This window comes from Leiobunum rupestre, chromosome 8 (assembly GCF_980474605.1).
Source record: "Leiobunum rupestre chromosome 8, qqLeiRupe1.1.hap1, whole genome shotgun sequence".
NCBI classification, from domain to species: domain Eukaryota; kingdom Metazoa; phylum Arthropoda; class Arachnida; order Opiliones; family Sclerosomatidae; genus Leiobunum; species Leiobunum rupestre.
The window spans coordinates 29,495,700-29,639,226 of NC_143391.1; the positions used below are offsets into that span (position 1 = coordinate 29,495,700).

The 143,527-nt window shown below is 38.6% G+C and overlaps 6 protein-coding genes, 1 long non-coding RNA gene and 1 other non-coding gene across 21 annotated transcripts in view; 6 read left to right on the plus strand and 2 right to left on the minus strand.

Moving 5' to 3' along the window:
• Window positions 1-15,721, plus strand: part of zip (myosin heavy chain 10) — a 17,032-nt gene extending 1,311 nt beyond the window's left edge. The window contains exons 2-28 of one of the 2 annotated variants that reach the window (XM_090155443.1): window positions 1,525-1,681; window positions 5,409-5,436; window positions 5,510-5,612; window positions 6,287-6,313; window positions 6,565-6,657; window positions 6,735-6,897; window positions 6,989-7,132; window positions 7,208-7,575; window positions 7,648-7,818; window positions 8,838-9,002; window positions 9,064-9,363; window positions 9,432-9,553; window positions 9,753-9,822; window positions 9,899-10,300; window positions 10,360-10,580; window positions 10,662-10,776; window positions 10,867-11,171; window positions 11,550-12,372; window positions 12,437-12,604; window positions 12,666-12,959; window positions 13,025-13,617; window positions 13,675-13,882; window positions 13,951-14,075; window positions 14,151-14,259; window positions 14,326-14,498; window positions 14,563-14,726; window positions 14,806-15,721. In XM_090155443.1, the coding sequence (XP_090011569.1) occupies window positions 1,525-1,681; window positions 5,409-5,436; window positions 5,510-5,612; window positions 6,287-6,313; window positions 6,565-6,657; window positions 6,735-6,897; window positions 6,989-7,132; window positions 7,208-7,575; window positions 7,648-7,818; window positions 8,838-9,002; window positions 9,064-9,363; window positions 9,432-9,553; window positions 9,753-9,822; window positions 9,899-10,300; window positions 10,360-10,580; window positions 10,662-10,776; window positions 10,867-11,171; window positions 11,550-12,372; window positions 12,437-12,604; window positions 12,666-12,959; window positions 13,025-13,617; window positions 13,675-13,882; window positions 13,951-14,075; window positions 14,151-14,259; window positions 14,326-14,498; window positions 14,563-14,695 (5,580 nt within the window). In that variant the 3' untranslated portion in view covers window positions 14,696-14,726; window positions 14,806-15,721. Of the gene's footprint in view, window positions 1-1,524; window positions 1,682-5,408; window positions 5,437-5,509; window positions 5,613-6,286; window positions 6,314-6,564; window positions 6,658-6,734; window positions 6,898-6,988; window positions 7,133-7,207; window positions 7,576-7,647; window positions 7,819-8,837; window positions 9,003-9,063; window positions 9,364-9,431; window positions 9,554-9,752; window positions 9,823-9,898; window positions 10,301-10,359; window positions 10,581-10,661; window positions 10,777-10,866; window positions 11,172-11,549; window positions 12,373-12,436; window positions 12,605-12,665; window positions 12,960-13,024; window positions 13,618-13,674; window positions 13,883-13,950; window positions 14,076-14,150; window positions 14,260-14,325; window positions 14,499-14,562 lie in introns of both variants that reach the window. The other variant, XM_090155442.1, reaches the window with a different exon arrangement.
• Window positions 9,588-9,689, plus strand: LOC149933077 (small nucleolar RNA SNORD16). Its single transcript, XR_016473522.1, has one exon. It is a non-coding gene; the product is annotated as a small nucleolar RNA SNORD16 (small nucleolar RNA).
• A 13,609-nt stretch (window positions 15,722-29,330) lies between the features above and the next one.
• LOC149933078 (uncharacterized) lies at window positions 29,331-34,967 on the plus strand. Of its 5 annotated transcripts, none has more exons than XM_090155406.1 (16): window positions 29,331-29,444; window positions 29,546-29,618; window positions 29,818-29,877; window positions 29,982-30,059; window positions 30,258-30,308; window positions 30,433-30,533; window positions 30,604-30,712; window positions 30,780-31,051; window positions 31,118-31,302; window positions 31,368-31,494; window positions 32,159-32,316; window positions 32,383-32,428; window positions 32,496-32,570; window positions 32,655-32,813; window positions 32,994-33,187; window positions 34,061-34,967. In XM_090155406.1, exons 1-15 carry the CDS (start codon window positions 29,362-29,364, stop codon window positions 33,184-33,186), a joined length of 1,770 nt encoding a protein of 589 aa, XP_090011532.1. In that variant the 5' UTR covers window positions 29,331-29,361; the 3' UTR covers window position 33,187; window positions 34,061-34,967. The 5 variants fall into 5 exon arrangements, with proteins under 5 accessions (XP_090011532.1, XP_090011531.1, XP_090011534.1 ...); XM_090155405.1 differs by lacking the exon at window positions 34,061-34,967 and adding an exon at window positions 33,324-33,458; XM_090155408.1 differs by lacking the exon at window positions 34,061-34,967 and having other exon boundaries at window positions 32,655-32,777; window positions 32,994-33,317.
• Window positions 34,968-57,783: 22,816 nt separating this feature from the next.
• On the plus strand, window positions 57,784-100,812 carry LOC149933079 (uncharacterized). Its single transcript, XM_090157230.1, has 8 exons — window positions 57,784-58,195; window positions 66,171-66,362; window positions 66,582-66,661; window positions 71,999-72,239; window positions 93,421-93,603; window positions 93,836-93,988; window positions 94,045-94,447; window positions 95,837-100,812. Exons 1-8 carry the CDS (start codon window positions 57,784-57,786, stop codon window positions 97,155-97,157), a joined length of 2,985 nt encoding a protein of 994 aa, XP_090013356.1. The 3' UTR covers window positions 97,158-100,812.
• A 241-nt stretch (window positions 100,813-101,053) lies between these two features.
• On the plus strand, window positions 101,054-115,624 carry Mvl (solute carrier family member malvolio). Of its 3 annotated transcripts, none has more exons than XM_090155503.1 (14): window positions 101,054-101,098; window positions 112,895-112,960; window positions 113,026-113,191; window positions 113,250-113,546; window positions 113,616-113,754; window positions 113,826-114,140; window positions 114,202-114,249; window positions 114,318-114,356; window positions 114,432-114,551; window positions 114,617-114,840; window positions 114,914-115,073; window positions 115,141-115,191; window positions 115,256-115,355; window positions 115,511-115,624. In XM_090155503.1, exons 1-14 carry the CDS (start codon window positions 101,092-101,094, stop codon window positions 115,540-115,542), a joined length of 1,764 nt encoding a protein of 587 aa, XP_090011629.1. In that variant the 5' UTR covers window positions 101,054-101,091; the 3' UTR covers window positions 115,543-115,624. The 3 variants fall into 3 exon arrangements, with proteins under 3 accessions (XP_090011629.1, XP_090011628.1, XP_090011630.1); XM_090155502.1 differs by lacking the exon at window positions 101,054-101,098 and adding an exon at window positions 112,061-112,235; XM_090155504.1 differs by lacking the exon at window positions 101,054-101,098 and adding an exon at window positions 112,297-112,467.
• Window positions 108,115-112,330, minus strand: LOC149933081 (uncharacterized). Of its 2 annotated transcripts, XR_016472793.1 has the most exons (3): window positions 112,066-112,330; window positions 111,551-111,691; window positions 108,115-108,305 (listed from the first exon to the last, which is right to left on the minus strand). It is a non-coding gene; the product is annotated as an uncharacterized LOC149933081 (long non-coding RNA). The 2 variants fall into 2 exon arrangements; XR_016472794.1 differs by lacking the exon at window positions 111,551-111,691.
• A 19,256-nt stretch (window positions 115,625-134,880) lies between the features above and the next one.
• On the plus strand, window positions 134,881-135,594 carry LOC149933082 (transmembrane protein 242). Its single transcript, XM_090156023.1, has 4 exons — window positions 134,881-135,009; window positions 135,070-135,170; window positions 135,225-135,368; window positions 135,431-135,594. The coding sequence occupies exons 1-4, from the start codon at window positions 134,967-134,969 to the stop codon at window positions 135,560-135,562; spliced, it is 420 nt and encodes a 139-aa protein (XP_090012149.1). The 5' UTR covers window positions 134,881-134,966; the 3' UTR covers window positions 135,563-135,594.
• LOC149933083 (X-linked retinitis pigmentosa GTPase regulator-like) lies at window positions 135,575-140,054 on the minus strand. 6 transcript variants are annotated; one of them, XR_016472860.1, is made up of 17 exons: window positions 139,606-139,733; window positions 139,217-139,342; window positions 139,037-139,129; window positions 138,913-138,975; window positions 138,694-138,852; window positions 138,470-138,619; window positions 138,244-138,402; window positions 138,026-138,184; window positions 137,693-137,952; window positions 137,532-137,610; window positions 137,325-137,470; window positions 137,181-137,267; window positions 137,035-137,107; window positions 136,785-136,957; window positions 136,637-136,687; window positions 136,453-136,530; window positions 135,575-136,349 (listed from the first exon to the last, which is right to left on the minus strand). XR_016472860.1 is itself a non-coding variant. In XM_090156021.1 (17 exons), the coding sequence occupies exons 2-17, from the start codon at window positions 139,634-139,636 to the stop codon at window positions 136,507-136,509; spliced, it is 1,833 nt and encodes a 610-aa protein (XP_090012147.1). In that variant the 5' UTR covers window positions 139,637-139,711; window positions 139,987-140,054; the 3' UTR covers window positions 135,575-136,506. The 6 variants fall into 6 exon arrangements, 3 of the variants coding, with proteins under 3 accessions (XP_090012147.1, XP_090012146.1, XP_090012148.1); XM_090156021.1 differs by adding an exon at window positions 139,987-140,054 and having other exon boundaries at window positions 135,575-136,530; window positions 139,606-139,711; XM_090156020.1 differs by adding an exon at window positions 139,996-140,050 and having other exon boundaries at window positions 135,575-136,530; window positions 139,606-139,720.
• Between the last annotated feature and the right edge of the window lie 3,473 nt (window positions 140,055-143,527).

The following is a 143,527-nucleotide window of genomic DNA, read 5'->3' on the forward strand; positions in this document are numbered from 1 at the left end:
TCTATCTACGGGAAATGACCCCGGTTGGCATTTTTGGCAACGGGACCGTCAATTTCACCCCTTCGCCGAAATGAAAACTGAAACATACGTTTTTTTTTAACTCCATTGTTTTCATTTCTCATTACTCTCATTTTATTTTTGAATGGCGCCGTGGCCTTCGCAATTATTCGCCTTGAGTAGCGGATAGAAAAGATCCCAAAGGACAGCTTAAAACTAATGATTTGACGGCGAAAGATCGGGCCGTAGAGATATACAACGTTTTTAATTGTCGCCCTTTATTATTACGTTCTGAGAACTGTACCATCATCTCGCCGTGTCACGATGATATGCCCTCGATGTATATTTTATTCCCCAGTTGGCATTATACAACATTTTATTATTGGGGGGAAATGCAGATCGGGGTCACGCCAGTCTATTTCGCTAGGTAGCGGGTTTGACCCCGGTGTAGGCGTTTCTCGTGGGGGGGATGAACGAGTAATTCGCATGTTTAAAAGGTAAACACGAAGAAATCTTTTCTTTCTAAGCACGCGCGATTAAAGTAGGCTTAAATCTCGTTATTAGACGCTCTCTCTCGCCGCGGTTACTTCAATCTCTGGGTATCGCGTTTACAACGCGTCGTAAAAAGTCTCGCGGGCGGACAAATTGTATTTACTTCGAGAATGATTCACCCACCAACGCGCGCGCGTTGCCAATGACTGCCTGCCTGGGGTCTCTCGTATATTCCCCAAACCTATCCGCTACCCCCAACGAAGGGTCCTCTCACTCCTAATTTTGTTAAAAATAAACGAGCGCGTCATGGATCGAATAGAAAGGGGTTCTTGCGCCGAGGACGATAAACCGGGTCCCTTGGACTAAAGGAGAGAATAACTGAGAATGGGGGGGGGGGGGGTTACGTTTATTGGCTTCCGATCTAGGTTCCTTTTGTACCACGTAAATCCCCCCCCCCCCCCCCCGATGAACGTATATAGGAAGAGTATGCCGTCATTCTTTTTACCGGCGAAGTGCGGATCGTAAATTTTCATTTGCCTTTGGAACCTGGGTGGAGGCCCCCGGCCCGTTCTTGAAAACGAGCATTTTTCCGAGGCGAGGTTTCTACAAATTGGGTTATTAGAAATCTCTCTATTTTGAAATATTCCCAGACACAAAGGTTGAAAATGAATTCCGACAATTTTCTCCGGGTGAAAGCAACCTTGTTTCTTTTTAATTAAAAAGCCCCCGAGCCACGCTTACACTTTCTTAATAAAAACACTATCTGAGAAATACCTCTTTCGTTCGACTACCCGCCTCCTGGGTTTTTTCACGTATACTTTTAAAAGCTTATCATTATCTTCACGAGTGTTTTCGTATATCGAATAGCAAATTTATTTCGTATCTGCCGGCTTTCTATTGAAATATTGTAATACGGTGATTAGATAGTTAATTTGAAGCGCCATAGAGCGAATAAGGTCAAAGATCCATTTACGCTTTTGTTTTAAACCAGTGTAAAATTCTAATTGTTTTCCATTTTATCTCTTCATCCTGTAGACTTATTCCGGCCTATTCTGCGTGGTGGTTAACCCGTATAAGAAGTTGCCAATTTACACGGAGAAAGTGATAGAATTGTACAAGGGTAAAAAACGCCACGAGGTGCCTCCTCATATCTTCGCAGTCACCGATGGAGCCTACCGAAGCATGTTGCAAGGTAAAAAAAAATCCCCATTCAATTCATTTTGTCTCTCATCCGATATCACCGTTTTGTCGTCGTTATTCTCTCTTCTTTTTGAATCCAATTAGCGGATACTTTGACCCCACACCACGCGAGAGATGTGGTATAATAAAAAAAACTAGCTGGAAATGGCGTGTATAGATATTTTACACCCATTTCGAATTCAATTCGCCAATTTCAATAATGTAAAGGTATTTTCAAATACCGCAATTAACAATAGTTTGACACGCGTTTTTATTATTCAGAGCAATTTTTTTTAAACGGATAGATGGCGGTAATGTTATTGAAACTGGCCAATTATTCAAGCACTTGTTCGATTTCCCGATTTCTTGATTCGCGTGGCATATGGGTAGTCTAAGATAAAGAGACCCGCCCGCATTTAGTCGCGTCTGTTTTCCCTTAAATAATACGGGTCTTATCTGCGCCGGGTGGTAAATAAACCCGCCCAATCCGCTCATCTTAATCCCTGGCAGAACGCGTACGTTTAATTTTTTAAGAGCCAGGCTTTTACCAGTTGCATTCTTGTTAATGGAATCCCCCTCGATCATTCGGGGTCTAGTTGCAAAATTACTCGAAGTAGCTTTTACCATCGCCCCCGCCTTTGGCTAAATGGTCGAACAACCCAGTCGAAACTGAGCAGTCCCAGGCCCTTGAACATCAATTTATTCCGCAGTTTTTTCCCATTTAGATAAGGAATTGAATGAGGAAGAACGATGGGGGGAGGGGGTAAAGAGCTGGTACGAGATTTCCCTAGGAATTCACCCACGCCGGTTGCCCCCCCCCCTTCCGGAAAATGGGTTTATTAGCCCCATTTTATTTTTCAATCTTTTATTTTTACGTAGACCTATTTTTTCCGCCCCCCCCCCGCATTATAAATCTCTTCGCTAGAAAGAAGGAACTTCCTGTTCTACGCAACGTAGTTCCGGTGGGTTTTTTCTTTGTTGAATTTCTGAAATCCTACGAGATACGCTCCGTGGTCTTCACTTTTCACCGTAGGTTTACTGAAAAATGTATATTCATCGAAAAATGACGTAAGCGTTCGCCCTCTTTTCCACGCTCCCCCCCCCCCCCTCTTCATATTTTACTCAACGACAGACAAAACGCGGCCTAATCAATCCTTATTTGATATTATTATTCTCAGCGAATATCGTTTTTCACGATTGATAGGTCAAATAATTGCTGTAATTCAATAATAGGAAATTCTTATCGTAGTTATCTGGCAATAACCGAATGAACCCTTAGCAGGCTGCAACCAGAACAAAGAAACTAGGGCCTTATAAATGTATTTTCCTATTTAGAAAGATGGAGAAAGAAAATTGTGACATCCTTTTTTTTTCTCCGCCAAAATTTCATTACGCCCACTCCGTTTCTCTCGCCGGCGCTGGTTACCAGCCGATGTTCCGGTTTCGCGCCTAAAAAATCTCCCGGGGTACAGCAACGTTTAATTTCAGAAGGTTTTTTTTAATATCCGAAAGGGGAGTGTGATAATGATGTTGCACTTGATTAAATCGTATAATAACCGGTACTACTTTGGAAACGCATCATCCCCCTTGTTTCGCGAAATGGTTCGCTTTTTTAAATAGGTCCGCTTTATTAATAAAAACGCCGATTCATTTTCACCCATTTTCGACCTGTTCGTCATTTAGTTAATTTACGGACTTCTATTGTTTAATTTGCGCGTGAAAAAGGGACATTGGTTTTCGCCAATATTTCAATTCTGCATTATTCTAGTGCTAAACGCTTGTATAGTAGAATGAATAGACCATATTTTCCGCAAAGCCTAGATGAGATTAGTGACGTGGAAGTTTAGAAATTTTCTACGCTTTCGAAGGATATCGACATCCTTACTTCCGGAAGATGATTTCTCGGTATCGCGATTCTAATTCTTTCCCCTTACTACCCTATATGGCTAAAACGAAAGCGTTTTTTTTACGAGCGGATTTGTACATGATTATTACCTACATAAAATGAAACCATTATATATTACGAAACCAATCATTTTTTTGTCTACGCAAAATGCTCCGCAAAAAAAGGAGTCTCGACTTTCCAATTGTTAGCCCGCGTCGTTCACGATGTTCATATTTGGTACTTTCGTATCTTTTTTTTATTCGCGCGTCCTGAATTTCGATTTCTTCAGAATGAAAAAACTTAACCCCCTTCCAGCGCACAATCGCGACTTTTGTGCGTTTCATTCTAGCGTTCCCCTTCCTTTCATTTGCCTACTTTTTCTTGATGTTCTTTTAAATAGATGCTACGAGTCTACGGAAAAGAATTTTATTTATTATACCCCCTAGGTTCCCAAATGGGAGGCGGTAGTCGTAATTTTTGTCAATGTGTGTATAGCGGGGGTATACCTCCTTCGTAGTTCAATATTTTAACGCCAGGATGTCCTATAAAAACAGACGCCAAGTCGTATCAGAAAGTTCCCCCGTCGTCTGATAAATGTTTTTAAGAACGAAATTTATCGCTGTTAGTGGCCATATATGGGTCTTCGCGGTTGGTTTTTTCCCGCGCTATCAGGGATGTTTATTTTAACGCCTTACTAGCCATTTTAAAATTGTTTTCGCAACTATGTATATACGGACATCCAAGTTGGTTCCAATACTCCGTTTATGGTCATATTTCGGGTTTTTGGGGTTATTAATTTAACGCTTCATTTTTGTTCTACTTTTAACAGCCCTCCCCCGAAAGGATCTTTTTAACTTTGATTGATTAATGAGCGTAGCGGCGGCCCTGTTCCCAGCCGATATTGTCTGTTAACCGTTATCCATGTACCTTTACATTGTTAGATATGACGGTGTGGCTCTTTTACGGGCTAGCCAGGCTTTTGGCGGGTCTCGTAATATTCAATTCCTCAATATTTTATCCCTCTTATCGCGGCTCAGACCGTTACCGGCGTGACTCAGCGAGGGAAACGCGAAGAGATATATACCTATATTATTCTGGGGAAAAATGTCTCAACTTAGGCCAAGGTACCTTGGTTCTTTATAAATAGCACTTGGATGAGCAACTGTGAAATAATTTTCGAGTTTATTCGTTTCAAGATCATTTGGGAGAAGACTTAAACACCGTCGACTCCCCGCGTTTTTCGCCCAGATTCCTCGAATGTTTTTTTCCTTCGCCCTCTCCCTTACCTAAAAGAAAATGTTTTTATCTCGGCCCCAGGGGTTTTTTTTCGCACAAACATTCTTGTAATGTCTCTTACCTTGGATAGGTGAAATAGTTTGACTATCTCTAGGGCTGTCTATACCTACCTAATTCTTGGTACGGAATGATATAAATTGTTCAACTTATCAGTCAAGTTAAGGGGAGTCATTTTCTCTCTTCTCCTTCCACATTTCATTCCACTCATCCCACCAGTGAATGCCACCATTTCCCAGGCATACATTCTAATTAGATGACCGCTTCTTTCCAAAAAATGCAAATTGAATGAACTCTCTCGCGTAATTGTCTCTTTCTAAAATGAGCTCAATTAGTGGTGGAGTTCAAATATTAAATAGTTAACCCAAAAATACATCAAGAAAATTTATTTCAAAAATAAACATAAGAATTCATTTAAATTAGCACAAAATAAAAAATATCTCTACATTGACTAAGGGAATTTCATATAGTATAATTATAATAAAGTACTCTACTTTTCCTAGATTTCTTATACATTAAACATTGTAGATTCCATTTCTAATTTTTAAACTTATTCTTCTAGATCGTGAGGATCAGTCCATTTTATGCACGTAAGTGTCTTAGACCTAAAAAATGTTTAAAAATAGATTTAAAAAAATAATGGTTAAAAATATTTTTATTCAGAGGAGAATCTGGTGCTGGTAAAACTGAAAACACGAAAAAAGTCATTCAATTCTTGGCTTTTGTCGCATCTTCCAAGCCAAGGGGTTCTTCCTCAATCCATTCGGTTAGTTTTATTTTGACATCATTTTTCAGTGCGTTTTTGTTATGAGCTTAACGTGTAAGTAGGATTTTCTTATAAAGGAAAGGATTTGGTATTTCAAAAGTAAATTTTAAGTGATAAATTACTGCCAGTCCAACTCATTGTTGTTATTTTATATTATTGTGGCTACCTCTAAGTTTACTTTTTCAATGTGAATTTTTTTTTAAAAATACATTTAATTTTATTGCTGCTTAAAAAATTACAAAGGAGTTGAATGAAATTCACGAAGAGAAAAAGTATTTTAAGGTTTGAAATATTTGTCTGACAATTGCCATATTTGGTTTTTAGTAGAAATTTAAGTGTTTTTATATTGGCACAGTTGGGGTTATTTCACGCATGGTCTTTTATAATGTGTATTAGGTATTTAATGTTTTTCTCTTTAAATCTTGACTAGTGATTAGTATAAGCTTATATTCTGACAGAGTACGATTTTTACTATTTTTTTGACAACGTCATTCTTAGTTTGGTTTTATTCCTTAGATGATTTAAAAATCCTGCTCTGTTATTTTAATGTTTTTAGTAATCTTTGTGTATTAAAAATGGGCATGAACTTTGTCTATTTTTTGCATGATATTTATACGCACGACTTTCCATCTTTCGCTTCTGTCTTATGATTTCACTCTGATCTCGCAACACAGTATCATCCACCGCCTGTGAATATTATTGTAAGTATATGTCGTATGTATAATTTTTTTAGATAATTTTTTTTTCTATGCTGGAGTGCAAGACAGAGAAAAATATTTCTTCCCACTGTTCAAATCTCTTGCTGTCCTTAACTCCAGTATAGTTGACAAGGACACTTATTGTTGTGATGAGCATGTTACAACATCTTTTACCTCTCTTGGTTGTGTAGAAGTATTTCTTAGAACTGATTATCTCTTACGACATAAACTGACTATTTCTTTCTGTCTTTAAGGGAGAGTTAGAGCAGCAACTACTTCAAGCAAATCCAATTTTAGAAGCCTTTGGTAATGCCAAAACTGTCAAAAATGACAACTCTTCCAGATTTGTAAGCGCTCGAAAATGGTTTCTTCTTTAAAACCGATGTAGTTTTGGTATAATTTTGGTTTTAACTTTACTTTTCAGGGAAAATTTATCAGAATTAATTTTGACGCTTCTGGCTTTATTGCTGGCGCAAACATTGAGACTTACCTTTTGGAAAAATCCCGAGCCATTAGGCAAGCCAAAGATGAAAGGAGTTTCCACGTATTTTATCAACTTTTGGCTGGTGCTTCTCCAGAGTACAGGAGTGAGATATTTTGTTTTTCTTATGCGCGATTTGTTTTTCTTGTGTGCACTTAAGTTTAATAACCTTTTTGTTTTTTTTTTTTTTTTTTCAGAGGAATTTCTTTTGGAAGAGGCTAAACATTACACATTCCTAACTTGTGGTAGTGTTCCTGTGACTGGGGTAGATGATTCTGTTGAGTTCAAAAGCACTATTCAAGCCATGCATATTATGGGACTTAATCCTGATGACCTTAGTGGTAAGTTCTCTTAGCCAACATAATCAAATAAACCTTATTTTGGGAACTATTAATTAAAAAATAACTATCTTACAGCCATTTTCCGTATTGTTTCTGCTGTACTCTTGTTTGGTAATATGCAATTTAAACAAGAGCGCAACACGGATCAGGCTACCTTACCTGACAATACAGTGGCTCAGAAGATCAGTCATCTTCTTGGTCTCAATGTGACTGAAATGACCAAAGCCTTTTTAAGACCCAGGTTAAAAGTAGGCCGCGATTATGTGACGAAAGCTCAAACCAAGGAACAAGTTGAATTTGCCGTGGAAGCCATTTCCAAAGCATGTTATGAGAGAATGTTCAAGTGGCTAGTTAACCGAATTAATCGATCGTTGGATAGGACTAAAAGACAGGGGGCCTCCTTCATCGGTATTCTTGATATTGCTGGCTTCGAAATCTTTGATGTAAGTATGCAAATTCCCAAATAATCGAAACTTTAAATGCATTTCGCTTTAACACACCATCAATATTTTCAGTTGAATTCTTTCGAACAATTGTGCATCAATTATACCAACGAAAAACTCCAACAACTTTTCAACCATACCATGTTCATTTTGGAGCAAGAGGAATATCAAAGAGAAGGCATTGAGTGGAAGTTCATAGATTTTGGATTGGATCTTCAACCAACGATAGACTTAATTGAAAAGGTATATATGTTTCTAAATTATTTAGGACTTGTGTTGTTTTTAGTAAATAGTTTGTTTTGATAAGTTTGATTTTCGTGACCAACCAATAATTAAGAAAGTGCTGAGGGCCCTTTGATTTATTAATCTGTCAAAAGCTTTAAATTTATTTACTAAAAAATCAATTTGAATGAAAGTGCCTTATAGTTTTTGCTGCTGGTGCCATTTATTTTTTACCAGGCTTGGCTTCAGGTGACGCTTGGCATCAATCATATTTTTTTCTTGTTGGCCGTTTTGTGTGGGTGTAGTCAGGAATTTCTTGGCACCCAACTCCTCCCCCTCCCTGGAAACACTTTGAACAGTGATATTCTACTTTTAGACATCTCCCCTTTCCCACTTCACTTTATTCCTTTTTTCCCTTGACTGGTGAAAATGTTTTACTTAGGCAGTTGCTTTCCTTCTTCCGAAATCTAACAAGAGGGAGGGTGGCGTGCTCCCTTTAGTTTATGCCCCCATCCATACTTGAGATCTGTGGAGAAATCGTTGCTTCAAATTTCATTATGTTTGAATGGTGTTCACTGTTTTTTGAAAAGCAACAGTGAAAAGCCTGTGGAGTTTGTTTAACATTACACAATGTCTTAGGGTTTTAAAAAAGTATTTGGAGCAATTATAAAATCTTGAGATTTACTTTTCTTGGCAATGTGTTACGGCTGCTTTTTAAGAAAAATCAATTACCCAAATAACTGAAGAGGGGCTTATGCTAATTTGGGTTATGACTTTTGATAAGGGTAGACTTAAAAAATTTCACTTTATTTTTTATAGTGAATTATAATTGCTATAGTCATTGTATTTTATTTGGGATGCTCATATGATGATGTAATTTGCGCCTGAGTTATATTTTTGGTGATGGTAGCCTGCCATCTTTAAAGCCACAATTATAACATGGTGACAACCGTGTGCCTGATGCATTCTAAAATTTGTCAAAATGCTCAGGAGTTTTTTGCGTTGAAGAGACTTTATTTATTCTAAATAATGTATTTCAGCCCATGGGTATTTTAGCACTGCTTGATGAAGAGTGTTGGTTCCCAAAAGCGAATGATAAAACCTTCGTGGACAAACTAGTCAATGCGCACAGTATGCATCCAAAGTTTATAAAAAGTGACTTTAGAGGCACTTGTGATTTCAGCATTATCCATTATGCTGGAAAGGTAATTTCAACAATCGGTTCTCCAAAAACATGGTGTTCTATAATGTTATGTTTCTCTTTAGGTTGACTATTTGGCCAATCAATGGCTGATGAAAAACATGGATCCACTGAATGAGAATGTAGTGTCCTTATTGCAAATGTCACAGGACCCCTTTATTATGCACATCTGGAAAGATGCCGCTGAAATTGTAGGAATGGGTGCTGCCACAATGGGTGATACTCAATTTGGTGCTCGTACCAAAAAGGGAATGTTCCGAACTGTTAGTCAGCTTTACAAAGATCAACTTGCAAAGCTAATGGTTACTCTTAGAAACACCAACCCAAATTTTGTCAGGTGTATAATTCCTAATCATGAAAAAAGGGTAAGATTTTTTTGTTAATTAAATTTTTGGTTTTAATTTACTTTCAATAGCGTTCCTGTTCATTTTAGGCAGGTAAAATTGAAGCTACTTTAGTGTTAGATCAATTAAGATGTAATGGTGTGCTAGAAGGTATCAGAATTTGTCGTCAAGGCTTTCCTAACAGGATTCCATTCCAAGAGTTCCGCCAAAGGTATTTAATCAGAAATATATTTTCCCCTTTAATTTGATATGATGACGTAATTTGCGCCTGACTTATTCCCTTGGTGATGGTTGCCTACCATCTTAAAGCCGTGGAATAAGTTTGTTGATATTTGTGCAACTGATCTTTACTTATACGTAATATCTTCCAAAGTACTGCAGACAAATGTTAAGGAATGTTTTATTTTTAGATACGAACTCCTTACACCAAACGCTATTCCAAAGGGCTTTATGGATGGTAAACTTGCCTGTGAAAAAATGGTAAATTACTGTTTAGTGTCTTAAAAATGTTCGGATTCAACAATTTTCAGATATTCTATAAAAATTTACTTCGCAGATTATTGCGTTGGATCTTGATCCAAATTTGTACAGGGTGGGACAAAGTAAAATTTTCTTCAGAGCTGGTGTCTTGGCCCATCTAGAAGAAGAAAGAGATATGAAAATTTCGGACTTAATTATTCAATTCCAAGCCTGCTGTCGGGGGCTTTTGGCGAGGAGGAACTACACCAAGAGATTGCAACAATTAAATGCTATTCGTATTTTGCAACGAAATTGCGCTGCATATTTGAAACTTCGCAATTGGTCTTGGTGGAGATTGTACACCAAAGTCAAACCTTTGTTGCAAGTTACTAAGCAGGAAGAAAAGTTAAATGCCAAAGAAGATGAGCTTAGAAATGTTAAGGAAAAATTAGATAAGGCCGAACAAAGTATGGTTGATGTGGAAAAGAAATTGCAACAGGTAAAGTTGTTAATTTTTCTGCTCTGAAGAAAGTTTCTGAAACCAAGATTCTCGCATAGATATCTGAAGAGAAGACTATGTTGGCTGAGCAACTTCAAGCTGAAACTGAACTTTGTGCGGAAGCTGAAGAGTCTAGAATGAGATTATCTGCAAGAAAACAAGAACTAGAAGAAATTCTTCACGATTTAGAGGCTCGAATTGAAGAGGAGGAAGAGAGAAATCAAACTCTTTTAGCTGAAAAAAAGAAACTTCAGCTCAATATTCAAGACTTAGAAGAACAGTAAGCATTCTCGATCATAATTTAAGCTGGTTTACGAAAGTACTGTTAATAGATGAAAAAATAATTCTATAATTTTCTTAGGCTAGAAGAAGAAGAGGCTGCAAGGCAGAAACTTCAACTTGAAAAAGTATCTTTAGATGCGAAAATGAAGAAACTGGAAGAAGATCTAGCTCTTGTTGATGACTCCAACTCCAAGGTTTGTTATATTTACTAACTTCCGCTAGTTAGGTTCAACTTGGTTCTCTCTACTACAATAACCTATATTATTTTTCTGTTGATTTTTTAGGCTCAGAAAGAAAAGAAAATACTAGAGGAGAAATTAAACGAGCTGTCTCAAGCATTAGCGGAAGAGGAAGAGAAATCAAAACACTTAGCTAAGCTGAAAGCTAAAAATGATGCCTCCTTAGTAGATCTAGACGAACGTCTCCGCCGAGAAACGCAATTAAGGCAAGAGTCTGAGAGGTTCAAGCGCAAGATGGAGACTGAGCTTGGTGATCTCAAAGAGCAGATCAATGAGAAGAGAATGCAAGTGGAAGAACTCCAACTCCAGTTTGGCAAAAAAGAGGAAGAATTGGCTCAGGTTCTCATGAAGTAAGTGAAAAAAACTTGCTGATACAGGATGGGGTATAAAACTATTAATAGCACGAAGGGAGGCACCATCTATCTGGAGACATCTAATTACTGGTAGGGACACTAGAATGAGAAACGTGATAATTTCCTAGTTTAGTGGTGCATTCTTTTCCGAGGGAACCTTCTCTCAGTCTGGTCTTTGATTTCTGGCTAGGACAGTTGTGCGCTGATTCTATATTTCAATAATTTATTGTAAACTAAGCTATACCTAATGAAAATGGCTAAAAGATCATTTCTCAATTGGATATATGGTAGTTCAAGGTAGTTTTACTGGGCCTTTTTTTTTCTTTTGGACTGTTTCAATGCCTTTTTAGGAATTTATTAAACAATTTATTATAGGTGTGATGAGGAATCTGCTGCTAAAGCTGCAGCCCAAAAAGTGCTGCGTGAAATGGAAAATCAGTTAGCGGAAGTTCAAGAAGATTTAGAGTCTGAAAAAGCAGCTCGTGCTAAGGCTGAGAAGCAAAAACGTGACTTAAATGAAGAGCTGGAGGCTCTGAAAAATGAACTTTTAGATTCCTTGGACACTACGGCCACCCAACAAGAACTGCGTACCAAGAGAGAACAAGAGTTAGCATTGCTTAAAAAGAATCTGGAAGAGGATTCTACAGTTCATGATATGCAAATATCTGAAATGAGAGCCAAGCATAATCAGGGAATAGAAGACCTCAATGAACAGATTGATTCTCTTAAGAAAGCGAAAAGTTCTTTGGAAAAAGTAAAGGGTAACTTGGAAGTGGAAAATAGTGAAATGGACAAAGAAATCAAAACGCTGCAATCGGCCCGACAAGAGAGTGAGAGAAAACGTAAACAACAAGAATCTTTAGTACAAGAACTTCACATGAAATTGGCTGAGATGGAAAGGAGTAGAGCAGATACAGCTGAAAGAGGACAGAAACTGCAAAATGAGCTTGAAGCTGTCACTGCTCAGCTAGAAGAACTTGAATCCAAAGCTAGCCACGCGATAAAAAGCACCGGTGCCCTGGAAGCTCAATTAGCTGAAACTCAAGAAATGCTTCATGAGGAAACTAAACAGAAACTAGCTCTTAGCACGAAACTAAGACAACTAGAATCTGATAAAGCTACATTACAAGAACAACTTGAGGAGGAGGAGGAAGCCAAAAAGCAAATGGAGAAACAAATGTTGCAATTCCAACTTATGGTAATTATTTTAACCTAGAGTATTAGTAGATTAGTATTTGATAAATTTTCTCTTCTTATCTTAGGCTCAAGAGCAAAAACGAAAAGCTGATGAAGAAGCTGAATTGGTTGCGTCTCTAGAGGAACAACGTAAAAAGCAAGCTAAAGATATGGAAACTCTTCTCAGACAGCTTGAAGAAATTCAAGCAATTAATGATAAGCTTGAAAAGTCCAAGAAAAAGTTACAATCGGAGGTAAACATGGCCATTATTTTCAAGTTGTTACTGGTGGTAATTTTTCATCTCTAAATTGAAGGTTGAAGACTTGAATGTAGAACTCGAAAGTCAAAGATCAAAAGTATCGGAATTGGAGAAGAAGCAAAGGAAATTTGATCAACTTTTAGCAGAAGAAAAGGCTGTGTCTGAAAGATATGGTCAAGAAAGAGACATTGCTGAGCGAGAGGCTAGAGAAAAAGAAACCAAAATTTTGTCCTTAACTCGCGCTTTGGATGATAGGCAAGACGTAATGGAAGAGCTTGAGAGATCACGTAAGCAACTTCAAATGGAGTTAGATGAGCTAGTCAATAATCAAGGCACTGCGGATAAAAATGTGAGTTGTAATATTTATTCTACTTTTGAGACTCTCTACTTCATATTTTCCTTCTGTATCTTAAGGTCCACGAACTTGAAAAAGCGAAGAGAGTATTAGAAAATCAGTTGATGGAACAAAAAACCCAAATAGAAGAATTAGAAGATGAACTTCAGCTGACAGAAGATGCCAAGTTACGTCTTGAAGTCAACATGCAAGCGATGAAAGCCCAATTTGAGAGGGACCTTATTGCCAAGGATGAACAATCTGAAGAAAAGAGAAGAATGCTTGTTAAGCAAGTTCGTGACTTGGAAGCAGAATTGGAAGATGAAAGGAAGCAAAGAACTGCTGCAGTAAACACAAGGAAAAAGTTAGAAAGTGACTATAATGACTTGGAGGCGCAATTGGAAATGGCCAACAAAGTGAAGGAAGACTCGATAAGACAGCTGAAAAAACTGCAGGCCCAAATAAAAGACTACCAAAGGGATGCGGAAGAAGCCAGATCTGCCAGAGATGAATTGGCAATACAGACTAAGGATGCTGAGAAAAAATTAAAAATGATGGAAGCTGATATTATACAAATTCAAGAAGATTTAGTAAGCTCAGAGCGAGGTAGGAGAGCCGCTGAAGCTGAAAGAGATGACCTTCAAGATGAAATCAGTAATAACGCATCTAAGGGGTATGAAAATTAATCTTTTTAAGGTTATTTTGGCTTTTATTAATATTATTTTTACAGCTCTCTATTACTGGATGACAAACGTCGATTAGAGGCCCGAATTCAGCAATTAGAAGAAGATCTCGAAGAGGAACAAAGCAGTGGTGAAATATTAGTTGATAAATTGAGGAAAACTCAAACCTTGGTGGAGCAGTTAACTGCTGAATTAGGCGCTGAAAGATCCAGCTATCAAAAGTCTGAAAATATTAGGAGTCAGCTGGAAAGACAGGTAATTTTCCATTTTATTTATTTTAGGTTATCCATTGAAGTTTATTAATTAAACAAACTTATTAACAGAACAAGGAAATGCGAGCCAAGTTACAGGAATTAGAATCTACACAACGTGCCAAATCTAAAACCACAATTGCTGGCCTAGAGACCAAAGTTTCGCAGCTGGAAGAACAGCTTGATGAAGAAGTCAAGTAAGCAAGATGATAGATATTATTTTAAGATTAGGAAGATTACATTCAATTTATAATTTATTAATTTTATTACAGAGAGAGACAAGCTCTGGGTAAAGGGAACCGTAAATTGGAGAAAAGACTTAAAGAAGTTCTCATGCAGTTGGACGATGAGAGGAGACATGCGGATCAATACAAAGAACAGGTAAGTTTGAAAATCTAAATATTCCTAGAAAGCTGTGGTGTTCAATACACACTTTTGGTTGAGCAGGTGGAAAAGGTAAATGGACGGGTGAAAACTCTCAAAGGACAATTGGATGAGGCTGAAGAAGACTGTTCCAAAGAAAGGGCTCAGAGGCGAAAGGCTCAAAGAGAACTTGAAGAAATGATTGAATCAAACGAAGCCATGGCCAGAGAACTCTCTAATCTTAAAAATAAACTTAGGTTTGTAAACATTTTATCTGTTAAATGTGTGAACTTATTATTCAAATTATAATTTATTTTTCAGGAGAGGCAATGTCACTCCAACCTCAAGATACTTAGGAACTAAAAGAGGCTCATTTTCTTCTGGCGGTGGTGATGATAATAGTGCGGTGCTATTGGAAGATGAAATGCTTTCCAACGAGGATAGTTCAGTGTAAAATATAACTATTTGGGTCTAGAAATATAGTGGTAAGATTTTTAAAGACTGCTAATTAAATTTAAGCGAAGGAAAAAATCCTTTTCAAAATCATTTTATTAAATCAAATAGCGGAAACTGAATTGGCTTAAACATATATACGTAACTTCAAAGGTTTTTGTACATTCCGCCTTTTGACGACTTAACTAAATTGGCTAAACAAAGTAGTTTTAAAGCCCTCGTCACCCCCTCACACCCGTCATGTTGAAAGTTAACTAAAGTGAAGAAAAATTAAAAGAAAATGTGGAATTAACTTTGATAAAAATGCATTCCTCCGCTTCATTTAAACAGAATATATTTTCGTCTTAAAAAAGGGTAAAAAAAAGAGAGATGCTCTTTTTGTAAATTATATAGTTGCTTTATTAATTTTTTTAATTTTATTAAGATATTTTGTATTTTTTTCTGGGCTTGTTCTCCACTTAACCTTTTTATTGAAAGAAAATGGTAGTATTATTTTTCTTAGCTTGTTTAAAGGTACGAGGCAATTAACTTTAGAGTTTTAATTAAAATTAGAAGGTGCTAATCTCAGTTTTAAGATTTTTTGGTTGAACTTGATCCTAATACAATGGCGTTTGTGCCTTTAATTTCTTGGTATAAACTTGTTTATGGTGATAAAATTTTTAATGTTTGATGGATAGAAGCGTTTTTATGCTAAACTTGCATTGCCTCTGTTATTTTTTTAAAATTAGTGAAATACAAAAAAAAAATAGTTTTGAGATGGGAGAACCCTGTTTTTCAAAGCGCAAAGCTGCCTTCTTTAGCAAAGATAAAACGGACAATTATTTTTGTAAAAGAAGAGAAAAAGATTGTAACTGATTAACGTTATTTAAAGTTTTTGTCAGTTAAAATTAGTAACTTGTAAAAAATGAATATATTATACTTGAAAAGTAATTTTTTTCAGCATTTATATTATAATTGAATACACCCTTTAAGTGGCTTCCATGTAATGTAACATGTCCAGAAAATAAAAATCCAATTTGTATTGTTACAGCGATATTTTATTAGAATTTTCCGGGACTAGGACAATCCCTTGTTAACCCTTTTCGGAGTTTCACCTGAGTACACCGCTAAAGCCTACATCTAAAATTTACAGTCCGTGCCTACATCTCCCATTAGGCGAAAACTATTCGCTAGTTTTGGAGTAATTTTTTAGGAAATAGTGATCAACTTCAAAATACAGGGGTACGTTCAGCAGCGCTCATCGGACTCGCCGATTAGTAATCGCTGACATTGGTTTCCTACTGTACGCTTTTTCGCGTTTCCGGTTTTGACGTCACGATAGTCATCGGTTACTCGGGTGGTACTCATAAGTCCAACTTTTCATAAGACCAGCTGTTCATAACACCAACTACTCATATCGCCAACGACCATAACGCCAACGGCCCTTAACACCAACTGCTGGTGTAATGAACAATTGGTGTTATGGGCCGTTGGCGTTATGGGATGCTCATAACGCCTACTCGATTTCGAGATACAGCGGCAGTTGGCGTTGTGGTCTGCTCATAACGCCAACTTGATTTCGAGATACAGCGGCAGTTGGCGTTGTGGTCTGCTCATAAAGCCAACTCGATTTCGAGATACAGCGGCAGTTGGCGTTGTGGTCTGCTCATAATGCCAACTGATAAAACATCTACAATGCGTCTACTGTAGAGTTAAAACTCCTACTCAAACCACAAATTTTCGGGTGGTAACGACAAGTCACCTGAGAGCAATAACCACGTAATTTTTGTCGGGCATTTTGAGAAAAACGTATTAAAACATTATTTATCTCGAGTCCCTATTATAAAATTCTAGCTTCCCCCCTTTTCTTAGCATACCCATACTTAAATACTCTGTGGTTATTGTTTTATGCCTTCATTTAAAATGGTCTAATATGGATAGATAAGCAAATCCATTTTTAATTACTTTACATTTGCATTCATTAGCGACTTTGAAATAGTTTAAACTTAGTTAATCATCTAGATTTTATTGCTCAAGTAATTCAGATAGAAAATTATGAAAACATAATTATCCAGGATTTAAAACATTATTTGAAAAATAATATTTTTCCGATAAAATAACCGAAAAATGAATTCAAAATTTAAGGGCGATAATATTAACCGCAAAATATCAGCTTTAATCGAAAAATAGATTATTCTAATAACACTTAATTTTACATTAATTGAACTAAAATTATTTTTGAATAATTATTTAATTTATTTATCATATTTATGAATAACTATGAATAATTTATTATTCATAGTTATTAATCATAATCTCTTTTTTCGTTCGAAAGTCAACTATCATGAAAACGGCCAAATCCGAGTTTTCTCGAAGGTTTCCCGCGTTTTTCCTTCGCTCATGAAAACGTAGACTATGGAAGTCATTAGACTCATTACAAATGCTACGATAGTAAAGTAAAAAGGTTTCCCGCGTTTTTCCTTCGCTCATGAAAACGTAGACTATGGAAGTCATTAGACTCATTACAAATGCTACGATAGTAAAGTAAAAAGGTTTCCCGCGTTTTTCCTTCGCTCTTGAAAACGTAGACTATGGAAGTCATTAGACTCATTACAAATGCTACGATAGTAAAGTAAAAAGGTTTCCCGCGTTTTTCCTTCGCTCTTGAAAACGTAGACTATGGAAGTCATTAGACTCATTACAAATGCTACGATAGTAAAGTAAAAAGGTTTCCCGCGTTTTTCCTTCGCTCTTGAAAACGTAGACTATGGAAGTCATTAGACTCATTACAAATGCTACGATAGTAAAGTAAAAAGGTTTCCCGCGTTTTTCCTTCGCTCTTGAAAACGTAGACTATGGAAGTCATTAGACTCATTACAAATGCTACGATAGTAAAGTAAAAAGGTTTCCCGCGTTTTTCCTTCGCTCTTGAAAACGTAGACTATGGAAGTCATTAGACTCATTACAAATGCTACGATAGTAAAGTAAAAAGGTTTCCCGCGTTTTTCCTTCGCTCATGAAAACGTAGACTATGGAAGTCATTAGACTCATTACAAATGCTACGATAGTAAAGTAAAAAGGTTTCCCGCGTTTTTCCTTCGCTCATGAAAACGTAGACTATGGAAGTCATTAGACTCATTACAAATGCTACGATAGTAAAGTAAAAAGGTTTCCCGCGTTTTTCCTTCGCTCATGAAAACGTAGACTATGGAAGTCATTAGACTCATTACAAATGCTACGATAGTAAAGTAAAAAGGTTTCCCGCGTTTTTCCTTCGCTCATGAAAACGTAGACTATGGAAGTCATTAGACTCATTACAAATGCTACGATAGTAAAGTAAAAAGGTTTCCCGCGTTTTTCCTTCGCTCTTGAAAACGTAGACTATGGAAGTCATTAGACTCATTACAAATGCTACGATAGTAAGTAAAATACACACATCTAATCAGCACCAGGTTTTAGCAACAATTTTAGCAAACTATTTTAGTTTCAATATAACTTGACTTCTTAAGAAATATTGACTTGATATACATAATTAATTGTAATTATTTAAAAACCATATTAATTATTAAATATAAAAATAAAACACTATTAACAATTAAATATATAAATAAAATACTATTAATTATTAAATATATAAATAAAATACTATTAATTATTAAATATATAAATAAAATACTATTAATTATTTAATATATAAATAAAATACTATTAATTATTAAATATATAATAATAACACTAATAATTATTACATATAAAAATAAAACACTTAATAATTAAATATATAAATAAAACACTAATAATTATGAAATTTATAAATAAAACACTAATAATTATGAAATTTATAAATAAAACACTAATAATTATGAAATTTATAAATAAAACACTAATAATTATGAAATTTATAAATAAAACACTAATAATTATGAAATTGATAAATAAAACACTAATAATTATGAAATTTATAAATAAAACACTATTAATTATTAAATATACGAAGGAAGAAGAAACGAAGACTGAAACTGTTCCTTTTTCGAAAAACTTTCTTGGGGCTAACAATAGAGGCAGATGTATATCTATTGAAATCAGTGACATGTTGTCAGAATTTATAGCCCGCTGTACCGGTAAAATCAAGAAACCACACCAGCGGAGGCCTATCATCAGAATGCCCTACGCCAGCGTCCACAAGCCCGGACAGGTGACAAAACCAGCATGGGTAGCAGAACCCCACTACTGATGGTCGCACCCTCGACGCAAGCCGCTCAACCCAGCAGAAGGTGCAACAATGGGACGACCAGCCCGCCACTTCGCACACAGCAGTGGGATAGAGAACGGATGCTCTAGCAACGCCGGCCGACACCCCACCTACAGAGGCAGGGAGCCAAGCCCTTTGGAGAGAGCGCCTAAAGGGGAACGGCAGGCACGCAGCAGCCCGCATAACCCGGCACAGCTGGCACCGGAGATCCCGGTGTGATCCAAAAGGCCGGGAGATGGGTCCGCCGCGCCCTCATACGGAGGCCCGCAGCCCCACAGCAGGCAACCCAATCCGCCGAGGCGGCCAGTTTGCCCGGCCCCTCTCCATTAGCCTGGGCCGAAGCCCAGTATCCAGCCCACACCTGACCGAAGTCGGAGGTCGGAGATAGGACCCTTTGGACGGAGCTAACATCTCCCAGTGCGCCACCGCCCTTACGGGTTACAAGAGCCGGACCCCGACTCCCCGGTAAAGCCACCAGTTATTGCACACACCGACCCCTTGAGGGCCTGAAATCAGTGACAAAGAACTTTGACATTTCTTAAATTCCGCTGTCAAGTAACCAGTGCTAGAAGTATCAAGAGCACCATTGTAAAGGAATCCCACCTGCCAACAGGTTTTAGCCTCAGTGTGGCTTACTCGCACGTGCGCAGTCAAAGATTCAAATTCTCGTAAAAAAGGAACAGGGACGACTTGTTGTCTGACATCCAGTGACGTTTCTTTCGGGGAATAAGTCGATTTCTTTCCCCTTTTCTCTCCTTCCTTCGCGAGTTTTATATTTTCTCGTTTGAAAAGAGGCTTTTTGCGCCAACCTAATAGATCCATAACAAAAGAGGGGCCGCAGACGAGGCTTAAGTGAGACCTTTGGACGGAACATCCTGTTTGTGACGTTTTGAACCACGTGACCGCCATTGAAATATACAGGCGGAAGTAAGGAAACGGATGTTCCGTCCAAATGCTGAGTTGCCAGGTAAAAATGTTAATTTTCGGCCCCCCAACTTTCATCGTGGGTCTATTCCAAGCGTAGCTTTTTTCTAGGAACCTTGGGCAGTTGGTTCTTTGTTATTACACAATAAAGCCGACAATTTGGGTGGTGGGAGATAAATAGGATCAAGACCTACTGATTTCAGATTTTTGGCTATTTTTTTGAGAGAAGCCAGGATAAAAAGATTTTTTACGTTCTGAAACTTCAGGAGCTAGAGTTGTTTGAAAACTGACGGTATTAGATAATTTTTTTTGATATTTTTATTATTATGTGATCTATCTGGGATTCCGAAAAAGAATGATTTAAAGCTATGGATTTAACTAATTGTATTTCGGAGGAGTGGAAGGAAGAATTGGATGAAATGGTGAAAGCGCGGTGAATTAATGTTGATAGAGCACTTATTTTTTGGGAGGATGGTGGCATGTATTCGCAATTAAATACCCTCTATGCCATTATATTGACAGACTGGTAAAAATTCCTGAAGAAGGAGGAAGAGTTCCTCCGAAACGTTGGACTTTTTAAATAAATAAATTGTGAATTTTAAAACCGTTTTAAGTCTTATTTAATTTAGTTTTTTTCACAATGTGCTTCTCTTCACTTCTATTTAACGGTATCCAACTAATTGTAAGCAAGAAAATTGTATATTGTGAACAGAAAAAGTGGGAGTTATTGTTACAATTTTTCTGTTCACACTAAACAATTTTCTTGCTTACAATTAGTGGGATACAAGTAAGTGTCCCATTTAATTGTATAGTGTCATGAATGTATTCATTTCAACCATGAATATCGAAATATATCATTACCCTTTCTACCATCTGGGGCTAAGATGGGCGGTTCCTTTCTGCGTTTTACGTAATCACTTGAGCCAATCAGGAGATAGACATTTGTCATTGACTCGATCCACAAAACGTTTCCGGGATTGCGCGATTTAACCAGCGAAGAAAATGACTCGTGATTCTTAGAAAAATATCTCTACTACTACAAAATCAATTGATTAAGGAATTTTATTCATATTTTAGAAACAAAATTTAACGGTAAGCCTTGGCACTGACAGTTAGTCAAGTTTCAAAATGTTGCCCTTCAATACAATGTTTGAGCGGCCCCCCTCCCCCCTCTTGTATAGCCTACGTTTTCATGAGCGAAGGAAAAACGCGGGAAACCTTCGAGAAAACTCGGATTTGGCCGTTTTCATGATAGTTGACTTTCGAACGAAAAAAGAGATTATGATTAATAACTATGAATAATAAATTATTCATAGTTATTCATAAATATGATAAATAAATTAAATAATTATTCAAAAATAATTTTAGTTCAATTAATGTAAAATTAAGTGTTATTAGAATAATCTATTTTTCGATTAAAGCTGATATTTTGCGGTTAATATTATCGCCCTTAAATTTTGAATTCATTTTTCGGTTATTTTATCGGAAAAATATTATTTTTCAAATAATGTTTTAAATCCTGGATAATTATGTTTTCATAATTTTCTATCTGAATTACTTGAGCAATAAAATCTAGATGATTAACTAAGTTTAAACTATTTCAAAGTCGCTAATGAATGCAAATGTAAAGTAATTAAAAATGGATTTGCTTATCTATCCATATTAGACCATTTTAAATGAAGGCATAAAACAATAACCACAGAGTATTTAAGTATGGGTATGCTAAGAAAAGGGGGGAAGCTAGAATTTTATAATAGGGACTCGAGATAAATAATGTTTTAATACGTTTTTCTCAAAATGCCCGACAAAAATTACGTGGTTATTGCTCTCAGGTGACTTGTCGTTACCACCCGAAAATTTGTGGTTTGAGTAAGAGTTTTAACTCTACAGTAGACGCATTGTAGATGTTTTATCAGTTGGCATTATGAGCAGACCACAACGCCAACTGCCGCTGTATCTCGAAATCGAGTTGGCTTTATGAGCAGACCACAACGCCAACTGCCGCTGTATCTCGAAATCAAGTTGGCGTTATGAGCAGACCACAACGCCAACTGCCGCTGTATCTCGAAACCGAGTTGGCGTTATGAGCAGACCACAACGCCAACTGCCGCTGTATCTCGAAATCCCACTGTCCCTATCTAGTTTCCCACTGTCCCTATCTAGTGGTGTGATGGGGTCACTGGAGCCTGTGGGGGGGCTCCATACCCGGCTCTCAAGGTCATGTGATCGGGGCGCTGGGTCACTGGAACCTCATGGGTGTTCCACACTCGTCATTCTGTGACCTACTAAGGAGGGTAGTTTGCAGTGGAAGAGGAAGCCACTCTAGTCCTCAGCTGTGCGAGGGTGGGTCTCGGGCAGCCCATGGTGTCGCCTTTTGTTGGGCCGTGATGAGGGCGTTTGTTTGCTATATGTGAGGCGGTCAAAATGGCTGTCTCACTGGCCGAACGTTGTTTCGCAAAGCGCACTTTTGTCCAGGGCTGGTTGTTTAAGGTGGCCGCTGTAGTGCTTAAGGCGGAGCAGCGGGGTACAAATACATATACTTATGTATCTCGAAATCGAGTTGGCGTTATGAGCAGACCACAACGCCAACTGCCGCTGTATCTCGAAATCGAGTTGGCTTTATGAGCAGACCACAACGCCAACTGCCGCTGTATCTCGAAATCGAGTTGGCTTTATGAGCAGACCACAACGCCAACTGCCGCTGTATCTCGAAATCGAGTTGGCGTTATGAGCAGACCACAACGCCAACTGCCGCTGTATCTCGAAATCGAGTTGGCTTTATGAGCAGACCACAACGCCAACTGCCGCTGTATCTCGAAATCAAGTTGGCGTTATGAGCAGACCACAACGCCAACTGCCGCTGTATCTCGAAACCGAGTTGGCGTTATGAGCAGACCACAACGCCAACTGCCGCTGTATTTTTACGGTACGGGGGTATATAAATCCATTAATCTATGTATCTCGAAATCGAGTTGGCGTTATGAGCATCCCATAACGCCAACGGCCCATAACACCAATTGTTCATTACACCAGCAGTTGGTGTTATGGGCCGTTGGCGTTATGGTCGTTGGCGTTATGGGAATTTTTAGTTGGGGTAATGGGGAGTTGGCGTTATGATCCTTACCCGGTTACTCACCGAAGTCATCGGCTGGAAGAGTCGGTTTTTCCGATGACTGACGTCATTACTGACGTAAAACTACTATAAAGGCTACGGCATTTTAAAAAACACCGATGAATGAATAAAAGCGTTCAGCAACTTACGACGTCATTATGACGAAAAAGCTCATCGGTGGAAAATATCAAATCCATCGGGTTTTTTTCCGTTGACTGCTGCTGAACGTACCCTGTTTGGCTGTAACCGATGAGCATCGTGACGTCAAAACCGGAAACGCGAAAAAGCGTACAGAGGTTTAGAGGTTTATTTAAGCTGTACCAGAGTACACCCCTTAGAATCAGGGCGGCTTCAAATGGAGCAGCGCAAGTAATTACAAAGCAACAATAAAAACTGAACAAAAAATAAACCATATATATATATATATATATATATATATATATATATATATATATATATATATATAAGGAACGTATAGACGAGCGAGAAGCAAGCCAAAGTTCATAATAATCAACAGACCAAACTCAAGTAAGAGAAAGCACTGGTAGAATCGATAACTTCTTTCTTAACTTTTAACGTCTGTGACCTCCAACAGGACAGGATAGATTGTACAGTTCTCTGCCTCCAGCCCCAACACGACCCCCAGGCTATGGGCCTGATCCTTCGTCCTCCACTCATCAAATAATCCATCTTGGGCAGTACCTGGACAAGATAGGAGAACATGTACCAAATCCTCACTGGGATGTCCACATAGGAGGCAAGCTGAGGAAGAACCGTCCAATTCATATCTCCTCGTTCCAACGAGAATCGACCCTGTACGTGCCTGGAAGAGCAAACCACCGCTGAAACTACCGTCGTAGCATGATTCCTTCGCTGGCTTCTGTTTGTGTAAGGCGTACACCGACAGACTTTTCTTTCCTTTAACAAGAGCACGCCAATTTTGCTGCCCCGCAGCAGTGACTTCCCTCATAACTGTCGTAACCCACTAGTCATACGTGGTAGCAGTACCCCGACGGGTCCCAATGCCGTAGCTGCGGTCGAGTTGTGCCACTCTCAACGTCCATGCAGTTGTATAACCGTTGGACCTGATAAAGTCTATCATTCTTTTTGCGATTCGAGCTTCTGGCATAAACTTTAACCAGCCCAAGAACTTCAGCTTGCTTTTGACCTCCCTCTGTTTCATAGAACTCCAGCCCATTTCACCCTGAACTGCAACGATTGCTGCCATTGGCCCTGTATTGAGTGCAGTGCACCCCACCTCACGCTGCACGCGCTCAAACATCTTATTAGTTGGCTTGGAGTAACAAATAACCTAGTTGGCATATGTAATCACTGGGACTGCCACGCTCTTCCACAGAGTCCGTCCAACAGAGCATTTATTGTACGACGATTCCGCCAAATTCCTTACCATCCAACGTAGCTTATTACACTTCCCGGTTTTGTCTTTTTCCATTTGGGCAAGGTAGGCTTCCTGGGCCCTCAAAGTAACTCCGAGGTAAGTATATTTAGTAACTCTTTGCATAGGCTTGCCTTGTAACTGATATCCTGGTGAGACGGTGGACATAGGGCTTGTATTCAAAAAGTTGGACTTGTCGATACTAAAGGTCAAGCCACATCGGGAAGCAAAACTTGAACAAATGTCCAGTAGCCTACACATGTCCGTATGATTATTCGCAAAAAGCACCACGTCGTCGGCGTAGAGTAAGCATCCCAGCTTAAAGTTCAAGTGAGGTCCATGAATTTCCGCTCCTACGTTCGCTAGTCGGATTTCAACGGCAAGATCATCCAGATAAAGAACAAACAGCATAGGCGAGAGCGGGCAGCCCTGGCGTAAGCCCAAATGACTCTCGACCCTTCTTGTGGTAATACCGTCCAGGCTGTAGGTATAGTTACAGTGGGTATACAATATAGAAATGTCACGCACTATTTCAGCTGGGAGACCTTTTAATAACAGACTTTTCCACAGGAGTGACCTATCAACGCTGTCATACGCCTTTTTTAAGTCCAAAAATGACACTTCCAAGGGTGTATTCATTTTAAACGACAGCTCTATCAAACTTGTGACAGCGAAAAGGTGATCCGCTATCCTCCTATCCCGACGAAAGCCCGCATTAAGAAGACCGCAAACCTCGACATATACGCTAAGCTTGTCTTTGAGCAACATGGAGTACAACTTGTACATCACTGAGGCCACCGCAATTGGGCGGAAAGAGTCGAGTTCTAGTCGTTTGCTACGCACACGGAATATCTTGATCAGTCTGAATGGCGTTGAAAATGTTACAGAGAGCCGTTTTAGCTGTTGGACCAAGATGCTTCAGAACCTCAGCATACAACCCGTCAAGGCCAGCAGCTTTTCCAGTTTTCAAACGAGCTATGACGTCGGTCACATCTTTGTAGGAAAACTCGGATAGCAAACTAACAGTAGCAGAAACGTGAGTTGCAGTGCCCCCACCATGTTCATTAGGAGCCGCGCACTTGTCAGACCGCATATCACCAGGCACCGCAAATGCGTCACCACAGTCTGTTACTATGGAGGCAGTTAGTTCTTCCTCTATATCACGCATATATTCAACTACTCGGCTCGCTATCGCAGATTTTTCGGCCAGAAGAACCCCAGATTTCGAAGAGATACGCGTGGGACGTTTGATTTCATGCTTTCAAGCCAGTCTCAGTTTCTTTAAGTACTTCCAAAACTTACGACCCTTATGTTTTGCTGCTTGTTCAATTTCTTTCTCTACTTTTGAGTTTATTTTTTGATTTTCGTGGCAATCACTGTTTTAGTTTTCAATTTAGCTTCCTGGTAAGCCAACCACTTTTGTTTAACAATAAAACGTCTTCCTTATCACGAATGGATGCCGCTTACTAGCATCCCTACGATCAGAGATCACCCTCGCTACCTCATCGTCCCACCAGCGTTTAGGAATAAAGCCATTCTTTAAAAAATTACCCGTTGTTTTCTTTGAGATAGTCATTTCCATCACCTCATTAACAGCCGCAACAAACTCCTCGTAGGTATGCAAACCACTCTCCGCCCTGACTTCCAATGCTTTAGTGAAATTTTTTAGACCAATATCATCATCAAAATTCCAGAATAATTTCCGCTCCACTGGGCCTGGCTGCATTTTCGCAGGCTTATTAGCCGAAGATGTAGTAAAGTCAAATTCAAAAAATACAGCATTATGGTCACTACTAACACCTTCCATATTGCACTCGTCAACATCCATCCGAATGAAGTTATCTAGGATGTCCTCAGAGAGTAGAACAGAGTAAACAGTAGATACTGAACTCGGGCCACGCCAGGTAGATTGACCCTGACACTTATCGGACAAGTTCGCTATAGTCAGGACATTTCTCTCGGCAAATTTCTTCATTTGTTTACCTCGCTCATCTCCACTCCGAACTCCGCAATGTGACCATTGAAATCGCCTACCATACACACCCTATTACCTGTAGACACTTCTTCAAGTGTATCCGATTGGAGGCAATTATATAGTTCCTTGTTCCAATTTAAGACCCGAACACCCTCTCCAGTAGCGCAGTAAACCACAACAAAACTGACCCCCGGTAGGCTAGCCAAGGTAAACCAAAAATGTTCCCTACATGCCTTGAACCTCAACAGACGCTCTGAAGCCGCAAGCAGCGTATCCAAGTCATCGAATGCAACCCCAAAAGCGAAAAGACTCTCCACTGGAGCCCTTTCGGACACCTTGTAGTTATTCGATTCTGTAGTGTTTTCGTTTAGTTTCAATTTAAGAGTCTCCACTTGCCCTGATAAAGCGTTAACTGTTTCACGCAAGAGCTCCGTTTCCTCCTTTTGTTGTTTCAGCTTCTCGGGGGAAAAGATCGAATTCAATTGTTGCACTAATTCCTGGACTTGGTCCACCTGTAACTTAAAGGGACTTTCAAGAGACCCTCTAGTCAATTTAAAATACGTCATTCGGTCGCCGTTCGTTGTGAAGCCAAAGTTACGACCGAATGACGTATTTCAAATCGACTAGGGCTTTCTTGAAAGTCCCTTTAATACCAGCTGTGTGGTTCTCTTGGGCTAGCTGCCTCTGCTCAATTTCTTCACACCTCTTTATTGTTACATTATCACTACGGTCCGATTCCGACAAAAGAGAGCTCTGTATTGCCGTCAAACTTTTTTTCAAAGGAATTGAACCTATTTCCAATAAGGCTATCCATAGTAGCCAGAAAATTATTCATCGCAGTGACATCCAAAGTCTCGATAGGCTTAGGAACCATGGTATCTGGAATCGCTATTACATCGCTTCGTACTGAGCGACTGTCATCGTATACTGGATCGCCAGAGTTTGCTTTATCTTTCTTAGTCAAATCATTTAGGATCCTTGGTCAAATGCGCTTCCATGCATTCGTAAGTAGGAAACGTCGAAATGAAACCGAATGTCAGCGATTACTAATCGGTGAGTCCGATGAGCGCAGCTGAACGTACCCATAGTATGGAAGAAGTTGGTAGTTTGGGGTAAAAGGTGTACTCTTTTCGTCCCAAAGCAAGCGAATAGTTTTGGCCTATTGAGTTGGGGTGACATCTCATTTCCTTTATTAATGTAGTTCCAGACATGGCCGCGTGCGCATGGAGGCGGCCATGTTCCAGAAAAGGTTGGTTTGACTATGGCACGCCATCCTGGTCAAAATTAAGTTGGAAATATAGGGTGATGGTTTGGAAATATAGGGTGATGGTTTGGAAATATAGGGTGATGGTTTGGAAATATAAGGCGATCTTTTGGAAATATAGGGTGATGGTTTGGAAATATAAGGCGATCTTTTGAATATATAGGGTTATCTTTAGGAAATATAGGGTGATCTTTTGGAAAATTAGACCCTCGTCCATTATAGACCTATCTTTTCTCGAAACACCAGGAGGGTCGCATTCCCCGATTTCATGATAAGTGAGCGGTAGCACTGCAAATAATAGTTTTAAAGCAAAAGCGAGAGATGGCGATAGCGTCGCTATTTTAAAATCACCTTGCACCCTATATTTCCAAAAGATCACCATATATTTCCAAAACATCATCTTATATTTCCAAAACATCATCTTATATTTCCAAAACATCACCTTATATTTCCAAAACATCACCCTATATTTCCAAAACATCACCCTATATTTCCAAACCATCACCCTATATTTCCAAACCATCACCCTATATTTCCAAAACATCACCCTATATTTCCAACTTAATTTTGACCAGGATGGCGTGCCATATTTGACCATAGAAATATAAATTAGACTAGAAGCACTGCCCTTTCCGCCAATCCCAAGGGAAACAGGCGAGCTAGAAGGCTGACATCAGGGTGGAATCGCGATGTACGCGCCATCTGACAAACGCATTAAACATTGTCGCCATGGCTACGACGCGAATTTCGAAGAAGGAAAAAAAAGGTGATCCACTGCGCATCACGTCGTGCGCAGCGGCGGTCTTTTCGTGTTTAAACTTTTGCGTCTAAAAGCATATCCGCAAAAATGGTTACAAACTGTTCTTTTTCACATTGTAAGGAGAGATCTGGGAAAGAAATAAAATTATCATTTCATAAGTATGTAATATTATAGTAAATATTTTAAAATAATCTCGGAATAAGATATTTTTTTTACACCAAGATTTCAGACTTACAATGATTGCGCAAAGTTAACGTGGGACTTTAAGGGTGACACGGTAGATATAGTAGATTCTTGAGATTTTTATGATTTTCCTAAAGCTGTTTAAATAACTTAATATAATGTCAGATAAATAAAAAAAAGTTTTTAATACGTTGCCTACGATCTGTTTTATGTTATTCCACGTGACCTTATTTACTTATTTTGTTTAAATTGTTTCTATGAGATGGCGCGACTTTCGCGATTCCACTCTGATGGCAGCCTTCTAGCTGGTACGTCCCCGTCCAATCCAATCGTGCTTCTAGTCTAATTTCTATTTCTATGAGTTTGACTTTGATTTGCTGATCATGTTACATGGCACCATTTAATACGGCAAAGAGTTTTTCTTTATACTGTGCCTCTGCTGCCAATGGACAACGTGAAATAGATCCTGCTGCTATGTAATGCGTCAGTCGCTTTAGCTGCTGCCATTTTTCGAAAACGAATGGACGTCTTGATTCTTGAAGATTTTAGTAAATAAATTACTTAGTGAATTCTTTAGTGACTTTTAATATTTACAAGTATATTCGAAGTATTTATTTTTCTTAGTTTTTTAACTCAAGTAATTTTATGTCTAATCATTAACAATGTAACGTGTAATCCTAAGTTGTAATCATAATTTACAGTTTTTCGTGCCCCAAGGCTTAGGTATGCCGAGGTTTAAGCAGGATTGATTTTGACAGTTCAATATAATGACTTTTTCCCCTTGTCTACAGTAAATTATTGTTATTTTCTTAAAAATACAAAATGGCAACGATCCATCCTCAACGTCCAAACGAAACGCTTCCTTCAGGCTGGGAAAGTAGACTGGATGCAAGGACTGGAAGATAGTATTTAAATCTTTTTATCTTCCACCCATGGACTAATTAACATTAGTCCATGTTCCACCTATTAGTGATTGTTTATGCAAATTTAAATTAAATATTTTTAGCTACTTCATTAACCATGCGGAGCACACTACAACTTGGGAAGATCCTCGCATGTTACATCCTCAAGTTCAACAAGTAAAACATTTCCGTCCTCTTTCCTTAAAATGAAAAATAATAAAAAGTGTTTTAATTAATGATACTTGTCACGCTGAACTGCGCTTTTAACTTCGAATGTGCTTTGTGAATTATAAACCCTAAAACCTTGCCTCTTAACCATAATCGCATTACCTCCTTTTCTTTATCTTTGCCACCTTTAATTGCAACCAAAATCAAGGGTTCATATGCAAAATATTATTTATACGGAATTGGGAAATCACCTTCAGGAGCACGAAAGGTGATAATTAACCATTAGTTGTTAGGAAAATATAGTTTATTTTTAATTCTTTGAACTTAATACTGATTTTTAATTGCAATATTTTTAACCCAAATTGGAATTAGGGGTATCCCGCTTTTTTCAGTCCAGTCCATTATACCGCACCCACAGCTAATATTACATCAAACAATGCACCGCCTCAGGTGACCTTTGCTTTACCAAATATTTGACCTTTTCACTTATTGCTACATTATAGTTGAGTTGATGGTTAGCTGATTTGGGGATTTGCCCCTAAACCATCAACTCAATGACATTTAAACAGTTTTATTTCACTATGAATTAATAATTCAACTAACAATCGTAAAATGCTTTTTTAAAACGCTTTCATGGATATTTATCAGGGAGTTTACACTCCTTATTATGGTACACCCAGAACTCCTTTGCGGTTTAAGGTGATTGCACATGCCACATTTTCTCTATTTGTTTGCATGGGGCTATTTTAAGCTTCATTAGAAAGTTTCCTGATTTTTACTTACTCAATGTATTAAGTTTATATTACATTAATTGAAATTTTAGCCTGATGGTATGAGTGTACAAGTAGATGAAAGGCTCTTGATGAAACTTTGTCTGCAGTTTCCAACTGTAGAAGAAGGGCATATCTGGCAATTTTTGAAACAGTTAAGAATTTTTATTCGAGCTTCGTTCTTATTTTCAACTTATTTTGCTCTAACCAAGTTTAATTTTTAGGTATCACAATCGAGAGAATGTAGTTATTAGTGCTCTCATGGCAGAGGGTCATTCTAGAGCTCAAACTAATCCAACAGCTCACGAACAAATGATCATACACAGAATTGAAGTAAAGTTATTAATTATATAACTTTATTTGTAATTTTCTTAATGCTAATAATTCATTCTTATTTTAGCCTGTTGTAGAACCATCACCTCCCAACATTGATGAAGCTCTCGTCCACAAGCTACATGGTTATTTTCCAAATGTGGATATTGATTCAATCCGGAATTTGGTTAAAAAATTCGATAATCAAGAACACGAAGTTATTTCTTCTTTGGTAACTGGTAGCTGGAAAGGAAATCGTTTTCCTACAACCACACCAAGCTCGCCTAAAATGAAACTGCGCTACCTTAAATTAGTCTTTCCTGAAGTGGATGAAGCGGTTCTATTTGACATCCTTTACAAGTATGTATTTTTTTAAAGTTACTTGGTAACTGGAAAAGATTAGCATTGAGTTATTTTGTTTCGTAGTTGCGACAATAATGCCTATGAAGCATCTAACCGTCTATCCGCAATGGGATATAAGAAACGTGATACGCCAATTATTCGTCCAAATGCCAATCAACAGCCTAAACCCACTGCCGAAGAATCTCGTCCTAAAAAACCAGACCGTCCTGTCATTGTTGGACCCCCCAGCATTTCCGATAAACATCTGTGTATGTATAGAAAATCCAAAAACGTGTAAAGAGTTTTCGCACTTATTGTATCTTATTCATTTCAGTAATGGCTCGAATCCAAGAGCAGTTTCCAGCGGTTTCTAAAACTTTAGTGAATATGGCTATTGATAGTAGCAACTACAATGAAGAAAGAGCTATACAGTTTCTCAAAGCAATGACTCCCATGGATGGGTAAATGTCTTTGATTTTTCTTTATTCCTTTTGAGATATTATATCGGGTAGTTTTTGGAAAATGGGTGAAAGGTCTAAATAAAGCTTTTCCGAACAAATTGATCAGGTGGATCAGACTTAGCGATGAGGAAATGAAACTCTTACTTTTAGGTCGTGGGGACAACAGCCACGCTGTGCATCTCTTAAAGTAAATAAAAGTATAAAAATAAGCACTGAAGCTCTGAAATTCACTTGTGACTGTTTACATGGCCATTGGCACTCGCTTTCACTAACCGCTGCTGCGCCATTTTCTAACTCAATAATATATTCCGTATGCGTATGATGATTTTTTAACCTAATATTAACTGGATATTACGTTACCTGGGTTTTGATCTTGAAAATTAATTTCTTTGTTCTTAAATAATTGTATAATTTTAACATTTTTTATATGAAATAGCTGGTGCACGGCTTCGTGCTTTTTCTATTAACTTGTGGTTGTTTAAATTTTTGTTGGGCAATTACATTGTCTACTATAATATCAATCATTATCTGTTGTACTGCAGTTTTTTTTTTGTCAAATTGGTAAATGACAAACCCCTCAATCTAATTTTTATCAAAAATTGCTTTAGTTTTTGTAAACTTTTTAGTTAAAAAAGACACCTAATTGATACCTGTAATTCTTTAGGACATCTCACAAATTCCCAACATCTGAAAGTGCCCCAGTGATAACAGAACCCACAATGGAGGCTGCATCACCAACTACATCAACAGGGATTTCTCCCTCAGTATCAAGTCCAAAGGTTGTTTCTTCTGATAAGGATGTTGTAGATGAAGGTCATACAGGTTTGTTTTTCCTTCTAAATTTTAATGTGTTTCAAATGTATATGTCAATATCACACTCATTACTAGCAGCTGTTGAATCATTGGAAATTGAAAGCGAAACTTCTAAATCAAAGTAAACGACTTTAATAGTACCAAAGTGAAGAATTTTAAAATGATACCCGTAATTTTTCCATTTCTAGAGAAGTAATAGTCAGCTCTCCCTCTATTCGTATGGAAGGTAAACAGAGAAGTAAATTCAAGAAAGATATTTCCAAGTAAACAAAAACTTTTATTTTATTCATTTTTAATGTATTTTTTATTATTTCTTTTAAATTTCAATTGCATTTATTAAATTTTAGAGTTACAAGATCCACAAGTATAACAGTTGAGGAACAACAACCGGCTTACATTTCTTCTTATAGATCAAAAGCAAAAGGTCCGGATTCATCCCTTAGAAAAGGACCTTGCGAAGATCTACTTCTGTACGTCAGAAATTTTAAATCTTCCCTTTCGAGATTGTACGTGTCTTTCGGCTAGTCTCAATCTATTTTCTCTCATAGTTCATTCTTATTAAAGGCTGGAAGAGTGTATAATTCTAGTAAAAGTTCAAATCACCCTCTTCCAACCCCAGGCCTAACTTACAATCTTTGCTAAATAAAGTAAATTTTTAAAACTTTGACTGATAAATTTATTTTTAGGAAAGACTACATTCCATGGGTTGGAGCTGACCCCAAAAATCGCAGAGGAGCTGATGCGTCTCTTCATCGCGGGCCTGACCCTAAGAACTTGGGGCACAGGGAAAGTCTCGCCAAAGGACCTTGTCGAGATCATCGGAGAGGACCACTAGCTGATATTACGCACGCATTAAGGGCATCTCGAGTCACAGATTAAGGTTATAATTTTTTTTTATATATCCAATTTTTAACCTGAATCATTGTCCAGCTAATTATTTGATCTGATTAGTTCAAATACTCGTATTTTCATACTGAGCTTACATACTAAATAAGGTGTACAATTTTTTTTAATAGCGTACCCTACACTCCTATCTAGATTCTCAATAAAAAAATTGTGTTCATTTTATAACTTTTTTTTTTGGTAGTTTTTATACGCTTTGAGTGTATACAATTTGCAATATTTTAAATATGAAATGCCTTTAGCCTGTTTATTTGAATTTTATTCACTAATTTATGGCAAGACATTGCTTTAAATGAAATTAAATAGTGATTATTTTGGCTCAGAATTACAAAATTTATATATTCTCAAGCTAGTCCAAAAAAGAAATGTGTTACATGATTGTGCAATCTCTCAACAAAATAATTTTGTTTATAAAAAAACATTTGGGGCTTCTAAAAATTTCAATCATTTGCTCAAAAGTAATTATGAAAATGTCATATTTAATTAAAAACAAGCAGTATTAAATTAGCATTAGAGAAATCTTGTGCCAATTGTATAGCTTATATTTACAAAATAAAAAAGGAACACGTTGGAGATATCACATATTTTTAAAAGCCCCATTTAGATTTTACCACCGGTTTCACTTTGAAAACGCCAAATTTTAGCATTATATAGTCTTAATTTTAAATTATATTAGAGTTTTAAAGAAAAATTATTTACTTTTAATAATTATATATTTGTTAATTTTGTACATTTTTAACGTGGGCTAGAACCTAAAGAAAACGCAGCTCTCCATTTTGTAGCCCTTTTGCTTTTGAACGAGCTCATTCTTACGTGTCATTTACACTAAACCGATAATTCGGTTTTACAGAATTATTCACCCTTGTTGAGACGCGCGGCGGATAATAAGATATCTTTAGTTCCTCCAATAAGTAAAATAATATGTTTCATAAAAACAAAATCGTCCATGTAATTTTAATCTAGTCTAGCTCTAGCCAAACGCATCCTGGTATTTTAACAATTTTTAATGTCCATTTTTAGAGCTAAATTAACTTCTATATAAATATATCTATATTCGTATTTAAAAATGTTACTTAAAAAAATTTAGAGTTTAAAAATTTCTTGATAGTGTAAAAAATTAAATATTATCGACATTTTATAGCACATTTCATTATCTGTATACATTAGCCTATCCTCAAATCATCTTTTTAATTTTCATTCGCAATAAGCATTGATTATGACTGGTTTTCTTATTTTACAAAAAATGTACTTCAAAGAAGCGTAAGAAGGCCCTCCTGACATTTTCCCATTATGGGTTCAAAGCTTCAAATAGCTTAAAATATCAGAATGGGGCAGATTGTACAGGGAAATAAAAATGTAGTAAACATACGATGACATTACAGTCATTATTACAGTTTAATAGAATGAATAGGGGTATTATTAATAGTGAGTCGTGAGCTGAAAGTAGAGAATGGTATTTTGAATAATAGCGTGATAGAATTTTTAGAGGAAAATTCCTTGTGTTTTTGTAATACAACATTAACTTTTCTCAAACTGAATTTTTTTTCACTTGGTATAAAAGATGGGAAGTCTACCGTTTTTTGCTAATTGCTTAATAATATAGGAAATAGCGGTTATTTTCGAATGACGAAAGATTTTTTGAAAAGTCCGTCCCTGATTGGATAAATCAATGGGTCAAAAAAATAAAAAAACGTTTTTCGCAGTTGTTTTAAGTGTATAAAATATTGTCTCTCATTAAATAATAATTGTAACGATATTGAAAACATTCAATAAAAATTGTGTAGGCCAAACACTATCTTTTTATTTCGAATGTGGGGACCAGAAACTCCTGTTTTCCGTGGTCTAAAATATTGCGCATTTTTCATAAACGAATTGTGTTATGCGTCAACAGTAGCACTAGAAAGGCAATTGTGTGTTAATTTTTCTACTCAATTTTGTGACTGTCTTTAACATGAAATGAAACTAGTAAGTTGAAGATAATTTTTAATCAATATTTCAAGAGACACAACGGCGGTTGTAAAATTATCATAAACATCCCTCTAGACTTGATAGCAGATCCAGCCAATCACATTGTGGCATTTATTTTATTTCGGTATTTCGCGCGGGACACTTGCAAAATTCAGACGTATGTGTGTTTTTTTTTAACTCATAGGGCCACCATGGAAGAAGAAGCTGCCATAGTCCTATAACGAACAACTTTGATGACGCACTACAGTTTGTGCAACAGCGTGTCATCAAAGCTGGCCGTCATAGGACAAATACAGCGACCGATGGAGGCAGACATTTTGGAGGTCACGTGCCGGAAGTGGGTAAACACTTCGTTACAAAACCGTCAATCCGAAAGCTTTCTAATTTCGATTCTAGGGTACGAGGTTTATATTATCTTGGCCTATGCTAACCAAGCTCTAGCATTGTAAGTGCTCTGGAGAAAGTTACGCATATGTTTCTAACCCGTGAATTTAATTGCTCTTGGATTTTTCGTAAAAGACAAATTGATTTAAAGCACGAAATATTAATAATAATTTGTACAAAAAAAACGAGATAAGCTTTGAATAGAGATGGCAGCAGTGTATCCGCGTCTTGGTGATCGATTCCCGTTTTGCGCAATAGTCTTTTCCCGTGATTCTTTAGCGGTGGCCGCGGAAAGTCGATATCCTAGGCAACATTTCCCCGTAGTTTGTGATGCCTAGGGGCCCAAAAAAGAGTACGTGAAGATGGGGATTTAGAGAGATGTATCGCGCGGTGGTCGGATCCTAGGGAACGTCGACGTGTGGCCGGAGCATGCTCCTATAAATACCGTATATATGAGAAAGTATATTCGTTCGAAGCAGTGCCTATCAAAAGGGGGTAAGAGTGAGATAGGAAGTCAACGTCCGCGCTAGGCTTAACTTTAAAGTCTATTATTTTGGCGTGAAAGGCTAAAAAGCTTTCGCCTTCCTTCGATTCGCGACTTCTTTTACTTTCGCGAGGAATTTCGCGAATCTTACCCGATTCCCGAGGACAAAAATGCGTCGCTGGAGGTTCATTCGAAAATTGAATGGGGAGCTACGGCAGGGGTCTTGACCCTGGAGTATTCCCCCCTTTTTAAATGGCAAACCGCGCGTCAAGTAAAAAGCGCGCCGCTCTAGTTTATTTCGGTCTTAAATTAGGATTTCGTTTTCTTGAAAGTTACGTGATTGGTATATGTACGAATTAGTTAAAACACTTAAGAGACATTTCAACTTGACAAGTAACAAAATTATCCGGTAAGGCCACTTTTTATCATGTAAACTTAACATTTTTCCAGTCAATAATTTATTGTTGATATTTTTATTCGTCATCGCTTTAACTAATCTCGTTAGCCATACATCCGTCTCTGCCTTTTTAAAAATAAACCCTTTATCGGGTTAATCGTCAAATCTATCGTGTCGATAGGCCTTGCTACATATCGAGTGTTATATTCTTTATTATTATATTTCAATGTATCCCAAAGGTGATTAAATAAAGAAAGGAAAATAATAAGTATTTCGTGAGAATAAAATGGATCGAAGTTATATTTCATTCGAACTCTATTTATTGATCTACGTGAAAATGTCAAAGCTTCCTTCATCTTACGCGCGTCGTTCGTTTTCAAGGCGAGCTTGACGTAACATCTATTTTTTTAATTATCATATTTTGATTTAATACCCGTTTTAAAATTTGTGAAATTGGGATTGTAATTAACACGTGTGGGTACAGAGTTTCAGTTCTCGTAGGCTTTTGTTATTTTGTTTGGAGCACGCATTGTCTAAAGAAGCTTGCTTGACATTGTTACGGAAATCATTAAATCTAGAATCGTTTGTTTCTACGTCATGTAACGCGTATGTTTTCCTTTTTGTCGTCGCATTTACCGGCGGAAACAATTCGCAGTCGATACCTGGTAATGATTTTTCGGCATCATTTTAGGCCTGAATTGTGTCAAAACCCCCGCGCACCTCAATCCTGTTTTGCTAGATGACAAGTACACGGTCAAACTCCCACAGATATCCCAGAGTGACCATATACGCGCGTTACAATCGCCGTCCATTATTTGTAATCAAAGTGGGGCTGTAAAACCGGGCAACTGCTTCCTTCGAAATCCGTTCATGACTTCAAGCAAACATTAAAGGGGTCACACCGTCGTTTGAATTTGACCAGTTTCAAACGCTAGGATGGGTCGTATTTGCTACCACGTGTTAAATTCGGGCTGAATTTTTCAAACGCCGGTGTGGCCCTTTAAACTGTCTACGAGACGAAAAGACCTATTTTCCTAGAAAGTTGATATTTTGACAATCATAAGCTTAATTTAAAAATAGTGCTCGGGAAATGATTGTATGTATAAAGCTTATTTTTTTTCCATTCGCCAATTTATTAGAAATTTCCAGTCCGATTATTTTTAAATTAAATAGTAATTTTATTGTACGTTTATTCCGTTTATAATTGGCTAGTAGGTCAGTTGAACGAATTTTTGTCTTCATATTTCTTGTTTACCCTCGCTATTATTCAACGGAAGTCTGGAGTCGGTGTTGAGCAGCGCAACTATCTTTAACATTTCATACTCCGTGTAGCGAGTGAGGGAATCTCCGGAATACCAGCGAACGAACATCGCGTGTCTGTTCGGTTTGACGTATTGTAAATGTTTTTGGCCTTGGGGGGTGGGTGGGAGCCCCCTTTGATTGTGAAGAGTCTCATCCCCCCCCCCCGGCACCCTTCGAATGCCCCCAATATCGACCCATTTAGAAGGCACGCTTATTAACCATCATTTTTCTCTGTTGGCGTTCTCCAAGTTCCCACGTATTGATCTGTGTCGCGGGCGCACTTCGGCGCCCCGGGGGTGAAAGAACTTTATCAATCCCCCCCCTTTGGCAATTGCCTCCTAACGTTCAATCCAACGCCATTTTAGACCGTGATTATAGTGCTTGTTTCAACTGCGAACACCCTCATCCTTTTATCAGAGTGAAAAATTATTCGATTGAGTCAGGCTTATTTTATTTATAAACGTTGCCGATTCTATTTGATAGCCCAATAGATTGATTTTTTTTAAGGAAGATAATTTTCATTTTAAACTAGAGAAAATATAAAAACAAAATTGAAGGATTTCAAAATTCGCTTAATACTGGTACACGATTATTTTAGACCGTAATACGTAGTGGTATTTTAACGCGCGAAATAAATTATTTGAATGGATCAATAATTATTGTACTTTATCGATCATAAATGGATCGATTCCCTTCCCCTCATCTTGTGATGGCTCACTTCCCCGGCGTCAGGGTTTCCACATTTGATATCTAAATTTTCCCTCTTGGGATAATTTCATTGAATGAAAAATCCCTTTTTTATGACTTGGGAAATTCCAATTTTTTATCCCTCGCTATATTTTAGAGCTTTTAATACTAATTATATAGAAATATCAATCACTAGTGCAAAAATATAGTTAAAATAAATAAAAACAACGTATTTTAGTGCACTATAAATTTTTCTTTTAATTATAGAAATTAACAAGTTGGCAAGCCAAAATATACCTCTCCTCGGAAGAATGGTCCCTAGTGGTAATAATATCTCGACACGACCCCCAAAGATGTCTCCGCAATTCAGAGTTATTTACGAAAAACGTATTCTCGGTTCAATCCCTGCCCGGTATAAAGTTTTAATTTTAATTATTGAGACGAAACAACCGAGTTTAATTTATTCAGAATATTATAAATTAAGTAGTTACAACAGCGAGATAGACTTACTAAAACAATGCACAATTGAATTTAACCCTTTTTACAGTACATGTTTATCAGTTGAATATAATACGAAGCAAATTTTAATGAAAGAAATATCTACAGATGGTATTTGTATTTTTCTCGCTTACAAAATACTTTTATTTCAACACTCGTAGACTTCCAGTTGACGTTGTGACACCTAGGAGCAACAAACACAAGGAGAACGCAACCCGTCAAAAGTCGTGGATTTTATTGTGTACGTTTTTCATTGGCTAGACGCTTTAGCGCCTGCTGCCGTCGGAAGGGGAAAATTCGGAAATTGTCTTCGGGGGGCCCGTAAAACGTTCAGCGTAAAGGCTCGTGACGCTCGTCTAATGAAATTCGTACACAACCCTTCGTTAGCGTGTTTAAAGGGTAGCTGCGTTCTCCTTGTGTTTGTTGCTCCTAGGTGACACATACCGCATGAAAAAGACCAATACCATCCAATTTCCAATATCATATAATGACTCGCGCACCCAGGAAATCATTGACTGCGTTAGAAATCGTAGATATCCAAATATCCACAACAAAAACAGAAATGAGCCAACAGGCCAAAAGTCTAAAAATATAATGTAAGGGTTATATATTTTACCACGATAAATTTACGAGATATTTATCCCATTGCTTCTAATTAATTATGTTTGTTACTTATGGTGATTCTCTAAATATCGTTGTAATATTATGAGTCGGTAATTCAATGGTGCAACACTACTCCGTATAAAACGTGGAGCGAGGCTAAAACCGATCTATACCGTGTACACCGTAGCGATAGCGTCGTACCAGTTACTTACTAAATGAAATAAAATATAGATGTCAAAATTAAATATTTTATTTATAATCCACAAAAATATCTTGGCATACCCTCCGTTCTCCCCTCTTAACTTTTACTTCGCTCGTAACATTCATTAAAACATAGGCCAGATTGACACACTTTTGGTAATTATGTCACTTTTACCAAAATTTTCAAACTCACCAATCAACTACTTCGTTAGTAAGAAGTCATCACTAACGCACAAACTGACCAATCAACTACTTCGTTAGTAAGAAGTCATCACTAACGCACAAACTGACCAATCAACTACTTCGTTAGTAAGAAGTCATCACTAACGCACAAACTGACCAATCAACTACTTCGTTAGTAAGAAGTCATCACTAACGCACAAACTGACCCAATTTAGAACAGTTTCTTTTATTTCCGTATGGGGCACGGTAATTTTCGAGGACGGCAGCTAAGGCTACATCGAAATTTTTCAGGATCTATTTTTTACTGCCTCTCAGTTCCCTATCCTTCCAACGGACCTGTATAAAGATCAAATCATAATTTATTTCCGAATTACTAGACGCGGTAAAATAGCATCATTTTATATAGGAGCCTAAAATATCAATTATTATTGTTAGAATCAGGGCTTCCTAGTTTAGCCCCTGTCGCTCGAGAGTACAGAGGGACATTTTTGACGGGGCCACAAGGCAGATTTTCGAGTGAAAATCGTTAACTAATTTTTTGCGGAAAAATACGAAATATTTTCCGGAAAAAGGGTCTCAGTAATTTTCCGGAAAATTTTCCGACTTACAACACTAATTAAACATGATACCAGGAACCAAGATACTGATCGAGAAATACAAGATGATACAACGTTGGCTGGTAGTCGATATCTATCCATTCTGCTCGCAAGGCCGACGAGATCTTCAAGCCCAGAAACAAGTCCATGGAGATCGTCCAGTCTAAGATACCTTTCGAGCACACACAAACAACTTTTCTGGTCGTTACCACGCTCAACGACGCCAAAGCTCAGTTCCTCCATCATCGCCGCAGCGTGACTCTTCACCGCAATCAAGCAGCACATTAATTCAAATACTTGAAAATCAAGCCAACTTCAATAAAAACATCTTATCATTAATAATTCGCTTCGCCGCTAAAATAAAATTATATCACAAATTTTAAGTCGATTAGATAACTGGAAAAATAACGAAGTAGCCAAATAGAATGTTTCTGCAAAAATCAGTTATTTCGCGGAAAAATTAAATACGTTTAAAAAATAATAAATAATAAATTCGCTTTACAATTTAATAGAATAGCTGAAAAAAAAACCAATCATATCAAAAAATGGAAAATAAAACCAATCGTTATCTGGATCATTAAACAAAGGTCAACAGAGGTAAAATAAGTCCTTTCCCAGGCCTAACATTTTATTAGATCCACATCCAAATATAAAAAGCAAATTTAGATTTGAACTCTTACCGGCCTTTTTTTAATCGCTATTTTTCCTTCAAAAGTTTGCGTATGACATGTTGTATTTTCATTATAGTCACTTGAGAGTCAATGGCTCAACGGTAGGATGTCCGTTTCCTACCCGAAGGACCCGGGTTCGATTCCTTGACGCGTTCATAATTTAGATTAAAATTAAGATAAACTAATTAATTAATTGTAAGTTTAATATATTTTAACAATGTATAAAATGTTGTAAAATAAATTGACGCTAATAACTTTATAACAGCATAAAAACATTCGCCAAAGCTGTTTTTGAAAAACACCGAAGCTCAACAAGCGTCGGTGGCGGAGGTGTTAGAGTAAATCTCTTCGCGCAGCAGACCCGGGTTTGATCCCGGCCGGCGACAATAAATCGCAAATTGATAATAGGACGTATACCGTGAACATTTGGTGGAAACCCTGCGTTATGGACGTTGAGACGTTTATCGTAACCCTCAGCATTCGGTCCGTTCGGAAAGTCAATACATAGACGTTGGAAAGTAGAATACATACGAAACACAAACATCACAAAAACACAACACGTCACAAATGCACAATATACATCAACATCACTACACGACATTTCACAAATGCACTATATACATGAACATTACAATCGCAACACAAACATCACAAAAACACTATATACATGAACATTATAATCGCAACACAAACATCACAAAAACACAACACGTCACAAATGCACAATATACATTAACATTACAATAGCAACATAACGAAAATGACTACTAAGTCTCATCTGTCGCGGCAGTGAGCGTTGACGAACAAAATACCAAAAAACCCAAAACGCAACTAACATCCGTTAACGCTCACCGTCACGGAGAGGTAAAAACACGACTCAACTAGTTTCGGCTACTGCGTATTACGCTGCCATCATCAACTTTTATTAATATTTTATAAAAATATTCAGTTAAATTCTGAAAATAATTCCAAATAAGGTTTTTTTTTACTACAAAATTACTTACATTTGAATAATTTTGTAAAAATATATCCTCAAAAAACGCAAATGGATATTTAGATCATGACTTCCATTACTATCAAAATGACCAGCATTTTAGGAACGTATTAAAAATATCTTTTACATCTGTGACTAAATATACAATTAGAGAAGACTAAAACAGGCAATGTTACCAGAAAAGCTAAAAAGAACAGTTTTCCCTCATTTCCCCCACGCGAAAGGCCATTGTCCTTCACTTTTCCCGTTTTCCCTCTTATATTGCATTATTCCCTTTTAGCGTTTTAGAAGGTTGAAAAATCCCGAAAAAGGGAAAAATTCTTCCTTTAAGGGGGGAGAATTCAGTAAAAGCCTCTTTTTCGTTCAAGCTGAACGTTTCTGTTTTAACAATTACATCATTGAATTATATTTTTCTTATTAGGCTGAACCTTCCTCTAGTGCTTAAAATAATTTTAATAATTCTAATATTAATAGTTAACGTCCTAACTAAAGGGTAGTTTGGGCGCTTGCCCAACTTGTTAGCTCCGGGGGACGGGGGTCCGAATTAAAACGTAATAATTATTTTTAAATTTATAATTGTCAAAATTATTTTAAGCACTAAACAAGAGGCTGTTCTACACTTAAATATTAATTTTATAAGTTAAAATACAAAATTAAAAGGTCAGCTTGAAATAGGGCGAAATTAGACAATGGCCACTGTAGTCTTCCCCCTTAAGCTGCGGACATTATGACGTGTGGGGGAGGGTAATCTTGGCAAGATAGGGGAATCAAAATTTTAACCCACTGACTTTCGGAATCGACCAATTTTTAGGAAATGTTCCTTCATTTATATATGTGTGTACATTTTCATACGATTAGTTAGATTGTACAGGCCACTCTGTTAATGCATTATATTCCCAACGGAAGTCAAAAGTATCACGCCCGGAATTGTAATAATAGCTCGTATTATATTAAAAATGCTTTAGTTCGCCATGGTAACCCAAAACCTCTATATCAACCACCAAAATGTCAGCGAACACGTGTTTTTATTTGCGATACGACGACCTTCCGCAGTGACCCAATTAATAACTTTCAGACTTTGTAAAGAAACGTTTAACAGACTATCACAACGGTGATCGTTTCGCATTATAGTGTAGCGCTTTTCGCTATAGATCTATCGTCGACGCGAAACAATTGTATTAGGCCTACGGAGATTTTAACCTAGTCATAAATCTCTAATAATGCGCCATTTTAAGAACTAATAAAGACGTCATGAAAAAGTCGAGGAATTTTAAAAACTAATAAAGACCGTCATGAAAAAGTCGGGGAATTTTAAAAACTAATAAAGACCGTCATGGAAAGGTCGGAGAATTTTAAAAACTAATAAAGACCGTCATGGAAAAGTCGAGGAATTTTTAAAACTAATAAAGACCGTCATGGAAAGGTCGGGGAATTTTAAAAACTAATAAAGACCGTTATGGAAAAGTTGGGGAATTTTAAAAACTAATAAAGACCGTCATGGAAAAGTCGGGGAATTTTAAAAACTAATAAAGACCGTCATGGAAAAGTCGGGGAATTTTAAAAACTAATAAAGACCGTCATGGAAAAGTCAGGAATTTCATTTTAGTTGCAAATGGAAAACATTTGTTAAATATAGGTTAAAAATTGTCAAAATAAGTCATGGAAAATCTCTGTAAATGGTCAGGGAAAACCTGGGAAAGTCCGGGAATTTGAATCTGAAAAGAACGCCCAATATCTCTTGGTCTGTAGTCCACCAAAAATGCGTTGCCTTTCTCGAAATGGCTCTCTTTGTAAAAATGGAACACGCGGAAGATAAAGAACCGAAACCCCAATGTGAAACATAATTACGCAATTTTTCGTGTATTTATGAGCAGGTGCGCGAGGCATTCGTTCGTGAAGGTTTTCAGTTTGTAGAAATCTGCGCAAATACGGGGATATTTCACATTTTAAAGTTACATTATTAAAATTGCACTAGGTTTTTTTTCGTCTCGATGTATTTTCTTACGAATACACCGTCATCACTGCCAATTTAGCTTGACCAGCAAGCCCTACGAAAGCTTAGACGTTACAGAGTATATCAGATCGAGTACTTTTTATTACTGCGGAGTTAAACATACACGTTCAAAATCAGCTGACACTTTTATGAAACGCGGGGAATGAATAAAATGTATCTAGATTCTGTAATAAGTCAATATCAAGTTAGCGTAGTTATTCGACGGCATTATCTCAGATTTATCGGAACGAAGTATATAAGCAAACACGAGATAACTTTATCGACTATATACGCAGTCCTTTGTATTGCATCCCCCCCCCCTCCCTCCCTGGAATCGCATTTGTATAAATCTTATTCTTTCCAAATTCCAATCTATATATGAAAAAGGAACCCCCCCCCCCCCCCTTGGCTTTCGCTATTTATCTTTACGCTCGAAAAAAAATGATTCCCCCCTTACTCTTTTCCCGAGAAAAAAACCGTGAGAGGGAGCAAAAAGCCGAATTTTCGCCATTTAATTCGAAAGATCCCTTCTCCGAGTTATCACAATTTCTCGGTAGATGGCGCTGGCTTCCTCTTCATTTTTCACCCCTCCATATCTTTCTTTTATTTTTGCGTCTTCCCTGTACGTTAACCCTTGGCCCGCCTTCGTTCCGGTTTTAGGTAACCCTCCCGCCTCCATTTCGTAAAAACGATCGCGCGAGACAGTAGATTTTGGGCTTTTTTTTGCCTTTTCCTCACGAAGCTCGGAAAAATGAAACAATATAAATCAACTTTCTGTTAGTCCCAAGATATCCTCTTTGGCCTTTCTTATCGGGGAATTTATCTACATTATGTCGAAAGTAGTTTTCCATTTTTTTTTTAACTTTTAAAATCAGCCTAATATAGTACCTATTAAAAAAAATGTTTTTTTTTCCTACCGAACAAATCCAGGTAGTCAAACTTCTCCCTAAGCACCGTGTAGCGTAGAATCGATTCAAACATTTTCTACGAGTCATTTCCATATTTGTATTACATGATATGTAAAAAAAAACCCAAATCAAGGGAAATTAGAAATGTCTTATGTCGAGCCCTGCTAAAAAAGATTGTAGGGACTAGATATCGTCTGCTAGGTAGACTGCTTCACTTTGTTTTGTGTCAGAAAAAGCTGAAAAGCTTGTAAAAGTGTACAGATAAGTCTCAAGTCAACTATTAAGTTAACAAGCCGGTTAACTTTGTAAATTACTAAATATATATATATATACTCCAATATATATATATATATATATATATATATATATATATATATATATATATATATATATATATATATAAATATATATATATAAATATAAATATATATATATAAATATATATATATATATATAAATATATATATATATATAAATATATATATATATATATAAATATATATATATATATAAATATATATATATATAAATATATATATATATATATATATATATATATATATATATATATATATATATATATATATATATATATTAAAGTGGTCATTGCACCTTGAAGAAATGCCTTTTCATTAAAATATAAAATTTCAAAGTGGGTTTTTCGCAGGTGGGTTTTTAAAGTGGGTTTTTTTGGGGTGGGTGGGTCCAAAACCAAAAAAACCCACTGGGTTTTTTTGGTCGGGTTTTTTGTTTTCGAACCCTGATTTTGGTAACTCGAAAATTTAATACCTAATTTCGGGAAACATGCTATTTAATGAGAAATATCTTTCAAATAACTTAAATCCACAAGAAAAGATCGTGTTAAAATATTTACAAAACATATTAGTAACGCAAATTTATTTTCATTACGATTAGTTAGTACTTAAACCATAAGTCCATAATATTATTCCATAAGTTTGTCACTTTGGGGAATATTTTACCGAGAGCTAGTAACGGAGTGACGTCATCACGAGAAGAAAATCTCCCCCTAGCGAGACGCTGTCAAAGGCTACGTGTGACCCGTTAGCAAGCGGGCGCAAAACGTCGACGAAGTCCGTAATGCAGTCTGTCTCGTGAATAGCTCTCAGTAAAACTTTGGCATGTGAAGAATAGGTAGCGTCACACAAAATTTTATACACTTATGTTAAACTAGTCGAATCTACATTCACGGTTATTTTATTATAGATACATTGATTAACCCTAAATAAATTTATTAATATAACTCGTAACCCCAATTTGTTAGTTATAGCTTCATTTTTCGAGCGATTTCAGCTACAAGTAACAGAAACTAGTTCATATGTTTTCGTGGTAAAATTATCAAAATCTTATTACGGTAGTAAATGCATCTTGAAGATTTTGGAATACGTTACCCTCCTGGAGATTAGTTTTTTCCTAGCATTTTTTAAACTAATTTTTCGATAAGGCGAAATTTATCCCTGGAACGCTAGCGAACGAGGGGGTTTAAATCAGTCTGAAGAGATAGTTTCGCGAGAATTCCCCGAGGTTATTAAGTCTTTTACGATCTTGGCCTTCTCCCGCGCTTTAATCGGCCCGAAAAAGAATAGAGAACTTTGGACGAAGCTACGTTACACTGCGAGTCGAATTTTCTCCCCAAATCCGCCCTAATAAATCTTGTAAGATTTATTTCCGAGTTTGCCGGGATTCCTTCTGCTTTTGGCGAAAACAGTCTCCCTTTTATGTCCGTAAGAGATAGAAGATGAAAGTATTCCAACTTTTACAAAAATCCGTTCCGCACTTTTTAGAAAGAGAAAATTCCCATTCATACTGCCTATTTCCAGGCGTTACGCTTACGAGATAGTTTTGCGAGCTTGCTTTAGTTTCTGTCCGGGCCTTTGCCGATGTTATCCGCTTATAGTCTCTGTTGGTTAGCTAGCCACTCGGTACTCGCTGGATTTTTAGCCTCTCATTTTATCGCGCTAAAATAATTTCGCTTTGGCCGAATATACTTTTTTTCCTGAACTCGAAAAGCTCGTGTTTTTCGTACGGCGTAAGGAAACTTCACCGCTAGAGAAAGAGCTTCCTTTACGTCATATCCGTCTGTTTTCCAAAACTACTATGAGTAGAACTCTATCACGGTGCCTTTGACCTCAAATATTTCATTAAAGATCGATTTTAAAAATTCGGGCTTCGTCACGACTCATACTAATAAATAATAATATTTGATTTACGCTGTAGGAGTTCATTCCTATTATTGCTATTGTTCGTCCACTTAAAATCCACTTTTACCGAAATATCGTCCACATTCTCACTCATCCACCGGTCATAGAGCCGTTATTTTCTATACCTCAATGTCGAAACGCCTTAAGTTCCTTAACTTGCGTTTATTGGAAAGATAACTATAATAAACCAAATCAGAAACCAGAAATCACTTAGTTATTTCAGAAATCAACAAGTTGGCAAGCCAAAATATACCTCTCCTCGGAAGAGTTTTTAATTTTCAGTGAAGCGTAACTGCATCCGTGGTTCTGCGGTAGAACGCTCACCTGTCGTTCAAGAGGGCTCGGGTTCGAATCCCGGCCGATTAAAATATTATACAACACCCAATGACAAAAAGAGGGCGCTTTTGGAAAAACCTTTTCCCTGATTCTAAGAAACTGCGTACGCAGTGATAACCCATTGCCTTGAAAATGTGAACGCGTTCGCAGGCCTGACAGACCCACAGACAGACACGGTGGTTGTATAACCCCTCCTAGGGTACAAAGTCCCCTCGGAGAGGTAAAAACTGATTTTGAGGATTTGGGTACATTTGTTCGAATTTCATTCGTCCGAACGGTGGTACAAATGTCCGAATGCCGGAAAACAGGATCGTATGTCCGAAAATGTATTTCATTTGCCGAAAACATTTATCACAACTTTTGTTGGTGATTTAGTCGTTCAATTTATGTTAACTTTACTGGCGAATTTCATTTGTTCGAATAATCGTTTGTCCGTTTTTTCGAACATTAGGAATTGGTTGTTTTATTTTAAATATTGTTAATATAAGAAAATAGTAACATTAACGTTAATCTAACCTAACCTAACCTAAAATATCCACAACATTCAACGCAATTCCCACTTACTATATCGGCCAAAGGAAAAATGGACATAATAGGATAAAATGATTAGACATTATAATGCTTATTTCCGTTTATTATTGAAATGTAGTTTTTTATTTTTTATTCTTGCACTAAAAAAAAATCCGAACCAAAAAAAAACAGCAATAAGAAATACTAATTTAGCGACAGAATTCGGACAAGTGATGTTACCGATTCGGACGAATGAAACAAACAAGTTGTCCAATTCGAGCAATTGAAACATTTGTTATTTCGGCGGTTCGGACGAATGAAATTCGAACATTTGTTCCACCGTTCGGACGATTGAAATGCGAACAAATGTTTCTGGTTTTTTTTTTTTTTTTTTTTCCCATAATCACTAAGGGATTTTATGTGTACTATAAGATCACGTAAAGTGTGGCCGCCACCGTATCTTAGATAACTCTTCAATATTTTAGTCTACAGCGATATGTCAACGAAAGCATGCCCTCGGTAGCCTCTTTTACATTTTTGAAATCGGAGCCGAAGAAGTTAGTCATTTTCCCATTTCAGTGGTTTTTCGCGTTTTCTCCTTAAAATCAACTTTTTTTTAAAATGAAGACCGATTTGGTTGAAAATTATATTTTAAGTAATTACTGATCATTTCTGAACTACGTTTCGGGTTGCATAAAGAAATTTTAATTGTAAGTGAGATTTCTGGCCAATTTGCGGGACCACACAACTCGCGTACTCACTATAATGATATTTGAATTTCGTACCAATTGATACAGGCGCCATCTAGCTCCCAAAAACATTTGCGTTTCGCTACTAAATTTTTTGTTTGTAAAAGATTAATTTAAATTAACGCTTTCGAGTTTCGCTACTTTATTTCCAAAACCAGGTAACTTGAAAATTTTGGTTCGACTAAAAATTAATTTAAATTAACTCGTTCGCGTTTCGTTACCTTATTTCCAAAACCTGGTAACTCGAAAAATTAGGTTTGTCTAGAAATTAATTAAAATTAACATGTTCGCGTTTCGCTACCTTAATTACCAAACCAGGTAACTCGAAAAATTAATTTTCGATGAAATTCCTCTTGGGTTCATTAAGTTAATGTATATGATTTAAATTTGAAATTTAAAATATATTTAATGTATTGGGGGGGTGTCAGTGACCTCTTATTTAGGCTGATTTCTAGTTTTTAGAACTTATTTTCGCCCAAAATTTCGGGATTTTCAAGTTGATTTCAAGATTTCTCTAGAGTGTACGGGATTTTTACGATATTCAGACGTCGCGGTTTTATTTTACTTAAAGCAAACGTAAATGACACACTATTAAAACGAGAGCTGGTTATCAGCAGCTTCGCCATAAACGTTTTTTTATATGATGAGGCGAAAATAGTAAAACTGGTATTTTTGGTGGCCATTTTCCAAGATGTCGGCGAATACTCACGACGTTCCTCTAGGGCAGACCATCGTACGGTTATCAGAAACCTTAAAATTACATTTCCCGAAATTTCCAAATCGTGCCTAAGATTTTCCAGGTTTTGTCTACAACACGTGAACTATAGTGAACATCTCTCCTTGACCGCTAGATGACTCCGTTAACTGAACGGGCTAATTCGTTTTACTCGCCGGTCTATTATAAGAGGGTGACCTATATTTTCCTATATTTTTAATGCTTTCTTATAAATTCCTATATTTTTAATGCCTTCATATAAATTCCTACATTTTTAATGCCTTCCTATAAATTCCTACATTTTTAATGCCTTCCTATAAATTCCTACATTTTCACCCATTTTCCTATAATTTCACGACATTTTGAAACTTAAAGAACTTTTTTGTACGTGTCATAAAACATCTAGTGAAAACACTGCCACTTTCGAACAAAATCTTGAAATGTACGGGCTTTGTAAATCCGCTAAGTGATCCATAGTGTAAGAAAGCAATATACATTTAAAATTATCAATGTTCTAGGTGTTTCGAGTCAAAGTATACCGATATGCAATAATTACCTTATTATTTTTCCTATATTTTCTACTTAGTGTCCTATATTTTCCCACTTAGTGTCCTATATTTTCCCACTTAGTGTCCTATATTTTCCCACTTAGTGTCCTATATTTTCCCACTTAGTGTCCTATATTTTCCCACTTAGTGTCCTATATTTTCCCACTTAGTGTCCTATATTTTCCCACTTAGTGTCCTATATTTTCCCACTTAGTGTCCTATATTTTCCCACTTAGTGTCCTATATTTTCCCACTTAGTGTCCTATATTTTCCCACTTAGTGTCATATATTTTCCTACTTAGTGTCCTATATTTTCCCACTTAGTGTCCTATATTTTCCCACTTAGTGTCCTATATTTTCCTACTTAGTGTCCTATATTTTCCCACTTAGTGTCCTATATTTTCCCACTTAGTGTCCTATATTTTCCCACTTAGTGTCCTATATTTTCCCACTTAGTGTCATATATTTTCCTACTTAGTGTCCTATATTTTCCTACTTAGTGTCCTATATTTTCCCACTTAGTGTCCTATATTTTCCCACTTAGTGTCCTATATTTTCCCACTTAGTGTCCTATATTTTCCCACTTAGTGTCCTATATTTTCCCACTTAGTGTCCTATATTTTCCCACTTAGTGTCCTATATTTTCCCACTTAGTGTCCTATATTTTCCCACTTAGTGTCCTATATTTTCCCACTTAGTGTCATATATTTTCCTACTTAGTGTCCTATATTTTCCCACTTAGTGTCCTATATTTTCCCACTTAGTGTCCTATATTTTCCCACTTAGTGTCCTATATTTTCCCACTTAGTGTCATATATTTTCCCACTTAGTGTCCTATATTTTCCCACTTAGTGTCCTATATTTTCCCACTTAGTGTCCTATATTTTCCCACTTAGTGTCATATATTTTCCCACTTAGTGTCCTATATTTTCCCACTTAGTGTCCTATATTTTCCCACTTAGTGTCCTATATTTTCCCACTTAGTGTCCTATATTTTCCCACTTAGTGTCCTATATTTTCCCACTTAGTGTCCTATATTTTCCCACTTAGTGTCCTATATTTTCCCACTTAGTGTCCTATATTTTCCCACTTAGTGTCATATATTTTCCCACTTAGTGTCCTATATTTTCCCACTTAGTGTCCTATATTTTCCCACTTAGTGTCCTATATTTTCCCACTTAGTGTCATATATTTTCCCACTTAGTGTCCTATATTTTCCCACTTAGTGTCCTATATTTTCCCACTTAGTGTCCTATATTTTCCCACTTAGTGTCCTATATTTTCCCACTTAGTGTCCTATATTTTCCCACTTAGTGTCATATATTTTCCTACTTAGTGTCCTATATTTTCCCACTTAGTGTCCTATATTTTCCCACTTAGTGTCCTATATTTTCCCACTTAGTGTCCTATATTTTCCCACTTAGTGTCATATATTTTCCCACTTAGTGTCCTATATTTCCCACTTAGTGTCCTATATTTTCCCACTTAGTGTCCTATATTTTCCCACTTAGTGTCCTATATTTTCCCACTTAGTGTCCTATATTTTCCCACTTAGTGTCCTATATTTTCCCACTTAGTGTCCTATATTTTCCCACTTAGTGTCCTATATTTTCCCACTTAGTGTCCTATATTTTCCCACTTAGTGTCATATATTTTCCCACTTAGTGTCCTATATTTTCCCACTTAGTGTCCTATATTTTCCCACTTAGTGTCCTATATTTTCCCACTTAGTGTCCTATATTTTCCCACTTAGTGTCCTATATTTTCCCACTTAGTGTCCTATATTTTCCCACTTAGTGTCCTATATTTTCCCACTTAGTGTCCTATATTTTCCCACTTAGTGTCCTATATTTTCCCACTTAGTGTCCTATATTTTCCCACTTAGTGTCCTATATTTTCCCACTTAGTGTCCTATATTTTCCCACTTAGTGTCCTATATTTTCCCACTTAGTGTCCTATATTTTCCCACTTAGTGTCCTATATTTTCCCACTTAGTGTCATATATTTTCCCACTTAGTGTCCTATATTTTCCCACTTAGTGTCCTATATTTTCCCACTTAGTGTCCTATATTTTCCCACTTAGTGTCCTATATTTTCCCACTTAGTGTCCTATATTTTCCCACTTAGTGTCCTATATTTTCCCACTTAGTGTCCTATATTTTCCCACTTAGTGTCATATATTTTCCCACTTAGTGTCCTATATTTTCCCACTTAGTGTCCTATATTTTCCCACTTAGTGTCCTATATTTTCCCACTTAGTGTCCTATATTTTCCCACTTAGTGTCCTATATTTTCCCACTTAGTGTCCTATATTTTCCCACTTAGTGTCATATATTTTCCCACTTAGTGTCCTATATTTTCCCACTTAGTGTCCTATATTTTCCCACTTAGTGTCCTATATTTTCCCACTTAGTGTCCTATATTTTCCCACTTAGTGTCCTATATTTTCCCACTTAGTGTCCTATATTTTCCCACTTAGTGTCCTATATTTTCCCACTTAGTGTCCTATATTTTCCCACTTAGTGTCATATATTTTCCCACTTAGTGTCCTATATTTTCCCACTTAGTGTCCTATATTTTCCCACTTAGTGTCCTATATTTTCCCACTTAGTGTCCTATATTTTCCCACTTAGTGTCCTATATTTTCCCACTTAGTGTCCTATATTTTCCCACTTAGTGTCATATATTTTCCCACTTAGTGTCCTATATTTTCCCACTTAGTGTCCTATATTTTCCCACTTAGTGTCCTATATTTTCCCACTTAGTGTCCTATATTTTCCCACTTAGTGTCCTATATTTTCCCACTTAGTGTCCTATATTTTCCCACTTAGTGTCCTATATTTTCCCACTTAGTGTCCTATATTTTCCCACTTAGTGTCATATATTTTCCCACTTAGTGTCCTATATTTTCCCACTTAGTGTCCTATATTTTCCCACTTAGTGTCCTATATTTTCCCACTTAGTGTCCTATATTTTCCCACTTAGTGTCATATATTTTCCCACTTAGTGTCCTATATTTTCCCACTTAGTGTCCTATATTTTCCCACTTAGTGTCCTATATTTTCCCACTTAGTGTCCTATATTTTCCCACTTAGTGTCCTATATTTTCCCACTTAGTGTCCTATATTTTCCCACTTAGTGTCCTATATTTTCCCACTTAGTGTCCTATATTTTCCCACTTAGTGTCCTATATTTTCCCACTTAGTGTCATATATTTTCCCACTTAGTGTCCTATATTTTCCCACTTAGTGTCATATATTTTCCCACTTAGTGTCCTATATTTTCCCACTTAGTGTCCTATATTTTCCCATTTAGTGTCCTATATTTTCCCACTTAGTGTCCTATATTTTCCCACTTAGTGTCCTATATTTTCCCACTTAGTGTCCTATATTTTCCCACTTAGTGTCATATATTTTCCCACTTAGTGTCCTATATTTTCCCACTTAGTGTCCTATATTTTCCCACTTAGTGTCCTATATTTTCCCACTTAGTGTCCTATATTTTCCCACTTAGTGTCCTATATTTTCCCACTTAGTGTCCTATATTTTCCCACTTAGTGTCCTATATTTTCCCACTTAGTGTCCTATATTTTCCCACTTAGTGTCATATATTTTCCCACTTAGTGTCCTATATTTTCCCACTTAGTGTCCTATATTTTCCCACTTAGTGTCCTATATTTTCCCACTTAGTGTCCTATATTTTCCCACTTAGTGTCATATATTTTCCCACTTAGTGTCCTATATTTTCCCACTTAGTGTCCTATATTTTCCCACTTAGTGTCCTATATTTTCCCACTTAGTGTCCTATATTTTCCCACTTAGTGTCCTATATTTTCCCACTTAGTGTCCTATATTTTCCCACTTAGTGTCCTATATTTTCCCACTTAGTGTCCTATATTTTCCCACTTAGTGTCATATATTTTCCCACTTAGTGTCCTATATTTTCCCACTTAGTGTCCTATATTTTCCCACTTAGTGTCCTATATTTTCCCACTTAGTGTCCTATATTTTCCCACTTAGTGTCATATATTTTCCCACTTAGTGTCCTATATTTTCCCACTTAGTGTCCTATATTTTCCCACTTAGTGTCCTATATTTTCCCACTTAGTGTCCTATATTTTCCCACTTAGTGTCCTATATTTTCCCACTTAGTGTCCTATATTTTCCCACTTAGTGTCCTATATTTTCCCACTTAGTGTCCTATATTTTCCCACTTAGTGTCCTATATTTTCCCACTTAGTGTCCTATATTTTCCCACTTAGTGTCCTATATTTTCCCACTTAGTGTCATATATTTTCCCACTTAGTGTCCTATATTTTCCCACTTAGTGTCATATATTTTCCTACTTAGGCGAATTATAGCAAAATATAGGAGACTATTTACTTTCCTATATTTTCCCACTTAGTGTCCTATATTTTCCCACTTAGTGTCCTATATTTTCCCACTTAGTGTCCTATATTTTCCCACTTAGTGTCCTATATTTTCCCACTTAGTGTCCTATATTTTCCCACTTAGTGTCATATATTTTCCCACTTAGTGTCCTATATTTTCCCACTTAGTGTCCTATATTTTCCCACTTAGTGTCCTATATTTTCCCACTTAGTGTCCTATATTTTCCCACTTAGTGTCATATATTTTCCCACTTAGTGTCCTATATTTTCCCACTTAGTGTCCTATATTTTCCCACTTAGTGTCCTATATTTTCCCACTTAGTGTCCTATATTTTCCCACTTAGTGTCATATATTTTCCCACTTAGTGTCCTATATTTTCCCACTTAGTGTCCTATATTTTCCCACTTAGTGTCCTATATTTTCCCACTTAGTGTCCTATATTTTCCCACTTAGTGTCCTATATTTTCCCACTTAGTGTCCTATATTTTCCCACTTAGTGTCCTATATTTTCCCACTTAGTGTCATATATTTTCCCACTTAGTGTCCTATATTTTCCCACTTAGTGTCCTATATTTTCCCACTTAGTGTCCTATATTTTCCCACTTAGTGTCCTATATTTTCCCACTTAGTGTCCTATATTTTCCCACTTAGTGTCCTATATTTTCCCACTTAGTGTCCTATATTTTCCCACTTAGTGTCATATATTTTCCCACTTAGTGTCCTATATTTTCCCACTTAGTGTCATATATTTTCCTACTTAGGCGAATTATAGCAAAATATAGGAGACTATTTACTTTCCTATATTTTCCTATAATTCGTCTATTTAGTGTTCTATATTTTTCTATAATTCGCCTATTTACTTTCCTATATTTCTTATTATTCGCCTATTTAGTTTTCTATTGTTTCCTATAATTCGCCTATTTACTTTCCTATATTTCTTATTATTCGCCTATTTAGTGTCCTATTTTTTCCTATAATTCGCCTATTTACTTTCCTATATTTCTTATTATTCGCCTATTTAGTTTTCTATTGTTTCCTATAATTCGCCTATTTACTTTCCTATATTTTCTTATAATTCGCCTATTTACTTTACTATATTTTCTTATAATTCGCCTATTTACTTTCCTATATTTTCTTATAATTCACCTATTTACTTTCCTATATTTTCCTCTAATTCGCCTATTTACTTTCCTATATTTTCTTATAATTCACCTATTTACTTTCCTATATTTTCCTCTAATTCGCCTATTTACTTTCCTATATTTTCCTCTAATTCGCCTATTTACTTTCCTATATTTTCTTATAATTAGCCTATTTACTTTCCTATATTTCCTATAATTCGCCTATTTACTTTCCTATTTTTCCTATAATTCGCCAATTTGATTTCCTATATTTTCCTATAATTCGTCTATTTGATTTCCTATATTGTCCTATAATTCGCCTCCAATTTCCTATTTTTCCTATAAAATTTTCAAAGATTTTCCCTGGTCACCCTGTTATAATAATAATTGAATAATTCATCAACGTACGATGTTCCGTCGACCCCGTAAATGTCTAAATTCTAATTTATACAAAATTACGGTCCGGCTGGTTTTTGGCTTTGTTAATCGCTCCAATAACGACGTCATCCCCCCCCCCCCTTATACGAGATTAATAATATTCTCCAGCGTAACTCGGCTGTCCCCCCCCCCCTGGCCGTTATCCATTCTAATGAAGATGTACTTCCGGACAACTTGATAAAGTGGGGCGCTTGGTTCGTCGACGGGGCCCTTTTTCGTCTTTGAAGCGGTCGGCGCCTTCGAAAGCCAAAACCCGAAATTGCGCCGAATCCCGGCTCATAAATCAGAGCGAACGGCCAGTTTCGTTTGTCACCGCGAATGGGCGTCGCCATCGGCAACGTGGCTCGCGTCTGCGGATGACTCGGACGATGGCCGCCCCCGAGAAATGCCCCGAGAAAATGGACTCGGATGGGTTTTTTTTCGCATCGTTTTTAATCCGTTTTGGCCGTACGCGTCCCGAGTATCAACCCCGATTCCAAATAAAGGCCGCGTCGAGTCTTACATTGTTATACCCCCGTGCAGCCCCCGAACTCGCAACGGAGGGGGTTGATATAAGATAGGGATAGCCCGTTAAAAGCCTATTCAGAAAATATGAGGCGCATCGTGTTATTTTTTTATCCTCTCTTCCTTTCTCCGTTACTCTTCTTTCGCTAATATCCATTTTTGGCGCTAGATGGCGCGGGGGATCCAAAAAAATCATCTTTCTCGCGAGTTTCTCCTAGCATCGGTAAACACCTGATCGTCCGTTTCGCGTTGAAAGGATATATCTTTCTTTCTTACGCTGTAAATATAAACGGTTGTCATGGCGACGGCGACTCCCGACTTCTCCCGAAAATCGGAAATAGCCCCCCCCCCCTTCACCACCGCGTCACCAGTCCAAAGTCATTCGTCAGTGGGACGGAAGCCCCGGTTCCCCATTTCTCAGAAGATGACGTATATATTATACGAATGCGAATACAAACTGTACCCCATCGGGCCAACTTCGATAGGCTTAAACCCTTATAATTAAGTCTGAAAGCGGACGGAGCCGTCAGTTATCCTTATATTTTGGTAAAGACGTCGTTTACTTTATATCTCCCCCGCTTGAACCGCGCTGGCAGGTAACCCTCGACCAAAATCGCCGTCCCGAAAATGAATATTCGTATAGTAACGTCAGAGCGGCCGTATCAATATCGCCGGAGAGAAGAGCTAGAGGGGAAGATGAAAAAGGGGGGGGGGGTAGAAGCAGAGGGGGGGGGGGGGTAGAAGCGAAGAATTTTTGTAGAAAGTATTCATTTGTCAAAAAGTTGTAGGGGAGGAAACTGGAAGAATAGTTGGAGAGAATTGGACGGGGGGGGGGGGTGGCAGTCGAAGTGAGACGGCAAAGTTGCACTAAGAAGTCCCTTTATTGGCCGGAAATAAGTTTCTAAAAAGAATGAAAGGGAAGAGAGGATACCCCCCCCCCTGCTCTTTTTTTCGTCAGCGAGGGATAACTTGGAAAGAAGAGTAAGGAAAAAAAAGTGTAGTTAGGGAGGGGGGAGGGGGGGGGCTGCGAGATGTTTGGCTAGCGATACAATCCTCTGGCGCATCCCGCCCCGGAGCACTTCCCCAAAAGTTCTCCAGCGGGCCCAGGCACTCTTCCTCCAGATTCGGAGCGAGACGCGTCGGACGGGTCTCTCCGCTGGACCCATTCGAAGCATGCTGACCGCTTCCAGTCTCCGCTGTTGTTCGTCGTTGTGTCTGACGTGTAGCCGCGACGCCTGTTGTTGTTGTTCGGAATGCGCCAGTCGTTACCACTTCATGGCCGGAGGGTACGTGGCCGCCGGGGAAGCCCAGCGGCGGCAGTCGGCCTGCAGCCCCGTCTACGCCCCGGGCGCCCTCTGGCCCGTCGGACCCCGCCGTCCCAGTAGCTTGTCCCTTGGCGCGCCCGAGCCCCGCTGTCCCCTGGCCTCCCTGACGCCCTCGCCTCGCGCCGAAGTTTACCGAGCCCGCGACGCCAGGAATACGGAAGTGAAATGGCCGCTTCCGCTTGCTGGTGGCACCAAATCGGCAGGATCATCTCCCTCCGTTCCGCCGGATGTCGAAAATCATCGTGGTGGCCGCGGCGGCGGTGAGTTCCCACTTTTGAGCGTAATGGATTTGGAGACGCACCCGGGAACCTGTTCTATTTTATGTCTAGTTGATGGTTCCGTAGGCAGGGTTAACGTTTCGATAACGGCTATAATGGGAAGGACGCTTCTAATAGCCCTTGTCCGATTCCTCCACCATTTCGTCGTCCGCGTTATCGATAAAACTATTGTTTTCTAACTAAACGAGCCATTCCCGTTGACGTTGTCTATATAGTTGATGACGTGTCTATGCCCTCTTCCGATAGTTTTAATGGATTACTCGAGATACTGCCCAAATTACTCTTTACAAACGTTGAAATAGTTTTTTTTTCCTATTCATCCGCTCAAACGTTATCTATTGTCGTTTTTCTAAATTACATTGTCTACCCTGAAAGAGGTAATGATTTTTTTGAGTAATTTAGGAAGTAGTTTTGAAATTAGAATCCAAAAGCTATCATAATTTTACAGACTTCGAATTTACTTTATTTTAGTTATTTACTATTTTTAACTCCCAAAAGGATTTAGCGAAAAATAGACCAAACGCATCGTTACTTCAACCAATAATCGATACAAGAAGTTTATAAGTATCCACAGATATATTTACTGATTTAAAAAATATATTTTATCATTGTAATAGCTATATAGAAAGTCAATATTTTTTCTTCCGAAACATATTTGGAAAAATCAGTAAAAGGTACGTGTTTCAAGCGTATAACATTAACGGGATAAAGAGATAGATACTTTTCGAGAAACTTCTGAAACTATAGCCTAACCCGTTATGGGTATACGGAACAGACTGCACCGTCTTTCTCGCCTTGAAGCTAACTTTGAGAAATACCTCCCCGTCTTAATATTCGGTAGCAGGCATAATACCCCCGTTTACCCCTGGTATCGCTCTCTTTCAGAAATGGTTATTTTCGGGAATATTCCCCGCAGAAATGCAAACTTAACGTAAATCGTCCTACTTTGAAGAAGCTATACTAAACACCGGTACACCGTATATCATTTACCCCGGCTTTTCTGGCCATAAAAATAAACAGGCAAAGCTGTTCTAAATATATATATATATATATAAGGTATTCCATTCAGTCCGAGCGTCGGCGGAGGGATACAACGTATGGATGAAAAGTAGAGCGATGCAAAACGCGACCCCAAAAACGTTTTCCGAGCGAAAAAATGAGGGCTTATTTACGAAATGTCAAGTTTATATAAGATGGTTTCGCGTTAAATTTGGTCAAGATGGCGGCCATGGTGATGACGCTATAACCTAACGCTATAGAGAGCAACGGGACGCGTTATATTTTTATTTTTGGCCAAACAGGAGGGTTAAAAATTTGAATAATAAAAAGGACAAATCTGATTTTATGGAAAATAGCCTATTATATTGAAGGTTTAAAGTGGCAGTTTCAGAGAAAAGGTTTTCCAGAGGAGAAAAAGAAGAAAGGTGAGATTGAGGAGAGGGGGGAACTGCCTTACCAGTTTTTTGATCGAGGGAAAGGATATACCAGTATAGATGGGCGGAGGGAAAAAAGACTCGACAACTTTCGGCTTCTTTTCGTCAATGCGAAAATTATTAAATAATGACGTCGATATCCGATGGGTTGGCTGGTCCGGAATCGAGTGGCCAATACGGACATTAAGGACGTACAATCAAACGGGTAGGACTTCGACGTTTCTCTATAGTCATGATTTCATTTCGACAATTTCGTTTTCTTACAATCGTCGTGATCCAATTACTATAGTATAAAATGCTGCGATGGTACTTAAACATAGATTACTATAAATAAAACTATTTTATTAAAGTTATTTCAATAAATAAGGGATTATTTTGATGCCTATTTTTTTTGGAAACCTGTCTTTGGCAAATTTGTTTTAGCGCTTGTTAATGTAAGAGACCAACTGACCATCGATAGTAGTAACTAATAGCTAAAAATAAAAAATAATAATCAGCTAGGCTAATACCCGAGGCACCACCTTCGGCCCAAGTCATCTAGCGACTTATTATGCCTTTAAACAGGTGGCCGGGTTACAATGCGTAGGAGGATGGTGGCAAGCCCTTCATGCCACTCGAGCCAACAGCTCTCTACACTATTACCGGTAACCTCTACAAGAAGAGCTCGGGTGTAAACTTTTAACTAAAGCAGAAATAGTAAAAATGTTGTGTTGAAATATTAAAAAATACATTATAGGTTACGTCCAAAGTAGGCATAAAAAATAAGTATGACTATTGTTTAAATATTTTACTACATAATTTCTTTACATTAAAATAAAATAATTAAAAAATAAAGAAATAACGTTACTCAGTAGAGGTATGAAATTCAACGTTATTTTGATTTGATAGAAATTGCTCGATACAAACAGAAATGAATTAAAACTGAATGTTACTTGATTCCCGTTGCATCTAGATTTAAACGTTGTATCAAGTCATTTTTGTAAGGATTGTTACAAGCACTATAGGGAATAACAGTGTTGGCTAACCCACATAGTTACTGTCACCTAGGAGCAACAAACACAAAGATAACGCAGCTAGCCTTTAAACGCTAACGCAGTGTTGTGTACAAATTTCATTGGACCAGCCTTTACGCTGATCGTTTTACGGGCGGTGGGGAAGACAATTACCCAGGGGCGTAGGAACCGGGAGGGGCAGGGGGGGCAATGCCCCTCCCTAGAAATTGGCTGGGAGGGGCAACTAATGTTATTGCCCCCTCCAACATTTTGATCAGTTGAAATCTTCAAAAGGCTCAAATTATCATTTTTAAAGCATATACAGTTTATAGAATCTCAACTGTGTTTAGATTTCAATATTTTTCCGCCAATTTACATAGTACTAAAAAGTACACATGCATTCGGAGAATCTACACTCCATTAAAAATTAAAAACCATTCTTTGCCCCCTCCAACTTCCAGAACGTTCCTACGCCCCTGCAATTACCAAATTTTCCCCTTCCGACGGCAGCAGGCGCTAAAGCGTCTAGCCAATGAAAAATTTACGCAAGAAAATAGAAGACTTTTGACGGGTTGCGTTCTCCTTGTGTGGGGCAGTGGCGTCACCAGGATTTCAAAACTGGTGGCGCTTAAGCCATAAGCACTGGTCAGGGGCGTGAATGAATGAATGAATTTATTAATCGGTCCTTTTAAAACAGGACGGCTCCGCTCAGGGGAGCTCAACCACATACAAAGAATACACTTTTGTTACTTTAAAAATAATAATAGCAGAACAACAACAAAAACTAGTATTGAAAATGAAAAGTAATATTAATATTAATTATTAATGAGTGATATGGGGGAGGGGGGAGCTCCCAAAAAGGTTTGTAAAGTTGAAACATTGAGGCCGACCAGGAAAAATAAAATTTTTGATGCCCATTTTTAAGTTCGAAGAAACTTTTCAACAAGTGAATTGGAAAAATTGGGAATTTTAGGAGGCGCTTTTCGGAAATTTTAGGTGGCGCTTTAGAAATTTTACAGGTGGCTCAAGCGCCGCCTAAAACACCCTAGCGACGCCACTGGTGTGGGGTGCTGTGTTTGTTGCTCCTAGCTGTAAGGGTCCCTGACAAGGAAATCTTCGAGATAATTGGTGGGGCCCCATGCAAGCAAATTTCCTTTTGTGGAATAAGGATAAATATTTTAGGAGCCCATAATTGAAAAAAATGTATTAGCCTATACCTAAAATTAATTATATTATCCTGTATCCACCCATAGGTAATATAGACCAATTTTGAGGTCTGTGTTAATTACGTATATCAGATTAACCGAATTAAAAAAATTAACAAAGACTACTAAATTTCCTGATTGTTGCGTTTTTAATCCTTTTAACTTATTGGTTAATGACAAAGAAAGCACATAGTAAAAAAAAATTATTTTTCTTGGGCAATTTATATGGTAATAATATATATATTTTTTAAATTTACAATTAAAATGAATTTAGATTAGAGATTAGGGAGATTGGGGTACATTTGAAGCTCTAACTTTCCCGGCCTCGTTACGTTGGACGATTACTTTTAGTGGGGTCGATTTTAATTATAGACGCGCTTGAATTTATCTGGGGGCTGTTGTTGATGGTATTTGTTTTGACGCGAAGCCGCGGGGGCCCCGGCTAATAAACGTACGGGCCTCGAAATGGCGGCATTATAGAGCTCTTTTATCTAAGGCGAAGGGTCCCTATCAATTGTATTAATGTCTTACGGGCCTCCGATAATTATTTTCTATCACTGTTTCCAAGGAAAGGGCTGGCTCTCCTTATATTGGGATAAATCGTTCGGAAGAATTCGGTCTCTGCTACATTAACGGAAGGTGGCCGGCGCGGGTACAGTCTGCTGGCCGTTATACAAATCTACTTCAGTCCGAGTAGTTTCGGTAATTCCCGGGAGAAATCTAGCAGCGACATCTATTAGTCCCTATTGACCCGAGACGTTGATCTTGAAGTTTTATCGGCGCTGGACTGGAAAGGCATTTGTCCGCTCTCTTTTCTCTTATTCCTCCGCGTCACCGAACTACGACGGAGGCCGTAATGATTCCCCCCCCCCCCCGCCTTAATTAGTCTCATTAGGCGCCGTTTTCTCACCCAGTGGCAACAGTCTCTCGACCGCTCCGTCACGTTCGTGCCACAATCTGGCCCCTCCCTCCGACGCCGGTTGACTTTTGACGCCCAGTTTGTCATTTACACTTTTAACGGGGCCCGCGATGTGAATACTTGACCTTTTAAAATTATCGTCGTACTAGAGTGTCCGATAACGGCCCTCGATATCGTTAAGGGAGGACCGCCAGTATTTCAACGACGCTATCGAGACTGCTTAATTATCCCCATTATTTTATTCATCGTTTTTGCAACAATCGCCGCAATTTATACGCGTTCTTTCGTAGCTACTTTTTGACTTTTGCCGATAACACTCGTTTAAGCCTATAGTTCCCACTTTACGAAATATTTCGACGAATTAATTTTTCGCGTAGCGAAAAAAACCGCACTTTTTTTTAATCAATAGGGGGGTAGGTTCTCATTTGGCGCGAATTTTTAAAAACGCTAATATCTCTAGAATTTCAATAAAATAAATTTAATTTTACTTAATATCTTATGATAATTTTTTCTCCAAAAATTAAAGAAGTTTTTAGATTAGAGATATATTTCTAAAAGCCACGAACAGGGCTAATTCAATAACCTTATTCGAGAAATGAGGAATTTGACTGATCAAGAAATTAAAATTTGATTTGCTTTGTAAGTTCTTTCGAATGCGTCCAGAATAATACGATGTATTACTCAATCTAGTGAGAAATAGGATTGAGAAGAAAAATAGCAGATTTCGAAAAGCTATTTCTGCAAACAAGGCGGCTATTACGTTTCGGGATGTGCCGTCAGAGACCTTCTCCGATTGGCTGAAATGATATTTCACTGAGACGCCAGCGGAAAAAATAGAACGTATCGCTTCAAAACGCGATTTTGGTGGCGAATTTGAAAATTTTCGCGTCAATTTACAGCTTTTTTCGGCAAGTGGGAACTAGGCTTTACTATAGCGAAAGTTTACGTTATCGAGAGATCTCTGTCGACACTTTTTGGTCCTTCTCGCGAGCACGCCCGTCTCATTAGGGGAGATTTTATGGATGAGCATCTCGCCTCTCCCCTCTTAAAACTCTCGGCGGCGGCCTCTTGACCCCTGGCGCTCCAGAACAAACGCTGTCCGCGACGGCGGCTGAGCTTCTGTCGCGGCCAATTAGCCGAGTTATTGCTCATCCGCCGAAGTCCTCCGCTTCGGCAATTTGTTGCCATTTAGCAAATTACTTTCGCTTCTCTCGCATCCACTTTCGCATCTCTCTCTGGAATTGCTCTTTCATTGCAAATCGATTGAAACTTAATGAACTCCTCTTATTTCGTTTTCCCGCTGTTCGTGGTTGCGGGATAAACATTACCCGATGCTAAAGGCGAAGCCTCGAAAAGTGTGGCTTATCTTTCGGGGTAAGTGAATAGGTGATCAGGAAGCGAACTTCAATTGGGAATATCACGATTCAATTTCGTTTTGTTGGGGTTTCATCTCGCTGTATAGATCATGAAACTGCTTTTCCGCCCTTACAATATGTTAATTAGCTTTGCTAGTGTAATATAACCAAAACATCTTCATTTGGGGTTGGTTTTCACACGATTTTCTATGGCCAAAAAATATATTCATCTAAATTAATAAAAACAGGGTTGCCACGGTACCTGTAAAACTTGGAATTCCTGGAAAAGTCAGGGAATTTGAATATGGGTATAAAATTCAGGGAAAAGTCGGGGAATTTTAAAAATTATTCTAGAAATCAGGCAGGGTTGCCACACGTCAGGGAAAAGTCAGGGAATTTAAAAATGGGCCTAAAAAGTCAGGGAAATGTCAGGGAATTTTAAGAATTGGTAAAAATTCAGGGAAAAGTCACTTTTTGAAGGTAATTTAACTCTAGATCTCTGACAAATTCCACGATTATCATTTATTTCCTTGAATGTTTGGCTAATTTTTTCAACATTGCAATAACCTTTTTACTGAAATATAGGTTCATCTAAATTTATTAACTTCTGTTAAAAGTGAAATAGAAAAGAAAACTTTTGGCCTTAATAAGTCAGGGAAAATCTGTTAAAATGGTCCGGGAAAACAGGGAATTTGAATCTGAAACTTTTGTGGCAACCCAGTCTTGGAAATGTCAGGGAATTTAATTTCGGTTGCAAATAGGAAACTTTTGCTAAAATATAGGTTAAAAAGTACAAAATTTCCAGAGATGGTCAGGGAAAACCTGGGAAAGTCAGGGAATTTGATTGTGAAAAAACTGTGGCAACCCTGAAAAATTAAATTTTTCGTGTTTGGTAATAACGTAAATATCAAAAGATAAGCTATCCGAAAATAAACCAATTTCAGTTTATTTTAAGTCAAGAAATAATACCGTTTTTAGACGAAAGCTTTGAAACCTTTTATTTCAGTATGAAAAGTTAAATTTGTATAAAAGTCGATTTTATTATTGGCGTCGTCTGTAAAGGATAAATTGTGGATGGTTTTTTAGGTGTACTAAACCCAGTTTGAAAATCGAATATAAAGCTTTAAAATTTGCGAATTAATAATTAGTTAGATCCGCTATCAATCAAGCTATTCTATAAAAATCAAAAATTCGATTCGTCAAAAAAGGTAATGCGCATGTGGAGAAGGGGCGGATATCTAAAAATCAAACTATCGATTGTGTAAGTTCAATTTTAAGTAGCTATGTCCGGTATTTGAGTCAAATCATTAACTAAATGATTAAGCGGACGTAAAATACCTGTTTGTTTTTGGTGCCCTAGACTTAAATTGGCACCATCGACCGTATGTCGAAACATTTCATTAAAATAACTTACGTCGACATTACAGACAGCTACGATTTTGAGTTTGAGCAAGACTATCGATTGTTTGATATTTCGATAGTAACCTCTTTTACACACGTGCATTGTCATTTTTAATTTTTACTAGCGGTTAAGAAGTAGGCGAAATTACTTGTGATAACTTCGTTATCTCTCGCTTACCTCAGGGTAGAACGATATCGTTTTTTATCGCCGCTATTCAATCACTAGATGTCGCTCTTCATTCTATAATAAACTCGTAGTCGTTGACACTTGCGCGTTGTAACCGCGCGTGTAATAAATGTTTTATCATTGATCTTTCAAATCTATTCCAAGTGTTGCGAAGAAAGTTAAACCCCAACATTAGGATAAACGTATTTAACCGTCATAAAATCGGCGACTTTATATTTTAACCGTTATTTCAACCCGTACAAGTACAAGGTGCAACAAGCGCGAAATTATGACGAAATTAAGTGAAATATCTTTGGCGTATGAGTACGATTGAAAAGAGTAATATTACTGAAAGTTACGTATTTGACGAAAGGAGGAATTCGTAAATTACGCGAGTTTAATTTCTAATTTTATCATTGAAAGGGTGAAATCCTTTCATCTTGGGCGAATCAATCAACCAATTAACTGTATTAATTTAATTATCAGCTTCCGAGATGTGGTCAGTCGTCCAAGCGGGCAACGACTCGTCGTCTATGTGTGGAGGCGTCGGCGGTGGCTTCGAGTCGCCCAACGCCCGGAGTAAACACTCGGCCGTGGCGACTCCGGCGGGATTCATCTACGTCCAAGGAGGACGGAGCGGAAACTTGCCCCTCAAGGACATCTGGAAGTTCGATCCCGGTATGTACTTTCCTAAGCATATACCCTTTTCCTCTTCCTTAGGAAGTATCGTCTTAAGCCTCGGTTCCACTAAACCCCCCTTCCCGTCGTACTTGTCCTAATTGTTTTTCCCGTTTTTCCCCGAACGTTCTTTATCCCCCCCAACCCCGTAATTAAAATCGCATTTTCCAATTTTCTAATATTGTTTTCCTTTTCCGTCGTGTAATGACGTGTTCATAGTGCAAAGTCAATGGGAAGAAGTGCAATGCAGAGGGAATCGACCGCCTTGTCTTCAGGAGCACACCATGGTGGCCTGGAAGGTAATTATCACGATTACTCGGCGACTCGACTTCGGTTGCCAAAGTAATTAAGTTTCGCGCTCGATGAGCCCCCCCTTTTTCCGTGTCCTTGCGCCGCTGAGAAATGATTGTCGGATGAGTGAAGGCTCCCGGACGCGTTGCGATAGTGGGCGAGGTGAGGTTTAATAACGGACCAGGAAGGAAGAGTGGCCGGAGAGATTTTACCAGAGTGATCATCTTTAAAAATCGCGACATTTTCTTCTCAAAGGTGCGATTAACTTCATTCTAGTGTCGTTTGCTAAAATAGTGGGTCGGCTTCGGGCCGGGTCGGGCAGAAATAAATTTTAATTTTGTCGGGCCGGGTCGGGTCGGGCAAATTTAATTTTTGAAAATTTCGGGTAGGGCCGGGCTAATTTTCAATCGGGTCCGGGTCGGGCCGGGTTTTTTTTATTTTAAAATTAAATGGACCGGGTCGGGCTGAACCAATTTTCAAAAGGGCCGGGCTTTAAATAAAGGCCCGACCCGACCCGACCCGACCCTTACCCGCGACTGCGTACTGCGTAGGTCGTGTGACAGGGGCGTAGGAACCGGGAGGGGCAGGGGGGCAATGCCCCTCCCTAGAATATTGCTGGGAGGGGCAACTTATGTTATTGCCCCCTCCAACCTTTGGTCAGCTGAAATCTTCAAAAGACTCAAATTATCATTTTAAAAGCATATAAAGCTTATAGAACCTCAACTGTGTTTAAATTTCAGTCTTTTCCCGCCAATTTACATAGTAGTAAACAGTACACATGCATTCGGAGAAGCTACACTAAAAATTAAAAACCATTCTCCAGACCCCTTTTCGTTTATCTTTGCCCCCTCCAACTTCTAGAACGTTCCTACGCCCCTGTCGTGTGAAATATTTCGGCCCTTCGGGTGTTGTACGAAGAAAGATAGAGGGAGAGAGATAGACGTAGTGACGTAACGAGTACTGCGAGCAGCGCGACTAGCGTTTATTAACTATCATTTCAAGGTCGTCTCAGTTGTCCGATTAGCCTAAACTTCTCTTACGTTTAGTTTTGGTTTTACTTTCGATTTCCCGGCGTTAAATATCGAATTTGCAAGTCGCGTGTCTCGGCGTACTTTGAAAAAATATAGCTAAAAGAATTCTGGGTATTCCCGCGTCACAAACGAGTGACGAACGTGTATTTTCCAGCACGGGACTGACACTTGGTCCTCGAAGAACAAATTTAAAAGGTTCAACTCTTTCGCAACTAACTTTTCTTCACAAAATTGTTTAAATAAATAAATGCCTCTTGTTATATTTTATATTGCATATCTACATCTACACTATATAATAAAATTAAAAAAAGCTTCATGCTATGGGTTGCGGCGGTTCTTCGGGTCGGGTCGGGTTTTCGGGAATTGACGGATTTTGAAATGACGTTTTAGCGCGCGACACTACAGGTACATGTCTTGGGCACACAGCCTTCTTTGCGTGCTTTTTTGACCATAACATGTAGAGGTATTTTCACGCGCAAAATTAATTTTAAAAGCCGTCAATTATCTGGTTTTCGGGTCTTGTTGGGTTTCCGGGCCGGGCCGGGAAAAATCGTTTTTTAATTTATCGGGTCGGGTCGGGCTAAATTTAATTTTAAAAATTTCCGGTCAGGTCGGGTCGGGTCGGGCAAAATTTTATTTTAATTTTTCGGGTCGGGTCGAATTGGACAAAGTTTATTTATACGTTTTTCGGGTCGGGTCGGGCAAAATTGTATTTTAATTTTTCGGGTCGGGTCGAATCGGGCAAAGTTTATTTATACGTTTTTCGGGTCGGGTCGGGTCGGAAAAAAAAGTGGGCCCGACTCGTCTCTAGTCGGTACAACCTTTTCTTGAAAATCTGTATACCGATTACAAGGAAAGGAAAATCCGTACAGTCTTTGGTTCATGCTAAATTTCTGATTAGCTACGTACAGTCAAAGTCTTACAATAAGGGGTCCAATGTTGCGGAGTGGTTAGCGCTTTTGCCTAGTGGCCAGAAGAGCCGGGTTTGAAACCAGCTTGTGGCACCAAAAAATACAACTTTTTGCGAATATTGTGCGTATGGTAAATAGTGGTAAATATTTTATATAGTATAATATGTGAGATCTAAAAAACCATTTAATAAAGGAATATATCAACCTTTAGAAAACCTTAAACTTTATTTTCATTACTCAACAAGTCTGTTCTAAATCTTTAAGGTTTAAGTTTTAAAATTTAAATACTGTAAATAATTCATGAAAATAATATTATTTGCCATTATTTACCACTTTTCCTAATTTATACCATAACGTTATTAACCTTTATTTATCACTTCAGCTGTATGACAGCTAGGTGCAATAAACACAGCACTGCCCACGCAAGGAGAACGCAACCCGTCAAAAGTCGCGCATTTTCTTGCTTACAGTTTTCATTGGCTAGACGCTTTAGCTCCTGCTGCCGTCGGAAGGACAAAATTCGGAAATTGGCTCCCCCCCGCCCGTAAAACGTTCGGCGTAAAGGTTCGTCCAATGAAATTTGTACACAACACCAGTGCTTCCACTTTGTGGGATATTATCCCTTTTAAGGGATTTTCCGACCTAAAAGGGATTTTATTTTGGAAGAGAGGGAAAAAGGGAAAATTAAGGGATTTTTCGGAAATAAAGGATTTTGGGAATTTTCCTAATTTTCGCTAGACATACTTTGGTCTAGTTCTTCAAATAACGCGCCTCTACCTTTATTGGTATCCACTAATGAAATTAACTGGGATTCGGAAGTGTGTCATAGATTTTAAAATAGTTTTAAGAAAATATTCTTTCTTTATATAAGGCCTAAATATTATAAATCTTATTGTTTTATTTAAAAAAATGTGAAAGGCATAAAAAGGGATTTATTAGAACCGACAGAGGGAGAAATGAGATTGTCCAAGTGGAAGCACTGCACAACACTGCGTTAGTGTGTTTAAAGGCTAACTGCGTTCTCCTTGTGTTTGTTGCTCCTAGGTGTATGTATCTAGTGGCTCGCGTGGCATGCTGGGCTTACCACCACCCTCCTACGCATTGTAACCCGGCCACCCGAATTAATGGCTTTAAAAGTCGCTAGATGACTCGGTGGTTCCTAGCTTATTATTATTATTATTTATTTTAACAGAGGACACTACAAGTAAATCGCGTCGTGGATAAAAAAAAAACCGAAGTTACTATTTTAAACTAAAAAAATCGCGCTGGTTAAATATTTTTTCGTTGATCCCTCGTTTAAATTTAAAAAGAAGATAAGTAGTTTTCAATTAAAATTTCAAACTCGAATATTTTGTGAGCTTTTGGTAATTTCACGCTCCATTTCCCTCAGCAATCCCGCTGCATGCTGGGAGAAATCGAATTTTAATGACGTCATAGTTTCTTTTCGAGGGGATAAAAATATGAAAAAAGAAATATCGAGACACCCTTTCCCCAATTGTGGCGCTCCCCAGTGGCGTAGCTAGCATGGGTGACACCGGGGGCGGATATTATGGTGTGCTACTTACTAGTCTCTAGTTTTTGTACTTTTTTATTTTTTTCAAGGTCGGGTGTCACCCCCAAATCACGCCCAAACGGGTGGTACCCGGGGCGCCCCCTCCCTCCCGTTATATCTTAATTCAACCATATAGATCAACTAGCGAAGCCATTTAAGCCTAGAAGGGGGAAGAGTAACCGAAACTCAATTTGGCCATCGTTCCATCACCCGAATATCTTTGTATTCATCCTTTACATACTGGATGCCTTCCTGGATTCTCCCTCCGAACTCATCTTCATATTCGTTATTCGTGTACCGAATAACGCTACAAATTAGGGGTGCATCGCGCGCTGTACCCAACCAACGCGGTTGGTGTACCGTAGCGTAAGGGACGTAAATTTTACCCTTTCTCGTAGTTTAAACTACAGAGTCGACCGATAATCGTCGATATCGTTCGGGCGTAACGGCAATTACGGCGTTGAACATGCTACGGAATATAACGCGCGGCAAGTTAGTCGGAATAGCCGGAGTATATGCAAATGAGGGAATTTCAAATCCCCTTTAAAGCCTTTTCTTCCACGTCGCAATCCCCCCCCCCTCCTCCTCCTCCTCCTCATCCTCATCCTCATCATTCGCTCTCGGGCCTGCTGGGTCGGGGGAACTGGCATCTTTTGTATAATGACTGAAAGGCCTAAGCCTCAACGTTTCTTTTTCTTGGGAGGAGAAAATATTTCATTCTTTCTGACTTTTTTTGGGGCCGTTATAATCTTGTCTTTTTTAAAGATAGGGGGATGTTGGGCGGGTGGGGCAAACGTACCCTCGCGTAATGGCCGAGCACCGAAGGGACGATTTCTTTTATATTTTGACCGCCTAAATGAGGAACTTTCTGAAAACTACAATTACCTTTTTCTTTACAAGTTTTTCGCGATATTTTTTCCTTCCAGAAACGCGCTTGTAAGGATTAAAACGGAGAATGTTAATTAAGAAACTCGGCATCGTGCGTTTCATTTAAGTTTCTTTATATAAACGGTTTTTAATTATTTTCCTCCTTGGTTTTTGTTTATCTATCGTTAAGGTTTTAAATTAACGGCGCTTACGTTGTTTTATCTCCGCGGAGAGGATAATTAAAACTATACGCCTTAATTTCCACTCGCCCGTTTCGCTTTGTTCGCGCGCGATGCTGGCTCGACTGCTCCCTTGGCGACCACGTGACTCCTTGGAGAGGTCACGTATAGGCGAATTTTCACCTTAAACAGGGTTCGTACACGACCTGGAAAACCTGGAAAAGTCGGGGAATTTTAAAATGATTCCAAAAGGTCAGGGAAAAATCAGGCAAATAAACTTTTGAAAAGATGTATTAAAAATACATAATAAATAATTTGCAAGTTCTCTCCTCACTGGTTTAAGGGGCTTTTTCCGAGCTCTTCGGCTTCCCCTTCCACAAAAACTTGTTGAGGTTAACGGTAATAGATAGTGTAGGGAGCTGTTGGCTCCGTGGCATGCAGGGCTTTCCACCACCCTCCTACGCATTGTATATAACCCGGCCACCTGAATTAATGGCTTCAAAAATCGTTGATGATTTAGGCCTAAGGTGGTGCCTTGGGTATTAGCCTAGCCGATTATTTTTATTATTAATATTCAAGATTTTACCTCAAACAATTCCTTTATCCTACAAAAATGATCAGGGAAAACCTGGAAATGTCAGGGAATTTAATTCCGGAAATTTTGTACGAACCCTGTTAATTAAGCGTGTACTTTCAAATAGTAATTAAAGATATTTTATTTAAAAAAAAGATGAAATTAAAATGCAATCTTATATTTATGAATTGTATTTTGAAGCTGTTTTGAATTGTTTTTTTTATGTTTTAGACGAATATATACGTGTTTGGCGGCGAAGTTGGTTTCGCCTACACGGGAGAGACCCCGCTGTGGATCCTGGACACGGTGAGCGGCGTTTGGAGAAAGCACCATTTAAGAGGAGCCGGGGTGCCAGCGCAGCCGTCGGGTCGGCGAGGTCACAGCGGAGTGGTCTACGGGGACGCCATGCACATCTACGGCGGCTACCAGGACTTGAGGGGCTCCTCGCCCGAACTCTGGACTTTCGACTTCCGTAAGTTGTAAAACGTTCTTCTATTAATTAGGCATCGCGCCGCCACCGCAGCCACCCCGGCCACCCCGCTAATAGAGTATTCCAACGTCGTAAAAGAAGACGAATGTCGGCTAGCCACCCTCTCATCCTCGCCTCTTCGGGGCGGCGAGGGAGCCTAAATGTTTCATCGTCTCTCGATAGTGACTGAACGTCGCGAGCGGTATCGGCCCGATTTTATTCTTGGCGGGGTCAGAGGTGAACCCCTCGGCGGGGTCATCACTCGTCGGTCGAAAACGACGGGCCATTATTTAAAATTACCTTCCCGAGACTGCGAGCCACCGGCACGCGCGTTCGTTTTATTTACAAAAATCGCCGCTAGGGAAAAAGCGAAACATTTCCTTTTTACGTTCCTCTAAGTTCTCCCTTCGGCGCGTCAAACGGCCGCCTTTCGGGAGCCAGCGGGGTCAAAGGTGAGGGGAGATACGGCGCCGGGGACGAATAGCGTCTGTATGAGATTCCGTAAGCGGCGTTGGCGCGTTGATTAGAACCAAGGGACTCGTTGCATTTTTTTTGGGGGGTATCCGTATGTACGTGCAGCGGTGGCTTCCCCGCACCAGTTAGCGCCTATTTTTGCTCTCCGTCATAAAAGTGTCCGTGCCGACTTTTCCGAATGGCTACTTTTCTCCGCTTTTTTGGGGCCCCGATTCTGAGCTCCTGTCTCTGACTCGCTTTTTTATCCGCCTTGAAGCCCCTGCAGGAGCGTTTTCCCCTCGTTTCTCTCGTTCCCAGGAGAAAAAAATAGTAAGGAGCAACTTCTTATTTTCCCTAATGATTCGGCGGTCGAATTAAGATTCCCTTTCTTCCTTGGGCGGAGACACTAACAACCCTCGCTTTCCTTTTCAATCTCGTTTCGGGATAGATTGATGAAGATCCACCTTCCCCGCCGGCCCTGGCTTAGTTTCGGGCCCGAGTTCGAAGCTAGTTGCCTTGCTACCGAAATTACTGGAATACTTCAATTTCGGAGGTCGCCTCGTTGCTATGGAAACGGATCGTTCCTTATCTAGGTTAGACTGGGAGGAATGTAAATTGCTTTTTCCGCTAAGAAATGGTTTAATACTTCAATTATTATGATAAGAAAGACTGTTTCGCTACATTCTTTGTTAATTTCGAAGTGTAGTTGGGTTGCTATGGAAACGCCACCCCGTTTTGGTTGACCGATATGGGTGGCGGAGTGGCTAGCGCTTTCGCCTCGTAGCGAGAGGAGCCGGGTTTGATCCCAACTTGTGGCACTGGGTGAAAACTCGGAACTACTCCTTTCGCGTTGAGCTTGCAAGTTCTCTCCCCACTGGTTTAAGGGGTTTTCCCGCGAGCTATTCGGTTTCCCTTTCTCATAAAAACTTGTGGAGGTTAACGGTAATAGTTAGTGTAGGGAGCTGTTGGCATGCAGGGCTTGTCACCACCCTCCTACGCATTGTAACCCGGCAACCTGTTTAAAGGCATTATAAGTCGCTAGATGACTTGGGCCTAAGGTGGTGCCTTGGGTATTAGCCTAGCTGATTATATTATTATCGAATATTCGTGGCTGATAATATCGGCCAAACGCGATCTATCATAACAGTAGACTAGTGTATGATCAAATCATTGTAAAAGATGGTTCAGTACACGGTCATACCATTTTATTCTAATTTTGCATTAAAAAAGGTTTGCAAGAGCATATCCGAATATGTATCTTTTCATTTTACTTGATACATATTTTCTATCACAAATCCAATATCGTTGTTTTTTATTTGTTTACACTCGTAACCACCGGTCTAAAAACAGGTATGATCTAGCTTCTGAAGTCTAGCGTACGTGGCGCGGCCAATCAAATAAAATATCATAATTTAGTTAATCGATAATTTTCTTATTTTTAAAAGTTTTTTCTGAAAATATTTTTTTAATATCGGCTTAAACGAAGCCGATATTGGCCGATACCGATATTATAAAAATTGGCCGATATATATTCAAATAGTATATATACTATTTGAATATAGATGACCATGTAACAAAATTATCTAATATAGTCTTATTTCCCGTTCGGTAGTAATCCAAATAAAGCTAATTTCACTTTTCAACGAACGGGAAAAAATGTCTATACGTGCCTTCGAATTTCCGTGTTTTTGTACGCCGATATAGATGGCAACGTGCTTGCTGGGATATGGGCGTAGGGCGCTGCTAAATAGCCCAGGGAAAAGAATAAAGGTGACGGAACTTGTTAAGTTAGGCGGCTCACGTAGGCCGTTCCCTAAACGAAAACTATTCCAGTATCAGCTCCGCCACCCCTAACGCCACCCTCTTTTGTTTTAACGCTCGCCTACCCTTTAAGGGAATAGCCAATCCTTATCCTTCCTTCCCCACTTCCTCCTCCTAATATCACTTGTTCAACTTCTTCTCAGGCCAAGAACGTAATCGCGATACTGAGAACGTGCTAGGCACGCTGGTATGATCTTAATTGTCTTATCGCAAACAGGAGCTGACAAATTTTCCCAATTTTATAACACCATATGGCAAAACATTCGTAATTATATACGGAAAAGTTCAATATAACAATTAATTTAGTTAGTTCAATATAATGTGTTATTTATCCTGGGTTGACATTGCCACTGTACCTGGAAGTTCTAGAAAAATCAAGGAATTTGAAAATGTGGTCTAAAAATCAGGGAAAAGTCGGGGAATTTAAATATGGGGTCTAAAAATCAGGGAAAAGTCAGGGAATTTAAATATGGGGTCTAAAAATCAGGGAAAAGTCAGGGAATTTAAATATGGGGTCTAAAAATTAGGGAAAAGTCAGGGAATTTAAATATGGGGTCTAAAAATCAGGGAAAAGTCAGGGAATTTAAATATGGGGTCTAAAAATCAGGGAAAAGTCGGGGAATTTAAATATGGGGTTTAAAAATCAGGGAAAAGTCGGGGAATTTAAATATGGGGTCTAAAAATCAGGGAAAAGTCGGGGAATTTAAATATGGGGTCTAAAAATCAGGGAAAAGTCGGGGAATTTAAATATGGGGTCTAAAAATCAGGGAAAAGTCGGGGAATTTAAATATGGGGTCTAAAAATCAGGGAAAAGTCGGGGAATTTAAATATGGGGTCTACAAATCAGGGAAAAGTCGGGGAATTTAAATATGGGGTCTACAAATCAGGGAAAAGTCGGGGAATTTAAATATGGGGTCTACAAATCAGGGAAAAGTCGGGGAATTTAAATATGGGGTCTAAAAATCAGGGAAAAGTCAGGGAATTTAAATATGGGGTCTAAAAATCAGGGAAAAGTCAGGGAATTATAAAAATTAGTCTAAAAATTAGGGAATTTAATTTCGGTTGAAAAAAATGGCACAAATAAATCAGGGAAAATCTTCGGAGATGGTCCGGAAAAACCTGGAAAATTCAGGGAATTTGAATGTGAAGAAACTGTGGTAACCCTGTTATCATAAATAGTAAAATTACTATTTGATTTTCAATTATGGTGTCAAGAATAATATTTCAAGTCCCTGGCAGATGGCGTTACTGTTTCAATTGCGAATTTTGCTTCTATAAACTCACAAATTGTCAGTTACTCGTACCGTCTCTGTTTTCTAAATACGTTCTTTATCAAGGCTAACGGCATCGAACCGAGACCGAAATTCTATATGGTACTTTTATATCTTTTGCGCAGACTCATTTTAAGATCTATGTGTTCGAAAGAAAGCGACCACTAATGTCTGCTTCTCCGCAGCGCGCCTCCTCCGAAATAAGATGCTAAGCTCCTTATATAGTTTCGCCTTTATCCATTTTCTCGTAAATTCAATTTTAAATTCCATTTTAAATTCCATCTTGTCTCCTTAATGTCCGCTTGCTCGGGGTGTCCTAGGTTATTTTAATCCGTTTTCGGATATAAACTCATTTCCACACTTTAATCTTGTATAACAGGGATATTAGACAGGTTAAGTTACGAAACGCGAAAGGGGAACTGGTAGGAGTAGCTTTATTGAACACGGACTATTTACCTTACGCGTTTCACCTACGCGTTTTTTGGCGCCTACTTAAACGCACTCTCGCCAGCTGAATTTTCGCACATAGGTAGTTTTAGTTGTATTATTAAAAAGAGATGGCGATGGAGTCTATCGCGACGCGTGCTACGAGCTATTCCGATCTCACTTCAATCTTTATTGTGAAAGTCGAACCTTATAGTAAAAGTATATGTGGCAAGGAATGAACTATATGCCCCAAAGAGTTAGAAATCAGTCACTACAGGGGGCTGAAAATCCTCTCTCCGCTACCTTTGGCTGTATAGCATAGTTAGAGAAAACTCCGCTACTCTCATTGCCGCTACTATCTAATGGAAAAAATAGTGTTGTAAGTCGGAAAATTTCCCGCTCGGAAAATTTTCCGGAAAATTACCGAGGCCTTTTTTCCGGAAAATTTTCCGTATTTTTCCGAAAAATATTAAAAACGTTTTCATTCCATGATTTGTTCTAATATATTGTTTGCCAATTTAAATAAAGCGGAATTTTCACCTCATTTTTTCTAATCTAAAAGTAAAACTAAACCTATAGACTAGTTTAAACTGGTTGAAATGTAACACTATTAATGTTTTGTAGGATGTTTACTGATATTAGTATATTTTAAATCGATAAAAAGTTTAAAACATTAAAAACCCTTAAAAAGTAATTTATGTTTAAATTTTTTATTTTTCCGATTTGCGGAAAATTTTCTGGAAATTTTTCCGCATTTTATTTTTCCGGAAAATTAACAACCCTAGGAAAAAATTTAAAGAAAATAAGTAGTCCCGAACTCGACGCTAACACAAATTTATTACGGTTGCAGCTGTTTTTCCTGGTTGATAGCGTGTGGTTGAACAAAGTTATTAAAACTACATCATTTTTATAAGTTACCTATTCAGAATTTAATGTGTGTAACAAAACTTACATAAGTAACGGTTTTTTCGTAAGTGTGACTGTTTTAGACCCGTATAATTTACGTCGAGGATAATGTTTCATTTAAATGCTGGTTACTTCTCTCGTAATACATATACTTCTGGTAGAAGGTTTCGTAACTCCATAATTCGGAAATTTAGTGGATTCCATTTTTCCTATTGGTCAGTCAATTTCAAATTCGAATATGACCTCTAGAAACGAATCGAACATTTATAGTGGTCAGTTTTACGTTCGATTCAATAATTCATCATTATTTTGACAAAGTAAAGGTTAGTTTTCCTTTTTGCAGACGTTTTAAATTTCGTTGAGCCTTTGTTCCCGAACAAGGGGAGGTAATTATTTTCTTGGAAGTATAGTGGTATAGTGGTGGAGAAAATGAAAGGAGTTGTATTGAACCAAAGTAACAGATTCGCCTGCAGGCGTCATCACGCCACATCCCGGCAAAGCAAAGACCCGTTGCTTCCCCTTTTATTGTCAATCCCCAAAGTTGGCATCTAGGTGAAGGTCCGAACCGCCGAAATAACAAATGTTTCAATTGTTCGAATTGGACAACTTGTTTGTTTCATTCGTCCGAATCGGTAGCATCACTTGTCCGAATTCTGTCGCTAAATTAGTATTTCTTATTGCTGTTTTTTTTTTTGGTTCGGATTTTTTTTTAGTGCAAGAATAAAAATTAAAAAACTACATTTCAATAATAAACGGAAATAAGCATTATAATGTCTAATCATTTTATCCTATTATGTCCATTTTTCCTTTGGCCGATATAGTAAGTGGGAATTGCGTTGAATGTTGTGGATATTTTAGGTTAGGTTAGGTTAGGTTCACGTTAATGTTACTATTTTCTGATATTAACAATATTTAAAAAAAAAACAACCAATTCCTAATGTTCGAAAAAACGGACAAACCATTATTCGAACAAATGAAACTCGCCAGTAAAGTTAACATAAATTGAACGACTAAATCACCAACAAAAGTTGTGATAAATTTTTCGGGCAAATGAAATACGTTTTCGGACATACGATCCTGTTTTCCGGCATTCGGACATTTGTACCACCGTTCGGATGAATGAAATTCGAACAAATGTACCCAAATCGAGAAGGTTTAATATTATCTTACAATACAACTCCTTACATTTGCTCAATGGGATAGTTCACGAAGTCGCTACTGGGTGGAGCTATTTCGATATTTTTTGGCGTCACTGTGAAGAAACGATGTATTAAAAATTACGCTAGTGTCGTATTTATAATCAGCGAGTTTCAATGTTTAAAAATAACCATTAGGTTGATACTTGTCACAACAAAGGGAAGCTGACGTCATACCGAGGTCACGCTGAGGTATGACGTCAAAATACCATCCTCGTCTGCTTTTTCGTGTAACTGCGCATGTGTCAGATATTCCCTCGTTTAAAATAAGAAAGGTGGAAAAAAAAGTGTTTAATCATCGCGTGATAATACCAGTAAACGCTTTTTAGCGTGCTTTTATCGGAAATTAAAATTTATAGGCAGAGCGCAAAGTGTAACGATTTTAAGCGAATTCGTAAATTGACTTTTGAAAAGCCCGATAACCCGGCCGAGAAAGAAAGGGGCTGTTTAATCTACTGCTAAATTTAGTTTACTCTTCGATCGGTCGGCTTTCTTACATTATAGGCTAAATAAGCCGTACCGTGTACACCCTTTTAACCCGACTTCTCCTTTTAATTCGGAGGAATCAAAAGGGGCCGGGTTAGGTAATGCGGGGGCGGTGCACCTAGCGGATAATATTGGAATTACGGCCTCGAGATCCTTCTACTCTCTGCTAAAAACTTCTCATTTTCTCCGGAGCAATTGGGGCCAGCCGCCCCAGCCCACTTCTTTCTGGATTTTTTAGGTAGGATTTAGGGGAAGGGGTCGCGCCCCCCGAACTAAGTACGGACTAAAGACACGCGGGGGCGCTGATGGGGAATCGGTTTGGAAATTGGAAGACCCCAGTTTAACGACCCCCAGTCCCCGTAACGTTTAAATGGGGCTATCTCGAAACCGCCAGTCACCGAGTAGTACGGACGACGCTTTGAATCTTCACAACGAAGCTATTAGAGGAACTGTTAGGTCAGTCTTGTTTTGTACCGCTATTCGCCTTTTTTTAGGCGGTGTACAGTTTGGCGAGGACGTTCGAAGGAAATACCAGTTACCCTATTTTTTACTGGCCTGATATTTCTTCGGAACGACGAATTTTTCGCTCATTTTCGAAGAAAGTTGTTGCCGTCGAGAAAGTTTTCGCCTTTTTTTTTAACCGTGCGCATTAATTTTTACTTTCTTCTCGGATGTTTATGCATTCGTGCGCTGTTTACGACGAACTTGGGCAGTTAAATCGAGAACTTTATTACTAATAAAAGCGTTTATTTTAATACAAAAATTTAACTTTTTAGTTTATTTGTAAGTTTTAGAGTGTGTCCTACAACTTTGTCTTCGAAACGTTTTACATACCACCTACCAGTAAAAAAAATATTTTCCTATTTGAATAATTATTTTATATTTAAACATATTATTCGAAAAAATATATAAACAACTACGTCTTGGTAGGGAGCTCAGTAGCGTAGCCAGGATTTTGTTTCGGGGGGGGGGGCACACCATTGAAAAAAAAGTAAAAAAATATAAATATTTGTACGTACGACCATACGTTTCGGGGGGGGAATGTGGCCCCTGTGCCCCCCCTGGCTACGCCACTGAGGGAGCTTCTCCGTATACAGGACCAATATTATCCTTCCTTTTTGTTTTGATTTTTCTATTTTTGTTTACATTTCTTTTGCCAAACTTATTTCAAAAACGTTTTGACGATGGCAAATGTGAAACCATTTAAATGGTTTTCTCCTAGATTGAAAAGGAATTTGTTTATAACAAAGAGTAAATGAATATTCATTCAATTCCATTCGGTGCCTTAAAAATAACAACAACAAATATATATATAGAGAATGTCTACGTTTGAACCTATGTAATTATATAAATATTTGACTTTATATTGTCTATAATTTTAATTTTCAAGTTAATTTTTTTCAAAATGTTTTTTTTTTGGGTTGTTTGTATTTTTGTGAAATTTACAAAATATTCAATAAATATTCCCCAAAAATTTCATAATTTTATAAAAAAAAAGTAGGTTTTTGAGTGAAATTGAGACACTTCGTATAAATACTTATAAATAATATACATAAATGTTAATTATAGTTAAATATTTTACTTGGGACCTGCAAAATCATCAGGTCAAGACCGACTTGTTTATTTCCTATTTTCCGTGGATTAGTCTAAAGCTCTCTGCTTCGATCGGGCGCCGAAGAAATATTTGAAAATTTTATCACCTTTTTTTTGCGACTATTTTCCTCTTTCGTATTTTCTTCCAAAATATTAAAAAATATAAGATAAATTTCTAGATATACTTTTGAATAATAGCCGTTTTCTTTTGGAGGGGGCGAAAGTTGTTTTTTTTGGGGGGGGGATTAGTAGACAGCTCCGTAGAAAAAAACGTTTATCATTACAAAAAATATCGGAATTTGTTATCTCTTTTTCAGAATTCTTTAATTCGCGTTAAAACAAAAAATATTTGATCATATATATATATATATATATATATATATATATATATATATCTCTCATTTGAAGAGAGCGGGAACAATGGTTTCGCCAGAATGAGAGAATGGCTCGATTGAATTTTGAAGGACTCTTTTTCTCCGTTGCTACTCGTAAATATGTTAACAAGAGTGGTTTTATCGCTACAAATCCGTTAAGCCTCGGCTATTGTAAAAACGGACCGAAAGCGGCGATCCTACGCGTAGAAGTGTTCTCTCCGATACGATCTCGGTTCCTTCATCGACAATTTCTGCAGGGACCCAACAGCGCCGAATTCTTTTGTGTTTTCCGATGAGACGCTCGAGAGCTCCGTTTCAGAGCGATGAGAGAGGGAGAAAATGTTTCGGGGGAGGGGGGGGATGAGGGCTGTTTTGCTCGAGTGCTATTCCCCCCCTCTCCAATAACTTTTGCTCTTAAGAAAGGTAGCGCGTTCAGTCTGCGTTGCCTGTAGAGTGTGAGCTGGGAATTCGACTAGATATCGGTCGCGCGTCTAAACCGCCAATTGCGCCCTCCCCCCCTCTTATTCCCGCACGTGACCCATCATTCATAATCATAAATGCGACGCCGCCGTTAGGCTTAATTTGACGTTTTACGGACGGGCCGTTTATATTACGCCGAAGCTGACTATACGAAAAAGCGCTCGGATGTTTGGAAAGAGAGCAGCCCATTCCAGTTTCTCCGGAATTTATCCTTCGATGTTTTCAGCCTCTATCGCCAATGATATTTGCCTACGCCATCGGAGAGAGACCCATAAAAGTACGTGAATGGATTCTTACCGTAGTAATATAAATCACTACTACTAGGCCTAGCTGTTTTTCGCCTATTTTCGAAGTAGATTCTAACAACTCCTTCGGCGTTGAGTTTGCAAATTCTCCCCCCCCCCCTGGTTTAAAAGGGTTTTCCCCCGAGCTCTTCGGTTTCCCCTTCCATTAAAACTTGTTCAGGTTAACGGTAATAGCAAAAGTAGCATTTCAAATTTTCTAGTGAGACCTAGTCACACTATAGACTACATAACCTACTAGTTTGAATAGTACTAGCAACGTTATATTTAGTCTATGTTTTTCCGGGATTAGAATCGGCGAGAGATGAGTCATTAAAACCAATTCGTGATAAACAGTTGTTTTTAACCAAGCTTTAAAGAAAGAGCGATAATAATGGCCCAAGCAAATTGCTACCAAAATCCTGTGGGAGTTATCATAACATCCAACAAATTAAAGGCAATCCTATCACGATAGGATTTCAAACATGTATCCCATAGCGCTTGCCACAAAGTGTTAAAACCATTGCGTGAACTCAATACAGTCTTTAAACCGGCGCGGAGGGAATATTCAAAATGCTGTTCTCTAAAAATGTTGATTTCCGAAACCCCCGCCTTCAACCGTTCTTTTATGTTCTTTTATAACTTTTTTCATATTCATATCAGAACTTATTAACATTATAATCAACTCCACCAAAGACCCTAATTAGCAAGCAGACGACAGAGCAAACGTCACATTAATCACGTGGTTTTATGAGATTAGGAGCTAACCTTCGGCTTATAAGCTCCGCCTACTATGTTCCGCCGTTATTCATTCCGAGTAGCGTTATGGATTCCAGGTTAAAGACAATATAAAGTCAAATATTTACATAATTACATAGGTTCAAACGTAGACACACACATATATATATATATATATATTTGTTGTTGTTATTTTTAAAGCACCAAATGGAATTGAATGAATATTAATTTACTCTTTGTTATAAACAAATTCCTTTTAAATCTAGGAGAAAACCATTTAAATGGTTTCACATTTGCCATCGTCAAAACGTTTTTAAAATAAGTTTGGCAAACAATTAAATATAAACAAAAATAAAAAAAAACCCAAAATCCAAACAAAATGGATTTACAATGTGTCCTGTATACGGAGAAACTCCCTACCAGGGCGTAGATATTTAAACGTTTTATTTGAAAAGAAAAAATTATAAATATGAAATAATAATTCAAATAGGAAAATTATTACCTGTTTCATTTTCAAATAAAATGTTTTAATGATTATTGAAATAGAAATTAAAAAAAGGATTACCTGCCAAAATTTTATTTGAGTTAAAAAAATGAGAGCACCAAAATTATGTGCCCAGATTAAAAAATTAACTTTTTATTTTCTGGCACTATTCTTAAAAGGGCTTACACTTCTTTGACTCTCTTTAACGTCTTTGTTAAAAACTTTAAACAAACACATAAGTTTAGATACTTTCTCTGTGCATAGTCGATTATTATTAGCCAATAATCAAGAACAGCAGTATAACAAAGAATGTATTTATTTATACTCAGGGAAAATGAATATGTCGAGATTATTTCTAGCATTCCTCCAATTCCACCCGTTGGGGCCCCCGGTATGCTCCTCCGCTTTAATAAAATCAAATAATACTGCAATCTCATTGGTTCTTAAAAATTACGTTTTTCGACGTGATTAACGCTGCTGCGAGGACGCAAAAAAAAGACTCCCCCTCCTCCTCCCCCCCCCCCCTTAGCGTGACGGGGTTAGGGCCTTAAGGTGTCCCTCGATAGTCTCGACATATTCATTCTCCCTGAGTATAAATAAATACATTCTTGGTATAACTTTATAATGTTTAGTTTTAGTTCAATATTATTTTATTCAATATTATATACAAATATTTTGGCTGAGAAGACGTTTTTGTTATAGCTTCGTAGTGTTTTGATCAGAAATTGTACAATTATTGGCAATAATTTAGAGTGAATAAGTAGCAAAGTTAAAAACCCGAAGGATTAAAACCAGCGTAGTAACTCGTAGTAACTGGTTCTGTTTGGAAAACTGGACTCTCAAGATAAATAAGTACAATCTTGGTATTGTTATTTATATTGGCCAATGACCTTAGAATCTTTTATCGCAGTTTAAAGGTAGATCTTTTTAGTTGGAAAGTTGGTTTTCGCCACTTACGAGATGCCAGTAGCATTTTCCGATTGACCATTTTTCAGCGGCGATTAAGTTGTCACTTGGCCGGAAGCCGACACGACCGATGACTCTAAAAGAAGCCTTAATAACCTTAAACCTTTCCTGTTGCGTTAGAAATCGTCAACCGACTTTTCTCACGCTCTCCGTAAATCTATACGAAACATCGAAAACTCCTTACCCTACCGTTCTTACCTTCTACCAAGCTACTTCCAAGTACACGTTCTGAGCGGTACGGAAGGCCGGCCGAGTGAAATGTAAGGAGTCGCGATTTACGTCGGCGTTAAGCCCGAAGCTCGTGGAATCACCCGGATTGAAACGTTGACGTGGGAAAAAATGAAATCGCCTTTCCAGGGATAAGACGCTTGAAAAGTTAATACTGATGGGATAAAATCCAAGCGTTACCTTATAGTTCGGTTCAACGGAGGGAAAGGGTATAGTCTACGGGTCCTATCTTTCGTTTCGTCCATCCGCTAGCCGCGTCTACGTAAGGATAACAAGTTGAAATAGCCGCTGTCCGAGTTGACTCGACCACCCGAGGCCGAAATGTTTTTAGTAAAAGGAAAGGATTTTGAAACTTTTGAGATTTTCGGTCTCGCTGGCAGCTGGCCGTGGACTCGAAACACTCGAGCGCCTGCTCGAAACGAGCTTGTCCAGGCGAAATGGAATGCCGCTACTCTATCCCCGGAGCGTGCTAGCTCAAAGGAGGGTCGCGCTAAATTCGCTATACTTTGCTAACGGTTGCGTTTTTCTTTTTTGCCCGAAAGAGCTAGGGTACTTCTCCTACACACCCTCGTCTTAAGACCACCTAATCTATTTTGCGTTAAGCTTCAGCCGTAAATTTTGCTCATTTGGCGATATTTTAAACAATTTTTATATTACTTATATTTAATACGATATCTTTCTGCGAGGTTTTTTTTTGGGGGGTTTTACACAGACACCAATTTATCGACTTTTCCTTAATTAAATATCAGGAAATGGGTATCATTTTCATTATATTTCCTGCAAACAAACCAAAAATTAGAATTGTGCGTCAGAGAATTACCGAGGCCTTTTTTCTGGAAAATTTTCCGTACTTTTCCGGAAAAAAAGAAACGAAGGTTTTTATTCAATGATTAGCCTAAGATAATAATATTGTTCGTCAATTTAAATTTCGCGGCATTTTCGCCTCATTTTGTCGAATCCAAAAGTAAAACTAAACCTCTAGACTAGTCTAGAATAATAACCATGAAAAAGTAATTTGTTTCTATTTTTTATTTTTCCGATTAGCGGAAAAGTTTACGGAAATATTTCCGCATTTTATTTTTCTGGAAAATTAACAACTCTACAATAAAGCCTTTCAATATCAAGTGCTAACAAATATTAGGGATCGAATTTAAATTTGTCGGTATATTTACTACGTAAGGTCTGTGAAAAATAATTCTGATTAATATTGGTCCCTGGATAGGAAACTTTGAATAACTCAACTAATCAGGAGTAAAAATGGGAAATCAATGGAATTGGGGGAAAATCATTGTTTTTTTTAAAAAAAAACGATAAATGATTGATAATCGCGATAAAATTGTGATAAATCATTGAAAATAACGATAAAATTGTGATAAATCATTGAAACTCGCGATAAAATTGTGATAAATCATTGAAAATCGCGATAAAATTGTGATAAATCATTGAAAATCGCGATAAAATTGTGATAAATCATTGAAAATCGCGATACAATTGTGATAAATCATTGAAAATCGCGATAAAATTGTGATAAATCATTGAAAATCGCGATAAAATTGTGATAAATCATTGAAAATCGCGATAAAATTGTGATAAATCATTGAAAATCGCGATAAAATTGTGATAAATCATTCATAATCACGATCAAACTTCGATAAATAACTAAAAATCACAATGAAATATCGATAAATAACTGAAACTCACAATTAAATTTCGATAAATAACTAAAAATCAAAATCAAATATCGATAAATAACTGAAACTCACAATTAAATTTCGATAAATAACTGAAAATCACAATTTCGATAAATAACTAAAAATCACAATTTCGATAAATAACTGAAAATCACAATTTCGATAAATAACTGAAAATCACAATTTCGATAAATAACTGAAAATCACAATTTCGATAAATAACTGAAAATCACAATTTCGATAAATAACTGAAAATCACAATTTCGATAAATAACTGAAAATCACAATTTCGATAAATAACTGAAAATCACAATTTCGATAAATAACTGAAAATCACAATTTCGATAAATAACTGAAAATCACAATTTCGATAAATAACTGAAAATCACAATTTCGATAAATAACTGAAAATCACAATTTCGATAAATAACTGAAAATCACAATTTCGATAAATAACTGAAAATCACAATTTCGATAAATAACTGAAAATCACAATTTCGATAAATAACTGAAAATCACAATTTCGATAAATAACTGAAAATCACAATTTCGATAAATAACTGAAAATCACAATTTCGATAAATAACTGAAAATCACAATCAAACTTCGATAATTAACTGAAAATCACAATCAAACTTCGATAATTAACTGAAAATCACAAAATTTCGATAAATAACTAAACATCCCAATTAAATTTCAATAAATAACTGAAAATAACGATAAAATTTCGATAAATAACTGAAAATAACGATAAAATTTCGATAAATAACTGAAAATCACAATCAAACTTCGATAAATAACTGAAAATAACGGAACATTTTCGATAAATAACTGAAAATAACGGAACATTTTCGATAAATCATTAAAAATTCGTTAAACCCAAATATCGGAATTGCGTATTGAAAATCGGTGATCAGGTGTCCGTATTTGGTTCGAGTAACTACCACCACCTCGCTACACGGCGCTCCTGACCTGTAAACTTTGACTGGAGCAAATTTCTCGGGAAACCTAGGAATCGTATTCGCCGTAGGATTAGTTTTAGCGTCCGCCATAAAAGCGCGTATACGGGCGACCATATAACCGCGGAAATAAAGAAATAAATCGAACAAAACCGAAGGAAAAAACCTTTATTGGATCGTAAATAAAACGTTCCATTACACTTCCGAAGCCCGCACCCTTCCCCGCTACATGTAGAAGCCACGTTGGAGATATATCTAAACGCGGCGCAGTTTTCTGTTTAGTACGCTGTCCTTCCAGCAAGCTCCCTCCGAGACGTCGTTGTAGCGCGTGGCCCCCTCCCAGCCCGCCTCGATTCATCGGCGGAGCAAGCTGGCCGTCTTTATTCGAGACGAGAAATGGGTGGTTTCCTACGAATCGTTTTTCATTCGATCACGATCCTTTTTGTTCCATCTTTCCGTGGCATCCTCTCTTCTCTGCCCGAAATGTCTTGTTATCCGCTTTACGTCCCATTAGATTGTAAAGTAGGCTTTGTCCCCGTTTTCCTAATGAAGCGTGCTTATTGTTTATATATATATATATATATATATATATATATATATATATATATATATATATATATATATATATATATATATATATATATATATATATATATATATATATATATATATATATATATATATATATATATATATATATATATATATATATATATATATATATATATATATATATATATATATATATATATATATATATATATATATATATATATATATATATATATATATATATATATATATATATATATATATATATATATATATATATATATATATATATATATATATATATATATATATATATATATATATATATATATATATATATATATATATATATATATATATATATATATATATATATATATATATATATATATATATATATATATATATATATATATATATATATATATATATATATATATATATATATATATATATATATATATATATATATATATATATATATATATATATATATATATATATATATATATATATATATATATATATATATATATATATATATATATAGGAGGTTGCGTTGGCGTCATCCGCTATTTACGATAACCGTTTCGTTCCCCCAAGAGGGCGCTAAAATCGTTTTCTTCATCCCTGTTTTGGGCGATACGATGATAACCCATCGGTAATACGCTTTACCATAAGTGTATAATATTGATACATAAGCATGACACTTCCTATGCGTCAAAGTTTTACTGAGAGCAATTCACGAGACAGACTGCATTACGGGCTTCGTCGCCGTTTTCCGTCCACTTTGCTAACGCGTCACACGTAGCCTTTGACAGCGCCTCGCTAGGGGGAGATTTTCTTCTTGTGATGACGTCACTCCGTTACTAGCTCTAAGTAAAATATTCTCCAAAGTGACAAACTTACGGAACAATATTATAGACTTATGGCTTTACGTATACTGTCATATCCAGATAGCGACAGAGAAGAACGAGCGAATAACCGATGATCTATATTCTTCCGCTCCCCCTGGTAGCGCACTCCTCCCTGAACAGCGTATCGGTATAATATGGAAAATGCACGAACTAAGTTCTCGAGCAAGGATGCGCGTTAATCCATCCATCCTACCCTACGGTTCGAGTCATCATAGAAGCGATGTTCTTCGCTGACGACATTGCTGCGGTCGCGAACTCGGCTGCCAATCTTGCAGTTATTTTATATACGTGCGGAAACTTAGCGACGGAATATGGCGTGGAAATCAGCCCCAATAAACCGCGAAGACATACCAGACACCGTAGGCCTTGCCGTTCGCTTAGCGCTATACGAGGACCACACTAACCTCTATCTACCAACCACCAAAGACATTCCTAAGGCCCGGTGGTGCGACGCAAAATTAAACATTCATTCACCGCGTGTGGTTGTTTTCTGCAAAATATTTTTCAGTTGACGGATACGTTAATGACGCTGAAGCCGCGTTGTTCCTTCCCCTGGTAGTGCACTCCTTCCTGAACACTGGTGTATCGCGTGTCGAACACTTCTACAGGCGTTTTCGTCTATTTTTGACCTATTGCGAAAGTAATATGTAAAATAGTTTTCAGTGGAAACGTAATGATGTTGAAGCCGCGTTGTTCCTTCCCCTGGTAGTGCACTCCTTCCTGAACACCAGTGTATCGCGTGTCGAACACTTTTACAGGCGTTTTCGTCTATTTTTGACCCTTTTCGAAAGTAATCTGTAAAATATTTTTCAGTGGAAACGTAATGACGCTGAAGCCGCGCGTTGCTTACTTTTATCTCAACCTTAGAACACGTAGGAAAAGTAATCGCCGTAAATATGGTAAAGCCTAGGGTTTTATTGTAAATAATGTAGCCAAGGAAAAAAACCGTTCGGACTGGTTTCCTCGTATAGATCCGGCGCGCCGAATAAAACCTGACAAGTAGTCTTTCTTTCTGCCTTTTTTCCAATACGCCCGATTCCTGGCAAGAAACGAAGCGCCCAGTGCCTATATCCGCGGATAAAGTAAGGCGCAAATCTGGGAAAGAGAAATGTTATAGGGATTGAATATCTTTTAGACCTGGCGAGAAATAGATGACACGGTAGGGCCACCGCCGCGACCAAATCTTAGAACTAAGCCTCGGCTCTCGCTTCAGTTTATTATACGGACCATTCTATCTACAGGGTGTTTCAAAAGGTTATGCAAAAATTTTTAGGGGGTGAGTTGAGAAGTATGCCTGTTTTTGTCCCATTTTCCTACGATTAGTGAAAGAGCGCCAGAGAGCTTCAAAGTGTGGCTTACTAGCCCCTGGAAGTAGGCTGCAACCTAGGAGCAACAAACACAACACCCCACACAAGGAGAACGCAACCCGTCATAAGTCGTGGATTTTCTCGCGTACATTTTTCATTGGCTAGACGCTTTAGCGCCTGCTGCCGTCGGAAGGGGAAAATTCTGAAATTGTCTTCCCCCCCGCCCGTAAAACGTTCAGCGTAAAGGCTCGTGACGCTCGTCCAATGAAATTCGTACACAACCCTTCGTTAGCGTGTTTAAAGGCTAGCTGCGTTCTCCTTGTGTTTGTTGCTCCTAGCTGCAACAAGCACGGCGATGCGCCGGTTCGGGTACCTTTCCTGGTAGAGACGTTGAGCAGCTAAAGCATTGCCATCCGCTAGTCCATAGCCAGTTCTTCCGAAGTGAACTCCATTGTTGCAGTTTGAAAGTGATGAGAAATCGTGGTCCATCTCGACTTTAAATACTGTTTAAGTTAACTTTTTTACGCTGGTTACCTCGATTTGTTTACAAAGTCCTTTTTTACCTATCACACGAACTCAAGCGTTAATGTTCGCGTTTCCCCGCTGCTTGGTTTTGCGCTTGTGGCAGCCTTCTTCCAGGGGCTAGTAGGCCACACTCTGAAGCTCTCTGGCGCTCTTTTCACTCATCGTAGGAAAATGGGAAAAAACCTGCATAGTTATCTTAACATTTTTGCATTAGCAATTGAAACACCCTGTATATTTCCCCCCAAAAGCGAAGAGAGACGAATAGGAGGTTGTGGAAGACTGTCCGATGCGGCCTGAGCTACCGTGTCGTTGAACGGAAGTACCCCTCATGAATATTTCAACGTCGTATTGCGCGGAAAGAGCGAGATGGAGAACTGCTTCCTTCGTCCCGGACACGTTCCGAGGCCGTCCCTTTATTCTTTAGCCTTCACCCCCCCCCCCATATCCTTTCTCGGGTTCCAAGTCTCTTTTTTCGCTCTTTGGAGGTTCGATTTCAACGCTGGCTCTTTCAATAGGCGTCTCTTTCTGGCTTGTATCGACGCCGCCGATTACCTCTGCAGGCGATCCGCGGTCGCGCGTCCAATCAAATCTCTATAGCTTCTCTTAAGAATGAGAAATCGACTGCAGCGCTCCCCACTGGGAATTTTGTTCCTCTTTTCTCTTCGATTGTTATACCGTCAATTCCCCAACCGCAAAAATCGCTTCTTCGATTTGAAACTTTTCAAAATACTAGCTTTACCACCTATTTCCGTCATTTAATACGTACAACGGTTTTTTACGCTACGAAATTTTTCTAACTTCATTAATTTGCGTAAAAAAATTAGAAAATGAATTCGACGTCGAAACATAAAGTGTCAAAATAAAAGATTTTATTGTGTGAAAGTCGAATTTATTTTCTAATTTTTCCACGTATAATATGTACAAGGCAAAAACGCCAAGTCAAAAACGCGCGTAAATTATTCAATTTAGTCATTAATTTGAATTTTTTAAATGTGTTTTTCTCGACTTTTATCATTTCCTTCCAAGTTAAGTGTTTTTTCCTCGCAAATAGCAAGTTCGCGTTGTTATTTTTATTTATTTATTTCTCAACCCGGTTTGTTTACGAAATTATAAACATTTTATAAACGCGAATAATGGCCCAACTGGTTCCGCTTCAAACAATTGTTGTAGAAAATGGAAATTTAAATTTTGGAGAAAAGAAAAACGAGGTCGCGTCTTTTCGAGATTCCATTAAAACGTAATAGCGCGAAAGAATTACGCGCGTTTTGTCAAATCGATGGTCGTCGCTTTAAAGAGTCTCCCAAATCGTTTCACTACATAAATTAAATTATTTTCCGCTCCAAAACCTTATTCTGGTATTTGTACATTATTATAAGCCGGAGAGGGCGAAAATTTTTATTTTCTCCGGAGACGCGCGCGCTACTTTCGTCTTCGCGCCGAATATTAACGCTTTGCGTGTCCTATTCACCAAGATCCAGGAACCAGTAGACTGTACCGTCCCCCCTCAACTGGCGAAGAATCAGTTAAGTCGAGACGCGTCTCGAAGTGGCAAGATAGGAACGAGTAGACTGTACCGTCCCCCCTCAAATGACGAAGAATCAGTTAAGTCGAGACGCGTCTCGAAGTGGCAAGATAGGAACGAGTAGACTGTACCGTGCCTCGCGGCTTGGGAAGAAGCGGTGAAGTCGAGCCGCGTCTCGAATCACTTCATCCGCTCTCTCCTCCCCGAGAGCCGGAATATTTTTCCCTCTTTGTTTCTAAATGTTGGCTAACGTAACGACGCGGCGCCCTCTATTTATTGATCAAGTGAAAAGATGGAGGGGTTCCCGGCGAGGCCTCCATTCTTTCGGTTGGCGACAGTGAAGGAGGAATGCGCCACGCCGGAGTGAGGAGGACGCTGTCAGGCTGGAAATCCCAACTGGAACGTTGAAAGTCCTCGCGGGGCTTCTTCATCCGCCTGACTCATCACGCATCCACGCGGATCCGGCGCGCGGGAGGACCCCCAAATCCGCCCTTCGCTTGATTGTCACCGGCTTACGGAAGGATGAGGCGATCGAGCGATTTTTTGATCAAATTTCTGAACTCGACCCGTAATCCGTGTAGCGGGGACTACGGGAATTTCGCCATCTATCAGGAATTACTTCAACCATTAACTAGCCTTCTAGTTTAGTCGCTTTTTTACCATCAAACTTCTTTAGGTAACTTCTGTAGAAAAAATACCCTCTTGTTGAAAAAATACCTTTTACGTTTATTTTTTGGTTTTTCAATTCTACTACCTAAATAAATTCAATGAAGTAAATTTTAATCCACAGCTCTTAAATTGCGTAATATTTTTAAACATTACGTTATTATATCTTATTTACTGGAGAATATACAGGGTGTTTAAAAGTGATCGCCCAGCCATTTTTCTGAAAAACTATATAACCAAGATTTACATTTAAACTATTGTATTGTCATCACACCTAAAACTTTTTTTTGAAGTACTAACTTCGTGACTTTATATCTTAGTAAAAGATATACCTATTTATATGGAACCAATTATATTTGTGAGTATCAGAGTACGCTCTGCAACCTTCTCATTGATAATTTTTGTCTACCATCTACTGGTGAAAAAATTCAAAAACATAAATTAAATTCCAATTTTTCAGAAATTTACCAATTAAATAGTTTCCTTACTTATAAACAAACACTGAAAATTTCAGTTTATTTATTATAAAGTTTTCATAAAAATGCCTGGGCCGTTCAAATTCAAACACTCTGTATGCGTACGAAGATTTATTTAAATTACTAATTTTTAAGTAATAACACCGTTTAATTTCAGTTATTAACATTAAAGACGTTATATTAAAAAGCTCTTGATACAAACATAAGCCTATCATAAGGTCCCCATAAGTAAATTTCTAGCACAGAGCCCCATGTTTACGGCGTTGTCCTGGAGAGAAGAAAATGAACGTACGACGATAGGGCAGTAGCGCCATCTTCTTTTTCAACATTTCTACATCTAAAATATTCTCTTACTTGGTAGAGCAGCCACGTTCGGGTTGATAAATGCCGCGCAAAACGAGTCTAAATCTCTCATTTGAAATATAAATACCTTCAGAAACGCCACTCTTATTTCTAATAGCCAGTTTTAGGTTCTGAGGAAAAATTTGCAAAGATAAGTGTTAATTTTAAGTTTTAAAGCGATAAAAATGCGAATAAGCCTTGGCTACGGTGCTAAGGGCTCGCGGCGGAGATTTATCACGCGTGGTTCTAAGTTTTAAAAAGTTCGCGCACGGCTTGCGCGCATTCATCATGCATTTCGTGAAATTTATTTCAGAAATGCATAGTTGCGAACATAACCACTAGGAGGGGCAGATTTTGAAAACCTACCTCTTAATAACGGGTATGTGATCGTCAAAAATTTGGCCTAGACCTTTGCTTATAGGGACTTTATGATAGGCTTATGATACAAGTAATATTGTACAGTTGGAAATTAAATCTTCGAGATTTTTACCCGATAATAGAACGTTTTTTTTAAATGATTTCAGTGAACGAGACGTGGCTTTGTCAGTATCCGAGTCCGAACGGCAGCGGCAACAACGTCTCGAGCGACCAGCAGCAGCCCGCCCCGCGTCACAACCATTCGTCCGTGGTCTACGACGCCTCTTTGTGGGTCTACGGCGGCATGACCGACTTGCAGGCTCGAGCCGACTTCTGGAGGTGGCATTTCGGTAATACCTGACATTCGTCCGTTAAAGGCCAGCGCTTTCTTCCACCTGTCACCCTATAAATTTACTTTCCTCCCAAACAAATACCCTGGTGGTAGGCCAACGAGTTCCGCTGTTGGCCTACCACCAGGGTATTTGTTCGGAAGGAAAGTAAATTTAAAGGGGGACAGGCGGAAGAAAACCTAGGCCTTTAATGAAGCCGACTTAATTTATACGTTATCTTTTCCGAGCGAAGAATCGAAACAGTGGAGCCGAGTGCGCGGGGGGAACCGAAACGGTCCCGGAGAATTGCACAGCCACACGGCCATCTCCGTCATGGGTTCCATGTACCTCTTCGGGGGCGAACGCGGAGGAATTCTTCTGGGCGATCTCTGGAGGTTTCACTTCGGTAAGCTAAAGTCGCCCGAAGTGACGGCGATAATTTAATCGAGGTCTTTCCAACAGCGACCGAAGTGTGGGAACGAATCCAGGCGGAAGGCATACTTCCGAACCCGCGCTGCCGGCACGTGGCCATTCCTAATCCCTTGCTGGGAGACTTCTCGGGTGACGCCCGGACGGCTGGCGGCGGTGGTCGCGCGCGGCTGAGGGCTTGGGAGGCCGACGAGAACGTCCCGGACAGCCGTCGCGGGACCCCGGCGTCGGGAGGAGTCAACAAGTCCATCTCGATGTGCTTCGGTCAGTCGGAAGGCGCGGTCAACGAGGCCAGTTCGACGCGACGGCCGTTCAAATTCCGGGTGCATCCGGTCAGACTGTGCAGCAAGAACACGGCTTCGGACGACGACGATGACGACAACGATGACTCGTACGTAGCTACCTACAATAGGCAAACTGCACAGGTTAACATTAGGTGAGTCGCTTTTCACGCTTACTGTCACCATTCTATTCGGCTCTCTTTCGTTTCGTTCGTCTTCACGACTAAATTGGCTTTTAGGGCGTTTCATCTCATTGTTGCGAATGCCGAAGGGTTTAGTTGAGATTGGCACTCATATCACGCTGGTGGTACCGCTGTCGCTATGATCGTATGTCAAATAATCACTCATAAGTATGCCTCGGTATTACATTTCCATTCAAAAATATTTCAAAATACAATAAGTGGATGCAAAAACAGGCGTGGTTCTACAAAATTATTCTTGGGTGGGCCCATACTTCAGGAAATAATAGGGGGTGGGAAATTTTAGGGTGGGCACGGGCCCATTGGGCCATCCTCTCAAACCGCGCAAAAATATATAATAATCCTTGTTAGTGTTGTTAATTTTCCGGAAAAATAAAATGCGTAAAAATTTCCGGAAAATTTTCCGCAAATCGGAAAAATAAAAATTTTAAACATAAATTACATTTTAATGGTTTTTAATAGTTTTAACTTTTTATCGATATAAAATGTCTAATATCAGTAAACATACTACAAAACATTAGTGTTACATTGTTAATCAGTTTAAACTAGTCCAGAGGTTTAGTTTTACTTTTAGATTCGAAAAAATGAGGCGAAAATTCCGCTTTATTTAAATTTGCAAACAGTATATTAGACTAATCGTGGAATGAAAACTTTTTTTTATTTTTTTCGGAAAAAAGGCCTCGGTCATTTTCCGGAAAATTTTCCGCTCGACTTACAACACTATTACGCTAATCCTTGTACTACTGAAAAGGTGAACTTGGAAACAAAATCTCAATAGATTGTCAAAGCCAGAAATTTCAAAATCCACTTCACTAACTTCCGTTAAGTTGATGACGCGTTTTTCGTCACGAAGTTCGAAGCGTAGAAATAGAAATGAGACTAGAACCACCGCGCTATCCCTTAATCTCAAGGAAAACGGGCAAGCTAGAAGGCTGTCATGAGAGTGGAATCGCTACTAATCCACGCAGGAGTGCGCCATCTATTAAAAAATTGAAACGTTAATTTTTTTTAAATAGATGGCGTGCTCCCACAAAGAATACTGGCGATTCCACTCTCATGGCAGTCTTCTCACTCGTACACCTCACCACAATCTAATCGTGCTTCTAGTCTCATTTCTATTTCTATGGTTTGAAGTGACTTACGTCATATTCAGTGAAAAAGGTTTCATTAAAGAAAATACTTGTATTACGTACTTATGGGTGATTGCGTTAGATATGATTTAACGCGTCGAATTCGATTGAAATCTGGGTTTTTTCGGTGGCGCGAATTGCGTCGGACAATTTGGATTTGGTCTCGATACGCGTAATCAAAGCTTTCTCTTTTCTCTCCCGATGCGTGTCGTAGTCGTCGCCTCCGAGACAAGTTGTCCCGCAGCAGCCGTCTCGTCCGCAGCATTTCGAGCGGCAACTACAGCACGGTCCTGCAGGAGAGTTTGGCCACGTTCGGAGGACCCGGGGGCAACGTCGTGGTGGGAGAACTGGAACGGCTGGTGGAAGAGACGCCGCCCAGCCTCCACCGAATGCGTCGCCCCGTCGGACACCCGTTGCCCAAATCGCAGAGCTCCGACGCCGTGCTCGAGTCGGACAGCGAAAACTCGACCCCGCGCCACCTGTGCTCGCGAGCGGCGCCACCTCGGCCCAACCCCAACCGCCGAACCAGACCCCTTTCCGAAGGCGCCCAGGATTGTTGCTGTTTCCGCGGAGGCGACTTTCCGTCGGTCGGTTGCCCCCTCTGCCGCCGACCCCGCAACGGATACGACGGCCCTTTAGTTACCGCCGGCGAGTTCGAGGAAGACGACGAGAACTTGGTGGTCATTCCGGGTCAAGTGGACGTCCGCAACGCGTGCAAAAGCCCCATTCGCATCCCGATCACGGGACCCTTGATCGACTTGGGCGAACTACCGGCCACCCCTCCTCTCGCGTCGGAATCGGTGACCCAACGACTGGACGTGGCCGTGATCGGAGCGACCGTCACGACCCATTCGGCCACTTCTCGAGGTTCGACCCGCATGTCCAATTCCACTTCGCGCAGTTCCGGGTACTTGTCGGCGACCAACGCGGAACCGCGCTGTTTCAAAGACGACATCGTCGAAATTGATCGCGCCGACGACGAGGACGACTACGACGACGACGACGACGGCCTGGGGGCGGAACCGTTATCCTTACTGGACACCAGCAACCCTCAACCCAGACACAAGGACTTCGCCGCCACTCTGGCCAGCGAGACCGGAGCTTCATTCGACTTGTTGGCCGAGGAAAGGCCGAGACAGCGAGCCAACGGCTCTTCGGGGGGTCTGCTTCTGGAACTAAAAACCTTCACCCCGACGCACGACGCCTGCAGCGCCCGGCCTCTGGAGGAATTGCAGAATAAGAAGGAGCGAGCCCGCTCCTGGGATCGCGTCTCCAAGAGAAGGGAAATGGCGGTGGCGCCCTCTCGGGACGACTCTCTGCAGCGACGCAGCTGGATCAAGGACGAGAAAAACGGAAAAATGACGCATCCTTCCGGCGGAAACGGTTCTCAAGGCTTCTGGACTCGCAGCCCTTGCCTCAAACCTCGCCTGCAACACCACAACTGGCAATTATGCATGTACATGTGCGGGGGCCGGGAGCAAGGCGCTCCCAATGTTTCGAGACAGCCTCTCATGATGTGGAGGCTTTACGTTTAGATTGTTACGTCCCTTTTTCGAAGCCATCGCCTCCGTAGGCCCCCGACCTTGAGTATATTTATTATAGAAACACCAATTAACGATCTCGAGATTTGATAATCGGTGACGTGCTCCCCATTTCTTTATCAGTGCAATAGTGTTCGCGCAATCAACTAACTGGCGTTGCAAACGACGAAGAATATTTTCTCAATCCCGGTTATTTTTATTTTTATATAGAATTTGCCGTTTTATTTTATTAAAAAGAAGTTTAACTAGCGAGGAAAACTGAAATACTCAGGGCCTTTTTTAACGATAGAATACTCGTATCTGACGAAAATATGGCCCCTAATAAGATGTAGAAAGGGAAACAATTCGCTCTTCAGTAACAATGAATGTCACAGTTGTTAAACGAGAGAAAAACAAAGTTTAGGGTTTGAATTTTAGGCCTATAATGGCGATTCTTTTTAATCAAACAAAAATTGAAGAGACGACGACGAAATTTTAACTCTTAGCCTATTTATTATAAGGGAAAACAAAATAGTGTCTTGAATAACGTAAATACCCAAAAACAAGAGTAATACGTGTATATTGAAGGTATAATTACTTTAAAAGATGTAGCGGAAAAAAAAGGTTTATATTCGATTATATTATATACTCGTCTAGATAGAATCTCATCGTTGTATACACGTAGATTTGGTGGGATTATATCTATTTCGTAATCAGTATTAACATATTTTACCATTTACCGTAAACGAAGAAAAATGAAATTTTTACAGAGAAAAACAAAATAATGCAAAAAATTAGCTTTTTAGAAAATTAAGTTACTTCGTTCACCAAACTGTAGTAAAAGCATTTGCGTTACATTAAGTCCATTGTCTAGATTCACACGTCCAAGCTATTTGATATTAAAGCCTGACCAGTTAAGCGTCGCACCGTCCCGTTTAGGTTAGAGCCAACGCTTAGCTAATAGAACTAACTAAGCCTTCGCTTTAATTATAGTTATATAACTACACTGTCCTTAATTTACCGCCCATCAAAAATACCGTTATCTATAGCCGTGCCGTACCAGAACCAAACAAATGCCAAATACTCTTTTTTTATCGTTGTAATATCGAAGTAACGTAATAACCGTAAGTGTGACACTACTACGTCATTTCTTCACAGTGAAGCGAAAAATATCAAAACAATCGCGCTTGATGACAACTTCTGGGTTTGTAAATTTGTTATCTACTTAAAGGCCGAGGTTTTCTTCCGCCTGTCACCCTTTAAATTTACTTTCCTTCCAAACAAATACCCTGGTGGTAGGCCAACAGCGGAACACGTTGGCCTACCACCAGGGTATTTGTTTGGAAGGAAAGTAAATTTAAAGGGTGACAGGCGTAAGAAAACCTCGTCCTTTAAACGACTTGGGAAAAACTAAATCACTTACAAAATTCAAAATAAGGCTTACTTAGTCAAAATTATTCTTAATTATTGAATCGAAACGTAAACGAATTTGAAACATAAACACATTTTGGCTGAAATTGGCTCGTAGCTATCGGCAGTAACCTACATTTGCTGGTTGTTATCGAATTGGCTCCGCAAACATAACTTAATTAATTTGTTCATCCCTTCGCAAAGAATAAAATATGCATGAACAATTCAACTAGTGTCATACTTAATGTGGTTACGTTACTTATGGCTATATCATTTTTATAGCTTTAAGCGTGATAGGTTACAATCGTACGTTACTTTCTCTATACATTTTTAACGTCATTTTTATAGCTTTAAGCATGATAGGTTACAATCGTTTTTATTTTGTTTACCTTTTAAAAACTACATTAAATTATTATAACAATGCACTGGTTAATATCGTATATCAACCGTAATAATATTTTTCCTGTATAGTTATATACTATTAAAAATTTGAAAGGTCTTCCATAGCTTAACCTTTTCCAAGAAAAAACTTTAAAAATAATTATATATTTAGAACCGTTTTAATTATAAATTAATTTGTTTAAATCTATCATACGTAGTATAATTTGTGAATTGCAAAATATACATAAACTATATGTTTAGCACAAAAGTCTACAATAAAATTCAAAAGAAAAACTATCATATGTACTCAAATAAATCGGTTAACCGTCTATTTAAAGTTAAGTGTTTATCCATATTTAATTGTCAACTACTACAATTATAACGCTGTATAAGTTTGCTCATAACCAACATTGTATTCAATGGCCTCCTGGATCAAAAACAATAAACTTAGTTTTTAGTTGAAAGCGCTCAAATTTGCCCAACGGTTTTGGGTTTTTATTTGGGAATATCATTTATAAAATGGATTTACATATCTCAATAAAATATTCCCCGTCGGTATTTTATAATTAGAATAGTTAAAAAAGGGCGCATTAATGTAATAGTAAATACCTTTTTTTTAATTTTCATAAGACAAAGATAATATGTTAAAAAAAATATTTATTAAAATTCTCAAGGTCAAACTTTTTCATTGAACTATTTAGCGCAACCATAAGTTGAAAATTATGTCCATTAAGCGTGTAAAATTTTAAGAGCATCCACCGATTAGATGGCGCCACTAAGTACTAGGGGTTAGCTATATCCACCAATGGGAAAGCGAGTGAAAGGTTACATTTTTTCATTGTCCAATAGAAAATAAAGGCAAAGTGCAATAACCTTTCACCCGCTTTCCCATTGGTGGATATAGCTAACCCCTAGTACTTAGTGGCGACATCTAATCGGTGGCTGCTCTCAAAACAAAAAATTCCGTCACTACTGATAGCATAAGTAACATAATATCTCTAAGTATGACATAAGAATTTTTTTTATTACATCCTTTCTTCACAGTGTGACGTCAAATATTTTCCTAAATAGCGCCCCTCGGTAGCGGTGCCATGAACTAATCTAACCCAACGTCCGTTGTGATGTTCCGGGAATTTGGCGCGTGATTTTAAATATCGCCATTTTTAAGCTTATTGCGTATTTAGCCCCAGTATGGTTACGCAACAGACGAAATTTTTTTTGGAGTACTATATGATTGTCTGAATTTGAACTCTGACTCCTTTTGGATGACCAATAGAAAAATTCAAATCACAAAGAGTTGCTAGTCGTTTTATTGATTTATATTTGGTGAAGAAAGGTTGAAGTAATAAAAACGCAAGTGTCATACTTAGAAGTATTATGTTACTTACGCTGATAGCTACGCTTGGAGTGATGTAGAACTGACGTCATACTCAAAAAGATAAGCGCCTCTAGAGTGAAAAATACGCTTATGTGAAAAAAAATTGATAAACTTAGGACTCAGCTAATTGCCCCGTTGCTAATTAACACGGGTAAGCTTACGTTGAAGCAACTCGGGTTGACTCGAACCAATCGTGAAATTCAAGTTGATAAAAATTAAATCAACAAATTTTCATTTTAGTTCTTAATGGTAGAACAAAATATTTATAATCAAAGGTGAACGAAAGTTCGAGGTACCATTTTTCGATTCCGATTCTATAAAGTTTAGATATGTGTTTTTTTTTGGAAAGTCCGCAGTTAGGTATATTTATGGTTGAAAATTTAGCGGGATTTCGGCTGGGCTATTATACAACCCTCCGGCCACCCCTTTATTAAATATGATCATGTTAGTGAATGTGAAATTCTGTGAAATTGATTTTCATCAGAAGAAAGTAATAAAAAGTATGAGAAAAACTAAACTCTTTTTCACTTATTTCACTGACTTACGAAATTAATTTTTTTTTAGAGTTTTATCTTTAAGTCGCGAACAAATAATACCGCAAAAAATTTGTAACACTTTAAACCGAGTTTTGTTTAATGATGAAGCGATATAAAGTACTTGTAAACAAATGTAACATTCGCGTACCTCGGCTCGGAAAATTCGCAGTTGTTGAAAGCGTTTCATTCCCACACCTGACACCTGGAAATTTAGACGAAAACACCGCGTCAGCGCTACTCGCTAATGAAAAGTAAGCTGCTTATTTTTTCAATTAATTTTAAACAGTTTCTAGTTTTTTGGTTTATAGGTCGGTGTAGAGCATAGCGCCGCCGATCCAACACCACCGTCGCCCAGTGGCGTAGCTGATGGTCCGCAGGGCCCGCCGTTCGGGGGGGGGGGCCTCGAGCTTTGGGGGGGGGGGGGGGCGGTCGCTAACCATAAAAAAATTAAAAAGGGGGGCCTCTGAGTTCTCAGCTACGCCACTGCCATCGCCGATATTTTATCTGGCGCCGCCCATAAATTTTGATACCGCCGCCGAATTTTTTTTTATTTTTTCTACGTAACTATTTTTTTTTTTTTAATTTTCAAGAGGGGGATAAACTTTTATCCCTTCGTGCCGCCGCAAAAAATTAGGCCGCCGCCGACCCAAATCAAATCGGCGCTATGCTCTAGGTCGGTAGTTCGGTGTGCTCTCGTACAGCCGAAATAACATTGGTGACGTCACCCTATGTTTCGCTTTGGACCCTATACGTTAGTGCGAAAATTTCTAATTATGGTGTTCTAACTTATTGGTTTCGCTTAAAGGGCCATAGAATCTTTGAATTTCGAGGGTGGGGTTATGTCTGTTTCACGTGACGGAAGGGGAGGAGTTTTCTGAAATTCGAGCTGAATTTACAAACAATTCTAGGACCTGTAAACGTTTCCCTCAACGTGAAAATCGGTCAGAATAATGGTTCAATAGCCAACTCCCCCCCCCCCCCGAAAGAGGCATATGTGGATAACCATAATTTTTATTCGTTTATTAATAAACGTTACAATTAGTCCATTTCCTTTTCTTTTAAGTTTCACTTCGCTACCTTAAGTGAAAGTTTGATTTAAAATTTGGAAATTAATAATTACATTCCTAGCGAAAATTTGGCTAGAAATAATTGTATCAAAATAATTATATTAGAAACAATATTAAGTTAATTTAATTTCAATTCTCAGATAAATACTTTTACTAGTTTAAAACCAGCTTGCTTAAGCTCAAATAGTAACAAAACTAAATAATTTAATTAATATCGCTCACGTGTATAAAAGCTTACAACCTTTTGAAAAAAAATCTATATTTCTCGCCAAATATGGCGGTTTCAGCCTAGCTTTTCGATAATGTTCTCCAAATATGAAAACCCAACTTTCTCCCGCTGGTTTTGAGAAGAGCTATCCTCTGTCGGGAAAAATAGGCGTAACACGGACTGCACAATTGCGAAAGGAGCGGATATATTTCAAAATCAGTAGACCTTTTTAGTTCATTGCGGGGAGGGCAATGAAATTTTAAAGGACTGACTTACCGGACGCCACCGGTGACAACGCCGCCGCCGCCGCCGCCGCCGCCGCCACCGCCACCGCCGCCACCGCCGCCGCCACCGCAGTGTCGGAACGAAAACCGTAACGGTGTCTGGACTGGCCTGGCCTGGAGGGGGGGGGGTGGCAATGAAGGAACGATGTGTACTTGTGGACATATAACTTCCCCTTTCCATCCCTGAGGGGTGGATAATTCGACCTCGGGCGGTCACCTTGATATTAAGCTGGGACAGTAACAACAATAAAGGAACGATTAATCCTGGTTTCATCACTAAGGCCGCTTTTAGAATCACAGTATCTAGAAAGAATCCCAAGTAACGTAGAAACCATTCCTAAAACCCTCCCTCACCTGGATCAAAACTAGCGGACAGCCGTAAACTAAAATAAGCCCGCTCCCCTGAGCCCTAGTGACATAGTTAAAAGAATGCCCCCCACCTCTTGGATGTTTAAATGTCGCCCTTACGTTAGGAGCCCCAAAAATAAGATAAACCATCACATTTCTTGTGTACAGTTTTCATTGGTTAGACGCTTTAACGCCTGCTGCCGTCGGAAGGGGAAAATACTGAAATTGACTTCCCCCCGCCCGTCAAAAGTTCAGCGAAAAAGCTCGTCAAATGAATTTGTACACAACAGTAACCCTACGTTAACGTGTTTAAAGGCTAGCTGCGTTCTCCTCGTGCTTGTTGCTCCTAGGTGGCTGCACCTTCCGGGACTTAAAGCGAAAGGCGAGTTGTCTGCCGTCTATTGGCTTCCCGAAAACACGTGTTTAATAAGTTAATAGTCACGTGATTCCGAAAAGCCAATCAACGCAAGAAGCGCCCAATTTTCCACACCTTTTAGGCTAGATTCGGATGGTTATTTAAATTGTTTTGATTATTACGCTAACGACATCTAGTGCGAGCGAATGCAACTAGACAGGAGCCGCCACTTGCTTTAATATATATGCTAATGTTTTATATTTTATGTTTGTGTATGTCAATAAAGAATGGTTGTATATCAAATTTCCATTGAGAATCGTATTCATTGTCAACCAACCCTCTTTCTTTCTCATTTATTGCCAATGGAAAATGTACGATACATTGTGTTTTTTTTAATTAAACTTCAGGAAATATTATTGTTACTTTATAATTACAATTTATAACTAGACAAAAACCTCGTTTTTGTCACTTCTTCAACTTGTTTAGGTGCACGTATGCGATTATGGTAAGTCACAAGTATCTTAGTGATAAAATTACCTATTTATGAAATTACGGTTGTAGTGCAACCATTCAACGATGGCGTCGTAATTTTCGTCGAAACTAAACCTAGAAGGGACAAACGATAAGTTTTATGGGAACTTTAGAATATCAAATGCAAGTGCTTTCTTATAAAAATGTCTAAAAAGCTTTATAGAGTTTTATGGTTTTATAGAATGCCTATGGCGCACTAATACCTACAGTGCCATGGGTGGACTCTCTCAAGGCCCAGTATTCCTCTTTCCCCTACACCACTTTTCTAGTACTGTAAGTAGTATTACGATGCATGGGTATACAAATCCACAAGTGTCTGTTTTTTATGTCTTGAAAAAATCTACGACGGTGCCCCCCCCCCCCCAAATATTTGTCTGGAGCCGCCCCTGTTTGTTACTATTTCAAATCGTATTGCTTCGTCTATAAGGACTGTGTGCTTAAAGTGTTAACTATAAGGATTACGTACGTTATTTAAGTGTTACCCTGTAAGGATTAATTGATATAAAACCATTTTGCTATCAGTGCCATATTGGTGCTTCAGGTAGTTCAGCTTTATCCTTTTGATTACATTGAATTGTTACGCTTGTACCAATAGAGTAATGGCACTCCGTAGCTTTGTCCATGGTCGCCATTTTAGTCGCGATTTTTTATCTATAGGAGAAAGCATGGGTGACGTGCCGTGACGTCACACTGACATTACTCTATATGGTTGCGTCCTTGCCACTTTTTTGGTATTCTATTATGCAAAAAACTCATTGTGAAAGAACACTTTAAATTGGGCAATGAAATAATATTTTCGCCTTCTATAGGGACTTGGCAGTGCTACGTCACAGTTTTTTTTTCCAATAGTTTTTATCGTGGGGAGAAAAATATAACCACAATGGCGGCCATGGTCAAAGCTACGGACTGCCAAGTGAACTTCTTCTTAACCTATCCTTGTGATAGACCCCAACACCGCGAAATTTCGACCAGCGGTGGCGATCCGGTGATTTTACATCGGCGGCGCGATCGGCGTGCGCCGACTTTTAGGTCGGCGGTGGCGTGGCACGGCGTTTATATGACATTTCGGGTGAAGTGAACTACAGTGTGTTAGAATTTATAGCGCGGTGTACCTAGTAACAAAGACCATGCCACCGGAGGCCTATCATCATAGTGCCCTACGCCAGCGTCCACCTAGCCCGGACAGGTGACAAATCCAGCATGGGTAGCAGAACCCTACTACTGATGGTCACACCTTTGACGCAAGCCACTCAACCCAATGGGTGGACCAATCCCCACTTCGCGCACAGCAGTGGGATGAAGAGTGGATGCTGTAGCAACGCCAGCCGACATCCTACCTACGTAGGTAAAGAGTCAAAACCCTTTGGAGAGAGCTCCTAAAGGGGAACGACGGGCACACAGCAGCCCAAGTAACCCGGCACAGCTGGCACCGGAGATCCCGGTGTGACCCCAATAGGCCAGGAAACAGGACCACCGTGCCCTCATACGGAGGGCCGCCGCCCCACAGCTGGCTACCCAATCCGCCGAGGCGGCCAGTTTGCACGGACCCTCTCCGTTAGCCTGAGCCGAAGCTCAGTATCCAGCCCAAACCTGACCGAAGTCGGAGGTGGAGATAGGACCATTTGATCGGAGCTAACATCTCCCAGTGTGCCACCGCCCTTATGGGTTACAAGAGCCGGACCCCGACTCCCCGGTAAAGCCACCAGTTATTGCACACTCCGACCCATTTAGGGCCTGAAGTGAACTACAGCGGCCTCATTGAATTTTATATTCATTTTGGTTGCGCCTGATAGACCTTGTCACGTAAATGCCGAGGGTATTTTTTATTTTGGCCGCAAATGATTATTTTTTTTTAATTTAATTTTAAACATTTCACATTTTTGGGCATTTTCACGTGTTTCGTTGTACTTATTTCCGTCGTGTGTTCGCCGACACCACAGTTTCGGTGTCCTAATAATTTCCACGTGATATTCCGGTAGTTTATAAAATCAATTAAAGTTTTTGTTCATTTTCTAGGTGTTTTATATTTTTGGGCCACAAACGCTTATTTCAGGTTTTAATTTAATTTAAAAGCTTGCACTTTTTTGGGCCTTTTCGCGTTTTTGGTTGTTGTTGATAATTTAATAATTATATACTTGATGCGTAAGGATTGGTACTGTCCTCCAAGTCGCGTTATAGATGGCCCATCGCTTTTTTTTAGTATGGGGTTGGGGAGGCGCCGCGCGCCCCCAGCACTTGAGCGAAGTGAGTGCGCGGCGCCGTCAGGTGCCAATACGGGGAATTTTAAAGTGCGTCAGGCACCAATACGGGGAATTTAGTAACGTCTTTTACGTGTTTTGGATGTAATTATCTTCGTTACTAACCGTTTGTTTCGGTTTTCACTCTTTGTTTCAGTTATCGTACGTGTTAGTGTTAGTCGACTTAGTTTTGAGGCCGTGTTACTTTCCAGCTAAATAAAATTTAAATTAGCATGTCTACAATTGAAGACCAGTCACTTACAAGGAGACGACCCAAGGTGTTACACACCGATTTTGTTCAAACTCGGGGGATTGGTAGACCTGCATGGAACTTGAAAAATCCTAAAGGGAATTTATTCAATAGGCAACGGTTTTGCCATGGCAACGAAAAATGTTTTTGACAACATTAAATGGAAATTTTTCCTATTTAAGCCATATCGGTTCATTTTCACCCATTTGGTTAAAAAAAATCACTTCGTAATCTACGCGCCAAGTGCTACATTCTCCGCCCAAAAAAGAACAAAAAATATATGAGGCCACTCTAGTTCAATTTTTCCGAAATTTCTTTTTCATTGTAGGACGTTTTAGCAATACCTTTTCTAGGAGTTTAAGATTTTCGCATTACCAAAGTAATAATTGAAATTTGATAAAGAAAGAACTACATTTTTGTTAAAGCTGCAAAGAGAATGATATCAACGGAAAATCTGGTACCCCTGTTAAAAAATATTATAAACCCCTGGCGGCGCGCCGTTAAAAACATAGGCGGTGGCGGCGGCGGCGTGCCGTTCAAAATCTTTATGCAGCGGATGCTCAAAAAAAACGATCGGCATCGGCCATTGGGCATCGGCGGCGTGGGGTCTACCAAAGACTATATATACGCTTCGCTTACTAGACAGGCGTCTCCATAGAAAAAACCTGTCAACTCTTTCGAAACACGGGAGAAGGCTTTTGACCAGCCGTTAGAGGCGCCACTAGTAGCACTCCTGAAGCGGGGGAAATTTTGACCAACGTCTGCTATCGTACGCAAATTGAGCCATTGAACACGCCAGTCTATTTAGCGAAGTGTGAGTTAATCATTTTTGTCTCACCCCGGAGGGAAGAGAGGCTGTTATTTTCAATGGTGATGTTGGCGGTGGTGAAGAATACTCCGCGGTGCTAGCTCAACATGGTGTGGTAACGATTTAATTTATGCGAATAGGTGCTAGCATAAATTGCTTATGTCTTATTCAACTTCTTAAAATGTTCCACGCGCTCTTTAATATTTTAGCGTAAAAGGCTCGCGCATTTTTATTATTTTATAATGTATGATACGTCCTAGAATGTGGTATGAAAAAACCATAGACCAAGAAAGGTGTTTCACAAGGACATTTCGCTTGAGAACCCCCTCCGCTTCTGCCTGTATAATCGGCGACTCGGGAGTCGGGACTTGGAAATAGTGATATTTTTTTACCCCCCTTAAGTTTATTTTTATTGAGAGCCACTGGCCCAAGCGGGGGGGGGGGGGGGGGTTAGGGGACAAAATTTAAAATTAGGTAGGGAAAATAGGAAAATAAAAATTGGTTACGTTACTCACATAACATTTATTAACTTTAAAACAAGCAAGTATATTATAATATCACACATAATCATTTGTAACGCTAGATCCCGCTCTCGTATAGGGTAGGAAAACAGAGTTTCAAAAACGGCGTACAAATCAATATGTTCCAGAAATTTCCGTAAAATGTTTAATAAATATTTTTTAATTAAATTGAGAGCCCCGGTGGCCCGCAACCCCCGTTCGAATGATTTATTTTAAGAGCCTACTGGTTTTTATTAAGAGCCTACTGATTTTTGAGCGAAGCAAGCGTAGCTCCCTTAGCAACGACTGCTATGGGGAAAAATGCTGGTCCTGTGATTGTCCGAAGCCGTCAAAATAACCTATGCGAAGCGCGCGTAATAGGCGAGAGAGTATAAACCGCCCGAAGCCTGGCGCCCGGTGAACACCCGGTGAACCTGGAAGCGCGCGCAAAAGGGGACCGCGTGTATAAAGGGAGAGAGTAGGGAGAGAGAGAAGCCAGATAGCGCGCGTATAGAGGGAACCTGGCAGCGCAGCGCGCGTAAAAGGCGAGAGAGTAGCATGTGTGTAAGGCGACTTTCGATAGAGAACCTGGCAGTGCACGTAAAGTGTGTAAGAGGGAAGGGGATTGAAAGGCTTTTTTATGCATTGCGGGAGGGAGGGAGTTGAGAAGAATGAAAGGCGGTTTTTTATGCATTTTTTTATTTAATTCTGTCCAAAATGAAATTCACGGTTTCCACAACTTCAATTTCAATGACTCTACTGCCTAATTTTACAACTATTTCCCCAGACATTAAAGTAACTGGAATGAAATTGGCCATTTCGTTGAATTCATCGTCGCTGTCGAACGCTGGGTCCTCCAAAAGGTTTCTCCTTTGGAAATAATGAATTATGATTATTATTTGGCGATGTATAAAATATGTTTGCTCAATTTAATAACTATTTCTTGTATGCTCTTATTTCACGTCTCGCTCGCTCCGCTCAAGTCTGTGTCAAAAATACCCTTTGGGGTTTTGTGACGTCCTAGTTATTAAGAGCCATTGGCCCCAAGACTCCCGCTAATTCCAAAAGTTAGAAGAAACCACCTATGGACTATGAGAAGGATGATAAAATACGCGAAAAAGTAGAAAAGTCCATAATTAAAAGGGATAATATAGCTAAATCCTAAACAAATTTGAAGAAAATTAAAAACTTACTAATAACTCGTACCGATAGGTCTTTGAGCAACGCGAAACTCGGATCAAATAGATCTTCGAGTAATAAACTAAATTAAAAATAAATAAAATAGCCAGAAATTCCAACGGTAGACCGGTTTCGTTCTATTTGGAACTCATCAGTACCGTGCGGGAAATCTGGCTGGCGACTATCAAATCGAAAAGAGAAACTAAGCCTAAACATTAAAAATTTCAAAACGCGTTGCGTATAGCAACGGAAAGCCGAAAAGGGGGGAGTGTGGTGTCGTTAATGAAGTGAACGTCCGTGCGCCCACGGCCAACTTTAATCACGCGCTGTTCACGCTACTACGGCCAACACATTCGTCGAAATTCCGCGAGCAAGGATTTTCCCAATATAAACTGTACTATAATGTGTAGGAGTTCAGCGCCACGCTCGGTGGTTATATTGTCTTCAATGTAAAAACCATAGAAATCTCATAGGTAACTAGAATGCTGCCGTGTAACTGGCAAATGGCCCAAACGCCGTGGCAGACGAAGCCAGATCTCAGCCAATCAGAGCTCAAAGAGCGGTTCTGCCAAGAATTTAATTTCACCGGAGAGAATGACGTCACCTATCTCCCGCTATAGTAGCGGAACCAAGGAGGATTATTATCCTCCTTCATTCCTTGGCGGAACCACTCTACGGCCTCTCATTGGCTGAAGGTTCAAAACGAACTGGCGACAAGCTCGGCCGTAGGCGGCAGCATTCTAGTTACCTATGAGATTTCTATGGTAAAAACTATACTAAAAATAATAATCCGCTAGGGGCGCTAACGTCATACACATCTTTTGCTCATAGGTTAACACAGAAACGTCAACGAATGAGATTGAGATGACCGCTGTAGCGCGAGAGATGCGCGAGAAATCAGAGTTGGCCGTGGTGCGCCTAGCGAATTTTTAAGAAAGTGATAATCACGTGCAATTATTTTCATTAAAATTTTAAAAGAATTTCGTCCGCACGAACAAGGCCTAAGGATCTATCTTTTCTTCATAGAGTTTCATTTTTAAAATGGTTATATTTTCTAGAATTATTTATTAATTTTAAGTAATTTATTCCTGAATAATAAACTGAAAAGGTAAAAAAAAATTATCTCAAATTTTGAATTTGGTTGTAAGACCCATTTTCTTTCTAGTTCTTTTCCTTACGTTTTGTCGTGTATCTTTTCTGATTTCTAAAACAAGTGCTAAGACTAATATTTAGGTAACTCGAGACTGTCACGTCTTTGGTAAACTCTCACTAGTCTTTGGTTCGGCACAATATTTTGATATACGTGGCGCCATCTCGCGCTAGACTTTACACGGCTTTAAATTCACACGCGAAATATACTTGTGGAACACCGTCCTTAGTCTGTGGAAAAACACTCAGGGGCGATACCCGTTTGGGCCTTTTGGGGCCCGTATGGTGGGTTCTTGATTTATCAGCGACCACGGGGGTGACAAATATGAAAGATACGTCCATGAACGGGGCATGAAAAACTCAAAAGTGGGATACCCGTTTGGGCCTTCGGAGGCCCGTAACTTTGTGCCATTGATTTCTCAGCGACCACTAAGGGGACAAATGTGAACGATAAGTCCATAAATTAGGGATGAAAAACTCTCTTAGGCGCGATACCCGTTTGGGCCCTTGATTTTTCAGCAAATGGGTAGGGGTGAGGCTGCTAATATGACCTGTGCAATATTGTTTTAGTCTAGAGAGGGATCGACGGTCGACCGAAGTGTGTTTTACTTTTCGAGGAAACCAAAACGTCCCTGTATAATCCAAAATTTAGGGGGTGTTGTTGTGTTTTTGCGGTCATCCCGACTTCGTGTTTTCCCGCCCGCGTTCGACATTGCTCGGTTGTCGTCTTTTTCGAACGAGGACTGTTTTTTGGTTGTCGGGTAGGGTTGGTTCCAAAGACTATATGTTCGCAAGTATTTGATATTTGGTTCCCTCGCCTCTCGATTTTCTATCGTCGTTTTCCCCCCTTTAATGGTTCATCAAACTTATTGCGAACATTCCCCTTTTATGACAGTCCTTTTTAGCTTTTGTAGTCTCCCCCCCCCCTTTTTTTTGTCGCGTGTTTGTTTTCTCTTTTTGTTGTCGCGTGTTAACGTCTCGCGCCTTTAATATTTTTTAAACATTTTCAAATAGTTGATTTTATAAAATAAAAAGTGGTCTCACTCATTGAATTGGGAATAATACTGCTAGAATTACAATTACGATTTCGGTTGCCATGGTTACGCGGGACCTGTTCTGATAAGCTTGTACGAAATTCACCTTTATAATTAGGCGGTAGCGCCATCTATATTTTGTAAAGTTATATGGCTAAAAATAAATAATTATTAGCTAACTCACCGTAACTTGAGTTAAAAAGGATCGTGTTGACAGAATAAAATTATTTGTAAACAACTTCAAAGGTTTGTTTGTTACGAGTAATCACACATTTCAATTTCGCATCAGATTCGCGAAAAAATTCAATTGCAATATAGTTGCCACCACTAGAGACAGATGCCTTCACGGTAGAACGATAAAGTTGATAAAGTCTCCTTATGGAACGAAATTGGTCCCGCGCCAGCCAGATTTAGTTGTACCTCTATTTATTCCCAACTCAATGGTCTCACCCAATTTGTTAAAATGTTGCTCTTACGTCACAAGACCCAGCTTTATTAGTGTATTCTTCGCACGAGCGATTTGCACGCGCTCTAGAAAAAGCTATATTCCTCGCGACTGTAGTAGGCTTGTAAAAGTAAGAGACTGTGATCAGAAAGAGCAACATTTCAACAAGAAGGCCACGTTACTTTATAAAAAGAACTATTGTCGGTTAGTCTTAATTAAATTTTTCGCCTTGAAGGCTTATCGCTGAAGTACCGCATATTTTTTCCCAATAAAGCTTAGTTTTCTCCTCCACTTCTTGGTCTCTTTACTTGTTCGCGTTTTTACTCCTGTATAATCCAAGTTGATACCCGGACCCGGTCCTTACCATGTCGAGTTCGACTTCAATATTTATGCTCACTCGAATTTCTTTCTAAAAGACTAAAACTGTGTCGATTGTTTACAGAATACTCCTATATTAAAAAGAGGATAAAAATGTTGAATGAAAGTTGAAATATGGAGCACAATTAATTAATTTGAATTAATTAATTCGAATTAATTACTTAATTCGAAATAATTAAATTCAAATTAATTATTATAAGAGTTTAGCTCTCCTAGGACTAGCCAGTGGCGTAGGAACGGGGGTACAGGGGTGCAATGTACCCCCCTTGAAATTGGAATGAGGCGCCAAAGTGGTATGAAGAGGGCGCCAAATTGTTTTAGAAGGGGCGCAAAAAGGATGCTGATGAGGGGGCGCCAAATTTAGCATCCAAGCTGTACCCCCCTTAATCCAAAACGTTCCTACGCGCCTGGGACTAGCTAACGCCTTAGACCGAGTCATACAGACTTTTTTTGAAATGAACAGCGATCATGCGATGCCACATGGCGGTGGTTGTATTGGTCTCAGTCGTTACGGGCTTTTTGAGCCTTTTTTCTTGGGCCTTTTTCCAAAAGACGTTGACAACCGAGTTCAAGGTCGACGTAGTCTTTTTTCCGAGTGTTGTTCCGGCAACACAAGTACGCGTTATCACTGATTCACTGTCTGGATTCCCCGTAGTGGGTACACGTAAACATCTTGTGATGTTCCGAATTTTTATTTCGTAATTCGTATACGTTCATTTGTTCTCTTCTGGAGTATGTAACTGTAATTGTAAGCTCCCATAAATTTGTATATTTAAATAAATGGTTTTGAAGTAACAATAGAGACTCCAAAAGAAATGACTTTAGTAACTTTCCAGCTGTGAGAAAAGTGAGTAATTTTGAAATAGCAGTGAAGGAAATTTTGAGGGCAGCGTTATTTTGTTTGATAACTTTCTCCTCTAAATAAAAACCGATAACTTTTCAGCACGTTCACACCTAAGGTTAAATTCCTGTTAGTTTGGTAATCAAGAAATCGAACAATAAAATTGTTTCAATTCGTTCAATATGTCACGTATACCCCAATTTTTATCTGTAAAAACGCCTGAGTTTTGAAAACCCAAGATTATAACCATGATACATTTAAAAATTATATCTAAAGATTAAAAGATATTGCGATTGTTATCTTACATAATGCATTTCCTGTAATTCATATTTTAGAAAAATATTTTAATATATAAAGGGGTTTGAAATATTGAATCTGCACTCTTGACAAAAATTTCTGTTGCTGTAGTCCATATTTTTTTATTTTTCGTTAGGTTATAAATTAAAAATGAATGTAAAACTGGATGATCAAAATAATCCAGCCAACGCTGAAACTCCAGGTATTATATTTTTTACAAAAGTTTATAGATTAATGATTGTACTTAAATTTCCATATATTTTAAAGAGTCACCGTCGTCATCTTCACAAGGCAAAGAAACAGACAGATTAAGGAAATCACCTAGTGATGATAGTCAAACTTATTTTGTTGAAAGGATTCCAATTCCTTCGACTGGGAGTTCAATATTCAGTTGGAGGAAGCTATGGGCTTTCAGTGGACCAGGTTTTTTGATGTAAAATAAAAATAATTTGCCTATAGCGCTTTTTGTGAATTTCAGTTTCTAATTGTAGGAGCATCGCTTATTTAGACCCAGGAAACATCGAATCTGATTTACAATCTGGAACTGTCGCTCAGTTCAAATTACTATGGGTGCTTTTAAGCGCAACAGTTTTGGGTTTAATGATGCAGCGTTTGGCAGCTCGACTAGGAGTGGTTTCGGGCCTTCATTTAGCGGAGGTTTGCTATAGGCGATACCCAAGAATTCCCAGAATTTTACTGTGGATAATGGTGGAAATTGCTATTATTGGGTCTGACATGCAGGAGGTTATTGGAACAGCTGTTGCCTTTTATTTACTTTCCAATCGAGCGTGAGTGCTTGTTTGCGTAAAATTATAAAATAATTTATTTTTAGTAAATGTAATTTTTTTTCTTTTTAGGATTCCATTGTACGCTGGTGTTTTGATTACAATAGCTGATACGTTTACCTTTTTATTCTTGGACAAATATGGACTTCGGAAATTAGAAGCTTTTTTTACCTTCCTTATTGCAATTATGGCTTTTACTTTTGGCTACGAAGTGAGTTTTGTGTTTATAAATAAATTTAGGTTTATTTATCCCATCAACTTTACGCCATTACTTTACCGTAGTATATAACAGTGGCTCCGGATCAGGCTGGCGTTGTTAAGGGTTTATTTTACCCAGCCTGCGTTGACTGTGATAATAATGCCATACTTCAAGCGGTTGGTATCGTTGGAGCTGTCATCATGCCTCACAATCTTTACTTACACTCTGCTCTGGTTAAATCGAGGGAAGTTGACAGAACCAAAAAGGAGGAAGTCAAAGAAGCCAATAAATATTTTTTCATCGAATCTTCTGTAGCTCTTTTTATTTCTTTGATTATAAACATATTCGTTGTCTCGGTTTTCGCCCAAGGATTATATGGAAAAACTAACAACGATGTGGTAAGAAATTTTAGCAATTTATTTTAAATAATTTGAATAAAAAAATTTATTTTTCTTTTAGTTTGATCTTTGTAATGCGACTGGAAATAGTCACATGGAAGTTTTAACGGTACATTGATTATTTAAAATAGCTTTTTAAATTAATAGCTTAAATTTAATTTTTTTAAATGATTACAGAATGACACTCAGCTTTTTGACGCTGATATTTATAAAGCGGTAAGTATTAAAATAAAGTAAAATTTCAAACTCTAATTTTTTAAGACTTTTGAAGTTTTGATTTTACTTGCGTAGGGGATCTTTTTGGGATGTCAATTTGGTTTGGCAGCTATGTATATCTGGGCTATTGGGATTTTGGCAGCTGGTCAAAGTTCTACGATGACTGGAACCTACGCTGGTCAATTTGCCATGGAGGTCTTAAATAAAATATATATTAGTTTTTTTTTAAATCTATTTCAAGCGAAATATTGTCTATTTAGGGGTTTTTGAATCTTCACTGGTCTCGTTGGAAGAGAGTTTTGCTCACACGTACCATAGCCATTTGTCCAACTTTGTTGGTGGCTATTTTTCGGGATATAACTGATCTTTCCGGAATGAATGATCTGCTAAATGCTCTTATGAGTCTTCAATTACCATTCGCTCTAATTCCAACACTCACTTTCACTTCCTCAACTTCAGTTATGGGTGATTTCAAAAATGGGCCGTAAGTTTAATTTATCTTCTATTTTGATGATTTGAGGTTTATTTAACTAAATTTTTTTATGGTTATTTTGTAGAGTTATGCAAGTTGTCACCGCAGTTTTTGGAGTCGGATTGATAGGGATTAATTTTTATTTCGTTGATGATTTTGTCAGAAATAATTTGCCAGACCATTGGGCTGTCTATTTGGCTTTGGCTATCTTTATATGCTTTTATGTCTTATTTTTATTATTTTTGGTAAATATAGTTTTGTATATTTTGTTTTAAAATATGCACATTTTGTAAATAATATAATTTTCTTTAGATTGGATTTCTTTTAGTCTCTATGGGTTTCACTCGTTTGTTAAATTTAAGGGTAAGTATTTTAAATATTTTTTGGGTGTAATATTCGTACATTAACTTTTGATTTGTGGCACTAGTTTGTTGGAAGAATGTTTGAGGAACCTTATTCCATTCAAAATTTAAACAACAGTGATAGAGAGGACTCTCAGCATGTCGCAGTTAGAAGAATATTTACTGGTGAGGCGCAGTTATGATTAAAACAATAAATATTATTTATTAAGGCTAGTGTATGTTAAGAAAACTTGTCTTTCATGTTTATTTGGTGTCGCTAAATGTTTAATATTTAAGTAAGGGATGTATTTATGTGAAATTATGCATTTTTTGGTCTACAGATGATAGTCCAGAGGATAAAATGGTCTGGTGACCGACTTTATTATAGCTTCCAATTTTGTAAATATGCGTTTTATGATGAACAACTTTTAGTAATAAAAAATTTGTGTTGTTAACATTTGGAATATCTATTAATTTTTGCTATGTATTTTTTACCCATTACTTCTAACAATTCAGAAAGCCAGTTTTACTCTACTTACTATTGGTATAAATATATAATAGAAATAAGTATGTCCATAACCAAACATTACAGGGTTATTGCACAATCAAGGTTAGATATCAGTATCTAAATAAGTAAATATGCCAAATTTGCTACTACCTAGGACGTTAATACACTACAGGGCGAAAAAAGGTTCAGTCAGGAAATTAGCCACCCGTTTGGGCGTGATTTGGGGTTGACACCCGATGGTAGAAAAAATAAACAAGTCGGCCCAAGCCGTAATATTAATTCCACATCGGCGTATTCGGGTGGGCAAACCCATACACCCTTACGACGTTAGTAGACACAGGTAGTCAAAATAATACAAAAGCTGTTGAGGCCATGTGATTTCCTATCGTTTGATATATAAATTGTCATCCTAAGTTAAAGAGTGGATGCCGCCCACCCTCAGGATACGCGGGTGGGCAAACCAATATAAAAGCTGTTGAGGCCATGTGATTTCCTATCGTTAGATATATAAAATACCATCCTAAGTTGCAGTGGCGTAGCCAGGATTTTGTTTCGGGGGGGGGGGGACACCATTGAAAAAAAAGTAAAAAATTAAAAATATTTGTACGTACGACCATACGTTTAGGGGGGGGGGCATATGCCCCCTGTGTCTCCTGTAGTTGGGTAGTTTAGGCACCAAAATTCATGTAAATTCGCAAATTCATCAAAAAAATACCCATTAATGTAATTTTGAGGAAAATTGGAAATCAGTTGAAGACGCGTCAGTGCGAATTACAATTTTCGTGGCGTACGATATATCGTACCATTCGGTGACTCTCCCTTTAAGGGGGTTGGTCGGAGGGGGCGGAAAGTAATGGCACTGCGTGCGCGTCAAAGAGTTCTATCGAATGAGACCAACTGTTTTTTTTTTCGATCACACTCCCTTTAAGGGGGTTGGTCGGAGGGGGCGGAAATTAGCGGCACTGCGTGCGCGTCAAAGAGTTCTATCGAATGAGACCAACTTGTTTTTTTTCGGTCACTCTCCCTTTAATGGGGTTGGTCGGAGGGAGCGAAAATTAACGCCACGGGTGAGGGGGCGGAAAATCTCACCACCAACTATACAAACTATAAAAGTGTTCAAGGCTAAAAGTTCAAGAAGGGGACGGCGTGGCTCACTTGGTAAAGGCGTCGGTTTTGGAGATTACGCGGCCAGAAATCTGGGTTCGAATCCCGGTGTCGTCGAAATTATAAATTATGTAGTCGCTTTCCACGACCAACATACAAACAAACACTTAACGACATTCCGTCGTTAGCAATAGTCCCACTTCGATATATATATATATATATATATATATATATATATATATATATATATATCCACCCAAAAACCATTCGGTTAAAAATTGCAAGGTCCTTTAAACAAAAACGTCCCGTCCTATATTACTCTAGGCCATAAAAGTAATGAAATCAAATAACGGGCAAGATCTGTAATTATATTCCCATAAACGTCATAAACTGGACTTATTTATCGACAAGTGATGTGCTCTGAAGTAATATGCTTGACCTTGCGCGTCCTAAGTGTTTTACTGCGTTCAAATCCTTTGTACAACCATAAAACATTTCAAAGTGAATGGCTAATATTAGAATCGCGTTGTATCAAATACACCGTTAAATAAATTGGTTTGAAAATTTTCAACGGTTCTTGGGATGTTCGAAAAGCATTCTGGGAAAGAAAGAAACACACTATTGGCTGAAAATGCTATCTCTCGCTCATGCGCTAGAACGTATTTTCGGCTCGATGGCCGAGACAAGTTTTCTTAGCTTAGCTGTAACGATTCTAATGATACAATATCAGTTATATAATTTACCAAGTTAATTAAAGAAAAATGTCAATATAAGATAAAACATTTTCTTAAGAATGTATAAAGAGTGAACAAATCATAAAATTTACGTAAGACAAGCATAAATATCAAGAATTAGTTCCTAAAAACGATGTAGATGGCAGCATTACCTAATCACGGGACCATTTCAACCTCCAGACTTTAAAGTTTTCTTTCGTTCTCGCAAAACGTGGCCCGGCTTGTTTATTTTATTTATAGGTGCATATATTGTTTAGATCGAAATATATTATCTACTCTGTTTAGATTTACTCTTTTGAAACTGGCAAATTACTGAAAGCAGACAAGTTGTTGACTGCAGTGACGAAATTACTGCAGTCAACAACTTGTCTGCTTTATTTAATTATGGTTTTAAGGTAAAAGAGTAAATTTAAACAAAGAAGATAATATATTTCGATCTAAACAATATATTTGATACACTGTGATTCTAATATTAGCCATTCACTTTGAAATGTTTTATGGTTGTACAAAGGATTTTAACTCAGTAAAACACTTAAGACGCGCAAGGTCTAGCATATTACTTCAGAGCACATCACTTGTCGATATATAAGTCCAGTTTATGACGTTTATGGGAATATAATTACAGATCTTGCCCGTTATTTGATTTCATTACTTTTATGGCCTAGAGTAATATAGGACGTGACGTTTTTGTTTAAAGGACCTTGCAATTTTTAACCGAATGGTTTTTGGGTGGATTTTACGCCTTTTTGTTTATAACAATAGAAGTGAAGTTATTATAATACCTTTAATCGTAACAAAGCGGAAATAATGTTTATAAACAAAATTGGAAAGTGAACTTTTACCTATTTGGAATATTGAGAACTGCCTAGCTCTTTCGCCAACATTGTGTACGTTTAGATATTGTTTACTTTAATTTCTTCAAAACGTGACGTCATTATGCTCTTTAATTCATTTTTTAATGTTAATAAATAGGCTTGTAAGATTGTTATTAAACTTTACACGTTTTGTACTGTGTTTATTACTCATTGGTATGGTTTACCGCCCTCTGGTGGCACACTGCACACTAGGGATGCAACGGTTCCACCTTTTTGGACTATCTTGGTTCCGGATCCGGTTCCGGTTCTTAAATTTTTGCGTTATCGGTTCCGGTTCCGGTTCCGGTTCTTAAAATTTTAATTTATCGGTTCCGGTTCTCAAAATTTAGAACCAATCGGTTCCGGTTCCTAAACGGTTCCTATACGGTTCCAGTGTGTTAAGTATTAATTAATGTTAAATACACAAGCAATTCTAATGAAGTTAAAGATAAATAAAATCCACCACATTTATTTATTTAGAATATAAAAATTGTTTTTGATAAATTATATTTTAAAAATAGTAGCTTTCTCAGTGACGTAGTGATGGGTTCGGGGTCCTCCCGCGAAACTGTTTTTGGGGTCCCTTATAATCATTAAGGCTGAGTCGCGATTATCGCCATCTAGAGTTAGGGCTAACGTATCGCCTTCTACAATTAGATTTAACACGTACTTACATGTTAAATATATAAAACGGTTAAAAATGGCTTTAAGCCCTAAGTGAAACGATTAAGATAAATCACGGCAATCAGCGTCTGGAGCATTAAAAACAAAAGTTCTGGTCTGGAGTTCAGACTCCCAAGTCCGACCAGAATCGCGATCTAGATGACTTAATGTACAATAATTAAAAAAATTATTGCTTCTATTCTCTCGTAGGGAACTCACGTAAGCTAATTATTTGTTTATTCAATAAATCTTTTGTTTGAAAATTCTCACGGTTTTATCGTTTCAAGATGGAGGGGGGGGGGGGATGATATACTTTCAAGTTTTGGGGAGACATTGCCTTCCCTTCCGCTCCTCATTTCAGGGGCGTAGGAACGTTTTAGAAGTTGGAGGGGGCAAAGAGAAATGAAACCGGGGTCTATAGGAGCTTAGCCCCCGATGTAAAGTGAGTAATAGGTCGCGAATGTCATTAAGGCATTAACAGTAACAACAGTTATCATACGAAGTGTATTTTAGTCTTTAGAGTCGTTTATGAATTTAAGATATACAAATCCACAATAATAAAATGAGAATAGTTTTGAATTTTTAAAGGAGTGTAGCTTCACCGAATGCGTGTGTTACTGTTTGAATACTATGTAAATTGGCGGGAAAAGACACAGTTGAGCTTCTATAAGCTTTATAGGCTTTTAAAGATTTAAACTGACCAAAAAATTGAAGGGGCAATAACATTAGTTGCCCTTCCCAGCAAAATTCTAGGGAGGGGCATTGCCCCCTGGTTCCTACGCCCCTGCCTCATTTCATTGAAAAATATAAAGACGGGATTTCTATGACTCGTTTTGATTTCAGTTGAGTATATCGTTCTAAATGGAGTCCATATTATTTCGTTCAATTAGCATTGTCATTTGTGAAATGTAAGCAAATGCATAAGTTGAAATTTCAGATTTTCTAGACAAAATCTACCCAGGCCAGCGATTATATTATGCAAACGAATTAGCCTTACCTTCAAAACTTTAGATTCAGAAACACAACTTAGTTATTAATTTACAAGGTTTAACCAGGGCCCGCCCTGAAACGTACGGTTGTATGTACATTTTTTTTTATTTGTTTCCATTGCGTGCCCCCCCTGAAATCAAATCCTGGTTACGGTGCTGGGTTTAACGATCTGCTATAAAACACGTGTCTCGATACTTTTCAAACTTCAGTGTGTTACTTTCATTATGTACGTTGTTTGGATATTTATGCGATGGTTATTGTGGTTGTATTTATAAAGTTTTGGGCGCGCCTGTTGAAACATAAAGAAATATTTAAAGCAAGTAAAACATAAATTTGCCGCGCTAAATAATTGCTCGGGAGGCACACTAGTAGCAGTAGACGACAAATATTTTTTGTGGTCTTTGCTACATTTGTGAAATTGTGTCGAGTTTTCCGACCGAAGAAAATAAAACACACTATCTCGGATTTCCGGATTATGGCAGTTTTTAAAGCAAACATTTGGAGGACGAGCCCATTTTCAATTGAGAATGCGTAGAGTTATCAAATAGAGTTATCTGATATAGGATAAAGATGAGCTTATATGAAGAACTAATAGTAAATAAGGAAGTTGAATTACTAAATTTCAACATGCGCTAAATGTTGGTAAATAAAGTTATGAAAAACTCGGTTCCGGTTCCGGTGTCGGTTATCATTTTTTTACAAATATCGGTTCCGGTTATCAAATTTTTATATTATCGGTTCCAGTTTCAGTTCCGGTTCCTAGAAGTTACACGGTTCTTCTCAGTTTCGGTTCCGGTTCCTAGAAGTTACACGGTTCTTCTCAGTTTCGGTTCCGGTTCCTAGAAGTTACACGGTTCTCCTCAGTTTCGGTTCCGGTTCCTAGAAGTTACATGGTTCTTCTCAGTTTCGGTTCCGGTTCCTAGAAGTTACACGGTTCTTCTCAGTTTCGGTTCCGGTTCCTAGAAGTTACACGGTTCTTCTCAGTTTCGGTTCCGGTTCCTAGAAGTTACACGGTTCTTCTCAGTTTCGGTTCCGGTTCCTAGAAGTTACACGGTTCTCCTCAGTTTCGGTTCCGGTTCCTAGAAGTTACACGGTTCTTCTCAGTTTCGGTTCCGGTTCCTAGAAGTTACACGGTTCTTCTCAGTTTTGGTTCCGGTTCCGGTTATCCGTTGCATCCCTACTGCCTACCCTGACACTGGCGAGACACTTTGAACTTACTGCACCTCTTTCACTTAGAAACAACCTATAAATCAGTAGCATTCGAATGTTTAATCTATTTCTGTAATTATATTCCCATAAACGTCATAAACTGGATTTATTTATCGACAAGCCCTATAGCGGACAACCACCACCCTGACACTCGCAAGACTATTGTTGTCGAACGCAGCACCCCTTTTTCCTTCAATCCACTTTTAAATATGTTGCATACATAGTTTTGAAGTATATCCCTCATAGCGGGCATTTTAACCTTTAAGACTATTTTTTCGAACAAAGCGCCACCTTTTCACCTAGAATCAACCCTCAAACCTTTTACAATAATTTTTTTAAATCGCTGGTCGCTCCGATTTAGTACTTCTTATGTATTTATTACTCCATGGTTTCGTTACCGACTCGCTAAAATGTACATTTGTCACCGTATCTCAAGAACTATACCAGATATGAACTTCTCCTTTGGAAGGACACAATGGGAGCTTAATTTGAAACTGTTTACCAAGTTGCATTTAAATCTGTTCATTAGTTTTTGCTGTAGAGCGGTCTGCGAGGAGAAGATGGAAGAAGAAGAAGAAAAATTAAGCCTTACTTTGCCCCATTACTACGAAACGTCGCCTCAACCCTGTTCGATGGAATTCGTATATGTTTGTCGCGTTCTTGTAACCTTTCAAACGATACATCACTTGGTTTGATACGACCTATAGTTTTTGAGATACGAGGGGGTAAAATCGGCTTCATTCTGACTCGAGATAATACAGGGTGTCCACTAAAAAATGAACCAGGGCGAATATCTCAAAATCTGTTTTAGGTACGAGTAGGGGCAAACGTACTGCGAAATTGTCGGTGACCTTGAACCATGTCTTCAAGGTCATCCAAAAACTAACCGTAAGTGTTACAAAGTTGGTTCCAATTAGAAAAGTGTTCCACGTGACTTTTTAAGTGCAAATAGCTTTACATTGATCGGATTTGACCAATAGGAAGCCGAGAAATGCTAGATGAAAAACAAGAAGTTCGAAAGCGAAGTTTGGTAGCTGATAACTCTAAAGATACTCGTGTTAGAGTACTCCCACCATAATGAGTTTGTCTAGTAAATTTCTATGTAACACGAATTGGTTTCGAGTTATGCGCGTTTTCTTTCAATTTTTATTTTAACGACCTTTATGATTTTGAAAAACAGTTCCTCGACTTCCTATTGGTCAAATTCGATCGAATCAAAGCTAATTAGACCTAAAATGTGACGTGGATCAGTTTTCTAACACTTACGGTTCTCGCGCTAGTTTTTAGATGGCCTTGAAGACATGGTTCAAGGTCATTGAAATTTTTAAACTAAAGACCCTCAATCCTGATGAGGATGTGTAGCAAATTTCAGTACTCTAACACGAGTATCTTTAGAGTTATCAGCTCCCAAACCTCGCTTTCGACACGTTATCAACTTAACGAACTTCTTGTTTTTCATCTAGCATTTCTCGGCTTCCTATTGGTCAAATCCTATCAATTCAAAGCTATTTGTACTTAGAAAGTCACGTGGAACACTTTTCTAATTGGAACCAACTTTGTAACACTTACGGTTCTCGAGTTAGTTTTTGGATGACCTTGAAGACATGGTTCAAGGTCTTCGACATTTTCGCAGTAGGTTTCCCCCTACAACTTGTACACGAATTGAAAATTTCAAAATCGTACCTAAAACAGATTTTGAGATATTCGCCCTGGTTCATTTTTTAGTGGACACCCTGTATAGCAAGTGCTCGGGTAGGTGCTCTACTCTATACCCGGACCTTGCATAGGGACTACCGTCCCTTTTGATATCGATAAGGAACTAAAAACTTACACAAACTAAAGACTAGTAAGTAGCACACCATGATATCCGCCCCGGATATCACCCATGCTAGCTACGCGGTTACGGCATTCATAGGCGTGCGCCGGCGTTTATAGCAGGTCTGGCCAGCTTATTTTTTACGCCCTTTTAAACTCTTGCGCCCTCTATCCGATTAAACATATTTATTTCTACGCGCTTTTTCGCGAAGCAATGCGAAGACGGTTCGGCCAAGGATAATATAGAGAAGGATGCAAAATTTCGAGACGATCTACTCGTGAAAGTAGTCACCCGCAAGGGCCGCAACGGGTTGATGGGTAGGGTTGAAAAATGGGGGCCACATCCTGGTAAATCGCTAGCTGTTTCCATCTAGAGATAATCCTTGGCGTCGCCAGTGTGGAGAGAGGGCGCCAATTATTGAATCTACCAGGATCAGACCCCAGTCACCCCACTTCATTGCCCCTTCTCTCCCAACATGTGGGAGTAAAACGTTACGGGTCGGGAGCAAGAAACGCGAGTAATTTCGCATCCTTCCATATCGCATAAAAGGTGGCGCGTCGGCTGCTCCAAGATGGCGCGATCCAGCTTGGGAAATAAGGCGGTGGCAGTGGGCAAATGACCAGTTTAAAAATTGCCCGGACCAGTTTATTAATTAAATCAAAGGGGGGTTAGTGGTCCACTGGACCACTTAATTAATTCGAGGTGTTTTAATTTTTTCAAGTGATTCAGCTTGAATATTTTGCAATTGGTAGGTCCAAATGTTATATTATTAGTCTTTGAATTTGAAGGTATGTGTATTGGCGGCTGTGGCATGTTTGTACCATAGATATATTAAAGAAATAGATACCGGACGTGTTATTCGCCTAAAATATACGGGAGCGATAAATAGACAAATAAACCTTGCCCGTATTCCTGGTGTACTACGTGTAAAGCACCACCTAACGCTTAACAATATTCATGGAGTTTAAAATCACGGGATGATTTTTATTTTATCACCTACTCGACAGGCGTCACTTAAACGTAGTGCCCCAGGAAAAAATGATTGTATGCTTGGCGTCGCTTCCGTATTAACCACCCGTAGAATCTTTTGTCTATTTCTTTATTATGTCTATGGTTTGTACACTCCAATTCAAAGTCACTAGGACTGTGCGAGTAGTGGTTTTAGGCAATCGAGTCAGGTATCGAGTACGAAATTTTTTTCATCGAGTATTCAAGTCGAGTCGAGTAATCGAGTACTTGATTAAGGGGAAATTTTCTCTTATTCGAGTCAAGTAAATCAGAAAAAACCTCGAGTAATATTTTTAACGAGTAGGGTTATCGAGTAAACTTGATTAGGAGCTGGTCTCATTCGAGTAATTAGGTAATTAAATTTAAAATGAGTATAAACTAGCTTTCAATGCTGAAAAATATTCCTTTAATTGAAATTAACCACAATTTCCAGAACTTTAGTAACCTTAATAACTAGCCTAATTATAGTAATTAATAGTAAAATAACAATACAATATCAAGAATGTATTGAAGTTATTAAGAATATTTGGGCATAGCATTAACCCCTGGTACCATCCTCACAGCTTTTGTGGAGAAAGTTCGTCTGCATTTAAGAGGCATTCAAGGTTATACCATATAGCAAACTTGAATAGGAAAGCAGACGAATTTAAGCTAAAAAGGCTGGGAGGATGGGAATCAGAATCCGGTAGTCCAATATTCTTAGTAACTTCAATACATTCTTGACAATATACATTTTTTTAAATTATTAATATACCGTCTCTCCGTATATTGCTTAAGAAGTTAAGACTCCTAAGTTCTAACGCCGACCGACATCCGAATTCGTGAAGTGACACTCCAAAACAAAACTAAAACTTAATAATATTGTTTAAAAAAAACCGCGCAGGCGCACTACGTATTAAAAACCGTTATCCATCCCCAAGGTAATTCAAAGCGTTTATTCCCATTCGACCGAAATCCCATTCGACCGAAAGAATTTTAAAATGTAGCCCAATTGGCGGGGTGATTTGGTATTTTATTTATAAGGTATGTACTATCGAAGATCCATGTTTAGGTTAGGTTAGGTTAGGTTAGAATAAATAATTATTATTGATGTATAAATACCCTCCTTTATTAGCTATCCGCTCCATTGCAAACGACTTCAGTAACTAAATTGAAAACATAGCAAAAGACAATTTATATAGCAGCGTTCGGTCGAATGGGAGTCACATAAAAGCGTTCGGTCGAATGGGACACATAAAAACCGCACGTTTCGGCGGAATTCGGTCGAATGGGCCACCTCAAAAACCGCCTTCGGTCGAATGGGATTTCGGTCGAATGGGACTAAAGCAATTCAAAGCATTTGTTGTTTGTACGTCTTGTAGGTACCGTTTATTATTTCCACCCCAAAAAGTTGCAAAAACCCGTCTTTGAACTTACAGCAGCTTATTCAAGTAATCAGATACCCGACTATTCAATTTTTTGGTACTCGATAATCGACGAGTGTTTTCCAATTACTTATTAGAGGTCCAGTTCGAGTACTCGATTTCCAAAAATGCCGAGTAGTCGATGATGTTAAGTTTTCGCACCATAGAAATAGAAATGAGATTAGAATCAAGATTAAACTGTGGTGAGATGTACGAGTAAGAAAGCTGCTATGAGAGTGCACGTATTCTTTGTGGGAGCACGCCATCTATTTAAAAAAAAAATATTTTAGTTTCAATTTATTTAATAGTTGGCGCACTCCTGCGTGGATTAGTAGCGATTCCACTCCCCTGGAAAGCTTTTAGCTTGCCCGTTTCCATTGAGATTACCGGATAGCGCAGTGCTGGTTCTAGTCTCATTTCTATTTCTATGACTCGCACAGCCCTAGAATTAATCCTATTAAAAACGGTTAAAAGATAAAACACGCTATTCTAATGTAGCAGATGACGTGCACTGGTCATGGTCCAGTTTATTTATTCTAGGCCAGGGGGGTCACTGGTCACCTGTCCACTTTCAAAAAAATCCTCATTTCCCACCCTGGCGCGATCTAAAGGAAACAAACCAGACGACATAATAGTGTGGATTGAAGATTTCGTACGTTTAGGCACGGCCAACTTCGATCACGCGTACCGCGCTTTAGCAGCCCCGTCAATCACCTCGCATCTAATGTTAATTTGCGTGTATGAATAATCCCGATAGGGGCGCTACATACGACCAAAAACCTACTATCACCAAAGGCGGGGAATACAAGCGAAATCGCGGAAAAATTTCTTCGGTTTTCCATTTTCCTAATTAGAAAAAACAAGGTATAGTTAGTTATACTATCTTTTCGCAATATATTTAAGTATAATTCATAATTTAAAAAAATATTACCTTATAAATATTAAATGAAGAAAAAGAGACGCGTTTTTTACGTGAAGGCGCCATATTAGAATACATAGTTTTGAAGGCTGTAGAGGTGCTTAGAGCGTTTTGACGTGTAAATAATGTCTCTCTTAAAATTTATAAATCTTTAATAATAACAAATCTTTATTAATAGTACATATATAGCAAATTCACGAGTTTATAACCGTTCTTAGGTAGTATTTTCTGTAAATCTAATTAGTTTTAAGAGTAAGAATTTTAAAACTAATATAATTGAAGATAAAAGATGCTTAGGTACATCTTTGGAATTAAATAGGTAAAAGATAGATGGTCTTCAGCCTGCATTTCAAGGAGGATGATTACTGTTCAGGTTTGTACCTTTATTATGGAAAAAAAATTCAGTCAGATAAATTTACAAACCGGCCTTTTCTAAATATACAATATTATTCTAGGTTTAAAAAGATAAAAGCTTAAAACTTGTTGAAACCTCAAATTATAATTTATTGCGCTTATAATATATTTTAACTTAATATTATTTAATAAAAAAAAATAAATAATATATTTACCCTGAAGTTACAGTGAATCTTCTTTTCACTTTTTGTTTTATTTATTTATTTACATGTGTTTCAAGTATTAAACAATAACACTATGTTCCTGGCCGCATCTAGAGGATGTTCTTGGTTTCTGTTTAAAAAAGTAATTACAACCTACAAGAAGTTACATCTTTTATTTTCTAAGAAACCGGAAAATCAGCGCGACACGACACCGACTACAACCAGCTTACTTGTGTATAATTGTCCATGGTATATACCATAGATATAGGAAACGTATATAAAGGTCTAGATAAAATATTTCAAAGAGAGTGAATACGGAGGTGACAGCTAGCAGAAACGCGTAATTTCTGCAGGCTATCCTTATAGGGCGCTATCTATCGGTAAGAAAGCTCGTGCTATCGTCGCGAGAGCCGTTGTCTCGTGCTTAAAAATTATACTAAAAGTCACCAACAGATGGTGTCTAAAGACTACGGCCTGCGGAAAGGTCAAGCACTTAGTACTAAAATGCTAAGAGAGCTCGCGCTCTTGGTCACGTGCCTTCCTCGGTGTCTGCTAGGTGTCAATTCCGTATTTTATGTTAGGCTTAGACGCCCCGAAATTTATCTAGACCTTTATATACATTTCTTATATCTATGATTCTATGGTATATACTGCTGAAAATACCGCTGTTTAGGTTATAGTTTCCTCTTACAGCTCAATCCTTCTAAAAAAAATGTAAAAAAATCGATGCTTAGACCGTCGCTTGTTTAGTCACTGAAGCTGCATAGTGTAAATGGATATCGCCGAACTACTTAAGAATGAAATAAATAATAGCATTCAAGCGAAAACAATGTATACATGAAATTAAACAAGACCTTTCTAATGTAGTTATATGAAAATGCCGGGGGCAATTCCCCCTGCCCCATTCTAATGACATCCCTTACTACAGTCACGGCCAACTTCGATCGCGCGTACCGCGCTTTAGCGGCCCCGTCAATCGCCTGAATTTACCGTTTGGTTGCCTTCTCCATCTCCTCTCTTGCTTTCATCAAGGAACCTATTACAGAACTTGCGGGTTAACACTTAGTTAGGGCCCGGGGTTTCAGTACCAGTAACCGGAATAGATACAATATATGTAAAGTACATTCTATTTTCCTAAATTTTCCGGAATTGAATTTCGCGATGAAAATTGGGCATTCGATTAATTTTAAATTTTCATCGGGGCTTAGCGCATAGAAATCTCATAGGTAACTAGAATGCTGCCGTGTAACTGGCAAATGGGCCAACGCCGTGGCAGACGATAGCCAGATCTCAGCCAATCAGAGCTCAAAGAGTGGTTCTGCCAAGAATTTAATGTCACCAGAGAGAATGACGTCACCTATCTCCCGCTATAGTAGCGGATCCAAGGAGGATTATTATCCTCCTTGGCGGAACCACTCTACGGCCTCTCATTGGCTGAAGGTTCAAGGCGAACTGGCGTCAAGCTCGGCCGTAGGCGGCAGCATTCTAGTTACCTATGAGATTTCTATGGTTTAGCGGTTCAGCGCGACTTGAATCGTTGCATGTTGCCATTGCCGACCATTGAATTGGGAATAATACTGCTAGAATTACAATTACAATTTCGGTTGCCATGGTTACGCGGGACCTAATCTGATAAGACTGTACGAAATTCATCTTTATAATTAGGCGGTAGCGCCATCTATATTTTGTAAAGTTATATGGCTAAAAATAAATAATTATTAGTTAACTCACCGTAACTTGAGTTAAAAAGGATCATGTTGACAGAATAAAATTATTTTTAAACAACTTAAAGGTGAAACAACTGGGTGAAAACTCGGAACAACTCCTTCTGCATTGAGTTTGCAAGTTCTCTCCCCACTGGTTTAAGGAGTTTTCCCCCGAGTTCTTCGGTTTCCCCTTCCATAAAAACATGTCTAGGTTAACGGTAATAGTTAGTGTAGGGAGCTGTTGGCTCGATCTCGTGGCATGCAGGGCTTGCCACCACCCTCCTACGCATTGTAACCCGGCCACCTGAATTAAGGGCTTCAAAAGTCGCATGATGACTTAGGCCTAAGGTGGTGCCTTGGGTATTAGCCTAGCTGATTGTTGTTGTTTGTTACGAGAAATCATACATTTCAATTTCGCATCAGATTTGCGAAAAAAATTAATTGCAATATAGTTGCCACCAATAGAGACAGATGCCCCCACGGTAGAACGATAAAGTTGATAACGTCTCCTTATGGAACGAAATTGGTCCCGCGCCAGCCAGATTTAGCTGTACCTCTATTTATTCCCAACTCAATGTTGCCGACTAACACGAAATGATAAACTACAGTAATGCAAACGGTAAAGTATCATTTGTCCAACTGCTCATTTCTCCAACTACAAAATGCCCATAACGCCAACTGCTCATTTGTCCAACTACCCATTTGTCCAACTGCTCATTTCTCCAACTGTTCATTACACCAACTCCTCGTGTCTTGAGGAGTGGGTGTAACAAGCAGTTGGAGAAATGAGCAGCTCATAACACCAACTTCTCATTTCTCCAACTCTAACTTTTTAGTAGAAATTTTGGGGTATAAAATACCGGAAATACAACTAAAAATTCTACCAACTAAGGGGTTGTTCAAATAGTTCAATATGTACAAATTAATTCCAAAAAAAATTTAAATGATTGTGGAATATGAAAATAAGTTGCATAGTTTTAGTTTACACTAAGGTTTACAGTTGAAATTAACTTAACTTTTATCGTACAATTTCATTTGCAAGACAAATTGTTTTCAACTTGTGTTAATTTCTTTACCTTCCATAAATTGACATGGCAGCACGATAAATTTCAACTCTACATGTATTTCTTGCGATATAACACACAAATTTTGAGTTAATTTTGCTCCAATAGAACTTACAATTGTTAGTTATTATTTTTCAAAACATATATCAGAAGTTTAAAGGGCAACACAACTTGACGCGCGGAAGTGTATGAGGAAACACGATTGCATAGCCGGTGGGGCCAACTACTAGCCAGTCCGGCCCTGGAGCTCGTATTGGAGAATACAGTTTTCCATTCCAGGATACGGGTCATTCATATTCCTAGGCTCTAAGGTTCACGGGAATAGAGGAACTTTTTGTTGAGACCCAAAAATGCTTTTGGGTTATCAGGAATTTGGGCAGTTAGGCCAGGTTCATTTTTACGGCGATCATTACGAACATGGGGGGAAAATGCATTGCGAGCCGCACGGTTCTGATAATGAAGGGTATCTAAAACCAATGAGGGAACAGCGCTTTTTTTACGAGGGGGCAGTCATTTAAGTAATCAGGTGTACAAATCATAGGTAATCACGGGAATTCACTTAAAATCATCACCGGAAATCACCGAAAATTGTTGAGTAATCACTGGTAATCATCGGAAACATGAGCAATCAGTAATCAGGTGTACAAAATATTTACGAGTGACTACCCCCTTGGTTATTTAGCACGAAGAAACAGGGAACATGCATCAGCTTAATTGTTCTTCTCCGAGTGGGAAAATTGGGAGTTACGCATTGGAACAAAGTAGGCTATACCATCATTAAGTACACCAAGAAACCCAGTCCACGACTCTGAGATGTTGGTGGAACATCATTTCAGGGACCAGTCGACAGAGGATGAAAACTTAGGATTCAAAAGTCGTCTGCTATTCTTCACACATTCAGTTGACAGGTATTAAAGTAGATGGTGCTATCTTTTCGAAGCTCTAAGCCTATTGGTCTCTTTTTTACTTTTGAAAAAAACGGTATAGTTGTGTTCTTGGAAAATTAAATTGAACGCTTTTCCTTGTTTCATTGTAAAAACTATAAAAACACTTAGTGTGCCAACAAGTAGCAGTCGAAATGCGCCAAGTCTTCTCCATAATTTCCATCCTCCTAGGGTCAAGAACATTATATCTACAGAAAGAACCTCTATTTCTAGTGGGAACAACAACAACAATTTGGCGTAGAGAAATGATACAGTTAAGAAATACTTTAGTATATATCAACCGTCATTAGGGGCTGGAAGGAGAGCTTGACATAGTTCTTGATTTCTTGAGTTCGGTACAGGGAAGCATTACTCGTACAGGTCCATGAACAAGGAAAGCGCCTTCCGGAATTGCACGCGACATGGAATGTCCTTCAGGGGGAGGCGATGCCAATCGGAAATGACCGACGAAAGTGGAGCAAGGGCACCAGAAGCGTGATGCACGACACTGTTGACAAGCCTCTTCAGACGGCGGCGCTCAGTCATGGTGTTCGACTTATAGTTATGAAGAACCCTCGTCATGGAGGTACTCCACGCGAAGCCAACGCTGGCAGCGAAGCGGAGGGCACGGCGCTGGATTTTTTCTACTGCATGGACTCCACTTGTTGTCGAAAGAGACCAAACAGCTGAGCAGTATTCCAGGATCGGGAATACATAAGTTTTGACACCGAGTGACCTCGTGGGTAAAAGAGCAGTGGGAAAGGTGACGTCGACTGAACTTAAGCGCTCTCGCAGCCTGGGTGACGACCCGGGTGATGTGCGTAGTCCACTCGAGGGTATAAGTGAAGGTCACCCTAAGATACTTTTGGGATGTGACCAAATGGAGGTCGACATCTTGAAGAGTATATTTAGCGTCATGCGTTAGCTGACCCACCATGCAAAGGGAAAGGGCAGAGTATTTGGCTGTGTTAAGCGGGAGAAGCCACTGGTCACTCCACTTGCTAATAGTATCTAGGTCAGATTGTAGAGTGTTCCAGTACTGCGACGAGAAGATCGTCCTGGAGAGGGCTACATCATCCGCAAAGACATACATCTTAGAGACGACGTTGTCTCCAATGTCATTGATGTAGATGATGAAGAGGAAAGGGCCCAGGACCGAGCCCTGTGGTACCCCAGACGATGCTGGGAGCGGATGTCCAATCCTCAGCGCAGCAAAGGAGCTGGGTTTCGGTGCTGAAGCCACTCCTAAAGCCGTGCTGGAACGGATTCATCAGATTGTGACCATAGATAAAATAACTTCGTATATAGATAGGGAACTTCATGTTGTAGAAGTGACGCCAGAATTTGGGCCGACATCTGGTGGCGGCACCCGAATAATATTATTTAGTGAAGCTCGCACTACTCGAAGTACTTACTAGAACCTTGGTGTAACGCAAACCCAATTGCAAAGGCTTAAGCGAGCTATATGCATTAAAAGTACTTTTTCTTGAACTGAGAGCAAATTTAAAAAATAGCACTAAAGAAATAGCATTCAGTAAAGATTTCTAGTTTGTTTTACGCGCTATTTCTTGTATATTTGAAGACATTTACCTTGTAAAATATACGTTTATTCTCAATACGTTATACGCTCTTGAGAACACAGTCAACTGGCGCAGTCACTAGATGTCAGGGCAATCTCGTGAGAGTCAGTTTGCCCCATTGAAGTTTCCTATCTATATACAAAGTTATTTTATCTCTAGGCGTGACGTTAGCCTGTATCCAATCACACGGAAGAGCACCGGCGTCATAAGACAGCTGGAAGATGGTCGTAAGCAGAGCCGCTAATGCCCCGACGCACTGGCGCAATACAATTGACTGGATGCCATCAGGGCCAGGGGCTTTATGCGGTTTGACTTTGGTCAACAGCTGGTGTATTCCTTTGACTGAGAATATGATGTCCGGCATGGGCGGCCAAGAGTGGAACTACGGCTACATCATGCGCCGGAAGGTAGACGCCAGGAGATTGGCTTTGTCTACTGCTGTGGTGAACGTCGTTTCAGAGCTGGAGAGATAGGGAACTCTCGCTGACTTCACCTTCTTGGAGACTAGCTGGTAGAACTTTTTCCTGTGGGTTGAGATCATAGATATAAGAAATGTATATAAAGGTCTAGATAAATTTCGGGGCGTCTAAGCCTAATATAAAATACGGAATTGACACCTAGCAGACACCGAGGAAGGCACGTGACCAAGAGCGCGAGGTCTCTTAGCATTTTAGTACTAAGTGCTTGACCTTTCCGCAGGCCGTAGTCTTTAGACACCATCTGTTGGTGACTTTTAGTATAATTTTTAAGCGGGAGACAATGGCTCTCGCGACGATAGCATGAGCTTTCTTATCGATAGATAGCGCCTTATAAGGATAGCCTGCAGAAATTACGCGTTTCTGCTAGCTGTCACCTCCGTATTCACTCCCTTTGAAATATTTTATATAGACCTTTATATACGTTTCCTATATCTATGGTTGAGATATCCGACGCTACTTTGTCAACATGATGGGTGCGCGCAGCTCGGAGTGCAAATTTGACCATAGCACGATGCCAACTGAAGGCTTGTACATTGGCAGCAGAAGGGTACTTCCGGGAGCGGTTGTACCTACGCTTTGTGATGCGCATCAGACGTCTGAGGGAATTGCCTACCCACGGGAGATTATGCCTGGAGGATAGATGCTTAGTGGGAACATGATCCGACACCGTTTGCCTGACGGCCGAGGTGAAAGCGCTCCACGTCTCTTCAATAGAAGTGGCATTGGGGAGGTGGATATCAGAGAGTGAGCGTGTCTGGACGCAAAGTCAGCCTTGTTGAAGTCAGGGACCGATCGAGGAGGATTCCTTGGTAGGGGTGGACCCCACGAATATTGAGCAGGATAAAATCATGGTCACTGATGCCCGGAAGATGGGAGACAGTTTCCAAAATGTTGTCATTGGAAACCAGAACCAGGTCAAGGATGTTGGCAGCAGAATCACGTACCCTGGTGGCCTCAGTGACAGGCCAGGAGATTATGTAGAATGCTCGTTGCCACCGACGAGGGTTAATTGAAGTCGCCAACAATTAAAAGGGGCAAATGATGACACGCACAATAAACATTAACAGCTGTGAGGAAATTACATAACAATTCAGGATTATCATATTTACAGTTATTAGAACGATAAAGGACAGCATAATGCTGGTTTCATACTCGACGGAAAATATGCCGGAAAGACAATAATTAACGCCGAGCTGAAAATTGATTCCCATTCAATATACCGCTAACGTTCAACTTTACGCTGCTAATTTTCCGTCGAGTGGGAAACCAGCTTAAATCTATAATATTGTAACAATATTACACACTTATGAGGACACTCAGGACAGCTAAAATTTTAACTTTAGGTCCCCGGTAAGTTAAGTAGTCAATTAAAATATCAAGCCCCTGAGCATACTAGGATTGAAATTGTCTAGGGCTATGTCAGCGATAGTAAGAATTATCGCGATAAATTAACAATTAGCCAACACCATACCCCTCCATTCTATTCCTTCATGCCGAGCGCTCTTAGAAAAACCTTGGAGGAATAAAACAAGTATACAGGAGTTGCGGAGAGCTGCGAAATCGGTTTCGTCAGTGACCGTGAACTTGCGCGAGACGGAGGGGTTCAAACGCGACTAGCGCCAACTGCATACGGAATTTTGCAACTATTATCGTTTTATATCATTGTTTTCGCGTCGTCTGGTTTGTTTTATTCCTCCAAACATATACGAGTCATTTTGGAAAAATGCGCAAAGAATTTAGAAATGTTTCAAAACAAACCAGACGACGTGAAAACAATGCTATAAAATGATAATAGTTGCAAAATTCCGTATGCAGTTGGCGCTAGTCGCGTTTGAACCCCTCCGTCTCGCTCGAGTTCACGGTCACTGACGTAACCGATTTCGCAGCTCTCCGCAACTCCTGTATACTTGTTTTATTCCTCCAAGGAAAAACGTTGGCACCATACCACAGCGTCACCTATACTCTTTATTTCGAATATATTTTTAAAAGTGGAAAAATTTGTATTTTTTTATTACTATTAATAATTAACTATTAAATAAATAATTTAAAATTACATAGCAACCATCTTATACTAGAAACAAAAATTAACACTTTAAATCTCGTAATGTTTTTTTATTTTTCAGCCCCCCACCGCATTCGAATTGGCGCTAAAAAAGTAGCCATCAAATTTTCAAGCTTCACATCATTCTCCGGTCCCTAGTTTTTAATGACAGGGCTACGGAAGATAAACGATTTATATATTTCATTTAATTCATAAATAAATATTCCCTTAGTGGTGCAATGAAAGACGAAAACGTAAACAAACCAAAGGATTATTTAATTCGTATGTTTGACGAATTCTTTTTGAAATTTGGCAAAACTCATCTTCAGTTTTTTTCCACAGGTACAGCATTTTTAGGTACCATAACTGGTGCCTCTATCCTCTTTGGATTTGGTACAGCTTTAGCTATGGCCAAGAAAAAAGATCCAAATTCGTTTTTAAAAGTTAATTAGTTAGCAATTGGTAAATAACATGAATAATGTGTCGTTGTTTTACAGGGAATGCAGATTAAAGAACTTCCCTCAAAAGTCGAAACTGGGGGTTCCCTAGCAATGAGAGCATTAGGTTGGGGAACTCTATACGCAGTCTCTGGATTTAGTTTATTTTGCTTCACAATTTGGACCGCATTGGGTGTTAAAAATGTAATTTTACATTTTATGAAAAACAGCGAGATAAAAATGTTAATAAAAACCCCATATTATAGATGGAAGAATTTAGGAATAAAGTTGGGTCAATACTGCCCAAAATTCCTAAAAAAGAACCAGAAGGAAGAACAGAATTTAGTTCTTTAAGAGATTTATTAAATTACATCATTGAAAAAGACAAAAAAGAATAGAATTAAAATAAACACTTAGTTATTACATTTTTAGTATCTCTGTAAATCTTGTAAATATTATTAAAAGCAATTTTAATATAATTTAGCAATTTTTTTTCATATAGAGAACATGTATATATACTTTATAAGGCAATAGCAGCAAATGTTTAAATTTTATCATAAAAATTTTAATCACTGCGTGTTAAACTCTCAATCAGAAAGCTTAAGATTCCTACGTGAAATGCTTAAGGCACAAGCATTGTAAATATGTCTCAATTTCGATTTTAATAAATGCCTAAAAGCGTGGTGGGTACAATAATATTTTAAATATAGTATATTAAAAACAAAGCTAAGTTCTTAAGAAACACGTGCTGTATTTCTAGATAAAATACATTATAAATTCTACGCGTGTAAAAAGCGTTATGTTTATACCAATATAAACTTTATCCCTTTATTGTATAAGGAGAATCTGAGTAGATTTCCAGTTTTCCACATTGAGTATTATAAACTAATATTCACGAGTATTCAGTCTATTCTAAAAAAACTACTTAAAAATATAAAATTTGTTCTAAAATAAAGGGTTTTTGCGAAGCTAGTGTGGATTCGGTTAAAATAACATAGAGAGAACATTTTCTAAAATTTGTAAGTTTAGAATTTGTACTGAGGATTAAAATTTTCAATTAAAAATAAATCAGATTTTAAAATATAATAACAACCACAACGATGGCACCATCGGGACTAGGGCAGTTTTGGTAAGCAACAGTGGCAGTGTTTAAATTCTCGAGATCAGCCCTGTTTTTCTTAAAATCTGCCACAATAATACTTGGTAAAACTTGCGGTTTTATCACAAAATATATAGAAGGAACAGTTGTATGGTGATAACGAGGAGGAAGCTTCCAATTCTCACTTACTTTATTCCCGATTGCTATCAAGCTCATGGTTCAATCAATATTTAACGCATTTCTTCATAACACAGTGCAAGCTTTTGACTAAAATATCATAATTTTAACGTTATGCTATCAAATTTGGTAAAATTTTAATATCATAATTTTAACGTTATGCTATTAAACTTGGCAAAATTTTAGGAATAAATACCTTATTATCAGACGAAGGTGAGGAAGCTTTCTTCGGGCTCAACTTATTTTCCTAGAAACAAAGCAGCTACATTTGAGACTTAAAATACTGTCTTACACCCACTGAGGGGAAAATTACTACGCGTTTTAAAATTAAATAGTAATCCAACCTTTTTAGGGGAAGCCTCTTTGGGAGATTCAACTGTAGCTTTTTTTGCCATATCGCTGTCGCTATTTGAACCAGTCTTAACGGGTGAGGAAGTCGCTGAACAAGGTTTCTCTAATGACTGATGGGAAAGACTTTTCTTTTGAAAACGAAACATTTTTGCAATTCGGGAAGGAGCTGCCGTGAACCCATAAATGATTAAGAATTGGTAATGTAGGTAAAATTTTACCATAATATAAATAAAAAACACTAACTGCCTTTTTCATTTTCATTGTATGGAGCCGATCCGCATTCTTTCACTTGTTTACCCTCATCAGTTATATTTTGCTAAAAAAGAACAAGTCATTTACTATTTAGTGAATAAATTTGAAAATATTTAAAAATTGCTGATTAGAATTACCTCCAAATTAAGTAAGTCTTCGCCGCTAGGAAAATCTGGACTCAATAGTTCGCTGGAAGCCAGTCTTGCTGGTCTGAACTGGTTTAACTTTTAATGAGATTACAGTTTTTATTTACACTCGTAATTGAGAAGATTTGACAGTACCACTTCATCAGACTCAAGATCTTCAACGTCACTGTCAACATGACGAATACTTTTATCATCTTCGGCTTCTTTAAGCAAAGATCGTCTCTTCATCAATTTCTTCATTCGATGAACTTGAACTTCCCCATTTTTTTCCACTTCACCATCTTACAATGAAAAGAAAAAACCAATTTAATAAAAAATATTAAAACAAGGTCATTACGCAACCTTTTTCAATTTCTGGAAGCTTGGACTTGTCCAATGGATTGGAATCGGAAGGAATTGGACTTATAGGCAAAGGCGGAAGCTTCAATGTTAAAAAAACACAGCGTATCACGAAATTAACATTTGAAAAATATCATTTTGAACTTGAATCTAATCAAATTTACATTTTTAAGTCTTAATTTTGCTTTCCCTTCATGAGACTCTTCTAATTGGTTTTGATTTTCTATCATTCGTACTGAGAGAGACTTGGAATGACCAACAGCGAGAACAGTAGTATGGCAACCACCGCAAGAAACCTGTTGCACCGAGAGATTTTCAAATACAGGGACTAGAGTAGGTTCGTATTGGTTGGGCATGTCAATGTCAAATGGCAAGCCAAGTTTCGAATGACGTCCGCTTCCACACGTGAATAATTTACCACCCTCTAAAATTAAAAATAACAACGCTTGTGAAGTAAGGACTAAAGTCAAACCAAAAGAAAGAAATGGTGAAATTACCCGCTAAAAATGCAGAGTGGTTATGACCGCAATATGACCGGGCAAATTTAGTTCCTTCCAAAGATTTAACAACTTTTGGTTGACTAGATTGAGTTACTTCAGTTCCTAGACCAAGTTGGCCCGCAGATCCATCACCAAATGTAAAAACCTTACCATCAGCTAAAAATAAAAACTTAGTTTTAGGTTTTATGTAAAAAATAGATTAAACAAAACCTCACCAGAGATCGCACATGTATGTTGGGCACCACAAGATACCCAGATCATTTTTCCTGGTAAATCGGAGACAGGTTGAGGTTTTGAAGACTTTTTGAGTTGATTGTCCAGAAGACCAAGCTTTCCTCCTTCTTTCTCACCAAATGTATAGAGTTTACCATCCACTATGTAAAAATTTTTAAGCAAGTGTTTAAAAATGAAGATTGTAGTAAGATCACATTAAGAACATACCTGAAACAAAAGCCGAATGATAATACCCAGCACATATGCAAATAGCTAAGTTGTCAATTTTTAATTCGGTTGGTGTAGGGCATTCTTTACGATCTCCCAATCCCAGTTGACCTTCATTACCGGTACCCCAAATATATACACTTCCTTTTTCTGTCATATAATTGTAGCTTAAATATCAGTGGAAACCCTCGCTGAGTGTTGAATACTTATAATAATTACGGTACCTGTTAAAGCCATTGAATGTTCAGCACCCCCAGAAAGCATTTTAACACCGTGAAGACTTGAAATGGGTAATGGGGAAAGACAAGATGAATTCTCACTCTTAGCTTGTACACCCAATTGGAACTCGTTGTTACATCCAAAGCCAAAAACAGATCCTTTATCTAGAATGATAATTTATTAAATACATTGTTTCTTTCCGAATTTAATTTTTTTAAACTTACCATTTGTAACAAGAGTATGTGATTTCCCACAAGCTAATACTGTTATAAATTCATCTTTTAACCCTAATTTTATAAAAATTACCAGATTATTTTCTTTGTAAATTTTTCAATATTTTACCCCTACCATTTACAAAGCTGGGTTTATCAATGGAATTTGTATGACCATGTCCAAGTTGTCCCCATTCGTTACTTCCAAATGTAAAGACTCTACCACTTGCTAACAAAATTTAAGAGAGTTACATAAGAATATCACTTGCTAACAAAATTTTTGATACAAGAAAATTGAAAAAGAAATAAAAATTACCAGTCAAGAGAGCAGTATGTTCATCACCACATGATACATTAAGTACAGGATCATCTCTTATCCAAAATCGCCCAGGATCACCTTCGAAAAACCGACTTTTTCCAAATACAAACACAGCTCCCTGGTCTGAAACACAATATTTCTTTAATACGTGTTCAAAGGAAAAACTAAGTAATTAGTTATTAGAAATTATCCTTGCATCATAAATAATTCTTATAAAAATTTCCAGTATACTTTTCTATGGTTCTGGATCTAATGTGATAGCTAACTTGTAGAGAATTTCACTCCCCCCCCAAACGGTACATACACTGGAAAGCCAAGGCCTAATTCAAATTACCTTGAGAGAATTCCGAGCAGCTATTTCAATATTAAAATTAAAATTTACATACCTGTAATATCGGAGTCGCTCTCATCTGTCATATTACCAATTATTGTATTTAATAATTTAAAAATTTCGCGCCTTAACTTATTATTTGGATTGGAAGTAGCCTGAGCCTCTTGCTCCGATTAACTCGGACTTTTTTTTTTTTTTGAGATACACAAACATCGGTGTCGACCCGAGGCCTTAGACACCAGAACACACACAATAACTGATTAATCAGGGTGAGATATGTGTAACGGCCACGCCAACGGGGGGATACGTGGGGACAGGGGTGGGGACACCCGTGGCGGAAGTATCCCGACCACCCGTTGGGGGATTGGTAGTCGTCCTCACACGGCCTTCCACAAACTCTGCCTAACGGACGCCTGGGATTACAGGAGTGAGCCACTACTCCCGGCGATTAGCTCGGACTGCTCAGTACAGATTAAAGAAAACAAGGACCCAATTTTATCGCCCTCTACCGGAGATAGCTTTGTCCATTTTGGCTGCTCTCTGGCCCCGATCACCATATTTTATGTGCTCCGATCAATTTTAACATTTTCCATTTTTTTTTGCGTTCTGAGATAGCTTGAAACAATTAGCCTCTTCAGTTTACAAAGAGCCATGTAGCGGCTTAAAAATGATGTAAATCAAGTAGCTAACGAGCGTCTCAGGGAAATAACTTGAATTGTAAACAATCAAATGATACTCGCGACCGAAATGAGTCTAGGTGGCGTAACGGCGCTAGCTTCTCCGAGGTAGCGCATAAACATTATACGCAGTATTTTACCAACCTTGGCACATAAAATCTTCTGCCCTACGTTTTAGAAACGCATTATATACCATTTTTGACTTTTCTAGTTTGAATGCTCCTCATACTAATTTAAGAGTGCTGATTCTAAATTTCAAGTCCGTTATTCTCTATCTGGTCTAGTTTCCGAGATGTGAAAATGCAAAAAACGCATTACAATCGAAAAGTTTCGAAAATACTCCACAGAAACGCATTAATAACCGTGGGAAATTTGCAAAAACACAATAGGCCAAAACTATTCACTCGCTTGGGGACGAAAAGAGTACACCTTTTACTCCAAATTACCAACTTCTTCCATACAATAACAGTCAAACTGTATTTTGAAGCTGTTCGCTATTTCCTAAAAAATTATTCCAAAACTAGCGAATAGTTTTTGCCTATAATGTCGTTATTAACCAACAAAAGTCTTCATTTCGTATAACCGATCTGCCGATTTCGACAGATCAACGGATCGAGATCGAGGTCGGAGCAAATTTTCGCGTGTTCCTTTTAGATGTTTTGGCAAAATGAAAGACCAAGACGCGAAAATTCAAATTATTAGCAGACGAAAAACAACAAAGCGCGGGAATACATAAGCGGCATGTTCCATTTGCGGTTTTACTCTAGTCGATTGGGTGAGATTTATGACGTCAGAGACAGATTCGGAGTGAATCTCGAGCATTCAAATGGAAAACGCTATTAGATTGCGAACTAAAAGAAACCTCTAACATCTAGTTTTCAGATCGATCTATCTCGAAATGCCATTCTTGGAGATAATGTGTTTCTGAAACGTAGGGCAGTCTATTATCTGCTACAATCAAATTAAAAAGGGATAAGAACGGTTTTTTCTTAAATAATCTGATCAAAATATAAGCAAACAAGGCAAAAATTATATTATAATGCAAGTATCATTATAGGCTTCGTGCGTAGTTTAAATTTTGGTCATATTTAACGCCGCCCACCGACCGAGTTTTAAATTGAATATATGAAAGCTGTCTGCTCGTTCAAAATTATCTCTGCGCAGGTTGAAAGTTCAACCGAAAAACCTAGAGATTCAAAAGTCGTCTGTTATTTCTTCAAATATTTAGTTGACGGTTATTAAGGCAGATGGCGCTATATTTACTAAGCTCGAAGCGTATTTATAAAGTCAAATTTACGAATAACGATGAGGAAAAAGTATTAGCGTCTGCTTTAGCAGCTACATATCTAGGTTTCAATGGCGAACCAAAGGGAGAGGCCGGGAGTAGTGGCGTACTCCTGTAATCCCAAGCGTCTGGGAGACTGGGAGGCAGAGTTTGTGGATGGCCGTTTGAGGACGACCACCGATCCCCCAACGGGTGTTGTCAGAATTTATAGCTCGGTGTACCGGTAAGAAAAGAACCACACCACCGGAGGCCTATCATCAGAATGCCCTACGCCAGCGTCCACAAGCCCGGACAGGTGACAAAACCAGCAAGGGTAGCAGAACCCCACTACTGATGGTCGCACCCTTGACGCAAGCCGCTCAACCCAGCAGAAGGTGCAACAATGGGACGACCAGCCCGCCACTTTGCACACAGCAGTGGGATAGAGAACGGATGATCAAGCAACTCCGGCCGACACCCCACCTAGGAAGGCAGGGAGCCAAGCCCTTCGGAAAGAGCTCCTAAAGGGGAACGGCGGGCACACAGCAGCCCGCATAACCCGGCACAGCTGGCACCGGAGATCCCGGTGGAGCCCCAAAAGGCCGGGAGATGGGTCCGCCGTGCCCTCATACGGAGGCCCGCAGCCCCACAGCAGGCTACTCAATCCGCCGAGGCGGCCAGGTTGCCCGGCCCCTCTCCATTAGCTTGGGCCGAAGCCCAGTATCCAGCCCACTCCTGACCGAAGTCGGAGGTTGGAGATAGGTCCCTTTGGACGGAGCTAACAGCTCCCAGCGCGCCACTGCCCTTACGGGTTACAAGAGCCGGACCCCGACTCCCCGGTAAAGCCGTCAGTTAGTGCACAGTCCGACCCCTTGAGCCCCCCCCCCAACGGGTGGTCGGAATACTTCCGCCACGGGTGTTCCACCCCTGTCCCCAAGTATCCCCCCCGATGGCATGTCACACCCCTGATTAATCGCATGGCGGTTCGTTCGCCGGGCTCACGTTCTTCTCAGACTTAATCAGCCCTTATTTCTTCCTTCTTTGAATAAAAAAACAAAACAAAAACCAAAGGGAGCGTAGCGATAGTTTTCGTACGCGAATAAATGTGAGGAATCCGATGATGGTTTTTTATTTTATTAACAAAGAATAAAGTCTTTTCGCTATAATCAGGGACGGCGTTAGGGGTAGGCGAGACCGGCTATAGGGAGGGCTAGTCTATGTTTGTTTTCACTTAGGGGCCCACAAATTGACCTGAGGGACCGCTGAAAGAGCCTCTTCAAGTCGATTTATACATAAAATTTTGCAAAATTTTATTTTTTAGTCAATATACAGGGGGGCCCGCAATTGAGAAAAAACTGTGGCTATAATACTCGGAACTAGAGCCCGATTGGATTGGGTTGCTCTCATTCAATCCAAGGTTGCTAAAATATTAAACCCGTCCGATTGGTTCGCTACATGAAATGATCTCAAATAGAAACTCTATCGGATGAAGGCATAGCTGCACACCAAGACTTGGTCTCGGGCTCAGTCTCACCAAACGTTTTGTTTGGCCTTAGTCTCGTTTCGCTAACACTATGTTCCCCCAAAAACACGAAAGCTCTAAATATGGGAGCTCGTCTCGGACTCATAATTATTTTTCTAAACACGAGAGCTCGTCTCGGGCTCATAATTATTTTTCTAAACACGAGAGCTCGTCTCGGGCTCATAATAATTTTGCTAAACACGAGAGCTCGTCTCGGGCTCATAATTATTTTTCTAAACACGAGTGATCGTCTCGGGCTCATAATTATTTTGCTAAACACGAGAGTTCGTCTCGGGCTCATAATTATTTTTCTAAACACGAGTGCTCGTCTCGGGCTCATAATTATTTTGCTAAACACGAGAGCTCGTCTCGGGCTCATAATTATTTTGTTAAACACGAGAGCTCGTCTCGGACTCGTAATTATTTTGCTAAACACGAGAGCTCGTCTCGGGCTCATAATTATTTTTTCTAAACACGAGTGCTCGTCTCGGGCTCTTAATTATTTTTCTAACAC

Excerpts from the sequence above, each read along its gene's own strand:
- LOC149933083 (XM_090156021.1), bottom strand. The coding sequence starts at position 139,636 with ATGACAGATGAGAGCGACTCCGATATTACAG. Across the intron at positions 137,953-138,025 it reads CCACTCTGCATTTTTAGCGG|AGGGTGGTAAATTATTCACG; the intron begins GTAATTTCACCA and ends TTTTAATTTTAG. Across the intron at positions 137,611-137,692 it reads CAAAATTAAGACTTAAAAAT|CTTCCGCCTTTGCCTATAAG; the intron begins GTAAATTTGATT and ends TTAACATTGAAG.
- LOC149933079 (XM_090157230.1), top strand. The coding sequence starts at position 57,784 with ATGCTGACCGCTTCCAGTCTCCGCTGTTGTTCGTCGTTGTGTCTGACG. Across the intron at positions 58,196-66,170 it reads TCGTGGTGGCCGCGGCGGCG|CTTCCGAGATGTGGTCAGTC; the intron begins GTGAGTTCCCAC and ends TTTAATTATCAG. Across the intron at positions 94,448-95,836 it reads ACTGCACAGGTTAACATTAG|TCGTCGCCTCCGAGACAAGT; the intron begins GTGAGTCGCTTT and ends TGCGTGTCGTAG.
- Mvl (XM_090155502.1), top strand. The coding sequence starts at position 112,076 with ATGAACAGCGATCATGCGATGCCACATGGCGGTGGTTGTATTGGTCTC. Across the intron at positions 114,250-114,317 it reads GTCACATGGAAGTTTTAACG|AATGACACTCAGCTTTTTGA; the intron begins GTACATTGATTA and ends AAATGATTACAG. Across the intron at positions 114,841-114,913 it reads GGTGATTTCAAAAATGGGCC|AGTTATGCAAGTTGTCACCG; the intron begins GTAAGTTTAATT and ends GTTATTTTGTAG.
- LOC149933082 (XM_090156023.1), top strand. The coding sequence starts at position 134,967 with ATGAAAGACGAAAACGTAAACAAACCAAAGGATTATTTAATTC. Across the intron at positions 135,171-135,224 it reads ATCCAAATTCGTTTTTAAAA|GGAATGCAGATTAAAGAACT; the intron begins GTTAATTAGTTA and ends GTTGTTTTACAG. Across the intron at positions 135,369-135,430 it reads CCGCATTGGGTGTTAAAAAT|ATGGAAGAATTTAGGAATAA; the intron begins GTAATTTTACAT and ends CCCATATTATAG.
- LOC149933078 (XM_090155406.1), top strand. The coding sequence starts at position 29,362 with ATGGCAACGATCCATCCTCAACGTCCAAACGAAACGCTTCCTTCAGGC. Across the intron at positions 29,878-29,981 it reads CACCTTCAGGAGCACGAAAG|GGGTATCCCGCTTTTTTCAG; the intron begins GTGATAATTAAC and ends AATTGGAATTAG. Across the intron at positions 31,495-32,158 it reads GCAATGACTCCCATGGATGG|GACATCTCACAAATTCCCAA; the intron begins GTAAATGTCTTT and ends GTAATTCTTTAG.